The sequence below is a fragment of the Budorcas taxicolor genome, chromosome 10 (assembly GCF_023091745.1).
Source record: "Budorcas taxicolor isolate Tak-1 chromosome 10, Takin1.1, whole genome shotgun sequence".
NCBI classification, from domain to species: Eukaryota; Metazoa; Chordata; class Mammalia; order Artiodactyla; family Bovidae; genus Budorcas; species Budorcas taxicolor.
The window spans coordinates 75,305,781-75,449,959 of NC_068919.1; the positions used below are offsets into that span (position 1 = coordinate 75,305,781).

At 43.9% G+C, this 144,179-nt stretch overlaps 2 protein-coding genes and 1 non-coding gene across 4 annotated transcripts; 1 reads left to right on the forward strand and 2 right to left on the reverse strand.

The window, feature by feature from the left end:
* The first annotated feature begins 8,459 nt into the window (after nt 1–8,459).
* On the forward strand, nt 8,460–85,661 carry FNTB (farnesyltransferase, CAAX box, beta). The gene is made up of 12 exons (XM_052647017.1): nt 8,460–8,668; nt 41,276–41,340; nt 46,747–46,819; nt 49,219–49,310; nt 57,149–57,295; nt 57,382–57,465; nt 62,831–62,917; nt 70,230–70,359; nt 72,964–73,096; nt 78,362–78,473; nt 79,734–79,848; nt 84,195–85,661. Exons 1-12 carry the CDS (start codon nt 8,525–8,527, stop codon nt 84,324–84,326), a joined length of 1,314 nt encoding a protein of 437 aa, XP_052502977.1. The 5' UTR covers nt 8,460–8,524; the 3' UTR covers nt 84,327–85,661.
* On the reverse strand, nt 56,406–56,478 carry TRNAW-CCA (transfer RNA tryptophan (anticodon CCA)). Its single transcript has one exon. It is a non-coding gene; the product is annotated as a tRNA-Trp (tRNA).
* A 12,472-nt stretch (nt 85,662–98,133) lies between the features above and the next one.
* Nucleotides 98,134–122,438, reverse strand: MAX (MYC associated factor X). Of its 2 annotated transcripts, XM_052646538.1 has the most exons (5): nt 122,178–122,438; nt 121,431–121,457; nt 113,993–114,100; nt 100,898–101,021; nt 98,134–99,651 (listed from the first exon to the last, which is right to left on the reverse strand). In XM_052646538.1, exons 1-5 carry the CDS (start codon nt 122,211–122,213, stop codon nt 99,464–99,466), a joined length of 483 nt encoding a protein of 160 aa, XP_052502498.1. In that variant the 5' UTR covers nt 122,214–122,438; the 3' UTR covers nt 98,134–99,463. The 2 variants fall into 2 exon arrangements, with proteins under 2 accessions (XP_052502498.1, XP_052502499.1); XM_052646539.1 differs by lacking the exon at nt 121,431–121,457.
* Between the last annotated feature and the right edge of the window lie 21,741 nt (nt 122,439–144,179).

Consider the following 144,179-nt stretch of genomic DNA (forward strand, 5'->3'; position numbering starts at 1 on the left):
TCCCACAGATGGTCAGGGATGTTTTCAAGGCACTCCCATTGTCCTGTCGTGATTTTCATCCATACCACCATACATGGCCGGTGGAGGGGGGAAGGTTCAGCTCAGCCTGGCCCCCTCTGGGCACTGCAGCTGCCCTCCCATCGATGGATGGGCACTGTAATGGTCAGTACTTCCACAGGCCTCCTTACTGGGACGTTAGTGGCTCTCTGCTTGCTTCTGTTAAGGGAACGGGAAGGAAAATGAAACCTGAGGTAAGTTCCTTGTCCAAGAAGAAACTTCGCTTTGAAGGAAATGGCTTTGCATAGGTTAAGACAGGCAAGGGAGTGCGGCTTCTTAAACAAATCCAGGGAAATGAATGCCCAGGCTCATAAAAAAAATAGAAGAGATTTCATCATACTAGGCTGACCTCAAATTCGGTAGCTTACATTTCTTTTTTAAAAAAGCAGAATCAATAGTGGAATAGTCTAGAAGCCTAAACTAGCTCACCTATTTTCAGAGCTGTCAGAGAGAGATCACTATTGTGTGTGTGTGTGTACACATGGGCATGTGCCCTTGTGCACACACTCTGAGGTGGAAGAGCTGAGATTTGGGGACAATGTTAGCAAAAGTACCACAAAACTGGTCAAGACAACAAAGCTTGCTTTAACCGCGGTCTTTGTAAAGAAAATACTTAATTCTCCCCTTGCTGCAGTCACTCAGTGGGACATTTTGACATCCTCTCCAGGGGAAGTCAGTTTGGACTGGGGCGGTCTTTAGTAGAGCTGGGCGACATCCGAGGAATGGTTGCTGGATATCTCTCCTGCCAAATGCTTCCGAGAATCATTCTCTCAAGTACATTGAACTGATTCTTTTACCAGGGAGACAAGTGCCTTCCGCGCTCCCCACCACCTCCACCCTAGCCACATTGAGCGTGCTCTGTGTTTAAACAGCCAGCAAGGGCACCGCTGTGGGATCTGTTGTAACAGTGGCTGAATTAACTGGAGAAATGAGCCAACAGGCAGCCCGCTGCTGAGACTCAACACAGGTGGACTGTGGGACTCCAGGTTAGCAAAATCCCATGCCTCTTCCAGACTCACATTCGGTTTCCCAACTCTGGGTGAACGTAAGTACTGTGCTCACCTAGCAGAAGGATTTCTGCCTTATCTCAGGATCAGAGGAAACAGACAGACCCCATACCCCCTGATTGTCTCAGTACCGTTTTCTATTCAAATCCTTTTCCTTCTCTGTCTCTGAGAAATAGAAAAAGGAAGAGACTGAAATGACAAGGGAAAAGGGGACAGGGCAAGCTAAGCTGTCAGAGACAAGTGCATATACACCTGAAGCCCCTCTGAGGTTGCCTTGTAGATGGCAGGGGAGGAGGGGCTCTGTGACACTTGGGTAGGGAAGGTAAAATTTTGTGACATTCAACAGATGTAGGAAGAGTTGATCCTGTAGCCATAAGCTGTGTGCTCACTTGTTCAGTCATGTCTGACTCTTAGGCAAGAATACTGGAGAGGGTTGCCATTTCCTGCTCCAGAGGATCTTCCCGACCCAAGGATTGAACCCATGTCTCTGTGTCTCCTGCACTGGCAGGAGGATTCTTTACTACAGCACCACCCAGGGAGCTCGTAGTCATAAACTGCTGTGCTCAGTTGCTCAGTCGTGTCCGACTCCTTTTGACCCCGTGGACTGTAGCCCACCAGGCTCCTCTGTCATGGGGATTCTCCAGGCAAGATTACTGGAGTGGGTTGTCATGCCCTTCTCTAGGGAATCTTCCTGACCCAGGAATTGAACTGGGTTTCCTGCATTGCAGGCAGATTCTTTACCAGCTGAGCTACCAGTCATAAATTAACAAGCTTCCAAAAGGCTGTTTGGAAGGAGTGGTAATATTAATACACATTTGAAAGAAGTCACAATGTTCATCCAGAAACTCATTTTAAATCTATTTTACCATTATCTAGTGGAGTAAAACATGAAGATCTCTTTGTTAATTGAGATTTTTAACTTTCTAAGGAGGGCCTAGAAAGTTAAAAAAAATCTCAATTTTAACAGCCTAGGGAGGGCTGCCCCAGGCATCGACCGACTGCTTGCAGAGAGGGGAAGAGAGGGTGAGTGGAAGGTGGTAAAGGGCCAGACCTGGATGTGGTGGATGTTGATTTTGCCCATGTTCTATTGGCCAGAACTCAATCAGAAGGCTCTGCCTGCATGCATTTGGGGACTGCTGGGCTGTCACTTCGCAGGTGCAATGCCCGCTGTGGAAGGGAAGCAGGGCTTTAGTGAATAGCCAGCATTTCTGTCACATAAAAAGAAGGCTGGGGTGGCTCCCAACCCCGCCTGTGTATCAGCATCACGTGTGGAGCTTTAAAAATGCACGTGTCTGGGACCCAGCCCCAGAGATTCTGATTGGGTAGGTCTGCACGGATGCCCAGGAATATCTGTATTTTTAAAGGCACAGATGGTGTTGAAGGTCTCTTGTTAACTCTGGAGCGTATGTGTCTGGCATTGCCTCTCAACAGTTTTTAAAACCATTTCTCCGATTTCTCAATGTGAACAATGCTAATTGGCTTCCATTCTGTATGTGCTGGTAAAGTAGTTTTCACCATAATAAATCCCAAGTAGGACTAAAAGTCGATACTTTTGTACAGGCTTTCAGTAGTAGAGTCTATGTAATGATTAGTAATATATAATGGTGTTAATTTTGCCTCAATATTTGACACAATGGTGCAGGTATGTATGATTGATGATATACTGATTTCTGAGAAGCTCACAGTTGTTCTCAATGCCACAAAATCATTGTTCAGAAAGCTATTCTTTTTGGAGTGATTTGAAAAACTTCTTTCCCCTCAGTGGTCCCCTTCCAAAATTTCAGAGAGTAGTAGGTGCAAGCATCTGCTGGGGTAGTCTTGTTGCTGCAGATGGAAAATCTAGGATGGAGCAGAGACCAGGGAGAGGTTAGAAGGAACTAGGGGGAGGAGGGCTGACATGGAAAGGTGAATGTAATCATCATCACTGAAGAGAGCAAGTGGCAGCGTGCTGTAAATAGAATAATCCTCTCTTCCCATCCTCTCTTCCTTGTTTTATTGAAATATAATTGGCATGTAACAGTATATTAGTTTTAGGTGCACAGCAAACCAATTAAATATTTGTATATGTTGTACATATGCATGTGTGCTAAGTAGCTTCGGTCGTGTGCAACTCTTTGTGGCCCTATGGACTATAGCCTGCCAGGTTCCTCTGTCCATGGGATTCTCGACCCAAGGATTGAACCCATGTCTCTTGTGTCTCCTGCATCGGCAGGTGTATTCTTTACCATGCTGCTACCAAGGAAGCTCGTAGTCATAAACTGCTGTGCTTAGTTGCTTAGCCATGTCCAACTCTTTGCAACCTCATGGACTGTTGCCCATGGACAGGCTTCTCTGTCCATGGGGATTCTCCAGGCAAGAATACTGGAGTGGGCTGCCATGCCCTCCTCCAGCAGATCTTCCCAACCCAGGAACTGAACCTGGGTCTCCCACACGGCAGGCAGATTCTTTACTGAGTCACCAGGGAAGCCATATGTTGTATGTGCTACAGGAAATAAGAATAAAAACTAGAATTTCACAATTTCCACATTCTAATGTAACTATTTAAAATATTTACCAGAGAATATTTACTCTATTGAAAATATAACTAAACACTTATGTTATATATTAAAAGGCCATCTTCATAGGTTAGAATGAATTATTCCTTTCCTATTTTATTTCACTGAATTCTGTGTGTGTTATGTCCTATTTTATGTCTATATCTATACATTTTATGTTTCTATTTTGTATGTTTATATTTATTTATATTTATACAGGTTCTGTATTTATAGTTAGTGAGCTCTTGAAGGATAAGACTAGTATAATATTATGTTCATTGTCATCATTTTTTACAGTACGTTACACAAATAAGCACGCAAATGTTTATTACAATGACTGGAAATCATTCGAGTCATTGAACTTACTCAGTGCCTATTATGTTCTAGAGAGTAAGCAATGAACAATATAAAAATCCCTGTCCTGAGAGCTTACAGCTTAGTGGGAGGAAGACAAACAGTAAACAAATGCATAAAGTATGGAGTTTGTCAGCTGGTGATATGTGCTCTGGGGAAAAAGAACATAGGAGAGTGGGACAGAGTATTAAAATCTGAGTAAAGAGCAGAAGTGAGAGGGCAGAGCAGGCCAGGTCTACATCTGGGGGTGGAGCGTTGTGTGGGAGGCGGGAGCAAGCACCACCCTCGGAGGCTGGCCCCGGGGTGTACGCAGAACAGCAGGAGGCCAGTGTGGTGGACAGAGTGAGCAGGCAAGTGCAGGAAAAGGCCAAGTTGTGGGGCCTTCTAGGCTAGGATAAGAACCTCGAGGCTGCCTCTGAGATAATCAGATGTCTTCAGATGAAGGGGTCATTTGCTTTCACTGAAGAAGTTCAGTCTGGCTTTTGAGTTTGTATTAAACTGTTGGAGGACAAGAGTGGAAACAGGGAACACAGTTAAGAGATGAGAGTAAGAATCCAAGTGGCAGATGGTGGTGGCTCGGCCCAGGACCTCAGCTGTGGGATTTCTTAAGCAGGGGTTAAATTCTGGATGTATTTTCACTAAGAGTTGTGGGGAATGAGAGGAAGAGAGGCATCAAGGATGGCTCCAAGAGATTTGTAGGAAAGTGGGAGGATGGAGTTACTTACGGTAATTGAGGGGAGAAGGCTGAGGGCACGGGTTTGGAAGAGAAACCAGCAGCTCTGTTGTGAACACGTTTACCTTGCTAAGATGTACGTTAGATATCTAAGTGGAAATGCAAATAGGATGTTAGATACAAACGCGAGTTCAGGAGAGAAATCCAGGTTGGAGATATAAATGAGGGTGTTTCCGATCTACTGGCAGTATTTGCAACACTGAACCTGACTGAGCTCATAGGTGAGTGTAGACAGAAAACTCCAAGGGACTTCAAAGTTACAGCGTGAGGGAGATGAGGAAATAGAAAAGGCTGGTGCTAGACATTGCAAGAAGGTATCTCAAAGAGAATGGAATGATCAACCCCGTCACATGCTGCTAGGAGGTCAGGATGAAAGCTGAGATTGGCCCTTGGATTTAGCAATTAAAAGTTTAATGGGGACTTGACAAGAGCCGGTGGGGAAGCCAGATCGCAATGGGTTCAGGAGACAGTAGGAGGAGAGGAACTGGAGCCACTGGTAGAGAGGGAAGGAGGAATGGGGAGGTAGCTGAAGGACGAGTGGAATCAAGAGGCTTAAAAGTGTCTTTTTCCCACCCCGTGAATGGAGAAGTAGCCTGTTTGTGGGTGATGGCTATGATCAAGTACAGGAACAATTAGATGTCTTAGGAGAGGTAAGGGAGGATGGGCATGAGGGGAGAGGGAGGGTTTGGCCCTAGGTAAGAGCTGGGTAACCCTTTCATCTGAGGAGGGCCAGGGACAGGGAAGGCAGAATAGGAGACTGCAGATGCTGGTAGAGAAGTCATTGTGGGGGAGAAAATTAATTACCTAGCAGGATAATAGATGAGTTCTTTCCAAAATATGTATGACAACATAGATTTGCAAGATATTAAAAGAAACAATTCATGCTGACATATGGGCTTCTGTGAGTAATGCAGTGAGAGCAGTTTTAAAGCTTTCTCTGGAAGCTACTCTAGGAGAAGGCAACGGCACCCCATTCCAGTACTCTTGCCTGGAAAATCCCATGGACAGAGGAGGCTGGTAGGCTGCAGTCCATGGGGTCACTGTGAGTCGGATACGACTGAGTGGCTTTACTTTCACTCTTCACTTTCATGCATTGGAGAAGGAAATGGCAACCCACTCCAGTGTTCTTCCCTGGAGAATCCCAGGGACAGGGGAGCCTGGTGGGCTGCCATCTATGGGGTCGCACAGAGTCGGACACAGACTGAAGCGACTTAGCAGCAGCAGCAGCAGCAGCTGGAATCTACTCTAGGGGCAGAAGCGCCCTCTAGTGGTTCATCCGGACCATTAATCTTTTTTCTTATTGCTCAAGATAGAAATATTAATACAAAATAGCACTATCCACATCTTATTTTTTAAAGAAACAATTACAATTCAGTTTAATTTAGAAGAATGTCATACATTTGAGTTAAATAAACCCAAACCATCTGTAGTCCAAGCTGGAGGGGCTATTATCATTGCTAAGACTTTCTCCTATAAATATATCATTTTCTGCCATACTGCCAATATTTATGTACATTGTGCTTCTTGAACAAACCATTTTTATTAAACTCAGAGGAAAGATGACTTGTAGGCCATCACTGATCCAAGGCTGAAAAGTCTTCTCAATCCCATGTAGAGTATAAACTCCTTGTATTTTCCATTCCTTGTTTCACTTGATTTTGTTGCCACTGGGTTCCCTCTGCCTAGGACTGTCCTCCCACCCTCATCATTTGCTCATGATCTTCCAGACTACCTTCAGTCTCCCCTGCCATATAGTCTCACCCTATCCTGTGCTTTTTTCTCCCTCATGCCATTTCCCCCAACTGCAATAATAGTCAGTTCTGTAAGATTGTTTAATGTCTGTTTCTTCTGGTAAATCTTGAGACCCATAAGGGCTGAGCACGTGTGTGGCTTATTCACCACTGTCTCCTCAGCACTTAGTTCACTGAGCAGCACATCAAGACACTATCCTGCAGGAGGCTCTTGCTTCCTCCCTATTAACCTGGTTCAGATCCCACTGTGGAGGAGACTGCATTCAGAAATAGATTTCTATTTCTTGAATACAATTTGCAATTGCTTTAGGTGCACTTGCAACAGATGTTATAATTTGTTACAGAATTGTTCCAGTTACTCTTTCAGTAGCTCAATTTAAATTTTTAGGTAGCAAAACAACTCTTTACAAAGATGGTGGAGTTCTTAGATTTGACCCAGACCTTAACAGATCATTTTTTCCAAAACAGAAACAAAAGGCAATAAGATGCCAATCCAGAGGAAAGAATAGAGACCGTGTCATGTCATACAGCTATATCCATGACTCTAACTCACACAGACCTACTTATTCCCAGATTTAGAATTATTCTGGAACCTCCAGGACTTCACTCAACAACAGCACTTCTAAAATGGACATGGTGATAGTGTTTACCTACCTTGGGCCTCTGGACCATTCCGGCCTCATCTTTAGACACTGAGAACAGGGGGATGGCTGGTTGTGAAATATCATACCACGGTTTCCTGGGTCCTAGACATGTGACTTGGAATTGAGTGGGAACAGAGTAAAATCCTCTGAGCTGGAAATGGATCTTGTGTCCAGGTTTATCTGGAAAGTCTGTTACCATCTTGTCATCTCAAACCCCCAAGCCCCCACCCCTACTCTAAATAATTTAACCTCTTGGTATTATAATTTTGGAGTAGTCTTTTTGTTGTGGGTCCCTGAAAGAGGGTCTCTTCTATCGCTTGCCCAAAGGTAGCAGAGTTTTCCTAAAATCACTACTTGAACATTTAATGGAGACGTATATGATGATTAACCCCACTTAAGAGGAATTTTATTCGGAACACCTTCAGATTAAATATCAGATTGAATACAAACACACGTGAGCATATTTATTGCATGTTCTCTCAAACTTGCTGTTCCTTTCTCTTGTGAGGTTCTTCTTGATGTTGTTCACGTGGATGGCTCCTTGTCATCTCTCAAGTCTCATTCTCCATGTCACTTACCTGGAGAGGCTTGGCCAGACCAGCCAGTCTAATTAGTCCCCTCCTCCTTTATTTTCACAGATCCTGTTGTTTTCCTTCATACAATTTATCACAAGTCTTCATGTATTTATTGTGTTCATTCACTTAATTCTGTCAATTCTACCAGATTGTAGGATTCCCACGGGCAAGGACCTTATTTGCTTCGCTCACTTTTGTATTCCTGGCACCTCGCACGGGTGCCCTGACATAAGTAGGTACTTCATTTAAAACTGCTAAATGAATGAGTGAATATTTCTTGGTTGTTTCACTTATACTTGTTCCTTCTACTGCGTTTTCGTTTCTGCTACTGCACTGTAACCCCAATGAGATAGGAGAAAATTATAGTGCCCCTTTCCTCCATCACTAAGTGCGGAGATGGCGATGCCTTTGTGGAGAAGCTACTTGCTGGCTTCTCCTGGGCGGCTGTCATGTTCCCAAAGGTGAACAATAATTCTATTCGTAATAGCATGATTGAGACAGGAGAGCTGTCAGAAATGCTTTAAGAGTTACACTCATTGGGCTCTTGGGCACTCGCAACTGCAAACTACTGACATAACAATTAAGTGAGAATGAGCAGAATGTTGAAAAGAGGGGTGTGTGTGAAATGAAATTCGGACGTACACATTCTTCCCTGCCGCTAGGAAACTGAGCCTCTTGCAGCAAACCCTCTGTCCAGTTGGGGGCGGCAGCATCCCACTCCCTGAAGATGTGTAGGTGGCAGGAGCAATTCGCGTTCAGAATCTTTTGACTCTACCCGCTCACCGTAGCGCCTTAGCCCGCTCGAGTTTCAATGCGCGTTGTGGCTTGCCGAAGCTGAGCCCTATACACCGCCTGCTGCTTTCCGGATCATGGCTTCTCCGAGTTCCTTCACCTATTGTTGCCCTCCATCTTCCTCCCCTGTCTGGTCAGAGCCGCTGTACAGTCTGAGGCCAGAGCACGCGCGGGAGCGGTTGCAGGACGACTCGGTGGAAACAGTCACGTCCATAGAACAGGTGAGGTGGCTTGACTGGGCGAGGCGCCCGCGCGCGGGCTTCTGGGAGCGGGAGTCCGGTCTTCAGGGCTGCTGGGGCGCGGAACTCACCTGGGAACTACAGCTCCCAGGGTGCACCGCGGCGCTTCCCCTTTGGGAAGCTCCGGGCGCCCAGGCTTGGGCTGGGGGAGTGGAGGTTTTTTGGCCCAGGTTGGGGAGGGGTCGATGTCAAAGCTGGAGCGAGAGAACAGTACCTAAGCCTTGGGGAGCAGAGAGGATTTTGTTCCGTACCTGGAGGACTGAAGCAGCCCAAGCGGATTTACAGCCCACTCCTTTCTGCCTGACATTGGGAGGTTCTCTGATGGAGAGTTCACTTTCTACAGCCTGATTGTAGTTGTGGGACAAAGAAGGGGAAGAGAATTGGCCAGACTGTGGTCATGCCGTTCTGTTGTAGGAAGGGGGAACCTTTGTAGGGCATGATAGTGGGCTTTTGCCTAACACTCGGAAATGAATTGTCTAAGGAGATACGTGTGCTGACAGAGCAAGAGATTTTACTGAGAAAGGGGTGCCTGGGTGGAGAGCAGCAGGGTAAAGGAACCCAGGGGAACTGGTCTGCCACGTGTGGCTCACAGTTTCAGGTTTTATGGTATTGGGATTAATTACTAGGTTGTCTCTGGCCAATCATGTTGCTTGGTTCATAGCCTAACTCAGGGTCCTTTTTTGGCATGCATCTCTCAGCCAAGATGGATTCCAGGGAGAAAGACTCTGGGAGGTTGGTCTTCTCTATCGTTGAGCCCCTCCTGAATTCTCCTGGTTAGTTTTTGTCTGAAGCACCACGTTGCTTATGGGGACCTCTTGTTGGCCAAGTTGGGTGATTTTGGTCAACACTTACCTAACTCCCCTGAGACACTTCATACTCAACATACTTATTGGGAATTGGGGCAGAGGTTTCTTTCTTCTGTACTTTCTGTTGGCAGTGGGCACCTTCTTATCTGCTGCTGCTGCTGCTAAGTCGCTTCAGTCGTGTCCAACTCTGTGTGACCCCATAGACAGCAGCCCACCAGGCTCCCCCATCCCTGGGATTCTCCAGGCAGGAACACTGGAGTGGGTTGCCATTTCCTTCTAGAGTAGAAATCTCTCTCCACCTGATCTAAATCTAGGCATTCTGTGTCTAAAACTGACTTCCACCCTTATAGTAACAATTTGGCCTGAAACTGTTGGACTCTGTCAGAGATAAACCTTGTAAGCAGATGAAACAGAGAGGGGCTAAACAGGAGGCCTAATAGGATGTTCATTGCGGGGCTTGGGGGAGAGGGGGGGAGAAAGGCAACATTTGGGGTGAGGGCTGCAGAGTGTGTGACTTTCTTCTGATTGGTAGGTGGTGAGGTATGGTGCTCCAGGAATCTTGGGCTCAGCCTGAAGTTACCATCCTCCACTTGGGGGGTGGGCTGGGGTGTGTGTGTGTGTGTGTCTGTGTCTGTGTCTGTGTGTGTGTGTCTAATTGTGTGTGTGTCTAATTGTGTGTGTGTCTAATTGTGTGTGTGTGTGTCTTTGTGTGTGTCTGTGTCTGTGTGTGTATGTGTCTGTGTGTGTTGTGAGGGAGGGGGGGCAGTTTGTCATTAGAACTCAAAGATACAGTAATGCATGCTTCTGGAGTAGGAACCAAGACTCTGCCCCAAGGCTGTCCCACCACTTGGCTGTTCCTCCCCTGTTTTTGCATCCTTTCCCTTCCCTGATTAGCAGCTGTTTGAATCTGCCCTTTGGAACTCAGTGAAGGTCAAGGAGGCTGAATGAAACCTATAACCTACAGACAGGAAACAGAGAAAGGATTTGTACTCTGTGGGAGCCCCACAGATTCCTGCTCAGTGTCAGTCCCTTCTTTGATACTTCTCAGTCTTTCAGGGAATGGGACAACAATAGCAGTGGCAAATTCCTGTTGAAATGGGGCCTAGTCTTGTCTCAGTTTAGGGACTAGACACTGAATTGGAAATGTTTCTGAGTTCCAGGTACTGGATCTGAGTCCCTTATTATTAAGATCTCAATCCTTTGTTCCACCATTTTGGTGTAACAGACTTAATTAGAAGTAATTAGAGGAGTGAAACCTGGAATAGGCAAAATAAATCTCATTCCCTGAGGTATTTAGAAGAATAAGCTTGAAAGCCTTTCTGAACCTCGCACCTTTGGGAGACTTGAAACCAGTTGTCTAATTGCACCTAAGTAAGTTTTAACTTCTGATGTAGCATTGACGTAACAGGAGCTATTGGCCACTACACATATATTTCTTCTTTTTGTTAATATCTGATGTAAAGCACTTTCATTTTTTAGTTACAAGAGGATACCTTGAAACCATATTGTTGCAGCTACCAGTCACCAGCGGACATTGTTTTGAGAAATGCCAGTGACATCCCATGGCTGACACAGCTCAGAAAACTCAAGTTCTCAGCAGTACTTCGCCTTGTCTGAAATCACGTCCATAATGCCTCCTAATATTAATAACCTTAAGTGTCTCAACCACAGCGACTCCATTTTGACTTTCAGTTTCATTTTTCTCCTTAATTGGCCAAAGCAGGTGTCTCTCATAGAAATTTTAGTGTTATCTAGGTATGAGATGATGTAAGAATTTGGGCTCATAAAATCTCTTGAAACTATAACCATCTGAAGGCTTGTTCTGTCAGTTTTTCCAGCGCACAGAGCACCTCATCCTTGATCTCCACACTGAACTCCTTTCGGGAATGTGTTGAAGGTCAGTGGCCACAGTGCCCAGTGATCTCATTGTTGCAGAGGCAGATGGCAAGTGCCAATTTTCAGTTGGCAGGGCCCCTTCCGGGTCATAAATTTGACCATAGTTTGGGGGGCATTTCATGACCATTTTGTCCCACAGTGCTTGGACTGCTCATTTCCAGGTCTGGTGAAGGTTTCACTGATGGACTAGGCCCTATTAACAGCGGCCAAAAGTCTCTAGACCACCTTAGTCTCTTATGGTCCAGGAAAATATTCCTTCCTGTTGCTCCTTCCTATATCTAAAGTTATGCTTTTATAATCATTGATCTCACGTGGAACTATGTATCATTGTATCAGAGGCTCAGCCACATATTTGGAAATGCAAGAAACAACAGTTTTGTAAAACAGGCAATATAGAAAAAAATAGTACAGCTAGCAGAATTAGTAAGGTCACAAATTAAAATTTAAGTCAAGAACTTCTATTAGGTGCAGCCCAGTATATCCCAGGTCATCTGATTTAATCTGCTTTGTATCAGTCTTTATCTTCAAGGGAAATTATATATTGGCATTGTCCATAAAGCACCCAGCCCGATTTCCTAGTATTACTAGTCTGGTTATCCCTAGTGGTTTTGTGGTGTGTTGTGTGCATGCTCAGTCATGTCCAACTCTTTGCAACCCTATGGACTATAGCCCGCCGGGCTCCTCTGTCTATGAAATTTTCCAAGCAAGAATACTGGAGTGGGTTGCCATTTCCTATTCCAGGGCATCTTCCTGACCCAGGGATCGAACCCACGTCTCCCTTGTTTCCTTCACTGGCAGGCAGATTTTTTACCACTGCACCACCTCGGAAACCTTTAATTGTTACCAAAATAAGGGAGCCTTTACATTTAAATGACCATATGCTAACCTTCTGGTTGCAGATCATGGAACATCTTATCATCATCCAAAGATAGATTACTGAGTTAAGCTTCAGAAACAAAGTGTGTCTTTTTAATAATTCAATTAAACTTTGCAGCAATGTAACATAACAGCAAGGAATTATCTGATAAGTGAATCTTAGTGAATATAGGCCTCAATAAACAGAATTTAGTATCTAGTGAAACATTTTTTTCTCTAAAATCACCCTCATTTTTATCAAATATGCTGCTGCTGCTGCTAAGTCGCTTCAGTCATGTCCGACTCTGTGTGACCCCATTGACGGCAGCCCACCAGGCTCCCCCATCCCTGGGATTCTCCAGGCAAGAACACTGGAGTGGATTGCCAGTTCCTTCTCCAATGCATGAAAGTGAAAAGTGAAAGTGAAGTCGCTCAGTCGTGTCCAACTCTTAGCGACCCCATGGACTGCAGCCCACCAGGCTCCTCCATCCATGGGATTTTCCAGGCAAGAGTACTGGAGTGGGGTGCCATTGCCTTCTCCGTTTATCAAATATAGCCAAATCAAAATTAATTTGTCCTCAAATTAAATCTGATTCATTGATAAAAGTCCTCCTGAGGCCAGGAAGGCCACACTGAGGGCTTTTGTCACAGATTTTGCCTTGTAGATTTAAGTGAATTCCTCCCTTTTTGAGGTTCACAGAATACCTTGAGATTCCTGCACCTGTTAGGAGGTGGCCTTCCTAATTTATCTGATGAAGTTGCTAGGAACCTAAGAGTTTCCAGTCTCCAGAGAGCTCAGGTAGAGAGAAAAGAGAAAATTTTAATTCTGCTTATAAAGGTATAATTTACGAATTTGCTGTAAGTCATAATTAGTTTGAAGGGGTTTCTTATTTTTTAATTAATTTTTTTGATTGTGGTAGGTCTTATTTGCTGTGGCTTGTGGTCCCTAGAGCACAGGCTCAGTAGTTGTGGCACGTGGGCTTTAGTTGCCCAAGGCATGTAGAATCCTCTCGGACAAGGGACGGAACCTGTGTCCCCTGCATTGGCAGGCGGATTCTTATCCACTGTACCACCAGGGAAGTCTGAGAGTGTTTCTTCATATCTGGAAAACACAGATTAAAAACTAATAATGTTTCAGACAGAAACCATAAAAATTATAACCACGTTAATTAGTTTACTCAAACCTATGTAACTAATCCTTTTTGTTAACTTTTTATGAAGCCGTCAGATTTTTTTATTAGGATTTTTTTCTCTTACCCAGTTCCCCTGTATAATCTGAGATTTATCAGAGTACAGTAACTGTCTATAAATGAGAGAAAGACTTAAGAAGTCATGGTTAAACATTTGATCACAATGTAATTGATGAGAGAAACTTAGTTACTGCTGTGATACACATTTTAAAATAACAGCTTAAATTATAACATGATATCAGGACGTTGTGCTAAGTCACTTCAGTCATGTCTGACTCTTTTTGACCACATGGACTGCAGCCCGCCAGACTCTTCTGCCCATGGGGTTTTCCAGGCAAGAATGCTGGAGTAGGTTGCCATGCCCTCTTCTAGGGGATCTTCCATACCCAGGGATTGAACGCATATCTCTTACAGTGACAGGCGGGTTCTTTACCACTAGCACCACCTGGGAAGCCCGATATCAGGATATACCCAAATTTAAAAAAATTACACAATTTTTAGAATGTCTATATTAATAATATTTATACATACAGTATATTCTAAGTAGGTTTATCACTCATGTGATAATGCTGTCTGTGTAATCTATCAAATACTACTAGTTAAATATTTCTCTCCAAGATGCCTCAGAGACCCTCTAAAATGTCCCAAAGTTAACTGGAGGTCAAAAGAACTTTTAATCAAAATTTGGTATGTGGGAAGTTTGTCAAAAATTTCAAAACACTTGGTCAAGTAGGAGCATAGGTCACTGGGAGATAACACTTATTCCCTAACCAAAGTTGCAAGAGATCAACAGCAAATGCAGGCTGCTTAAAGGCACAGAAACTCACACAACCTGTCATCGAAACAGCATTCAAAGGAAACTTTGTTTTCTTAATAGAGAGTGAAAAGCAAATCGAGTCTTGCACCAGCTTGCCTTTAACAACAAAATTCAGTTAACTTCAGTCTAAACGTAGCCAATCCTGACCACCCTCAGGATGGTCTGTATCTCCCATGTTAGTCTGTTCCCCATGGTCTTCTCCGTACAGAAACAACCAGCTCTAAGACAGACTCACTTTTTTTTCCCCTGCTGCTGCTGCTGCTAAGTCGCTTCAGTCATGTTCGACTCTGTGCGACCCCATAGACAGCAGCCCACCAGGCTCCCCTGTCCCTGGGATTCTCCAGGCAAGAACACTGGAGTGGGTTGCCATTTCCTTCTCCAATGCATGGAAGTGAAAAGTGAAAGTGAAGTCGCTCAGTCGTGTCCGACCTTTGGTGACCCCATGGACTACAGCCTACCAGGCTTCTCCATCCATGGGATTTTCCAGGCAAAAGTACTAGAGTGGGGTGCCATTGCCTTCTCTGTCTTTTCCCCTAATAAAATGCAATTCCATTTCTCATACCTTGTTCCCTGAAAACACACATCCTATTTTCCTACTATATACTGAAATTCTTCCCTAATTACGTGTTTAAATTATAGAGTCCTCAACTCTTAAAAACCTTAATTTCTAGTGAAAACTGAGAAAGTAACCAATTATGATGTCTTCTAAATTAATATTCTGTAGATTGGTGAACATAAATGCCTGTGATAGTTTCTAAAAACATTTGCTTTTAAAAAATATCTATTTAAAAATTTATGTATTTATTATTTATTTGATTTCTATCAAACCTAGGTACAATAAGGGCATTATACTTTAATAACTCTAAAGACTTGTCTGTGTTAATTAAATCAACAAACAAGGTTTAATACCAGATACTAATTTAATACTGAATATTTCCCAGTTCTTGTAAACCTGAAATTAATTCTAACCAGTAATTTTCTGTATTTTTGAGCACTTACATAAGCACTTAATTTTGTTTAAGCCAATTAAGTAGAGCTCATCGACAAATTAATTTTGATAACACCATTTGGTAATTTGGATGGTATTTGATAATACCATCGAAAGGTAAGGACATATATATAATGTACACTGATATTTAGACAGATACAACCAGAGAACTCATAGATTCATTTTTTAAACGTAATCATGAATCAGGTATTACAACATAAAATTCAGTAGCTTCTTTCCTCTTTTTTTTTCCCCCCTAAGTCTCAAGAATTAGTGATCATCTAGATAAGATAAATAATCCTGAGAGCCATGGTCTCGAGGTACAGGGTGAGAAGAACAAGTTCTCCTAGAAGAATTTGTTCCCGCAAAGTCAAAATTCTGAAAAGATGTTTCATCAAGCTTTCTTTTTCTAACCATATATACAAAAATAACCAGTTCTGGAATTTTTTAAGAGTTTCACCTAAACCAGTTTCTCTGGAGCCTGAAGAATATTGTGGCTACACAGGACTATAATAAAGTATCATCTTAATCTCTTAATAAAATATCATCGTCTTCGTAGGCTCATAGGTAAAATCCTTCTAGTCAGACAGCATTCATCTGCAGTGGACAGAACCAGACTTTCCCATGTCACAGAGCAGAATGGCCATCATAAATCACAACCCAGGACACAGAGTAGAACACACACATAGGCCCAGTTTTGTAATCAGACACTTCCTTCATCACAAGATCGCAATCTCTCAGAAAACCTCCTACAGAGACACAAAACTTCAGATCTCAGAAAACCTCCTACAGAGTCACAGAGCCTCAGTACTGACAAACAGTAAATGGAAATATCTTAGGTTGCCAAAGATTTCAAAGGGAGGAAAGGAGGACAGATTGAAAGAAGAGGGGAAGAAGGTGGCACAAAAAGGGGTGGTCTTATGGACGTCTCCTGACACCTACAGATGCCCAGGCATTATAGGAATTTTTCCTGGGCTTATAGGAAGGAAGGATGGGAACTTGGCCCTACCAGAAACCAGATAAAATCATTGGCGTTCTTTGCCCACCAGAGGTGATCAGCCTCCGTCCCTCAGCTCAGGCTGAGGCTCTCCAATCAGACTTCTGTGTCCAGTACCAGGACAGAAGAAAGGAGGGTAGGATAGAAGGGATTGAAAAGAGAAAAGAGAGGGAAGGGAAAAAAGGTCAACAAAGTTTCTTGTTTGTTACCTGGTCGGGGCATTCTGGCCAGTCATCTGCATCAAGGGGAGGCCGGGGACAAAAGGGCTCTGGTAGCAGCTGCTGGGTCTGGTTTGTGGGTGAGTGAGCTGGTCCCTGAGTTCCCCAAATGGTCAGGCTGTCAGTCGTAGCAAAGGGGTCCCACCAGAGTTGCCTGTTGTTACAGGAAGGGGGACCCCTTCCAGGGCCTGAGAGTGGACTCTTGTCTAACACTAAGAAATGAATTGTTGGAGAAGGCACATCTGCTGACAAAGCAAGAAACTTTATTGGGAGGAGGCATCTGGGTGGAGAGTAGCAGGGTCAGGGAACCCAGAAGCACTTCTCTGCCACGTGGCTCGTGATCTCAGGTTTTATGGTCATGGGATTAGTTTCCAGGTTGTCTGGCTAATCATCTTGGCTTGCCCCGTAGTCTGATTCAGGGTCCTTCTAGTGGCACATGCATCTCTCAGCCAAGATGGATTCCAGGGAGAAGGACTCTGGGAGATTGGTCATCTCCTTCCTCTTTCGGCCCCTCCTGAATTCTCCCAGTTAGTGTTTGGTCAAAGCACCATGGGACCTCCTTTTGTGAGACAGCTTAGGCAAATGGGCTTGGCCAAGGTGGGTGGTTTCAGTCAACAGTTCCCTAACAACAGTTCCAGGTTCTGTTTAATTTCTGAGCTGCAATGCCAGATTTGAGGCCTGCCTCATGGGTGGGCATTTTAGTAGTTTTTCTATCATTTGAGCACCAGCAATGTGTTGGACAAAATGTTGAATGCTGGAAATACAAAGAAATAAAATAGTCACTGATCTTGAGCACTGCAGAACCCAGCTAGGGTAGACAGACTGGAAAATAATACAGTTTGGGAAGTAAGACTGTAATAAGACTATGAATTTTGGACTTCTTGACATTCACTGAAGCCTCAAAGTAGATAGAAGCTGTCACTTTGAAATGTATTTGGGGAATGAGTAGTGAACTATGGTTTTGTTTTTCTTCTCATCCTCCAATTGGAATTGTTCCCAAGTTAGTTATTGTGGAAATGCTTATCCATCTGTCACTAGAAATGATCAGAACGATTCTTTTTAGCACCAACAAATAAGCATCAGGCTGCTTACTAAAAATATGATCTGTTAGTAACATTAGTCTCCACGCTTAACCTTTGATTTTCATACCTGAGGTTGGAAGCCTCAATTTTGGTAAAATTAGTAATGATAAGTATTATATTGTATTGACTATAAGTATTGACTATAATAACAAAACAAGGGTTTGAATACATACTTATACATTCAGTAGGAGAGGGAATATTTTAACTGGAGATCTAAGCTTCATGGGTTTTAGGGTAGAAAGGGAACTTACCTTTTGAATCTAGCGTCCCAGGTTAGTTAGCCCACCAGTGTCCTTCTACAGAAGTCTTTTGCAAAAGATTGCAGAGAAATCTCCCATCAACAAAAAAGCTCCAGGATCTTGGCAGTATTCCTAAGTAATGGATTGTTGAATTGATCCAGGTCAAGCCTTTTTCTTTTTATCTGACCTAAGACTATAGGGTCACCTTTTGTGCAGTTAATTGAATTGACCCAGCAGATAAGGCTACAGATAGAGAAGATGTTAGTGGAAAAAAGGGAATCAGAATTTGGTCTAATTTACAGAGGAGAACAGAGACGTCCAGGGTTAGAGGGGTAAGTCAAAAAAAGGAACCTTATCAGGAACTTTACTGATCTGTTCTTTCCCTTTTGCCTGCACTACTTTTTTTTTTTGTTGAGGCCCTGCTTAGTTTCTATCAGGGAAAATCCAGCACTTACATTCTAAGTGCTTAGGTATAATGAGTGATGCAGAAATGGATGCAACACAGGTCTACAAAAGTGTTGGCCAGTGTCTGGACCAGGTGTGGAAGCTAGGTTCTGATATGGAACATTGGCGCTATTAGGATGTCTTTCAAGTCTAGGCCCAACCATGTGGGGGGAGAGTAAAGCATCTTACATTTCTTTTCCATGGTGCTATTCCAGCTCACATTTTAAGTCTAGGATAAACAGTTCCAGATCATGGGAAGATAACATAGTATCTCATTTTCATAGCTGCCTCAGTAGTTTTAATAATCATTATAGTATCCATTTATTGGGCATATATTTTCCATACCCAATATATCATTCAATTCTTATGCATTTTATAGATGAGAAGACTGAGTCTTAGAGAAGGACCAGGTTGGTAGGTTAATGATTATATAGTCATAGAAAAAACAACCTTGCTAGGGGTTGTTTACAGAAGATACTACTGTTATTCATTTGGTTCTGCCTGAAGATTCCATTTATACTTAGGGATTTACTGACAGAGCTCAATTTTGTGCCATTGCCAGTAAAAACAAGTCCTTGTCACCTGCTTCCCATCTGATTATCAGGAGACTATTGGCTTAACAATAATTTGATAATAGAAGTTAAACTTCTAAACAGTGGAAAGAGTCCTTAGCTCTGGGTTTTTCATTGCATTCATTCATTTTATTATTCACCCAACAAATACTTGAGTGCCTTCTTTGTGCCAGGCACTATTCTAGATGCTGGACATAAGGGAGTGAACAAAAGAAGCTGAGTTGATGCTTTTATGAAACTTTTGTTCTAGGCTGGGAAGGCAGTAAATTAAAAAGGAGAGGAAAAAAAAAGTGCCTGTCCATCCATCTCTATCTAATGTTAGAGAGAAGTGCTGTGGAGAAAAATAAAGCACTATAAGGGAGATAGAATGTGTCAGGGATAGATAGGGTAGGAGCAGGGGAGGTTTTTATATACGCTGGTAATAAAGGAAGCTGCTGCTGATGTGATGTTTTGGCTGAGACCTGAAGTAGGTGAGGGGACAAGGGATGCCTGTATTTGGGGGAAAGGCATTCTGGGCAGAAAAGGCAGCAAGTACAGGGTACCTGAGGCAGGGGTGTGCCTGGTGAGTGGAGAGCCACTGAGCAGAGAGGTTAGCAAATGGAATAGGAGCTGCGGTTGGATCTTGTCTTTCAGATATTCTGGTTGAGATGGGAAGCCATTTGGCTGAATAGCTTCCATTTACCTCCCCAGAGTCACTCAACCCTTTTCTAACCTGCTCTGCAGGTCCCAGTAGGCAGACCTGCACTGACAGGCAGCCTTCCTTTCTGACTTCTGGTTGCATTTGCTCACAGGGTGTATTAGTAGGGAATGAGTGAGAGAGAAGGATGAGATGGGCATCTGTATTCTCTTCTCAAAGAAGTGTGTGGGTGGGGCAGTCTCTAGGCTTAAGGTCAATCTCTAATTAAGTGTCTCCTCCATGGAGCTCTCCGTCTCCTTCTCCTCTCCTTCTTTTCATTCTTCAGGTCTAGAATGGGGTGAAGTACCCCATACTGCTAGCCCTCGTGTTGTGATAGGAACTCTCCTCAGATCACCCACTTTGAATGTGTCATCTGTTTTCTACCAGAGGTCAGACTGATCTGTAACTGGAGGATTTTGCCACAATCTTTTGAGCATTTGAGCAGGCCCATTTAGGTCCCTGTTGAGAGTAGACTGTGAGGAGGCCAGCGTGGGTGCAGGGAAACCAGTTAGGTGGCTATTGCAATATTGATGATGGCTTTGCTCAGGGCTGTGGTGGTGGAGGTAATGAGCAGTGCTGAGATTCTGGGTGTCTTTTGGAGATCTCTGTCTTGACAAGCTGTTTTACTTCTCAACAAACTGATGAGCTTAATGCTCAGAGGACCTTTTATGACCACAAAGCAAGATGTTGTATTATTAGTGATTGTCTTCCTTTTTGTGTCATCTGCAGCCACCCCATTGCAAATGTTCCATAATTCAGGCTGATAGGGTAATACCAGTACAGTCTCAGAGGTAGCAGGCTTACCAAAAGCAGTTGTTACTGAAGATACTACTCCCATTTTCCTTTTAGACAGCCCTTGAACAGAGGCAAAAGCGTTCTTCACCTGAAATGGCATGAAGTCATTAGACAACATTCAGTCAAGTAACAGTCAATTCTGAGGGAAATCTAGAAGAATTATTTGTTGTTGTTCCATTGCTCGGTTGTGTCCAACTCTGCGAACCCATGTACTGCAGCACGCCAGGCTTCTCTCAGTTCAGTTCAGTCACTCAGTTGTGTCCGACTCTTTGCGACCCCATGAACCGCAGCACGCCAGGCCTCCCTGTCCATCACCAACTCCCGGAGTTCACCCAAACCCATGTCCATTGAGTCGGTGATGCCATCCAACTATCTCATCCTCTGTTGTCCCCTTCTCCTCCTGCCTTCAATCTTTCCCAACATCAGAGTCTTTTCAAATGAGTCAGCTCTTCCCATCAAGTGGCCAAAATATTGGAGTTTCAGCTTCAACATCAGTCCTTCCAATGAACACCCAGGACCTGTTTCCTTTAGGATGGACTGGTTGGAGTTCTTGCAGTCTCCTTGCAGTCCAAGGGACTCTCAAGAGTCTTCTCCAACACCACAGTTCAAAAGCATCAATTCTTCAGCGCTCAGCTTTCCTTATAGTCAAACTCTCACATCTATACATAACTACTGGAAGAACCATAGTCTTGACTAGACAGACCTCTGTTAACAAAGTAATGTCTCTGCTTTTTAATATGCTGTCTAGGTTGGTCATAACTTTCCTTTCAAGGAGTAAGCATCTTTTAATTTCATGGCTGCAATCACCATCTGCAGTGATTTTGGAGCCCCCCAAAATAAAGTCAGCCATGGTCAGTCCCATGAAGTGATGGGACTGGATGCCATCCCATTAGTTTTCTGAATGTTGAGCTTTAAGCCAACTTTTTCACTCTCTTCTTTCACTTTCATCAAGAGGCTTTTTAGTTCCTCTTCACTTTCTGCCATAAGGGTGGTGTCATCTGCCTATTTGAGGTTATTGATGTTTCTCCTGGCAATCTTGATTCCAGCTTGTGCTTCATCCAGCCCAATGTTTCTCATGATGTACTCTGCATATAAATTAAATAAGCAGGGTGACTATATACAGCTTTCCTGTCCTTCATCATCTCTTGGAGTTTGTGCAAACTCATGTGCATTGAGTCGGTGATGAATTCTTTTCTCTTAGAGGAAAAAAAAAAAAGAATACTCCTGAAGCAATCATAGAATGACTCACAAGAGCATATAATGAAGTGCTTAATTCTGACTGCATTGCATGAGGTTTCAGGGAGTGGAAGCTGATCTGCTGTGGGCTGAGGGAGTCAGAACAACTTCATAGAGGATGTGGATGGGGTCGAGCTGTAAAGATGAAGTTTGAGGGGGAGCTATGCCAATTTGAGAAGCCCTTAAGGGGGAAGTCTTACCAGTTTGGCTGTGGTAGGGAATTACGTCAATGGATGAAGGGGCTGATCTAATGGTAGATGGGGAAGAGGGGAAGGTAGAATGGGATGAAGAGAGCCAGGCCAGAGAGCTGGCTGCAAGTGCCAGGCATTGCACTACTGCAGATCCTGAAGGAGGGAGCACTGGGAATCCAGGAATGAATCCTGAACTGCTGCTGATGACGTGTTTCAAGCTCTAGTCTCTGAAAGATTATTAAATGGAAGTGGAACAAGTTCCTACATATGGTCAGACTAACTAGTTTTTTATGCTTCTGATAAAAGGGACCAGAGCTTTGCTTGTTAAATGCTTAGTAGGCTAGTTACGTGAATCAATTTTATTTTATTGAAATTCAGCATATATCATGTTACTCAACTATAAGAAAGTGCAAATATCAAAATCTCCCAGTTTTCTTTTTACAAAGCTCCCTAAAGTGCTTTCTGGAGTATACTTGGAGTATACTTTGGAGTATACTTGGAGTATATACAAGTACACATACTTGTAGGAGCTAAAGCTCCAATACTTTGGCCACCTGATGGGATAAGCCAACTCATTGGAAAAGAGCCTGATGCTGGCTGGGAAAGATTGAGGGCAGGAGGAGAAGGGGATGACAGTGTATGAGATGAGTGGATGGCATCACTGACACAAGAGACATGAATCTGAGTAAACTCCAGAAGATAGTGAAGGACAGGGAAGCCTGGCGTGCTGCTGTCCATGGTGTCGACAAGAATCAGACCCGACTTATCACCTGGGCAACAACAAAACAAACCAAAAGCCTACTGACAAGATTTACATTTTAAATTTAGGTATCTATGGATGAGATGGCTGGATGGCACCACCGACTCGATGGACATGAGTTTGAGTGAACTCTGGGAGTTGGTGATGGACAGGGAAGCCTGGCGTGCTGCAATTCATGGGGTCGCAAAGAGTCAGACACGACTGAGCGACTGAACTGAACTATTTAAAATCACATTATTAAAATCACACTAATTTAGAAATATTGTTCTTTCTCCTCCTCATATTCATAAAACATTGTCTTCAAATTCGTCATATCCATCTTTGACCTTAATGTTTTTATTATCATTGGAGCTACATCTTAGATCTATGAATATGTTTTTGCAGGCCACACTTTTAGTTTTTCTAGATACATCCCTTTTGAATATGGAAAAGATACTGAATATTTTATCACAAGTTACAATTATTATTATTTTACAATGTGTCCAGTTGGTGCATATCTTTGATCTTCACAATTTAAACACTTTATTACTTTTTAAAGGGATCTTTGAAAGGGTTTACAGTGGCCGTTTACACATGAAAGTGTGAGCTCATAACCCCAGGCATTTAAATCTGTGTTTGTCTTCTTTCATTGATACCATCAGGTGACCTCTGTAGGCAGCCAAAACCAACCTTAACTTAGGTTCTTCTAGGCTGATGTATCAACCCCAACTGGTTCAGATTCAAAATAAAGAATTGAAAGAACTCCCCACAGCAAGAGTTACTTTGTAAGTATTTTCCTATAAGGTGACTTGTTTTTTCTGAGGGATAATTGTTTTAGGATGAATCCTTTTCTTATATTTAATCTATTAATGGTTCTTTTACCACTTCTTCAGCATTTGCGTGAATCTCAGGCAGCAACTCTGCTTTCTGGAATGGGCCTTCTCTGGGAGAGAGGGGGAGATGTAGGGAGAAGGGAAGTGATGATCTATGCTATGAAAGTTGGTGCAGCATGAGATTTGCTTTAGATAGAAGCTGTGAAAGAGAAAGTACCAAATGTATGAGTTGTTGTTTTTTTTTAACCACTCAGCTATGAATGGAAATTATTCTGTGCTTCCGATTGAACTTCTAGAAAAATCCCATGAGCTGTCTTTTAAACAGAGCTGTCGAGAATGCAGGCAGGTGGCTAGGTCTGCATTTGTGTTGCCATGGCACCTGTGTCTTGGGGACTTGGGGGCAGTCGCTGCATCTGACCCCTAGATTCTCACATCGTCTCTTGGTTGTTGAAAACCACAAACTGATACACATATTAGTTTATATCATGTACATAGACTAGGCACACACACACATATTTAATAGTTCATATTATATAAAGTTGCATGTACATGTACATCCATTTAAATATATAGTAGGGAAGGAAAAAATCTTTTGCAGTACCCAGCTTAGATTCTCCAGATGGGGCCATGTAAATTAGACCGATCGAAAACAAATTAACAAGAGAAAAATAAACAGAAATTTATTGACATGTGCATTGCGTATGTACACCTGGGAACACCCATTGATGGGTCACCCAAAGGGTAATTACATGCCCTTGTATGCCACCTTAGGCTCAAACAAAGAAAGGGTTTTAGGCTTTGGGGCTGGGGAGACAACTCATGGGAATGATCCAGGAAAAGTATGGCAAACAAGAGTTGTTTAGGTTTGCCATTCAGATTTAAGTCAGTTCCTTCTCCATTGATTAAAATTGTTAGGAGTCCTCCACTCCCTGGTATGGAGAGGGAGACATCTTTACAAAAGGAAACTTAATGCCTTGTTTTTAGAGCTTTTTCTTCATCTCCTGGTTATCAGTGGCCTTTAGCTTAAAATAATCTATATACCAAAAAGGCCTGTTTGGGGATGGCATATTCTGGGACTCCTCAATATGTATAATCTGACTTCAGTAAACTTAAAACCATTCTGTCCATAGAAACACTTAGCCTGTGCCCTGTCAGAAGCAGGAGTAAACTTTTGACAAATGAGTAGACTTAACTCTGAACTCTTATGTTCCCTTTTGGCCATATCCTAAGTGACCAGTTGCCTCATGACTGGAGAAAGTGAGAGATGTATTGTTAGGACTAAGTTATGTTGTTCATTAAAGAGGTTTGGGAGGGCAGACAAGGGTTTCTTTAGGTATATCTCCATTGCAGAGTTAGAATTGCTGGGTTGTAGGGTCTGTGTCCTTTCAGTGTTATTACCGGCTACCGTGTTGCCCTCTAGCAATTTAAGCATTAATTAGTGGTGTACTACAATTAGCAGGACTTCCCTGCTGGCCCAGACGGTAAAGCGTCTGCCTACAGTGCGGGAGACCCGGGTTCCACCCCTGGATTGGGAAGATCCCCTGGAGAAGGAAATGGCAACCCACTGCAGTCCTCTTGCCTAGAAAATCCCATGGAGCCTGGTAGGCTCCAGTCCATGGGGTCGCAAAGAGATGGACACGACTGAGCGAGCAATTAGTGGAGTTCTATTTTGCCATCACCCTCTCTGAGACTTTGTTGTCAGCAGTCTTAATTTGGGAAAAATAGTATCTTTTACATACGTTTCAAATATCTTCCCCTGGGCTCTTGTTTGCCTTTAATCTTGCTTATTTTTATGCTCTTCTTTGTCTTTTTCCTTATAGTTTGGTATAAAGATATTCTCCTGTATGCTGTTTTAATCACTTGACTCAAGTTTTTCATGTTTGAGTTTAATCAGCATGGTTTTTACTTATTTACTTCTAGGATGTGAGGTCGGAAGGCAGTTTTTATTAGCATCACTTACTGTCCATGTTTTTTCCTTTAATATTGGATTTTCCCATCTCTGCCTTAAACCAAGTTTTCGTATGTACATGGGCTGTTAGGAGTTCTTTAATGAAAAATGCTGCTAAAGGAACTTCCCTGGTGGCCTAGTTGCTAAGACCCTGTACTCCCAATGCAGGGAGCTCAGGTTCAATCCTTGGTCAGGGAAGTAGATTCCCCATGCAGTAGCTAAACACAACTAAGACGCAGCATGGCAAAAAAAAAAAAAAAAAGCTACTAGAGGACATTTCCTGAACAGCACAGCCCAGTAATGCTGTGCGCCTGACCTTTGAATGATGCGGGCTACTAGTGATAACATAGCTGTGGATCTGTGGCCGTTGGGAACTCTTTCCTAGTGTTCATTTTCGTTTATGATTTAAACTTAATTTTCCTTCGTTACTTCTGGAACACCTGATGTTAAAACAAGGTTTTCTTTTTTTTTTTTTTTAATCAAGGTTTTCCAAAAAAGGAATTGGCAGTGAGGGCAGTGGGTCTCAAACCTGGCTGACCATTAGAATCACCTGGGGAGTTTTGGCCTCCCCATCCCCTCCTCCAGGGTTGTACCCCCAACCAACTAAAACAGAACCCCTGGGGGTGGGACCCAGGCATTGGTATTTTTAAGCTCTTCTAATAGGCAGCCAGGGTTGAGAACCCATGGTTCATAAAGGATTCATAGAGGATCTCAGCCTTGATAGAGAGGAATGCCAGCTAATTACAGAGACTGTCAACTCTGACCACCTGCTGAATCTTGTACTCAAAGTATTAGGATATTTGTTCAGAGGAATGTTTTACCTTGTCACCTTTGTTTAACCTTTACTAGTTAAGAAGAAGAAAAGTGTGGTGAGCAGTTGAAAAAAAAGATAGTTATAAATTAAGAAAGTCCTATTTGGAGTCAAACTCAAGCATCAGCCTCTGAGCTGAAATCCACCGTGACTATTAAAGAAAACCTTTTTGATCTATCAAACATAAGAATGCATCAGAATCCTCTGGAGGACTTGTTAAAAAGAATCCTCTGGGTGGGCCCCATCCCAATAGTTTCTGATTCGATAAATCTATGACCTGAAAATTTATATTTTTAACAAGCTCAGCTTGGTTGCAGGTACACTGCCTCTGAGCTACTTGCTCTAAAGGTTTCTCTTGTTGGTTTTTTTTTTTTCCATTGTTGGTTTTTTAAATCCTTTCTCCTAATGACGGACAACTGGGCTGTTGCCAGATTCTGGATATAATGAATAATGCTGTTATAAACATTCTCATAGAAGTCTTTTTATGATCATGTGCTTTCATGGGTTAAAAACCTGCATGTGGAATTGTTGGATCACAGGGTAGGTGTATGTTTAGTTCTAAATGAAACCACTAGCCTTTTCCAGAGTGATCTTACATGTCACACTCTCACCAGCAGTGTGAGGGCTGTGGTTCCTTGACACCCTTGCCAACATTTGGTGTTGTCCCTCTTTTCAACTTTAGTCATTCTGCTAGTGGATATGGAGGGGTATTGTTAAAGAAAAAATGATTCATGACACATGTTAAAGAAGACTTTATTCAAGGAGGACTACCATGATGGTGTTTTGCAGTGGGGGAGAGAGATTGGGCTCAAGTCTGAATACAGCAAGGAAAATTGGGAATTGATAGCATTCTTTGGCATTGCCTTTCTTTGGGATTGGAATGAAAACTGACCTTTTCCAGTCCTGTGCTGAGTTTTCCAGATTTGCTGGCATATGAATGCAGCACTTTCACAGCATCATCTTTTAGGATTTGAAATAGCTCAACTGGAATTCCATCACCTCCATTAGCTTCGTACGTAGTGATATGTCCTAAGGCCCACTTGACTTCACATTCCAGGACGTCTGGCTCTAGGTGAGTGATCACACCATTGTGGTTATCTGAGTCGTGAAGATCTTTTTTGTGTAGTTCTTCTGTGTATTCTTGCCACCTCTTCTTCATATCTTCTGCTTCTGTTAGGTCCGTACCATTTCTGTCCTTTATTGTGCCCATCTTTGCATGAAATGTTCCCTTGGTATCTCTAATTTTCTTGAAGAGTTCTCTAGTCTTTTCCATTCTATTGTTTTCCTCTATTTCTTTGCATTGATCACTGAGGAAGGCTTTCTTATCTCTCCTTGCTATTCTTTGGAACTCTTCATTCAGATGGGTATATGTTTCCTTTTCTCCTTTGCCTTTAGCTTCTCTTCTTTTCTCAGGCATTTGTAAGGCCTCCTCAGACAACCATTTTGCCTTTTTGCATTTTTTTTTCTTGCAGATGGTCTTGATCACTGCCTCCTGTACAATGTCACGAACCTCCATCCATAGTTCTTCAGGAACTCTGTCTATTAGATCTAATCCCTTGAATTTGTTTGTTATGTCCACTGTATAGTCATAAGGGATTTGATTTAAGTCATACTTGAATGGTCTGGTGGTTTTCCCCACTTTCTTCTATTTAAGTCTGAATTTGGTAATAAGGAGTTCATGATCTGAGCCACAGTCAGCTCCCAGTCTTGTTTTTGCTGACTGTATAGCGCTTCTCCATCTTTGGTTGCAAAGAATATAATCAATCTGATTTTAGTATTGACCACCTGGTGATGTCCATGTGTAGAGTCTTCTCTTGTGTTGTTGGAAGAGGGTGTTTGCTATGACCAGTGCGTTCTCTTGGCAAAACTCTGTTAGCCTTTGCCCTGCTTCATTCTGTACTCCAAGACCAAATTTGCCTGTTACTCCAGTTATCTCTTGACTTCCTACTTTTGCATTGCAGTCCCCTATAATGAAAAGGACATCTTTTTTGGGTTTTAGTTTTAGAAGTTGTAGGTCTTCATAGAACCGTTCAACTTAAGCTTCTTCAGCATTACTGGTTTGGGCATAGACTTGGATTACTGTGATACTGAATGGTTTGCCTTGGAAACGAACAGAGATCATTCTCTCATTTTTGAGATTGCATCCGATACTGCATTTTGGACTCTTTTGTTGACTATGATGGCTACTCCATTTCTTCTAAGGGATTCTTGCCCACAGTAGTAGATATAATGGTCATCTGAGTTAAATTCACCCATTCCAGTCCATTTTAGTTCACTGATTCCTAAAATGTTGATGTTCACTCTTGCCATCTCCTGTTTGACCACTTCCAATTTACCTTGATTCATGGACCTAATATTCCAGGTTCCTAAGCAATATTGTTCTTTCCAGACTTTACTTCCATCACCAGTCACATCTACAACTGGGTGTTGTTTTTGCTTTGGCTCTGTCTCTTCATTCTTTCTGTAGTTATTTCTCCATTGTTTTTCAGTAGCATATTGGGCACCTACTGACCTGGGGAGTTCATCTTTCAGTGTCTTATCTTTTTGCCTTTTCATACTGCAAAGATGGACACAGAAGTACAAAAGTCAAGACCTGATTGGGAGGAGGATTCAGAGGAGCATAATTAAAGTTTCATTAAGTAGAGTCTCTTGGATAGCAAGGAGATCAAATCAGTCAATCCTAAAGGAGATCGACTCTGAATATTCATTGAAAGTACTGATGTTGAAGCTGAAACTCTAGTACTTTGGCTACCTGATGTGAAGAGCTGACTCATTGGAAAAAACCCTGATGCTGCGAAAAATTGAAGGCAGGAGGGAAAGGGGACAACAGAGGATGCGATGGTTGGATAGCATCACTGACTTAGTGGACATGAGTTTGAGCAAACTCCGGGAGATAGTGACGGACAGGGAAGTCTGGCATGCTGCAGTCCATGGGGTCGCAAAGAGTTGGACATGACTGAGCGGCTGAACCACAACAACAATAGTCTCTGTCAATGTTGCAGTGTAGAATATTTGCTTCTAAATCGACAGAAGCGGTCTCTAATTGATTTCAACATCTATTTAACTGCTATACATATAAATACATGTACAGTGTGTGTGCACAGATGTGTTTGACTTTTCAAAAAAGTAGTTGTGAAATTTTGGTGCGTGCGTGCTAAGTCATTTCAGTCGTGTCCAACTCTTTGTCACCCTGTAGACTATAGCCCTCCAGGCTCCACGGTTTATGTGAGTCTCCAGGCAAGAATATTGGAGTGGGTTGCCTTGCCCTCTTGCAGGGGATTTTCCTGACCTAGGGATCAAACCCCAGTCTCCTGCATTGGCAGGTGGGTTCTTTACCACTACCACCACCGGGAAGCCCAGAAGCTTGATATTAAGTGTTTTGTTTTAATTCTTAATAATTTCTAACTTCTTATTATAAAAATTTTCAAATATACAGAAAAATTGATAGTATGTGTTTGCCTTCCACCTAATTTCCCCGACTCCCATAAACTGTTCAAGGATAAATTTTAAAAGATAAGATCATGACTCATACAGATATAAAATGAACACCTGTCAAAGATTTTATTTGACTGATGAACCCAGTACTTCAGATAAGATCTCAACATGCCATACATTTATAGTCAGATAGGAATGTGGAAATAGATTTGCAAATGGATGCAAAACTGGTCAATAGTCATAGAGTGATAGTTAGTTGCACTTTACTAGATACAATTTGCATATCTGTGGACAGAAACTATTTGCAGTACTGTCAATTTTCTGCAAATTAACTTCTATCTCTACAGAGTTGTGAGATAGTCTAGTCTCACAACTAGACTAGAGATAACCTAGTAGAGATAACCCAATAATGGATCATCCAACCAGGACACAGGTTTTCCTTTAGGGGTTGTGTCTGTATGTTTACATGGTGTGCGTGTGTGTGTGTGTGTATGAGACTACATGTATATGACTGTTTTTTCCCCTGGATTTGGAAAGAAGATGAAGTTATTTTGACAGTTAACCACTAAACAATAAAGCATGCATCTCTTAAGAATAACATTCTACATAAAGACAATAAAATTACATCTAAGAAGATTAATAATCAGATAATCACGATGGTATGGTCACTCACCTAGTGATCAGACATCCTGAAGTGCGAAGTCGAGTGGGCCTTAGAAAGCATCACTACGAACAAAGCTAGTGGAGGTGATGGAATTCCAGTTGTGCTATTTCAAATCCTAAAAGATGATGCTGTGAAAATGCTGGACTCAATACACCAGCAAATTTGGAAAACTCAGCAGTGGCCACAGGACTGGAAAAGGTCAGTTTTCATTCCAATCCCAAAGAAAGGCAATGCCAAAGAAAGTTCAAACTACTGCACAGTTGCACTCATCGCACACGCTAGCAAAGTAATGCTTAGAATTCTGCAAGCCAGGCTTCAATAATACATGAACCGTGAACTTCCAGATGTTCAAGCTGGATTTAGAAAAGACAGAGGAACCAGAGATCAAATTGCCAACGTCCGTTGGATCATCGAAAAAGCAGAGAGTTCCAGAAAAACATCTACTCTGTTTTATTGACTATGCCAAAGCTTTTGACTGTGTTAGTTCAGTTCAGTCACTCAATCGTGTCCAACTCTTTGAGACCCAGTGACCTGCAGCATGCCAGGCCTCCCTGTCCATCACCAACTCCCGGAGTCCACCCAAACCCATGTCCATTGAGTCAGTGATGCCATCCAACCATCTCATCCTCTGTCGTCCCCTTCTCCTCCTGCCCTCAATCTTTCCCAGAATCAGCATCTTTTCAAATGAGTCAGTTCTTCGCATCAGGTAGCCAAAGTATTGGAGCTTCAGCTTCAACATCAGTCCTTCCAATCACAACAAACTGTGGAAAATTCTGAAAGAGATGGGAATACCAGACCACCTGACCTGCCTCATGAGAAATCTGTATGCAGGTCAGGAAGCAACAGTTAGAACTGGACATGGAACAACAGACTGGTTCCAAATAGGGAAAGGAGTACTTCAAGGCTGTATATTGTCACTCTGCTTATTTAACTTCTATGCAGAGTACATCATGAGAAACGCTGGGCTGGGTGAAACACAAGCTGGAATCAAGATTGCCAGGAGAAATATCAATAATCTCAGATATGCAGATGACACCACCCTTATGGCAGAAAGTGAAAAAGAACTAAAGAGCTTCCTGATGAAAGTGAAAGAAGAGAGTGAAAAACTTGGCTTAAAATTCAACATTCATAAAACGAAGATCATGGCATCTGGTCCCATCACTTCATGGGAAATAGATGGGGAAGCAGTGGAAACAGTGAGAGACTTTATTTTCTTGGGCTCCAAAATCCCTACAGATGGTGATTGCAGCCATGAAATTAAAAGACACTTGCTCCTTGGAAGAAAAGCTATGACCAACCTAGACAGCATATTCAAAAGCAGAGACATTACTTTGCCAACAAAAGTCTGTCTAGTCAAAACTATCGTTTTTCCAAAGAATTGATGCTTTTGAACTGTGATGTTGGAGAAGACTCTTGAGAGTCCCTTGGACTGCAAGGAGATCAAACCAATCCATCCTAAGGGAAATCAGTCCTGAATATTTGTTGGAAGGACTGATTTGTAGCTGAAGCTCCAATACTTTTGTCACCTGATGCGAAGAGCTGACTCATTTGAAAAGACTCTGATGCTGGGAAAGATTGAAGGTGAGAACAGAAGGGGACATGAGTTTGAGTAAACTCCGGGAGTTGGTGATGGATAGGGAGGCCTGGTGTGCTGCAGTCCATGGGGTCGCAAAGAGTTGGACACAACTGAGCAACTGAACTAAGAAGATTAAAAATAAGTCTTTAATACCGTCTAATATTCACATTTGTTTTTCCGTTTCCCCAATTTCTCAAGATTCTTTTTATAGCTTTCTGGTATGTTTTGAATCTGGAGCCAATCAAAGATGCTTTATTTCAGGTTGTTTAAAATTTTTGAAGAGCTAATCCTTTGGGAATTGAATTTTCTTATGACTAATCCTGATGACCTTTCTTGTAACATTTCATGTAGCAGTGTTTCTGAAACAGATGCTTTCTGATGTCATCCTCCTCTGAAGAGAGCCAAATCACTTTCATTAACATGGTCACAAACTGTGTCCTTTGCCCTCAAGGAAAATGAACCTATGAGCTTTTTGCTGTTTACACAAGAGAAAACTATCTTTTACTGTAGGGCTGTTAATACCTTTTGTGTTGTAGCCAGTTGGTAGCTGCCTTGCCTAGCTGCCGAAAGGAGAGATTAACTAGAACAGAATAGTCTCTTGCTTTGAGATAAAAAGGAGACATGGAAATTCAAGATAAAATTCAAGATAAAATGAAAGGCCAGGGAAAGGGGACATGCTTTAGCATCTCTATATTGAAGCTGAACCTTCCTTCCTTTCTTCCTTACTCCCTTCCTAATTCTGACTTGAGAGCTATACAGTGTTAGAGTTCTTCATGATTTAGGTAACTTTCTTTTTAAATAGTTACCCTTAATTCTCCTATATTTAAAGTGAGAATTTTGATAAAATTTTAAAAAGGAATTTAATTATAATTCTTGTTCTATAGACACTATGCAGTTGTGACTGCTTTTCTTAATTCTGTCCCAAAGGCTAAATTTCTAATTTTACTAATGTTTGGAGGCCCCCAAGACCACTCTTAGATTCACTGATTCACTACTAGTTCAGTTCAGTTCGGTTCAGTCACTCAGTCGTGTCCAACTCTTTGCGACCCTATGGACTGCAGCACACTAGGCCTCCCTGTCCATCACCAACTCCCAGAGTTTATTCAAACTCACGTCCATTGAGTCGGTGATGCCATCCAACTATCTCATCCTCTGTTGTCCCCTTCTCCTCCTGCCTTCAATCTTTCCTACCATCAGGGTCTTTTCAAATGAGTCAGTTCTTCGCACCAGTTGGCCAAAGTATTGGAGTTTCAGCTTCAACATCAGTCCTTCCAGTGAATATTCAGGACTGATTTCCTTTTGGATTGGATCTCCTTGCAGTCCAAGGGACTCTCAAGAGTCTTCTCCAACATCACAGTTCAAAAGCATCAATTCTTTGGTGCTTCGCTTTCTTTATAGTCCAACTCTCACATCCATACATGACTACTGGAAAAACCATAGCTTTGACTAGAGGGAGCTTTGTTGGCAAAGTAATGTCTCTGTTTTTTAATATGCTGTCTAGGTTGATCATAACATTCCTTCCGAGAAGTAAGCATCTTTTAATTTCATGGCTGCAATCACCATCTGCAGTGATTTTGGAGCCCCAAAAATAAAGCCTGCCACTGTTTCCCCATCTATTTGCCATGAAGTGATGGGACCAGATGCCATGATCTTAGTTTTCTGAATGGTGAGCTTTAAGCCAACTTTTTCACTTTCCTCTTTCACTTTCATCAAGAGGCTCTTTAGTTCTTCACTTTCTGCCATAAGGGTGGTGTCATCTGCATATCTGAGGTTATTGATATTTCTCTTGGCAATCTTGATTCCAGCTTGTGCTTCACCCAGCCCAGCATTTCTCATGATGTACTCTGCATAGAAGTTAAATAAGCAGAGTGACAATATACAGCCTTGAAGTACTCCTTTTCCTATTTGGAACCAGTCTGTTGTTCCATGTCCAGTTCTAACTGTTGCTTCCTGACCTGCACACAGATTTCTCATGAGGTAAGTCAGGTGGTCTGGTATTCCCATCTCTTTCAGAATTTTCCACAGTTTGTTGTGATTCACACAGTCAAATGCTTTGGCATATTCACTGAAGAAGAAATAGATGTTTTTCTGGAACTCTCTTGCTTTTTCAATGATCCAGCAGATGTTGGCAATTTTATCTCTGGTTCCTCTGCCTTTTCTAAAACCAGCTTGAACATCTGGAAGTTCACAGTTCACGAATTGTTGAAGCCTGGCTTGGAGAATTTTGAGCACTACTAATGTTCCTGAAAACTGGGTTTCCCTCTTGGTGGATGTTGAGCCAAAAGACACAGCCAAATCAAAGATTGGAAGCAGGAAATAGTTATTAATAAAAATAGAGAGGACACTGGGGAATCTTTCCCAAGGCAGTATCTCCCTTAACAGCAAAGCTGGGAAAGTTTTAAGCTAGGGTACATGCATATTCACAATTAGGCTTGAGTCCAAGCTTTAGTTGATTAAAGTCAGAAGGATCAGTAAAGGTCAGCATGGTCAGCCTTTGGTTTCAGTAGATCTGGTGGTTGAGGCCTCGAGCTACTCTTTTCCATTAAAAGAGAACTAGGAATTTCACAACTGATGTGTTATCTTTGCTACTGTTATTTTTCTTGCCTGATAATTTCTGCATTCTTTGGTCTCTTAAGATCATTGATTACTAAGACCTGTTCACGGGCAAGCATTGTGGCCAGACTTAGGTCCCAGAATGGCTTTGGCTTAGGCCAAAAATGGCTTCTCTTATGTCAGGAAAATCATGTCTGATTTTCTTTCTCTGGGGACCTCTACCTTTTCTGCTTACACAAAGATTCAGAGTACTCAGAATATAGCTGTACTCAAGGTGATGATTTATTATAGCAAAAGGCTAGAAAGCAAATCAGCCAAGGGAGAAGGCTCATGGGGCGAAGTCTGCAGGAAACTAGGACAAGTTTCTAAGAGTCCTCTCCCAGTGGAGTCACAGAGAAGGAGTTTAATTTCTCCGGTATCAAACTGTGACCGCACATGCAGAACTGCCAGGGAAGCCCATTAGAGACTTGTTGCTCATGGTTTTTAGTGTGCCTGGTCACTAAAACCAGCACCCTCTTTTTAGAATAATTCCAGGCTCCCAGAAGGAAAGTAGCTACTCAGCATAAACTACCTTGCTGATACAATTTAGGCTCAATGAGCCAGTCTTGTCAACTCTGGGAATGGTGGGAACCCTGGCATGTTCTAGGCTCCCAGACTCCAGCGAGGATCTATCTTTCAAGGAGGCCTTCCTAAGGATAGCAGTCTCAGGCCTGCCATTGTAACTCTTTTATATACAACTAGCTTTTTTCCTTTCCTTCTGCTATGCAAATCAGAACATTGAAAGAATGCTTATGTCTTCTCAGTGACAAAATTACTCAGATTTATATAACACTGGCAGATGACACTGGCAGAGAAGGGGAAGCAGAAAGGGATGTTGCATGCTTTGGCGATTACTTTCATTTTCTCATCCTCAGATGACTAGTTTTTAGTTTCTGTATCAATCCACTACTATTTGTTTAAAAAACTGTAGGCTTATTGCTAGTACTATTTTGAAAGTTGTACTCTGAAAATCATACTTTGTGCTTTGAAGTGATTGGATTGTTTTCTCTTAAAAAATACACCAGTTCCTAAAAACAACCCACAGAATGGGAGTAGGATAGGGAACTTGTATCTAGAATACATAAAGATTTATTACAGTTCATTGACAAAAGACAAATAACCCAGTTTAAAAAAATGAAGAAAGATCTGAATAGACATTTCTCCAACTAATATCTACAAGTGTCCAATAAACCTGTGAAAAGATGCTTAATATCATTAGCCATCAGGGAAAGGCATTCAAAACTATAGTGACTTACTGCTTCAGAAACACTAGGATGGCTATGATAAAAACACATAATAGCATGTTGCTGAGGATATGAAGAAACTGGGACTCTCATATGCTGCTGATGGGAATATAAAATGGTATGACTGCTGTGGAAAAGTCTGGCAGTTCCTCAAATGATTACACATTAATACGTGATCCAGCAGTTTCAGTGCTAGTGATGCCCAAAACTTGGCCTCTGGGCACTAGGGCCAAATCAAATCTCAGAGGCAGAGTTTTGGGTGAAGTAGAAAATAATACTGGGCTGGATGAATTACAAGCTGGAATCAAGTTTGCTGGGACAAATGTCAGCAACCTCAGAAATGCAGATGATAACGCTCTAATGGCAGCTAGTGAAGAGGAACTGAAGAGCCACTTGAGGAGGGTGAAAGAAGGGAGTGAAAAAGCTGGCTTAAAACTCAGCATTCAAAGGATCATGGCATCTGGTGCCATCACTTCATGGCAAATAGATGGGGAAAAAGTGGAAACAGTGGAAACAGATTTTATTTTCTTGAGCTCCAAAATCACTGTGGATCATGGGGTGACTGTGGCCATGAAATTAAAAGATGCTTAATCCTTGGAAAAGCTATGACAGACCTGGAAAGTGTAGTAAAAAGCAGAAACATCACATTGCTGACCAAGGTCCATATAGTCAAAGCTATGGTTTTCCCAGAAGTCATGTATGGATATGAGAGTTGGGCCATAAAGATTGAGTGCCAAAGAACTGATGCTTTTAAATTGTGTTGGAGAAGACTCTTGAGAGTCCCTTGGACAGCAAGGAGATTGGTTCAGTTCAGTTCAGTATCTCAGTCATATCTGACTCTTTGAGACCCCATGGATTGCCCTGTCTATCACCAACTCCTGGAGCTTGCTCAAACTCATGTCCATTGAGTCGGTGATGACATCCAACCATCTCATCCTCTGTCGTCCCCTTCTCCTCCTGCCTTCAATCTTTCCCAGCATCAGGGTCTTTCAGATGAGTCAGATCTTCACATCAGGTGGCCAAAGGATTGGGGTTTCAGCTTCAGCATCAGTCCTTCCAATTTCAGGACTGATTTCCTTTAGGATTGACTGGTTTGATCTCCTTGCAGTTCAAGGGACTCTCAAGAGTCTTCTCCAACATCACAGTTCAAAACATCAGTTCTTTGGCACTCAGCTTTCTTTATTGTCCAACTTTCACATCCATACATGACTACTGGAAAAACCATAGCTTTGACTAGATGGACCTTGGTCGGCAAAGTAATGTCTCTGCTTTTGAATATGCTGTCTAGGTTGGTCATAGCTTTTCTTCCAAGGAGCAAGTGTCTTTTAATTTCATGGCTGCAGTCACCTTCTGTAGGGATTTTGGAGCCAAGAAAATAAAGTCTCTCACTGTTTCCATTGTTTCCCCATCTATTTGCTATGAAGTGATGGGACTGGATGCCATGATCTTAGTTTTTTGAATGTGGAGTTTTAAGCCAGCCGTTTCTCTCTCCTTTTTCATTTTCATCAAGAGACTCTTCACTTCCTCTTTGCTTTCTGCCATAAGGGAGGTGTCATCTGCATATCTGAGGTTATTGATATTTCTCCCGGCAATCTTGATTCCAGCTTGTGCTTCATCCAGGCCGGCATTTTGCATGATGTGCTCTGTATATAAGTTAAAAAAGAAGGGTGACAATATACAGCCTTGACATATTCCTTTTCTTATTTGGAACCAGTCTGTTGTTCCATGTCCAGTTCTAACTGTTGCTTCTTGACATGCATACAGATTTCTTAGGAGGCAGGTAAGGTGGTCTGGTATTCCCATCTCTTCAAGAATTTTCCACAATTTGTTGTGATCCACACAGTCAAAGGCTTTGGTGTAGTCAGTAAAGCAGAAGTAGATGTTTTTCTGGAACTCTCTTGCTTTTTCTAAGATCCAACAAATGTTGGCAATTTGATCTCTGGTTCCTCTGTGTTTTCTAAATCCAGCTTGAACATCTGGAAGTTCTCAGTTCATGTACTGTTGAAGCCAGTTTGGAGAATTTTGAGCATTACTTTGCTGGTGTGTGGGATGAGTGCAACTGTGCGGTAGTTTGAGCATTCTTTGGCATTGCCTTTCTTTGGGATTGGAATGAAAACTGACCTTTTCCAGTTCTGTGGCCACTGCTGAGTTTTCCAGATTTGCTGACATATTGAGTGCAGTGCTTTCACAGCATCATGTTTTAGGATTTGAAATAGCTCAGCTGGAATTCCATTACCTCCACTAGCTTTGTTCGTAGTGATGCTTCCTAAGGCCCACTTCACTTCAGACTCCAAGATGTCTGGCTCTAGGTGAGTGATCACACCATCATAGTTATCTGGGTTATGAAGATCTTTTTTGTATAGTTCTTCTGTGTGTTCTTGCCACCTTTTCTTAATGTCTTCTGCTTCTGTTAGGTCCATACTGTTCCTGTCCTTTATTGTGCCCATCTTTGCATGATATGTTCCCTTGGTATCTCTAATTTTCTTGAAGAGATCTCTAGTCTTTTCCATCCTGTTGTTTTCCTCTATTTCTTTGCATTGATCACTGAGGAAGGCTTTCTTATCTCTCTTTGCTGTTCTTTGGAATTCTGCATTCAGATGGGTATATCTTTCGTTTTCTCCTTTGGCTTTAGCTTCTCTTCTTTTCTCAGCTAGGAGATCAGTGAATCCTAAAGGAAATTAATCCTGAATATTCATTGAAAGGATTGATGCTAAAGCTGAAACTCCAATCCTTTGGCCCCCTGATGTGAAGAACTAGCTCATTGTTAAAGACCCTGATGCTGGGAAAGATTGAAGGCAGGAGGAGAAGGGGATGACAGAAGACGAGATGGTTGGATGGCATCACCAACTCAATTGACATGAGTCTGAGCAAGCTTCAGGAGTTGGTGAAGGCCATGGAAGGCTGGCATGCTGTAGTTCATGGGGTTGCAAAGAGTCGGACACGGCTGAGTGACAGAACTGGACTGAACTGAGACAGCACCAGGACCCTGTCCCAGGCTGCACCGCCCTTTCCTGGCTAACACTCCCTTATCTCCGCATCCCCACCCTTCCCTGATTAGCAACTGTTTGAATCTGCCCTTTGGAAATCAGGGAAGATCATGGAGGCTGTTGTCTGTTCCCTACAAACAAGGAATGGGTAAAGGGTGCTGGCAGAGAAAGGCTCCTGTGCCCAGGAGGCTCAAAGGGTCCTTCTCAGTTTCATGCATGCGTGCATGCTAAGTCACTTCAGTTGTGTCTGACTTTTTGTGACCCTATGGACTATGGCCCACCAGGCTCCTCTGTCCATGGGATTCTCCAGGCAAGATTACTGCAGTGGGTTTCCAGTTCATACTCCAGGGGATCTTCCCATCCCAGGGACTGAATGCATATCTCTTATGTCTCCTGCATTGGCAGGGAGGTTCTTTACCACTAGCGCCACCTGGGAAGTTTCACTAGGTATATACATACGAAAACATATATCCATCCAAAAACTTGGACAAGAATATTCATAGCAGCATTATTCATAATGGCCAAAAAGTAGAAGCAACCTAAATGCTCATCAACTGATTCCATTTATATAAAATACTCAGAATAGCTAAATGGATTGTGAAAGAAAGTAAATTAGTGATTGACAGGGGCTGGAAGGATTGGGGGTGATTGCTTAGGGATGTGGGGTTTCTTTTTGGAGTAGTGAAAGTGTTCTAAAATTGATTATGGTGATGATATGCAGCTCTGTGAATATAGTAAAAACCTCTGAATAATACACTTTAAATGGGTACATTGAATGGTATGTGAGTTATATCTTGATAAAACTGTTGGAAAAACATACCCATTCTTAAGAAAAAATAAAGTGAATTATTTGTTCATTATCATGAACAGCTGATCTGAAATACTCTTGTATTTATTAAAATTTATAATGTATATTTTCAGACACAAGTCAGTTACTAACTTCATTGGACTATCACTTGTTCATTCTGAAGAGGAGTGATTAGGAAACCAGAAGAGAAATGAGACTATGTTGGGAATGGTTTAAGCAATTTCTTCTTTGCAGGTATGACATACCTGTGTTTCTGTCAGGTGTCTTACTTTAGAAATACCTCGGTTTTCGTCACCTGGTTCCTGGCTGCTTATGTTGCCCAAATGGTGACTGATGGTGGGACTTCCCTAAGAAGTTCTTGGCTGGAAGCTTTGCCTCCTGGGCGTCTTAAGTGTCAGTTAGAATGCTCATCCATTAGCCTCTGAATATTATTAAGTCATATGGATGTGAATTGATTTGTGTTTAGGTACAGGAAGTGAGTTTTCCTCCTACTTGCTTTTTGTTTTATTCAAAATTCATCAGTTCACTTGAACTATAACAGTATATTATAAAAAAACAAAACAACAACCCCCCAGTATATAGTACACAAATCTTTGTATGTAATGATCTTCCTGACATATGTTTCTTTCTTTTTTTTAAATCTTGTTCAGCATATACCCGGGAAGGCATGACTGGCCATACAGTCTGTGTTCCGCCGAGTCTGCTGCTTTGCATTAGTCCCATATCAGTGTCTGGCAGGGAGAAAGAATCCTGAGGAGTCTGGGACAACTTTCTTACTCCTCGTGAGACAATCTCGCAGTACTTCAGTCTGTTTTTTGAAGTATTGTAAATTCTTAGCCAGACAATCCCTCAAACTCATGTTCAAAGGCAAATACCAAAGCATATCCTGAAACCGAATATAAACAAATTTTAGATTGGCTGCCGTTTTAGCTGTTACACATCACTACTCCCCTCATCTTGATTCTTGCACACTTGTCAAAAGAGCTCGAAGCTCTAACTTCATTGGGTGTTTCAGAAATATTAAATAATGCATTTTTTATATTTCCTAAGATGGTTAGATAGCATCACTGACTCAGTGGACATGAATTTGAGCAAACTGTGGGAGATAGTGAAGGACAGGAAAACCTGGCGTGCTGCAGTCCTTGGGGTCGCAAAGAGCTGGACACGACTTAGAAACTGAACGACAGCTGCGAGAGGACATTATTCCGTATCTTGTAATCTCAGCAAGGACTGGCCTCACAAAGCAAGGATGGCTGGGAAGGTGAAACCCTGTGTCCTGCTGGTCAGTCCCTTCCGGCACTACTGTGCTCACCTTCCATCATGCTGTGGTCTTCAGAGGAGAGTGGTCATCTCATTTCCTTTGTGACTTGACTTTCTGAGATTCTCCGTTTTATGGGACTGTGGAGTTGCTGTGTGACACAGGTCTAATGACCAGATGTGCTGTTTCTTTGGTGTCTCCACGATCGATATTCTTATAAATCCCTTCAGGAATTTTAATACTGTTCAATCTGTATTTAAATTATTAAATCTGACAGTAAGAAGGAGGACCCTTGGCAGAAATTGAGTATTTGAGAATGACCAGTTAACGAACACCTAGACAACTTCATAGAGCAGGCGAAAACAGATCTTTCAAGCAAAGGGGATCTGTCTTTATCTCCGAGTAGCTGGTGTCGGGATGCCAAACCACAGAACCGCCATTAGTTTGGATATTATGGATTAGTTTACTGGAGAAGTGGGTTGTGATGTTAACGTGGTTCAGATCATTCTTTCTGTCCTTGTCCCACACCTGTCATCCTGCAGAGCTCCTGCACGCAGTCATATCATGCTGTTAGGCTCAAAGCCACACCAAGGAACTCTAGCCAGTAGGCATTTGTGGCAAGAGGAACAAAAAGTTGATGAAAGTCTTACCTGCTTTTGTTTTCTCTCTCCCGTCTGCTACATCCTTACCAGGCAAAAGTAGAAGGAAAGATCCAAGAGGTCTTCAGTTCTTACAAGTTCAACCACCTTGTACCAAGGTAAGCTGTCTGAGTGGATCTGGGAAATACCATCTCCCGTGGGAGCCTTTCTTCTCTCCTCCTTGAGCTTGTCCAACCTCGGGGCGTTGTAGCTATGAGGCTGGTGTTTCCTCTCCTTGTGGCTCCCTGAAGATGCTCCTGACGCCGGCTCCTGCCACTATTAAAATACCGACTGGAGGAGTTGTGCGCTTGAGCTGGGCCGTCAGGTGTTACATGGGGATCCCCCTCAGGGCCTGAACTCTGAGCTCTGAAGATGGAGGGAGAGAAGACGTTTGTGATCCTGTAGCTTAGTTCTGACCCGCTGCACTGGTGTTCAGAAATCTCAGGTTTGCTCTTTCACGTAACACTTTGAAACAGATGTAGAGTCAGGGGGATGGCAAAGGATGGATTCCTTTAGTGTATATTATGACTTGACTGGGGAAATGAGGGGTGTTTGAGCCTCTCCTAGCCTGGCCCTTGTTGGTGGCTATGCAGCAGATTCTCGGGGCCACACTTTAAGTGAGAAAGACAATGCCTTTTGTTTTCCTTGGTGCTTAGCAAGTTGAAGCCTTCTAAGCTCTTTTGAGGCAGAAATTCCAAAAGGGGGATTATAAACAGAAACTTATCAATTTGAACCTTCATTTTCTCTTTTTCCCCCCCAGTTTTGTAATGTATCACACTAGAATTTCATAAGGGCGTTTCTCTTGTAATCACAGATTGCTTCTCTGAAATCACCCTGTGCGATCTTTCCGCATCAGTAGTTCAAGTTGTGTTTGCTCATCGTTTTATATTGATGTTACAGTACTTTTCCTAGTCAATCTCTGAACATGGAGTAGTTGGGCCACTGGCTGGTTCTCTCTGGGTGGGAAGCTTATGGGTCTAAAATCTGGCCCAATCTTGTTCACGTCTCCCAACTTCCTGACACCTCCTCACACACTGACTCCTGGCAAGTCAGTCTCTGGGTACTTTTACTTACTGGAGCATTACAAATATTTCTAGCCTCAGTTAACTTTGTGTCTTTGTTTTTTGTCCCTATTTCCCTAAAAAAGAAGTTTAGCTAGAAAACTCTGATTCGCCAAGACAGAAAAAGAGTCAGAAAAAGGGAAAGCAAGGTGGAAAAATTCTCTCCATCTTCCTTCCCTGGGGAAGGAAAGCATCAGCTAAGCAGAGAAGTCTTTTTCCGAACTGCTAACCTAAATCTCTGCATTAACCCAAAGCCCCGACCTCAGAAAATGAATTATGGCTCTTGTCATGAGTGGCAGCTGGAGCTTAGCAAATGGCACTGTTCATGTAAACAGCTCAGGGAGAAGGAGCCCTCTGGCCAGTACAGGCTGTTTTCCCAGAGGTGGTGGGACTTGGTAATGCTGTGGGGCATGGTGGCTTCAGGAGGGGTTTGTGGTTAGAGTTGCACTGGGATGACTCACCTGTTGTTCTCTGAGTCTCTGTCCACTGTGGACATATGTCTTCTGTGTTCCCAGAGGACCTTTGATCATTTGACATTCCCTTGTCACCCACCATAAGAGTAGAGGCCTTGGGCTTTCCTTTTATCCTTACTGAGATGGGAGGGAGATTGGGAGGTTATAATCTGAGAAGCTGTGTTTGGGGAGTGGTAGTAGAGGACAGTAAAGGAGGGAAGTCCCTTGATTCATAGGTCTTTAGGTCAGATGTGGGTAGAAAACAAAAAGTGTTCCTCCTTTGTGGAAATAGAATACATTAGGGCTCTGGGTTTTATTTCAGGAATCTGACATTTCCCATTTTATCATTGTTGCCTATGAAAATGAGTGTTTTAAAGGATGCTAAATAGCATCTTATGTCGCAGCATGCTAATCAATATAGAGACATTACACATTGTGGGTGAATAACAGAATGTAAATCAGCTTATCAATATAAGGCTGGGGCCGAACATCTTCACCATAGAATGAATTTCTGGGACATAAGAAGAGATATGAAAATTTAATCAGCATTTTAAATTACTGTCACAATTATAATATTTAACATTTCATCAGTCAAATTTAAAAATTTTGATATTTATATTGCAGGAACAAACCTTCCTTGTTAGCTACAGTGAATATTCAGATGTTAGCAATTAATCTAGGTGACACAGCTTGTTTGTATCTCTGAGGTCATGATGGTGATTGGATGTGATAGAAACACACACATACTCCTGAGACCACTGGCCATGCCCTGGCCCAGGGATGTCAGGGATGATTCTGAGGAGGCATCCATCTATTCAGCCTTTCAGAGCCACTGCCAAGTAGAAAATTTGGCTGAAATTCAAGGCTGAAGCTGAATGTTGTTACATCCTGCCATTTTTTCCTCATCCCAGAAATGGTTTTCCTTGCTCTCAGACTGTGAAACATGCATCTTCTCTGGAGTGAGGTGGTCCATCCCAAGAAGGCTTTGGACCATGCTTTGAACAGTTTTGTTTATCAGCATCCTGCTTTCCCATAAAAGTTAATTTTTCCTTCCCTCTGGTTAGTCATTCTCACTGTTCACATACTTACGGATTTACTTTCTTCCATGTATTATATATTAGCTTTAGTAACAAACCAGTGTGAGTCAGACATAGGCATACATATGTCCCCTCCCTCTTGAGCCTAGCTCCCACCCCACCACCCCCTGGCTGATTCTTAACAGTGTCTTACCCCGTCATCCTGCTTCATCTATCTTCCCACCTAAGTGTTTTCATCAGTCCAGTTTGTAAATACATACCGAGTACCTAGTGGGGTTGGATAATTTTTCTAAAGCCATGATTGTAGTTATTTTTTTCTCAGCTGAAAATCCTCAGAGGTTTCTTGTGCCAGTTTTTTTTATTGAGGTATAACTGACCTAACATTATATTCATTGCAGGTGTGCAATGTAATGATTCAGTATTTGTATATACTGCAGTATGGTCACCACAGTAAGTCCAATTAACATTCAGCACCATGTGAAATTGAAAGTCACTCAGTTGTGTCCAACTCTTGGCAACCCAATGGACTGTAGCCCACCAGGCTCCTCTGTCCATGAAATTCTCCAGGCAAGAATACTGGCGTGGCTAGCCATCTCCTTCTTGATTTTCCTGACCTAGGGATTGAACCCAGGTCTCCTGCACTGCAGGCAGATTCTCTACCATCTGAGCCACCAGGGAAGCCCAGTCAGCACTATATGTACTCACAAATTCTTTTTCCTATGATGAGAAGCTTCAACGTCTTCTCTGGTAGCTACTTTCAAATATGCAATGCAGTATTATTATTTAAATTAAAAAACCCTTTATCTTATATTGGAGTATAGCTGATTAACAATGTAGTGATAGTTTCAGGTACACAGCAGAGCAACTCAGCTGTACATACGCATGTATCCATTCTCCCCCAGATTCCCCTCCCGTTCAGGCTGCCACATGAAGCAATACAGTATTATTATTGACTAAGGTCACCATGCTGCACATTACTTCTTCATGACTTACTCATTTTATAACTAGAACTTTGTACCTTTTGGCCCCCGTCACCCATTTCACTGCCATCCCCTTCCACCTCCCACCTTAGGCAGCTACCAGTCTGTCTTCTGTATCCATGAGCTCAGGGCTTTTTTTTTGGTGGAAGCCCTAGAGTGTCACATACAAGTGAGATTGTGCAGTATTCATCTTTTTGTCTGACTCACTTCACTTAGCATAATGTCCTCCAAGTCTCCCCATGTTACTGCAGGTTCCCTTTGAGTGTTAAATTTCTTAGCTGGCATCCCAGGTCCCTTCTTGACCATTCCTCTTTCACTCCTAACAGCCCGGCCAAGTCCCCAACTTGTCACTTCCCCTGCATGCTTTATATTCATCTGTAGGATGTAGTGAAGCTGTTAGCCACTTGCACCCATTTAAACGTAAATTAACAAAGTTTACAATTTAGTTGCTCAGTTACAATAGCCACCTTGCAAGTGCTCAGTACCCCCACGTGGCTTGTTGCTTCCTATTAGACAGTACAGACAAAGACTCTTCATCATCACTGCAAGTTCTCTCGGATGGCCCTGGTTTGGTTCCTTTTGTTTCTCTTCCTCTGGCTGAGCTGTCTTCCCACCATCACTTCACCTCCTCTTCTCCTCTACCTGTAAAAACATTCTCCCTCTTCCAGGGCCACCACCTCAAGTTCCACCTGTTCACGCAGCCTCCCCTGATCATTTCTTTCTGAATGAGATGCCTCCCCCAACCACTTGAGAGCCTCAGGAACATTTTATATGTTTTTTCTTTCTGAAACCTACCCTTTTTTTTTTTTTTTTCATCATCTTGTAACCACTTATGTCCTTATCTCATTTCCAGTACAGAACTGGAAGCCTTTTTGAAGTAAAGACTACTTATTCTGTGCACAGTACCGTGGGAGTTCAATAAACAATTGTTGAATTGAATACCTAGGGAAGAGAATGCTTCTTCTTTCGTTTCTTTTCTGGAATCAGCAAGCACAGTGAATGTCTCAGATTCCTTGCTTTTTTCTTTCCTTCTGTAACCACACAGACAGACCCCCTTCTGTAAGACCCAGCAAAAAACAGCCGCCCCCTGCCCTTCGCCTGCCTGTGCAGGTGGTCACAGCAGATACAGTCCATCTTAGAGCCAGTGCTGCTGACATCAGGGCTAAGGAGAGCGACTGGCTGCAGCGTACAGACATGATCCTCCAGCCAGGACTGTGGGGCAGCACGTGGAAGTGGAATGTGGGGGAGGGAATGATAGCCCGAGGGCTTCCCAGGTGGTGCTAATGGTAAAGAACCTGCCCGCCAATGCAGGAGACATGAGATGTGAGTTTGATCCCTGGGTTGGGAAGATCACCTGGAGGAGGGCATGGCAACCCACTCCAGTATTCATGCTTGGAGAATCCCGTGGACAGAGGAGCCTGGCGGACTATTGCCCGTAGGGTCACAAAGTCGGACACAATTGAAGTGACTTAGCACAGCATAGCACAGTAACAGACGGATGAGTGAGGGGCAGGCAGAGTACAAACCTCAGACCTCAGAGAAGTGACCCCAGAAGAAATGACTGGAACGATAGAGGTGAACTAAGTCAGGGACACAGCGAGGCTCAGGATGGAGAGCCACAACATATCTGTTCTCAGCTGGACACCAGAGGAACTTCCTGGGTGGTTTCTTGCTGCCTGGCTAAGTGTGCTTATGGTGGCATTTCTCGCCCAAATCTACCAGCCACAAGGGAGAGGATCCCCCCAAACATTGGTCAGCATGATTTGCAGACACTTGAGGGGCATTCAGAGGCTGGCCTCTTTTCTCCAGTGTAGGTGTCCTGGGAAGCTGAACAGGTTGCTGTTTTCTACTCATTGACTGTGGGGGGGTGACCAGAAGGTGAGAGTACGTGTGTGGGTGTGAATGTGCGGGTGTACCCGTGTGCACACCTGTGTTCTGTACTGGGGGAAGCAGGGGCTGTGAGAGTAGTTTTACTAAAGCTCTTTGTCATTCCAGGCTTGTTTTGCAGAGAGAGAAGCACTTCCATTATCTGAAAAGAGGCCTCCGACAGCTGACAGATGCCTACGAGGTAAACTCCTCGCCCAGGAGCTCTCTCTATCAGATTATCCGCCTTAATCTTTCTTTCCTTTTTTCTGTTTGGATGTAAAAGGCATGTGTGGGCTTGGCCTGTTGCAGGTTTGGTCGCTGTCCACGTGGCTCTGGTAGGATCCAGGTGCACAGCTGCCTGGCCCCACAGAGCTGGGACGCCTACTTCTGAAACTAAAGCTCCTCTAGTCTCTCCTTGCTCAGAGCTACTGGAGCCCCCAGCTCGGGGCCGGGGGGGCTTCCTTCTACCCACATCGTGGCTGAGGGGGGTTCATGTGCATTCTTCTAGATGCTCTTTGACTATTAGCTAAAAGGCGGTCTAGATATCCTCACCTGTTTATCCTCACCCCATTGCCCTGTAAGCAGATCTAATTTCTCTACTGGCCAAAGCACCAATGTATAAGTCCCAGAAACTACTGTGCAATTTAACATGGTACAAATGCTCAGACACGAAGTGGATTTTAAGTCAATATTCCTCAGAGTCCTTGAGGTCCACAGAGGGGCTCAGGGGAGGGCAGCAGACGTGGAGGGGAAGGGTGTTGGGACTAGGGGCTGAGTGACAGGCAGAGGGTACATGTGAACCAGAGGCTGCAGTCTTCTGCCCTACTTTCCACAGAGCAGCTCTGCTTTTAACTTGCTTTTTCTTTGGGCCACATCTGATTATTTACGGCAGGGGTTTGGGCCTATAGACTCAAGCAGGTGGCATAAGCCAGGGATGTGGGCTGGGTTGCGGTGGTGGGTGATGGTCGGGGGAGCAGAACTGAGGCAAACCGGAGGACCATGCTTTTGCTCTGTTCCTGCCAGCCGCTGTCAAGCAGCATTGCAGACCCAGGGTTGCCGGATCTCTTCTTGTTCTTTGAAATGAAGCCAGAAATTCAGATTTCTCTATGGATCTCTCAACTTGTAGCTGTTACAACTAATTCTAATTAAACAAACAAAACACTACAGGGAACAAACAGAACACATCCATGGGCTACATCTGGCCTGTGGACTTTCGGTATTCAGTCCTTGATGGTTCGGGTCAAGTCAGTCCTGATACAGTTAATACCATGAAAGCTAACAGTGCATGGAATAGTGTGCTAACGTTTGTCATTCACTGTCTCATTTAATCCTCACAGCTAGTCCAGGAGGTAGGTAAGTATTTTTTTCTAGATTAGGAAATAGGCTTAGCAAGATTAATTAATTAATTTTCTCAAAGGCATATAGCTAGTGAGGGGCTCAATGGTACAGAATCCACCTGCCAAGCAGAAGACGTGGGTTCGTTGCCTGGGTCAGGAAGATCCCTTGGAGAAGGAAATGGCAACCCACTCCAGTGTTCTTGCCTGGGGAATCCTGTGGACAGAGGAGCCTGGCAGGCCACAGTCCATGGGGGTCACAAAGAGTTGGACATGACTTAGTGACTAAACCACCACCACCACGTAGCTAATGAGAGAAGGAGCTGGCACTGAAACCCATAGCAACAGCGTCTGTCAGCACACCAGCTGCCCCTAGGTGGTGAGCAAGTTTATGAAGAGGGCAGCTTAGGCCAATGAAAAGAGCACTGGATCGAGAGTCTAAAAACCTGGGTTCTTGTTTCTTACATTTACTGTCTTTGTCATCTGGAAAAAGTTCATCTCTCTGGATTTCATTTACATACCATTTATATACTTGAGATTCGTAAAACTGGGGCGATAATACTACCTGCCTGCCTAGGCTTGAATGCTTGAATATTTATGGCTTGAATTAGGATCAGGACCTATTCACAGGTCACCTATGGAAACGTTTTCTAGCTGCTCAGGCAGAATTAGCCAGTTTCTTCCTTGTGCCCATTACAGCATTTATCCAGCTCTGTGTATGCACTTGTTTTGTTCTGCCTTATTCCAGAAACACACTAGTACTTCCGTGTCTGTCTAACGCCCTCCTCTACAGATAACTGCACACATTCTAACCCAAGCACCTCAAGAGAAGGAACTGAATTTTTTTCATTCTTGTGCCCCTCGTGCTGGGCATGAGGAGATACTTATTAAATATTTGTTAAATCAATAAACGAGTTAATGCAGGAAATCCTTCCCTGTAATTGTGGCTCTCCTTGGGTCTACACTGAGAAAACAGTAGCACTTGAGTTTCTGCCGTGGGAAAAGTCCTCTGCTTGGCTTCTTTCAGTGCCTGTCAGGGAAGGACCCATTGGGTTCAGGTTAAACGCCTTTGTCCCGTTGTCTTTTGCTCACATATGGTCACTTCAGCCCTGGGATAAGGCCTTCAGGCAAAGTGTCCTTCATCCCTCCGAGGTGGCCCCTCTCCTTCTTGCCAGGCGGCTGGGAGGGAGACAGATGTCGCCTTGTCAGCAGGGTCTTGGAACGATTCTGAATAAGGGGTGTGTTTTCTGCCCTGCCCCTTTCACAGTGTCTGGATGCCAGCCGCCCATGGCTCTGCTACTGGATCCTGCATAGCCTGGAACTCCTGGATGAGCCCATCCCCCAGATGGTGGCCGCAGAGTGAGTCTGGCTTTGGGGCGCTCCTGGTGTCCCCTGAAATTGGGTGTTGAATTTGAGGGTTCTTTTTGTTCAGTTTCTGTTCTATTTCTTTTGAATGAAAAACACAAGAGTGCTGCAAAGAAAACCGTTGCCCTTCTCTTGACCTCTAGTAACTTCCTGAAACTCCTCCACTTCAGAAGCCCGTTGTGTGCCCTTGGGTAGAGCAAGACTTTGAACTTCCAAGAGAAGGATTCTGTTTCTTCTGTGGCCTTTCCTCTGGGCTTTTGCTCTGGTCTTTGAGAAGTCTTCATCAACGCTGGAAAAACCTGATTTTTCCAGAAAGTACAGTATACATTTGAATAGCTTCTGTGGGGAAGCACGTGACAACCCTGTGGACAAAAATGCCTTTGCTTTCCATAAATACCTGCCCAGAAGTCCCTCCTCGCCAATGCCTGGGGGACGGTCTGGCTCTTGATGGCAGTGGATGTGTTACTGGCTTGGTGTACAGATGTCAGGACATCGTTTTCCTAAACTTCTCATTAATGATTAGAGATCTAAGCAACTAATTGAATAAGATTCTTCCCAAAGCGCTTCTGCAGAGGGTGCCCTCATTGTGGCTTCTCATCCTTAGAAATTCATCACACTTCATTTATTTTTTTAAAAAAAGATTTTATTTATTTTTGGCTGCACTGGGTGTCTTTGTTGCCGTAAACGGGCTTTAGGCTCCAGTAGTTGCACATGTGGGCTCAGTAGTTGCGGCTTGTGGGCTCTAGAGCACAGACTCAGGAGTTGTGGCCCACGGGCTTAGTTACTCCACGGCATGCGGGATCTTTTCGGACTGGGGATCGAAGCATTGTCCCCTGCATTGTAAGGTGGATTCTGAACCAGTGGACTACCGGGGAAGCCCCACAGTTTATATTTTAAGGAAAAAAACTGATCATCACTCTAGTCTGAGGGGTACCTAAGGTAGGAAGGGGCTACCAGGAATTGGCTCTGATGCCCTAGTTCTCACCTTCTCTCAACAGCATCCCCTGCTGCTCCGAAGGTAGAGAGTCGGAGGGAGGCCTGGAGCCAGGTTTGTCTGCCCGCGGTGCACAGGGGCGGCTGTGCCGGGATGCGTGGAGGCCAGCCTGTGCTCCTCCCTGGCCACAGTCCCTCTGCCTGGGTCACGCTGTCAGGTCAGACGAACAGAACCACACATTGTCTCATTCATTCCGTCTTAACAATAACCTCTCATTCTTGCCTTCCTGGGCAGGGTGTCTTGTGATGAATGTGGATAGAAAAGATAATAAAGAATTAGGCCATTAACCCTTGTGATGTGTACAGTGCTTTCAGAGGGAGAGGAAAAATACACATTGTCTTCCACATCACAGAGCTGCTGCAAGCCTAGTTGCTTCTAGCTCTGGATGTAGAATTGGACACAGTTTCTGCAGTAACAGGAATTTAATTGTCAAAATAAAGGCCTGTGTGTTTTTGAAATACCAGTTGGGGGTTGGGGGTTGTTTGGGAAGTTCCCCCCACCCGTCACATACACAGTCAAGATAGATGGAATGGGAAAATCGGATGTGAGAGAATCTGGAGGAGTTGGTGAGAGTGAAGTACAGACGCCCCCTAGAGAAACAGCGGTTTGGAGCAGGAAGGAGGCCCTCTGTGGGTGTAAGCTGATCGGAAGTGGGAAGATGGTAAAGGGCTTCCTGAAGTGGAAGAACTTGGATCAGCATCAGTTCTGGGTTTTTCTAGGTTCTGTACTTGGAGTTGTATGTTGTTCAGTCTCTCAGTCGTGTCTGACTCTTTGTGACCCCATGGCCTGCAGCACGCCAGGCTTCCCTGTCCTTCACCATCTCCTGGAGCTTGCTCAAACTCATGTCCATTGAGTCAGTGATGCCATCCAACCATCTCGTCCTCTGTCGTCTCCTTCCCCTCCTGCCTTCAGTCTTTCTCAGTATCAGGGTCTTTTCTAATGAGTCAGCTCTTCGCATCAGGTGGCCAAAGTACTGGAGCTTCAGCTTCAACATCAGTCCTTCCAATGAATATTCAGGACTGATTTCCTTTAGGATTGACTGGCTGGATCTCCTTGCAGTCCAAGGGACTCTCAAGAGTGTTCTCCAACACCAGAGTTTCAAAGCATCAATTCTTCAGTGCTTTATGGTGTTGTATTGGTAAAGCTTTTCTGAGGAAATAAATGTTGGAGCAGCTTTTGTGACAACATCAGCTAGGAAGAGAGGACCCCGTTGAAGGGCTTTTCACACTGAACAATTGAAGACAACCTAAATATCAACGGTTGGGGATGTCGTAAGTGTAAAGTTTAGGTGAAGTCTCTGTGTTGTGATACATACAGTGAAATATTATGCAGCCACTTAAAAAGTTAGCAGGTGTTTGGTAGGCCTATGGTGATCATTTCATAGTATATACAAATATCAAATCATAACATTGTAACACCTGAACCTAATGTTACATGTCAGTTGTACCTCACTTAAAAATTTGTATATACACATAATTGTGTGTATTTATATATGGGCTTCACTGGTGGCCCAGACGGTAAAGAGTCTGCCTGCAATGCGGGAGACCTGGGTTCGATCCCTGAGTTGAGAAGATCCCCTGGGGAAGGGAACGGCTACCCACTCCAGTATTCTGGCCTGGAGAATTCCATGGACTGTACAGTCCATGGGGTCGCAAAGAGTTGGACATAACTGAGCGACTTTCACTATACTGTACTATATTTATATATAAAAATGTGTGTGTTTAATAGAGATACTCATGATTTAAATGAAAAAAGGTAAAGATTCATTTTTTATAGATTAAAATTAAAGGTGGTTCTACACATAGAAGTAAACAGAAGGATGTATAGGATAACATGTATAGGATAACACGATAGGAGTTATTTGTGTGGATGATGGGGTTAAAGGTAATTTTCTTTCTTTTCTAATCTTATTTGCATTTTCTAAAATTTCTACAATGAATCCATTGTTTTGTAATCAAAAGAATGTTTTAAAATTTAGAAGCTGATTTGTCCTGATTGCAAGAGCCACTTGATAGTTAATGACTGAAATTTTCTGTTTCACAGCCACCTTCAAAGCTTTACCTGTGGTTCTTCTGAACATTGATTTAACAAACTTTTAAAGAATTACCTAGACTTTCCAATAATGAACTTTGTCTTATGCCTAGCAGGCAGTTAATTCTAGGTGCTAATAATATTTGTTATGAACAGAGCCTAGTAGCTTGACTTATAATAGTATAAACTCTTTTTAGTAAGAAATAGAGAAATCTTAATGACTTCTATTAAAATATGGGGATTTTTTTTTAAAGACTACCTAATTTTGGAGATTGCTTTTTTATTTGTTTTGCACAGGGAGAAGAAATGCTTGGAAAATGTGGTCAGATTTTTTTTTTTTCTTTATACAAATGTTAAGGTGACATACAGGGTGTGTTTAGCTCTGGAGTTTATTCTTCTACTGTCCTCTCTCTCTGCTCCCTGACCTAGTGTGCAACGCACACACATTCACACGCATGGGTTTCTTTCTCTTTCCTGTTTTGTTCACATTTGTGCTTCCATGTCCTGGGAACAGTATGACAAGCTGAGGTCCCTCTAGTGGACAAACCACTTTTGTCAGCTCTTGTGACTGCTGACCAGAGCCAGCAAGGCCAGGCTTTTACTGCTGGTGTCAAACCTTTCAGGAATGATATATTCAGTTCAAGAATAATATATTCAATAATAATGTATTTGTAGGAATTAAGTGTGCCCTTCTTAAGAGAGTGTATCCATAAATTTATATATATGTTTACCTCAAATAAATTAATATTTTGGAAACACACTAAGTACATTTGCTTTGTTAATGACTTTGGCACTGAAGGAAGCATTTTTTTTAAATGAGAATCCCTTGCTTCGTTATTGAAAGCTACTTAATGAAACACATGGAGTAAAATGAAAACCTCAGGGAAACCATGGCAATGTTAAGTTAGGTCTTTTAGCTTCTATAAGATCTGAAAATTATCTTTAACTTAAAAATTGTTTTAGGACCTTTCCATTTGTGAAGCTTTCCCAAATATTAAATTTAAATTTTCATGTGCCAGTGTTTTGTTATTTCCCTTTAGAAAGTTTATCAGTAGCTTGTCTCTTGAATAGCTCCTAAAATATCTCTGCTTTTAATTTTAAATTTAATCTGTCTGTTTCCTTATCTTTCAATGAAGATAGCTTATGTCTTCTTTTGTCTTCTGGGCATTTTTGGCCAGGTGCTGCTGGCATCTACTAGGGAGAGGTCAGGGATGGTGCTAAATGTTCTCCACAGGACAGTCCCTACAACAAAGAATTGTCCAGCCCAAAATATCAGTAGTGCCACAGTGGTGAGACTCTGCTCTAAAATAACCATCTTCAGTTTTTCTTAAATCTAAACTAAATTTTTCTTATATCTTAGTTTAGATAGACTTCCCTGCTTGTTTTGATTATTTGCTTACATACTGTGCATGCTTTTAAGCCCTTCATCCACACTGGTGACAGTGATGTCCAGAATCAACCAGCTTTAGATCTGTCCTTAATCATCCCCTAAAAGTCTGAGTAAATCGTTGATACTCTTGCTTTGAACTTGATCCTCTTATAGGTTTTGTGTACTTTCTAATAGCTGGATGATAGAGCAGTAGTGTTCAATAGAACTTCCTAAAGCAATGGGAATGTTTCATGTTTTGTGGCAGCCACTAGTCCCATGTAGCTATGGAGCAGTTGCAGTGCGGCTTGTGTGACTGAGGAGCTCAATTTTAATTAATATGATTAAAATGTAAATAGCCTCATGTGACTAGTGGCTACCTGTTGGACAGAGCAGATGTATCACATTGCTACCCAAAATGTGGTCCCCAGACCAGCAGTATCTCCGTCACTTGGGAACTTGCTAGACGTGCAGAATCTTGGGTCCTTCTAGTTCTGCTGAAATAGATCTGCAGTTTGATGAGATCCTTGGGTGGCTTCTGTACACGCTCAAGTTAGAGAAGCACTGAAACCTGGCTGTACACTGGAGTCACATGGGGAATTTTTAGAACTATTGCCACTTGGGCCCACCGTCAGCAATTCTGATTTAATTGGTACTAGGTATGGCCTGGGCGTTGGAATTTTTTTTTTAAACATCCCCAAAGTGATTCTAATTACACAGCAAAGACTTGTGGTATTCAAACTTTGTATATATCCACATCACCTGGGAATTTGGTAAAAATACAGAGGCCCAGCTCTTTCCTGCTTCAGCAAGCCTGGGTCTCTGTATTCTTCATTAGCCCTCCAGTGATTCCAATGTACGCATTTGGGGTTTATTTAGAACCCCGATCTAGGAGATAGTTTCCCACTTTGTTGGAAACTTTGTGAGAACGAAATGCCTTGCTGACTTGAAAGAAAACTGATCTACTGGATTGCTTACCTCTATGAGTGAGCGAGTGATCTATGATACTTGTTTTTCACAAAGTGTGCCCCTCTGGGTGTTGGCTCAGTGTTTCCTGCTTGCGATTTTTTAAATTAAGTTGGTGAATTTCTGGTCTCTAAGCTAAGTTTTTTTCCCCCTTTGGATAGTTAGAGTGTCATTCACATTTTGCTTTTCAGAATTGCTCAGAGTTGTGCCCACAACAGCTGGTAGCTTCATGGTCAGTCTGCCAGTTCCTTAAGGTACAAGTTGGAAAGCCCATGGATCAAAATGTTCTGTAGTTCGGAAGTGCCTCCGAGTTGAGAAGAGCCGAGCCCAGTTCCCCAACACAGCCCCGGAGTCACTCAGATGTAGCCTGTCAGCTGGGGACAGTTGGCGTGGAGGGGTGATTTAATGATGTCTCTAGTACATTCAGATCCCAGCCTACTCCAGACTTTAGGCCTCAGGGTCAGGAGTATTGCATTTGGTGTAATTTTGTCATGGGAGCTGGGGAAGGGAATGGGTAACTAGATGACTTTTCCTTTTCCTTTTCTTTTTTTAACATGTGCTGTTTCCTATCAGTCAAAAAATTTTGTTTTTGTGATACAGAAAACTTTTTGTGCAGACAACTTTCGTTAGACCGGGAGTTCCTTTGCCATTTGTTTCCGGGAAATAGGATAAGAATTGATGAAGGTTTGGGAAACGTTAGTGACAAGCTCATTTTTCTTTGCAAAAATTAACTGCTATTGAAAACATGCCACAGAATTGTCTTCCTTCTCTGATCATCAACTTTAGTTTCAATCTGTGTGCTTCCTACAGTAAAATTGTGGGTGGAACATGAAGTGAGTGTGTATTGCTTTTAACTTGTGACAGTTTCAGGACTCTACTAGGAAATCAGCAGCATTTTCTATGGCTGTCCCTGCCCAGGTGATGTAGCAGGTCTGAAATCAAAAGTAATCAAATATGACCTGAGAGAGCAGCCATTAACTCATGTCTTAGTTGAGATCAAGAAGACTGTGTGATCTCTTTGGCAGCATGGATAAGAAGGAATGAGATGGAAAAGCCCAGGAAAAGAAGGCTGTCTGAGCACTAGAAGGACTCAGATTTGCCCCTGGTTCTCTTAAATGAGGGGCTTCCCAGGTGGCACAGTGGTAAAGAATCCACCTGCCAATGTAGGAGATACAGGTTCGATCCCCAGATCTGGAAGATCCCCTGGAGAAGGCAATAGCAACTCACTCAGTATTCTTATCTGGAAAATCCCGTGGACAGGGGAGCCTAGAGGGCTACATACAATCCACGGGGTCACAAAGAGTGGGATGCAGCTGAGCTTGCACGCACGCATGCTTTTAACTGAGGCCTTGTCCCAGTAGGAAGCTGGGATCCTGCTATGTTGGGGAAACAGCTTGAGAACTCTCCTGGGGTCTCCTTTCTGATGAACTTCAGAGGACCTTCTGACAAAGAGGGGCTCTCTTGGTTTCATCTAGAGCAAGAAGATAACTTCTGGGCAAACTGACGACATGCTTGGAAGGAAGGGCTTAGAGGCCAACCCTCAATATAACAGTTTCCCTCAGTGAAGGCACTGGAGTTTCTGAAAAATTCTTCACAAGCCCACAGCTGGGGATACATTCTTGTTTTCTTTTCTTTTGTTTTTTTGAGAAGTATTTGCTTGTTTATTTGGCTGCATCAGGTCTTTGTCATGGAACACACTCTTTGATCTTTAGTTGTGGCATGCGGGATCTAGTTCCCTGACCAGGGTTTGAACCTGGGCCCCCTGCATTGGAAGCATAGAGTCTTAGCCACTGGACCATCAGGGAAGTCCCTGGCATGCATTCTTGTGATAGGAGTTGGCAGTGCTTAAGTCTGCCACCATGAGCTCAGTGTGCAGAAGCCCACCTCTCATTCTCCTAACCATGGAGACAGACTCCATTGGCAGCTTGTTTCTTGTCAGTGATACGAATAAATATCAGTAGCCCACTGGGGCTTAGGCTTCAACGAGAGTGAGAAGGCACCTCTTTAAATATTTCTGATAGGCCTATGTGAGGGCTCTAGACCAGCATAGTTAGTGGGGGGAAAAGTAATTGAGCATCACCACAATTTAGGCGAAATCCAAAACTCGGAGCTACCCCAAACGCAAGAAGGGACTGGTGTGGCAAATTGAGAGAAAAGTATGGGAAGGACTGGGTCAAGAAGCATGAGACTCACTCCAGTTCTGTGAAGGGCTATATGTTTCTGCCCGGCCTTGTGTTCCTGGCTTCACAACTGGGCAAATGCTTAACTACAAAGCTGATCGAGGCAGGGTAGAGAATTCATCCTTTGGGTGTAGAGAATACATCCTTTACAGATGTATTCAATATATATTCACTAGGTGGGAGGGTGTTTCTTCTCTTTGGGCAGGGCGGAGCCTTGGAAAGGCCTGGACTCTGGTAGAATTCGGTGTTTTGGAATTAATGCTGTCTTTGTTTTTCCCTCTGGCCGTGTGCCTAGCGTGTGTCAGTTCCTGGAGCTGTGTCAGAGCCCAGAAGGCGGCTTTGGAGGGGGCCCTGGCCAGTACCCACACCTGGCACCCACGTATGCAGCAGTCAACGCGCTGTGCATCATTGGCACCGAGGAGGCCTATGACGTCATTAACAGGTACAGCCAAAGCCAGCAGGGCCGGACACCCAGCCGGGCTCCCATCTGCTGACGCTGCGCTGACCATCACTTCCCTCCCTTCTCAGAGAGAAGCTTCTCCAGTATTTGTACTCGCTGAAGCAACCCGATGGCTCTTTTCTCATGCACGATGGAGGTGAGGTGGACGTGAGGTGAGTGGGGTTTTTCTCAGGCTGCTGTATCAGCAGATTCTCAGGCTTATCTGCCATCAGAGATGCCAAACCCAGGGAAGGACACAGGACATCGCCACCTTGTCTCACTGAATGTCACACAGAGAGACGTGTCAGTGACATGGTTCATCATCCCTGCAAATATGGGCCAGATGTCCTCAGGGCTCATTGTCACTTGACTTCTTTTATGTAGATGCCAAATACAAGTAACACAAAAACAAAATCAAATGCTTTTGTTTTAAAAATGAAAAATACATTTGTTTGGCATGAGATGCTATACCATAGATGTAACTGTATAGTGTAATATAATCTTTCATCTTTTTGGTATGGGAAGGGAGGCGAAGGCCCAGTGGGGACTAAGTAAATATTTTCTGGATGCATTTGATGAAAGCGTGAGAATGTTTAACACCTGTGTGAGAACTGCTTTGGGCAATGCAGAAACCATTAGGGGCCAGTGGAGTCTCTGAAAAACAGTGGCATTAACTGATTGGAATCAATTGGCTCAAAATAATACTTTTTTTTCAAGAATTGTCTGATGTACCTAGCAAGTCGTTTACTCACCTGGCAGGAGGTTCCCTATAAAACATCTAGGGAATTCACTGAAATAGTCATTTCTCACAAGCAGTGGATCATTGAGATATATACCAAATTATTATTGTTTAGTCTGATAAATAAATCGTTATGAGGTTTCTATAGCAAAGCCATTGTATCGCCTATTTGTAAATGTGTTGTCCTCTACACGAGTTGATAAATACTCTGGCTTAACTATTGGTTTGAAAATATAGGGCAAGAAAACACATGAAGGTTGTGGAGCATGGAACACATTGCAGATAAAAGGAGGTAACCTTTATCTGCAGAGACCTTCATGAAGGGTTTTTGTCTATTTGTAACCTGTCTGTTCAAACCATAAATAAGACTAGGTATCTGGAAACCTGGGTACCTGGAAAACTGTTTCTCTGCCCACAACACCTCTGACCTGAAATGTGGGGGTGTTTACCCTCATATTAATGACACTAAGTACTCAGAGTTGGCACAGACCCTACAGATTACGGGCTCAGTCCAGCAAGACTGTCTGCACTTCAGACAGCAGTCACAAGTAGTGGGTTCCCTGGTTAACCAGTTCTGCCTGATTTGTAGATCGGGGGTCCCCATGACCCCCTTGTCAGTTCAGTAATTTTCCAGGACAGCTCAGAGAACTCAGAAAACATTTTTCTAATACCATTTATTATAAAGGATATCATAAAGATACAAATGAACAGCCACATGAAGGGGCATACATATAGGATGAGGTCTGGAAAGGTCCAGAGTCTAAGAACTTCTGTTCCCATGATGTTGGGGTGTGACACCCTCCTGACAGGCACTTGGGTGCAGCCACCAACCCAAAAGCTCCCTGAACTTCTTCATCCAGAGTGTTTTAATGGAGGTTCCATTATGTAGGCATGATTGATTAACTGATTGGCCATTGGTGACTAACTCAGTCTTCTGGGGAGTGGGGCAGAAAGTTCCAACCCTCTGATCCCATGGTTGGTTCCTCTGGCAGCCAGCCCCCACCCTCCAGGAGTCACCTCAGTAGCATAAACTCAGATATGGTTGAATGGGGCTTGTTATGAATTACAAGACTCTCACCCCATTACTCAGGAAAAATTCCACTAGTTTTATGATCTCTGTGCTGAAAAGACCAAATAATGTTTTTTACTATATCACAATACCCCAGTATCTGTTGTTAAAAGGTAAACAGGGGCATGTTAAAAATTTTATGAACTTATTTGAGCAAAAATTGATTCGAATAGGGCAGCATCCCATCTCTCAGATAGGAAGGAAGCCCGAGGAGAGCTGTGCACAGTGAGACTTCTGTAGGCAGAAGGGAGCAGGGACAAGAAAGTGACATCAGGCGCTTAAAGAGTGGGTTGGCTGTTGCAAGGCCACTTTCCTTGACGGGACTGCAGGGGTTGACCGGCAGAGCATCTCACTGATGCTGATCAGGTGGTTCCTGACTGACTGACTGAAGATCCCATTTCTGGGAAAGTGGAAACCATAATGAAGTCTTGGTTTGGTGATGTGGAGTTTAGCACAAGGGTCTCCTTTTGGCACCTCTTGTTTTGTTTCTTAGCACTGTATATGCCAGTGAGGGCTCCCCGGGTGGCTCAGTGATAAAGAATCCACCTGCCAATGCAGGAGATGCGGGAGACGTGGGTTCGATCCCTGGGTCAGGAAGATCCTCTGGAGGAGGAAATGGAAACTCACTCCAGTATTCTTGCCTGGAAAATTCCATGGACAGAGGAGCCTGGTGAGCTATGGTCTGTGGAGTCTCAAAGAATCGGACACAACTTAGCAACTGATCACAGTGCCGGTGAAGCCAATATAACTATTGAGGAGAAGCAGTATTGTGTTGACATCTTTAGAAAAAAATTTAAAGGATGCTTTTCCCCTCTTGGTCACTACATTTTCATCCTGTTCTGCAGATACTCCAAATGTAGCTTTTTAAGGTTTCCTGAGATTATAGGTGAAAGCAGACAAACACTGGCAAGATCGCTTTGGCATTTCATCACTTACCTTTTTCAGATATGATTATTCTCTAACTTATTCATTCCGGTGCCAGTTTCCTTCTATGTTCTTATTCATATCTGCCAGACAAATGCTAGGAATCTCCTCCAATAAAATAGGTTTGTTTCTGTAGAGCTCTTTAACCATATGCTTCCTCTGGTAACATCCTGCCATTTGAACCATGCTTTACATTTACAGAGGATTAAAGATGTGAACGATGGATGTAACCTAGCAGGCTGCGTCCCGTTCGCCTGCTCAGCATGGTTTTTCGTGCCCCAGTTCCATCGCTTTTCACTTGATTTTCCTTTAATTGTCTTTGCCTGGGAGCATCAGCAGTTACTCCTGAGTGCTGCCAGGTGGATTTGACCTGAAGAGAAGCAGTGGTTGATAGGGACCTCTGGAGGCTAGCCTGTCTTCTTCTGGGTTAGAACCGATCTCTTGATATTCCAAGCCTGTCACAAGTCCTCGTTTCTGAGATGAGCTTACTCAGGCATTCACAGCTCCCATGGACTGCCGCTAATCCAAGCCAACTTGTAGCCAGCACCGTCTTTCCCCTCAGTTCTTAAGAAAGGAGCAATTATTTATTCCTGACCTCCTAATCTAAGTTATATAACCTGGCGTATCCCGGGAGGGTAGTGGGGAGATAGGGACCCAGCGTTTGCAAAAGTTTTGGCAACAGAATGTAGAGTGTGTTTGGGGAAGGAGGGGGTCAGTGTTGCTGAAGTGCAGAGGGGTGCAGGCAGAGAATGAAGCTGGCTGGCCAGGCTGGGAATAGCCCGAGGAGCACTGCAGTCTCCTTGAGAAGTCTGGAGCTTATTTTAAAGGTAGTAGAAGCCACTGACAAGTTTTAAGTAGGGAGTGACATGATCTGATTTGTGTTTTGTTAGAAGTTCTATGGGGAATACATTGGGTTTCCCAGGTGGCTGCGCGGTGAGGAAAACTCCTGCCAATGCAGGAGACCTGGGTTCGATCCCTGTGCCTGATCCCTGTGTCGGGAAGATCCCCCAGAGAAGGAAATGGCAATCCACTCCAGTATTCTTGCCTGGAGAATTCCACGCAAGACAGAGGAGCCTGGCAGGCTACAGCTCATGGGGTCGCAAAGACACGACTTAGCGACTAAAAGAAACAAGTGAATGCATTATGGTGTTTTAGTGAAAATCCTCTGGTTTCAGGGCTGGAGGGAGGAAGACTGGACAGGAAACTGACCCAGATTAAAGATGACTTGGATTTGGGTGACAGCAGGAGGCTAGAGGGCAGCTGACAAATTTGAGAGGATGATGACGGGACAGAGAGACAGAGGAAGCTGATGCTCAAGAAAAGTGTATTTTGTTCACTCATTGTCTCAGTGTGAGATCTGGCAGCAGGTCTCAGGTCTTCCATTTATGAAACAGGCCACACTGCTGACTGCCTCCCTACCTCAGAGGTTATATTCACATTCAAGAGCAAATACTTTTGAACCCCTTTGTGAGACTCAAGACCTGAGAGGAGTTAGGTCAGACTTTCGAAGTTAGCTTACGGTAGATGATAACACTTGGCAGAAAGGATTCTTGCATGCTTCTGATGCCTGCTGGTTTAACTCAGCCTCTGCTGTGCCTTTGGCCAGTGTGAGCAGGCTGATTAAAATGCTGGGAGGAGAATAATAACCTGCAGCTCACTGGAATCCTTCAGTGTGCTTGACTTAGTATTATGTCCATATTGAACAATATGGAAGCTAGACTCTTCTCTCTCCTCTCTTTTATATTCCTTAGGAGCCCTTAGATAAAGGATCTTGAAAGAAAATAGAACAAACAGGTTTGTCTTCAACATAAAATGAAGCTGAGATGTTGGATGTTTGAAAAGACCATGTGCTAAGTTGCTTCAGTCGTGTCTGACTCTTTGCGATCCCATGAACTGTAGCCTGCCAGACTCCTCTGTCCATGGGATTCTCCAGGCAAGAATGCTGGATTGGGTTGCCATTTCCAGGAGATCTTCCCTCCCCAGGGATCGAACCTGCGTCTGTTGCATCTTCTGCGTTGCCAGGCAGGTTCTTTACCACTAGCGCCACCTGGGAAGCCCATAGTGGAAAAGAAAGACAGTTTGTAGATGTGTTCTATCATAGAGGGAGAAGCTAAAATAAAATGTGTCCTGAGAAGAATTAGGGCTGGCAGGATGGAATGGCAAGAATTATTCCAAATCAAGTGGGATGTGTTCTTTTTTCTGTTTAAAGTGTGTATGTGTGTACTGGAGGGGTGCTTGAAATCAAAACTCTTTTCTCACTTTAGAAGTCTAAGGAATGGATCTGAGTAGCTCGTCTATTCTGGTCCCTCTTGCTTGGTCTGTGCAGCCATGTGGTCTGGCAGCCTACTTTGAAGGTTGTCTGTTTGAAAGAAATGTGGTTAACCTTTAATGCGGCCATGCCATAACCATGGCAAGTCCTGGATCTAAGGACAGTACTGACAGCTGGATGAAGGAGCATCTCAGAAATACCTGAATGACAGCATGGAATTCTGGGAGCCACTGTAGGTCTTTAAAAGAAGAGCTGAATTCACTGTTGACATAAATTGATATGGCTGTTATTTCGTGTGGTGTAGATTTGACTGTGTGGAGGTAGGGAGAATAGAATGTCATGTTCTTTCTCTGAGACCACGCTGTGAGGAACTTGATCCAAATGGAATGTCGGAGCTCCTGGTGGGAGAACAGGAGTGAGGACAGGTGGTGATTACAGCTTATGAGGCAGAGAGCAATCCACCCAAGAAGTTCAGTGAGCCTTGTTTGAGCTCTTCCTGAGAGTGTGACCCTTGCCCCTCTGTTTCTGTCCTTCCAGAAGTGCGTACTGTGCTGCCTCGGTAGCTTCGTTGACCAACATCATCACCCCAGACCTGTTTGAGGGCACTGCTGAATGGATCGCAAGGTGAGAGATGCTGGGATTTGTCCCATTTCTTAGACAGCAGGCGGTCAAGACTTCTGAAAAATAAAGGAAGTGCAGAAGAACCAGAAGAGAATGTAAAATTACAAGAGACATCTTATGGTTGAAAGATTTTACATTTCAAAAATACTTTAAAAGTTTTCTTTTTGCTAGTTTTCTTTAATGTGATTGGCAAGGATCAAAACTCTGGGTAAACAGTATTAGTCAGAGTCTAAATGGATTTAAACCAGTTTGAAGAGAAATTTGGAAATATCTCAAAAATGTCTTTGCTGATGACCCCAAAATTCCACTCCTCCAGAAACTCACACACATGCATGAGAGAGACAAACATAGGACTCATTTATAATAGTAAATAAAGCTAGAAATGGAGTAAACGTTCATAAGCACGAGATGGTTAAATGAGTTGTGATGTAGTCACATTAGAATATAATATAGCAATTAAAATGAATAAGCTAAAGCTACATGTATCAATATGGGTGAATCTCAGAGCACTATTGCATTTGATAGTGTTAAACTAGTGTAAAAAAAATGTTAAAGAAAACATGCAGGTTAGCACATTGACTGGAAATTTGAAAACATGCAGAACAGTTCTGTATTTTTTATGGCAGAATCACATGCAGTAATATAAAAACATGCTGGAAAGAATAAGCACCAAGTTTAGGATGGTGGTTACTTCTGGGAGGAAAGCAAACAAAATGAGATTACAGAAAGTCTGCACTTCTCCTCGGGCTTCCTAGATGGCGCTAGTGGTAAGGAACCCACCTGCCAGTGCAGGAGACTCAGGTTCAATCCCTGGGTCGGGAAAATCCCCTAGAGGAGGGCGCAGCAACCCACTCCGGTGTTCTGGCCTGGAAAAACCCATGGACAGAGGAGCCTGGTGGGCTACAGTTTGTAGGGTCGCAGAGTTGAACACAACTGAAGTGACTTTGCATGCACACGTGCACACTTGTACTTAGGAGACCTCAGGTCTATCTGTAACTGTTTATTTGTTTAAAGTTTTTAAAAAAGAAACCTGAAATGCATAAATCAAAGGTTGGTGTTAGATACACATATGTTCTATATATTATTTGCTATACTTTCCAGGATCCTTCCAATTATCTCATAATTTAAAAAAAAAAAGGTATAGTAGGTTTATCTATACTATTGAGTAATTATATCCAAGCTGTATTGTTTTATTTTTCATGTCTTAATTTTTATCAAAGTAGTACTTAACTGCTATGAAAATACAATTTTCAGCTAAACCAAATGATATACTATGATCATATTTACTTTTTTTGTATGACTTTTTTCCCTTCTGGAATTAATCATTACCTCCTGATTCCCACGTTTTCTGCCAGAGCTATAAAATTACTCTCAATATGGTCAAACAATTCAGGTGATGTATCCGTTCTGTTTTGTGTATGTGTGTTTGTGTACATGTGTGTGCTCGTGTGTTTTGAGTCGTCTACCCCTGGGCCTCTGCCCTCCTGCTTCAGTCTGGACATATTGATCTCAGCTTGCTGCACAGCAGGCATCCAGAAGCTTCCTTTCAGCATGAAATTCACTTTTCTGCTTTGGTAAAGCCCCAGTCCTCCTTTCTCCTGGTTTACTTACTCATTTGAATAAATCATTTATTTCAACAGATCCCAAAAAAGAGAACTTGGGAGATAGATTTTTAAGATTTTGCAATTATTTTTATTCTAGTCTCACCCTTGATGGCTAGTTTATTTGGTTAGAGACTTCTAAATTGAAAACTATAAATTGTATTCGTTCAGATTTTTTAAGCCTTGCTCCATTATCTTATGGCTCCCAGTGTCATTGTTAAAAGGCTGATCATAATGATGGCCAGCCTTTATTGAGGACTTCGTGTGTAATACTTAATAGTAAGGGAGCTCTAGTTTAAACATTGAGAATATAACCTTAGTTTAAACATTGAGAATATAACCTTTGAGCTAGATGGCCTGGGTTTGGTTCTTTTTTATACCTCTATTTCTCAGTTGAGATTTCCCATTTTTTCATTCATTACAAGTATATTTTTCTTCATAAAGATAAATATACAATTATAATATCTGTTTTAAAATTCTTGCCTGGAAATTTCACCATCTGGCTATCTTGGAGTTGACATGTCACCTTTTCCTGAGTGCCTGTGTCACGTGTGTTGGGCTTGTACCCTGGACATTACAGCTTCCCAGGTGGCGCTAGTGGTAAAGAACCCACTTGCCAGTGCAGGAGACATAAGACACATGGGTTCAATCCCTGGGTCAGGAAGATCCCCTGGAGGAGGTCGTGGCAACCCACTCCAGTATTCTGGCTTGGAGTATCTCATGGATAGAGGAGCCTGGTGGGCTATGGTCCATAGCGTTGCAGGGTTAGACATGACTGGAATGACTTAGCTCGCATTACTGGATGTTGTAGAAGCTGGAGTCATTAGATTGCTTTAAAGAGGGTTGATCTTTCTCTTCTAGCAGGCAATCTTATCTTGGTTAGTTGATTGCAGTGGGCAGGGGCTCAGCTCTTGGGTCAGTTCTTAGAAACTCCTTTCAGTTTGTCCAGTACAGGCATGATTCAGGGTCAGGTAGAAATTTGAGCGAAGTTTAAACGTGGAATTTGGTATTTTCCTTCTCTGACTCTCCTCTTTCTGGAATTCCTCATCAGTTTCTGTTATTCTGGTTCTTCTTGCCAGAAATATGAGGCTTTCAGTTTCAGCTGCCTTCCGCTGACCTGCTTGCCACTGTTGGGCAACTGTAGCCATCCTCAGGGCAAATCAAGAAAAAAGGGAGGAATGGGGGAGAGGAGGGACTGACTGTCCCAACTTTCAAATCCCCACCTTTTTTCGTTTGCTGAGACTTCAGGAAATAGTTTTAGTGTGTTTTGTCCGGAGCATGTAGTTATTAATATTTGCAGGATTCTGACTGCCTGGGTTTGAAGCCCAGTTTTGTCATTTATTAGCTTAGTGGCCTTGGTCAAATTGTTTAACTTCTCCATGTCATAGTCTCCATATGTGTCAAATGATGGGATATTGAATTTGATATTAAGCTGAAATACAAAGAAATTTAAGTGGTAAAACTTGTTATGGTTTCCACTGTGCGTTACCGCCTCTCAGTCCACTGTATTCCCAATCCATTGTCTGTTTCTGTCTTATTTCTCTTATTCTTGCTGTTTGGAAAATTCATGATGAGCCATGATAGGATTTTATTGTTGTTGTTCATGGTGCTGGGTACTCAGCAGGTATCTTCAGTCTAGAATTGCACGTACTTTACTTCCATACTTACTAAGAGGTTCCCTTACCTTTTATCTTCTAATCCTTCTGTTGAGTTTTTATTTCTGTAATTCTATGTAAAATTTTTCAAAGCTTATTTTTAATCTCCATTTATATAGAAAAAGAATACTTCTTTTTTATATACTCTCTTGTTCTTGTTTCAGGGATATTTTGTCTTTACAATGTTTAGAAAGTTTACTTCTGCTCCTCATGTTATTTCCTCCAATTTATTTTTATTTGTTTTATTTCTATGTCATGTTTACATAAAAATCTCTTTCATGTACGAGCCTTTGCTTAAATGTTTGATGTTCATATTTAAGAGTCAGGTGCTAGAAAGCTGATGGAGAGCTATGTTTGCCAGAGTGGCCTGGGATCCAGCCATTCATGGGGAATTCTCATATATCAGTGTCCATAGGATTTTTCTGTGGAGAACCTTCCAGATTCCTGGTTATGGTATGAAGCTGGCAGCCAGCTTTGTGAATTCTAATAGGGGAAGGGGGCTTATCTGGTGGCTCAGCAGTAAAGAATCCACCTTCCAATGCAGGAGATGCAGGTTTGATCCCTGGGTCAAGAAGACCCTCTGGAGAAGGAAATGGCAACCCACTCCAGTATTCTTGCCTGGAAAATCCCATGGATGGAGGAGCCTGGCAGGCTACAGTTCATGGGGTTGCAAAGAGTCAGACACGACATAGTGACTAAACAGCAACAACGGCAGGGAAAGGGGTTGGGAATGCTTTTGCTCAGGTCAGAGACTTCCACTGAATCCTCCTGCTCAGTACAGTGCCTCCGCCTGCTCTCAGCTGTGCTGGAAATTCTGGAATTCACACTTCTTGATTAAGTCCCTGCAACCTCCCATCTGCTGGGTACGTGGAGGTCTAACTGAGTCTCTTTATCAATTTACCACCAGTCAACTCAGTTAAAAACCTTCCCACTTTAGGGGTAGCTTACGTCCCTCAACTTGTCATCGGAGAACATCACCTTGCTTTTTGTTGCTTCATCCCTCCTTTCCTCTCAGGGCTGGTGTAGGTTTCTCGGCTCTATTAAGTCAGTTACTTCTTATCTTCATCCTTTTCCAGCTTTCACAGTTTCGTTATTTCCTGTCTGTATTCATATCCTCTTCTATTCTCTTTATCCTTATGGGTTTATCCTTTTAAAAAATTCCTTTACTTTCATTTTACCGGGCTCTTTTCAATCCATTATATTTAGCTAGAAGAAATTCCCAAAGAATTTTGCTAAATTGCTCTCATGCATGTGAAAACAAAGGGATGGAAAGTGGAATGTGTAAATAAATGCATATTGTGTGTGTGTGTGTGTTTTAAAGCTGAGTTAAGAAAAGTTAAGAAAAAAAAAATTAAGAGGTCCCTTGCATATTCTTCACTCATCAGACCTTTCAAACTTGAGCTGTTCATATACTCCAAGAGGCCAGATGCGTTGGAGAGAAAATTTGGATTGTGTGTCTTTGGGTGGCCATGGGGTTGAGAGATGGAGGATGCTGAAGAAGCTCTTCAGGGGGCAGCAGCCAGTTTTTGACTCCGCTGTGAACTCCCTAGGCCTCGGTTTAGTTCAGTCGCTCAGTCGTGTCCTACTCTTTGTGACCCCATGGACTGCAGCACGCCAAGCCTCCTTGTCCATCACCAACTCCTGGAATTTATTCAAACTCATGTTCATTGAGTTGGTGATGCCATCCAACCATCTCATCGTCTGTCGTCCCCTTCTCCTTCTGCCTTTCATTTTTCCAAGCATCAGGGTCTTTTCAAATGATTCAGCTCTTCGTATCAGATGGCCAAAGTATTGGAGTTTCAGCTTCAACATCAGTCCTTCCAATGAATATTTAGAACTGATTTCCTTTAGGATGGACTGGTTGGATCTCCTTGCAGTCCAAAGGACTCTCAAGAGCCTTCTTCAATACCACAGTTCAAAAGCATCAATTCTTTGGCATTCAGCTTTCTTTGTAGTCCAACTCTCACATCCATACATGACTACTGGAAAAACCATAGCTTTGACTAGACAGACCTTGGTTGGCAAAGTAATGTCTCTGCTTTTTAATATGCTGTCTAGGTTGATCATAGCTTTTCTTCCAAGGAGCAAGCGTCTTTTAATTTCACGGCTGCAATCACCATCTGCAGTGATTTTGGAGCCCTCCCCCCCAAAAATAAAGTCCGTCACTGTTTCCACTGTTTCCCCATCTATTTCCCATGAAGTGATGGGACCAGATGCCATGATCTTAGTTTTCTGAATGTTAAGTTTTAAGGCAACTTTTTCGCTCTCCTCTTTCATTTTCATAGGAAGCTCTTTAGTTCTTCTCTTTCTGCCATAAGAGTGGTGTCATCTGCATATCTGAGGTTATCAGGCCTCTCTGAAGAAGGCCTCTGAATTCCCAAGGCCTCTCCTTTAATGAGAGGTGCCTGGAAGACAGGAAGTACTACAGTTTCCTTTTTCTTCCACCCAGAAGTTGGATTAAGTGCTCATTGACCTGTATACCTGTGAGGATTTGTGAGGCAGATACACCTGTAGGGAATGTGACTCTATATACACATCTGTAGCTCATTGGGAGTAAAGTTCTATGTTATATGAAAATATATAGGAAGGAAAATTTCTTTATATCACAGATGAAATAGGTTTATTAAGACATGCAAAAAGAAAATCTGAAGTCACCAACCACTCATGTTTCTTATCTTTCCAGAATTGCAGAAAAATCATGCAGTACATTATCATTTTATGACTTTTTCATGTAATATATTTGGAACATTTTAAAGTATACTTCTGTAATGTCATTTTAAATGACTATATAGTATTCTGTTATATGGATACATCATAATTTATATAACCAGTCCCTTACTATTGAGTTTCTAAGTTTCTAACATTTCACTATTACAAATGGGGATACAATAAACATTCTTATAATCTGATCTTTGGACACATTTGTACTTACTTTGTAGAATTAATTCCTAGAAAGTAAAAATGAAAGTCACTCAGTCGTGTCTGACTCTTTGCTACCCCATGGACTATACAGTCTATGGAATTCTCTAGGCCAGGATACTGGAGTGGGTAGCCTTTCCCTTCTCCAGGGCATCTTCCCAACCCAGGGGTTGAACCTGGGTCTCCTGTGTTGCAGGTGAGTTCTTTACCAACTGAGCTATCAGGGAATCCCTTTAATTCCTAGAAATGACCCTAATATTGCTGGGCTAAAGAGTATTAAATTTTTATGACTAGAAAATGCAGTCATATTTTCTATATTATCTTACATTATCTAATTATCTTATAATCCCAACAATTATTATAGTAATAACTTGAAAATATAAGAACTTGTAATTTGGAGAAATAAATTTACTTTGGATAGCTATAAAGGTATATATGTTCATTCTGGAAGCTTTTTGAAAACAGAAAAATAAAGAGGAAAGGTATCAGCAATAGATTTGTATTAAAAGATAACCATCATTAGCAATTATTTTTCAATTTTATTTTAACCTGATGGTTATCACAGTATACATATGATTTTATAACTCTTTCTAAAAAGTAATGATTCGAGGTTCTATGTTCATTAGTAGACTATGTTTCCTTTTTTTTTTTTTTTTGAGGAAAGCATGAAAGTCACTCAGTTGTGTCCAACTCTTTGCAACCCCATGGACTATAGTCCATGGAATTCTCCAGGCCAGAATACTGAAGTGGGTAGGTGTTCCCTTCTCCAGGGGATCTTCCCAGCCCAGGGATAAAACCCAGGTTTCCCACATTGCAGGTGGAGGAAAAGGCATTTCTAAAAGTTAATTAGCTGGCATCTTTCCATTCATAGTTGCAATTTTAAAAATAGAATTCAGTTCAGTTCAGTCGCTCAGTCGTGTCGAGAAGAGTTGATTTGTAAGTTGTGTTTCAGGTGTACAGCAAATTAATTCCTATATATATATATATATATTCTTTTTCACATTCTTTTCCATTATAGTTTATCACAAGATACTGACTATAGGTGCAGCAGTCTATGCCTTAAGTGGAGCCACTTCACTCTTTGCCATCCAGGGTACTCACTGGTTGACACTCAGTTGGGTTTTCTCGACCTCCTCCCAGGTGTCAGAATTGGGAAGGTGGGATTGGCGGGGTACCAGGAATGGAAGCCCATGGCGGCTACACGTTCTGTGGCCTGGCTGCGCTGGTCATCCTCAAGAAGGAGCGCTCCTTGAACTTGAAGAGCTTACTAGTAAGTACTTGGTGGCCTGTCTTCCCCTCAGGCCCCAGGCCCCTGGGACGTGACCGCTCGGACATGCTGGTTTCAGGGACGTTTGTCTGTGTGAAGAGCTAGCAGTTCCTCCCTTGAGCTCTGGGCTGGCAGTCATGTAACAAAGCTTCAGATGCAGTTGTTGGATCGCCCAGCCCTGTTACAAGAGAGTGCAGGGGGTGAACATCTGCTCTCGGTCTCGGCTCCCTTCTTCCTGCCTTTCCTTCTTCTTGCTCTGAACCTCCTACATCATGTGTTAGGCCAACCCCAGACCCTTCTTGAGTCCCTCAGACATCTGGGGAGGGCCACAGTACCTGCCTCCTACTTCTAGGAGAGTATAGCTTCAGTCTCTTAAAACTAGAGGTTTTCACGTGTCTTAGAAAGATTCTCCCGGGAGAAGAAGTTATGAGAAGAGCTTTTATTACCCTCCACACCATGTGAGTGTTTAGTAGCTACCTTTACACGAGCTGGTCACAGCTGGGAATACACGGAGCGGGTGGCCCAGGCATTTATGTCTCAGCTCCAAGCTCCTGCCCATTATTCAGAGTGAACTTATGCAGAGTGCAGTCAGCTTCAGGGGCTTGTTAGATTGTAGCTAAATTGTCACTGGAGGCCTGGTACACACACACACACACAGCCACCAAGGAGCTGTCTTTGGTGAAACTTTTACTCCCTGATCATGACCTCAAAGCACATCAGCTGCAACTGACATTCATCTCCTCTCCCTAAGTTCAGATGTCAGGTTGCCATTGTAGGAACTGTGTGAGACCCATCATGGGGTCCCAAGAGAGTTTGTATTTTTCCCTGTACAGACATGACCAGTGGCATTTTGTCTTGGCCTTTAGGAAGCCTCCTCCTGTAGCATACTCTTCTTGAAGGTTCTTAAAGCCTGAAGGGTTTATGCCCAAATGGTCAACTTTATGCATAGACTTAGAGTTTATCAGACATCTAAAAACCTGATCACTAACAATGTGTGAAACGTAAAAGCCCCATCTCCCAGGCAGAAATAAGAAATAAGCAGATGTCTCAGTTCCAGTAGCAGTGTTCTGGATTTGAACCCTTTCTCTGCCACTTCATGGCCATGTGACCTTGGGAAAATTGTCTAATCTGTTTTAACTTCAACTCTTTTTCTCCATAAGGTAGAGGTAATAGTTCTTTGAAGGTCAGAGAAGATAATATACATAAAACAGCCTGGTATGTAGTAGGTGCATCCTTCTTACCCAGACTACTCCCTCCCTTCTGTTTGCTCTGGGAGAACTAGGACCCATATCTGAAGGATTTTATGAATTCATATAGCCAAAGGAAACAGAATAAATCCATGGGCTTCGGCACTGGAAAAAAATTTAGTCTGGCTTATAAACATTTAATCTGTGGGGTAAGCAAAAATGAAGCATAGATTCCCTACTGTAGTGCCTGTTTTCTTGGGTCGTGCTTCGCCTGCTCTCCTCAGATGGCATCCGTCCTAAAGCACTGGCTCATAAGACTGACTGCGGATATATTAGTGGGTGTACCTGCAGTGTCTTTTGTGTCTCTCTAAGAGTTTTAGGGTTGTGACTCTATGGGTGGTGTTGCCTTGAACAGGGGTAGAATCTAAGCTCTGCAATTGTTCACTAAAGGAGGCCTGGACTGGTTCTTCCAAGGGGGGTCCTCAGTGACTCTTTTCAGGAACTCACGGTAGTAAAACGTAGGTCCAGGGCAATGCCCTCCTCTGTACCTTTCAGTTTGGAGAAGCAGCTCCTTGAGATCCTGGCTGGTGGCTGCGACTGTCTTGAGGGGCTGGGAGGGACATGGAAATATTATCTGCTCGGCCAGTTGGTCTGCTCATTCCTCGAGGCCAAGCCCTTGACTATCTTGATGTTCGAAGTAGAGTGTGTTTAGAAAACTTGGTGATAAGGGAGGAATGTATCATGTGTGGCCACCGAGTGGCACCAAGAGCCATTTCACAGGTTCGGGGTAAAGGCTCTTCTTCTGCCGGCCGGTTTGCCCTGGAGCAGCAGAGTGGCTGGAGCCCACGGAGCCACCCTCGCTCACCAGGGCTCGTGGCTTCTGCCCCTGGTTCTGCAAGGGGCGAGGGCTGTGCTAAGAAACCTGGGGGGAATTTCCTTGCCAAAAATGGTGTGAAATCCTCTGATGACCTGTGGCACAAAATTCCATGTATTTGCTTTTAATAAACTTCCCTGAGCGAGGAAAGTGAATAGAAACGAGCCACCATGTGGTCTGGCCTGAAACTTCCCAGTTACACCTTGTTTATTAAGAGGCGTTATTGCAGGTCTCCTTCCAGGCCAGGCTGGCCCCTTTGTTCTTTCAGCACCAGAACCCTCTTGGAACCCAGGACAGGCGGTTAGTTGTCTGTTAGGCCCTGAGCAGGAATACATGTTGGTTGCCTCCAGAGGGTTAAACTAGCTTTTGCAGTGTAGAGCCCTCTGTGATGTTGAGGGCAAGGATGTCTGAGGTCAAAGCAAGGGAACGGGAGCTGAGAAGCCAAAACCTGGGAACTCTCCCTCCCAGACCGGCGTCTGGAGAGCTGGCTGGATCACGTGTCTCTTTTAACCTCTGGCGCCTCTCTCTTCTCTGTCTCACGCTCAGCAATGGGTGACAAGCCGGCAGATGAGGTTTGAAGGTGGATTTCAGGGCCGCTGCAACAAGCTGGTGGACGGCTGCTACTCCTTCTGGCAGGCGGGTCTTCTGCCCCTGCTTCACCGCGCGCTGCACGCCCAAGGTGAGCCCGGGGTGCTGGCGGGGCTGGCAGCTCCCCTCGGCTGCTGACCGAGTTGGAGGCCAGGGTGCTTGGTGAGAGGGGTTGAAACAGGCTCTGTCCATCCTGGATTTTGAGTACCCAGTGTGGACCCTCTCGCCCTAGGCACGCGTGTGCCAGCTAGGATTTCATCCTTGGGTTCAGAGGTCACTGCTGCTTCACACCGGCTGTGGCAGGTGGGGGAGGTGGGTGCCTGGCGGTGTGGTGACTGCCACCTCAGCTGAGTGTGAAGCCATAGGTTCCGATGCTGAGCTTTGTGTGAGTCATGCCAGACTGAAAACCCACACTGTGCATGTGGTCACAACAGTGCCAAAAAGGCAGAAAGAACCCCTGGAGCAAAGACCCAGCATGCCAGGCTGGCTGCGTGGTGGCTGCCATTAGAAGTGTCATATTTTAAATTCACTGAAGAATCCTGGATGCAGGTTAGTACTGCCTCCCTACCCCCAACCCCTGCACCACTGGAGTAGAGAGACCTAGGTTCATCATCTCTGTGGGACCTTAGATGGAAATGCAGATCCAAGCAGGGAAATAGCAAATTTCTGGGAGCCTTCCCTTGTTACCTCTCAAAATCTCAGGCCGCCACCTGAATCATCTTTTTCATTTACTTCATGTGAGAACAGGAAGGAAACCGGTGGGCGAGGGGAAGTCGTGGCGGCCCTGCTGCGTGCTGACCAGTCTCAGAGTATGAGCCCTTGGCCCAGAAGAAAGCTTAGTAGTTGGGTTATTCTTTGCTCAAATGTAGAGATGCGATTCTTTTCTACTGCCCCCCATCCTCCCGCCCACCCGCTTGCCGGATACACAACTTTCTCTTGTTTGGCTGTTTTTTCCTGAGTCCCTTGCATTAGTTTCTTATTTGAAGTAAACTGAGGCTCTCTCCTGTGTCTCCGTCACCCCACCCTCCCTGTTGCAGCCTGTCCTAAGATTCCTCTGCCTAGAGCCCAGGTTTCAAGGTGAGCTGAGGCCTCCTGCTGACTCTGGAGCCTGCATGGTCTCTGCTTTGGACACTATAGTAGGAAATCAGAAATTCCCTGAGAGTCCAATGTTTCAAAACAAGAAATAACTTGGGGTTTTAGTGATCTCTATTTTTGGAACTGGTGAGGTCAAACCTCTGGTAATACCCTCCGCCTTTCACAAGCCTATCGCTGGAAGGGATAAGATGCGATCATTCTGTAGCTGTCGGGAGAATCTGGTGAGAGGGTAACAGGAGCCCTACCTGCCCAAGTCTTCACAGGGTCCCTGCTTTACATTTTGCTTTTTATAGCACAAGTTTTGGAGGATTGGTCATATTTCCACATTTGCCTGTGGAAGAAAGTCTGTTGTCTGTGAATTTTGGTGCTTCTAGCTTTTTTCACTCCCTGGGAGGAGGCCCATATTAGGCCTGTAGCTCACTTCTCAGCAAATAGTGGACTTGGACCAGGCAGGGATCTGGGAGGAAGTTTTGAGTGGTGGACAAAATACTGATGTTGGGAATCAGAAGGAGATGCGATGTAGAAAGATATTCACAATATACTGTAGTCAAAGTTAGGTTTCAAAGCAGTATGTATGCAATTCACCTGGGAAGTCCCGGGAAATATACTTTTAAAGTTTTATATCCCACTGTTCAGTTCAATTCAGTTGCTTAGTTGTGTCCGACTCTTTGTAACCCCATGGCCAGCAGCACGCCAGGCCTCCCTGTCCATCACCAGCTCCCAGAGTTTACTCAAGCTCATGTCCATTGAGTCGGTAATGCCATCCAACCATCTTGTCCTCTGTCATCCCCTTCTCCTCCTGCCTTCAATCTTTCCCAGCATCAGGGTCTTTTCAAATAAGTCAGTTTTTCGCATCAGGTAGCCAAAGTATTGGAGTTTCAGCTTCAACATCAGTCCTTTCAATGAAAATTCAAGACTGATTTCCTTTAGGATGAACTGGTTGGCTCTCCTTGCAGTCCAAGGGACTCTCAGGAGTCTTCTCCAACACCACAGTTCTTTTACCATGTGCATTACTTTTATTTTAGTAAGTGAACAAACATGTTTTTCGAAGGTGATGATGCTAACACTGATAATTGAAACGATGCCGTGGGGCCAGCACACTGTGGCACAAGAACCCAGGCCATCCCTGACTTGGCGAGTGGTCGTCAGGCCGTCAGTAGTCCATGAGGTGGCTGCCTTAGGCATAGAAGACAGTATTTGAGTAGAAGAATGAATTATTATTAATATATTTAAAATGTCCAATGCTAAGTCGCTTTTTTTCGTGTGGATGTGGAGCAGTAAGACCATAGCAGGCCTGTGAGTTTCTGTTTGGATTGATAGTTACTAGTTGCTGGCTTGGGAATACTCCATAGTTGTCCACCTGCAAGACTGAGCTCCATGTGGCTGTACCTGTGAGTTACTGTTGGAAAAACTTTTGATTTCTCAGATAAAAGGAACGTTTGAAATGCAAAATGACATTATAATGGGGATCTGTATTTTAAGGGAGAGGGATAAAGGATTTAAAAGGCACAGTTATCACTCTCTAATCATATCTCCTTTTATCCCTCTGTGATTATGTGTGCAAATTCAGGATCTCAGGAAGTTCTTGTCGAGTTTATGAACTTTGAGAAATGTAGGAGGTAACTGCAACACTATAATCTAGTTAATAATAAACATAGCATTTTCTTCTCAGTTTCCAATTTTAGCGATAGGTTATCATTTACCTTAAGGTAACAGTCTTTTATTTATTATAGGATATGAAATAAAGGTATACTTTATACTGATGTTTCATACAGTTGATCCTAAAGTTTGATAAATATGCTTTTTAAAATAACAGCTTTCTTGAGATATAATATACAGGCTGAACAATCTACTGATTTGAAGTGCACAGTTTAGTAGTTCTTAGTGTTTTCAGAGTTGTGCAACCACCCCTGTGATCAGTTTTAGAATTTTCATGCACCCCCCCCACCCCTCCGCACCCCGCCGCAATCACTGTGCCCATTGAATGTGCTTCTTAAAAGAAGAAATCACAAAGGAAAAATTAAGTGTCATATGGCATATAGGTAAACTATATTTATGTAATTTAAAAAACCCATTTAGCCAAAAAATAGAGCCAAAAGGGAGAAAGAAATATACCATATGATACAGATAAAGGGTAAATATAGTTAAAAGTTAGGTTAATAAAATCGACTCTTGTATCTCAGAAGACAAAGGATACTTTCAAAAGGAAATACAACTAGTAAGCAAGTTATGAAAAAACTTCACCCTAATTAGTAATTAAAAGCAAGATAAATGATTAGGTACTCTTTCTTTTTAACATTTTAAATGCTGAAAACTTATTTCCGTATATGATGTTTTATCTTATTTTTATTTTATACTGAAGCATAGTTGATTAACTGTGTTAGTTTCAGGTGTATGGCAAAATGATTCAGTTATACATGCATCACTGAGAACTTTTTAAAAGTAACCAATGCTGGAGGTAGTACAGGAAAAATCTTAAATTTTACTGGCAGCTATATAAAGTCTTAAAGCAGTTTATCAGTATCTATGAAAAGCCTTAAAAATGTTTATTCTTTTTTAACTGAATCATTCCACTCCTTTGAATCTATTTCAAGAAAATAATCCTAAACATAGAGAAGATTTACAGAGGTGTTTACTGCGGCATTTTTTATGATTGCAAGGAACTGGAAACAGCCTTGGCAACAAGTACGCTAGAGAGAAGTCCCATCATATCTGTGCGTATCTCCTACAGCGCTGTGCTCACAGGTGGAGAAAGAACAAAGAGGAAAGCAGTTATAACACTGTGAGCACTTCAGGAAGTGTGTGTCCTGGGCTGAGCACAAGCAGGGGCCCCTGACTGCGCTCCTCTTCCTTAGGTTCAGTTCCCGTGTGCCTCTTCCAGTGTGAGCATCTCAGGGGCCAGGCGGGACTTGAGTGTTGAAGATGAGTGGCTTTTGTATGTGGCCCCCAAACATCAGCCGACCGTGCACACCATCCAGGACTCAACCTGAGGGATAGCGGTCATTTTCCAACTGCCCCCACCTCTCCTCCCATCTCTCATTTAAGAAATCTGAAAATGATTATTTTCTGTAGTAGTCTATGTATATGTATATTCCAAAATTAACTCTTTTGGAAAGTTCTTTTTATGTACCACATTTGCTATAAACTTTGATGAATTTTTACCATAGAAGATTCTCTACACATATATGTGCGAGTTTGGGTCCAGTGCCTATATTGATGCCATGACATGTGTCCACTTATGAAATACTCTGTGGCTTTTCAGAATGATGGTTATGAAGATTATGTAGCAGAACAGAAAAGTGTATGCCTCTAGAGTTAAATGAAAGACGTAATCATATGTCTTTCATACCTGTATAGAAAATATCATACCTGTATAGAAAAATGCATAAAACAAAAAAAGACAGAAAGAAAAATTATCTTTCAGTTGCCATTTACAGGGTGTTCACTACCTTTGTAGCCAAGGCATCAAAGTATAAAATTGACCGAAGACTTAATGCACATCCTATATGTGTATTTTTAAAAACAATTCTCATATAAACGTTTCCATGCACATCTGCTGGGTGGTAATTTGTCCCTCCTCCTCCCCTGATAACCGTGTCCACAGATTCTCTGACCGCTGGTTGAACTTCAGAGTGAAGAAGCTCAGTTGCTGGCCAGTACTTTAGTATTATCACCAGAATCCCAATTTCTGCTTAGACTATCATATGATGCAGGAGGGCGGTTATTAGATTTCTTCTTAGAGAAACTTTTTGAGCCAAGAGACTACCTGGAGAATTCCCTTTAGTGATGGATTAAATTCAGGCTAAGAGAAATGGAGGCAACAGCCAGTATTACCCCTGTTGGAGTTCTCTCGGCTAATCAAGAGTCTGGTTGACAGGAGAGACGCGCTAGAGAAAAAGTCTTAAGAAGCCCAAGGGAGGAATTGTGAACCCAGTCAGGCGCAGTAGCAGAGGTCAGTGTGGAAAGCTGAGCTAAAAAGCTCATCTGTGCCTGCAAGGGATGTGGTTTAGAACTGCCATCCAAGGTAAGGAGAAGGAGATGCTTCAGGTAAAGTCAAGTGCTGCTCTGACCTGCTGCTCTCTGACCCATTTTAAGGTTCCGGAGAAGGGACGTGTCCCAAGAATGTGATTTTCAAGATTAGTCCAAGCAGAATGGGGGGAAACCTTGACTTCCTATTGGATCATAAAATACAAAGTAGGCATTGACCTGCCGCCGGCCGACTCCCAGGCCCAGGCGTGCACTGACCCTTTGTCTTCTGCAGGTGACCCTGCCCTCAGCATGAGCCGCTGGATGTTTCACCAGCAGGCCCTGCAGGAGTACATCCTGATGTGCTGCCAATGCCCCACCGGGGGGCTTCTGGATAAACCCGGCAAGTGAGTGCTTTGTCTCTGGGGAGGGCGGGGCAAGGGGGCTGAGCACGCCGGCCTGCTCAGACCCCGACGGGGCAGCCCTTTCCATGCAGTTGCTTAGTGCCCACAGGGCGTGGGAGCAACCGGGCACGGAGCAGCCCTGTCCACCATGCGCCCGTCCTGCGCTTCCAGCTCCCTCCTTTTCCTGGCTTACCTGCACCCCCTTACCAGTTAGGTAAACAGATTGCTGCATGGGTAACGTTTCTTTCCTCTTTTATTTAACCAAACTGACCTAAATAGATCAGGATACAGGGTTTTAAAACTCCTGGGTGTCACGCTGTTGTTTAGTCACTAAGTCAAGTCCGACGCTTTGCGACCCCATGAACTGCAACATGCCAGGTTTCCCTGTGCTTCACCATCTCCTGGAGTTTGCTCAGATTTATGTCATCGAGTCAGTGATGCCATCCAACCATCTCATCCTCTGTCATCCCCTTCTCCTCCTGCCCTCAATCTTCCTCAGCATCAGGGTCTTTTCCAGTAAGTTGGCTCTTCATATCAGATGGCCAAAGTATTGGAGCTTCAGCTTCAACATCAGTCCTTCCAATGAATAGTCAGGGTTGATTTCCTTTAGGACTGACTGATCTCCTTGCTGTCTGAGGGACTCTCAAGAATGTCATAAACAGAGATTATAATCACAGCTTTCATAGAGTAGATTGAACACCTTTGGGTGCCATATACTGAAAGAGAAAGGGAAGCCAGTCAAGTCCTCTTCTCTTTGCTGCTCACTCCCCTCATCCCCCGAACCGACCCCCTCCCTGCCCCCTGGCACACACACACACACACACACACACACACACACACACACACCCTGCCTCCTCCTGCATGCCTCTAGGGGAAGGCTCAGCTGAAGGCTGGCCCCCAGCAATTTACCCATTTGTAAATTTTGACCCATTTGAAGAAAGAATTTGACCCATTTCTAGAAATTTTGGTGTGGGGTTTTTTTATGGATGGCTTTTTTTTTTTTTAATGTACTCTATGGATTTAGCAATACTACCCTGGAGAGCCCTTCCTAGAAGGAAGTCAGGAGGACCTACAGTTCCTGCGGTCAGGCAGGGTGGAGCTCTGAAAAATGCTGCTGGGGGAAGCCAGGCTTTTAGGCTTGTGGAGGGCAGGTTTGGTCGCCTGAGCGCTTTCTGGGCCTCATCTGTGGCCTTGTCGTCTGAGGCCGTGCCGAGGTGGGTGGGGAGCAGAGGACACCTGCTCAGAGCTGCCGCATCCTTGCAGGTCCCGGGACTTCTACCACACCTGCTACTGCCTGAGTGGCCTGTCCATAGCCCAGCACTTCGGCAGCGGAGCCATGTTGCACGATGTGGTCTTGGGTGTACCTGAAAACGCCCTGGTAAGGCGGGATGTGGCGGGGTTGGGGCTTACCACCGCTTCTCCACAGGGCCCCCAGGACGGGGCTGGCAGGAGGGCAGAGCAGCCCTGTGGGGCCTCCAGAACCGAAGGCACGGGTGTCCCCCATGGACAGGCTGGTGAGCTTGCCATCCCCACACCCCCTCCGTCTGCAGCCCATTCCCCATTTGTGAGCACCTGACCGGCAAACTCAAGGTTCTAAGCAGGGATCCAGCCTGCGATGGAGGGTGTGTGCCTGTGTCCCAGAGTCTAGGACCCAGACCACTTGTCATTAATCCCCATCTCCGAGGAAGCTGGCTCGGAGGCAGTGGTTTCTGCGTCTGCAGCAGCAGCCCCTCCCTGTGTGGCTGATGTCTTCTCTTGGAGCTCTCAACGTGCAGCCCTGCATCCAGAGAAACCCTCTCAGACCACCGTCTATAAATGAGATGCCCAGAAACGCTCGGCCAGAGCATGATTTGTGCCCCTCATAGCACCAGCACAATTTATCATGTGTGTGTTCAACTGGGTTTTGTCTGCATCCCTCAGAAACCGTCAGCCCCCTGTGGGCGGGTTGTTCACTGTGGCATCCAGCCTCAGGCCAGCCTGGCCACAGGCGATGCTTCTGAACCTAGTCAGGAGCCTGAGACATGGCTCCGACTAAGACTGTCCTTGGCCGTCAGATGATGTGCCCGTGCAGACTGCCATGAAATATTCCAGCAGAAGAAACGCTGATGGCCAGTAGGTGGATGAAAAGATGCTCAGCCTCTCTAATTAGTTGAGAAAATCCAAGTAGCAACCCTTGAGCTTTCTCATGTGGTTGCCTGCTACGCAGCCCTCTTCCGTTCCTTTCCCTCCCTCCTTCCTCATTGTAAGCCCATCCTAAATCCATCATTGATCATGCCTGCAGATGTTTTTGTGCTATCACTACAGAGGTATGTATCCACAAATAATAGAGTTGTTTTGTATGCTTTCCGTTGCTTTATAACAGGTATCTTCTGCATCACTTTTCTCACTGACATTACCCTGAGGTTTAGCCGACTTCATGTATAGTATCCCCTTGTCTAGGTGTACTCGTTGCGTTTTCTAGCCTCCTGTTGGTCAGCATCGAGATGGTTTCAGCTTGTGCTGTGACACGAGGTGTTGCAGTGAACATTCTTGTTGCAGTTTCTCTGGGACACCCACCTTCATCTTCACTGGATGGCCCTGAACTGTGCCCCTATGTGACTGGGTTATTTTTCACTCACACACCACCAAGCTGAGTTGTGCTGTGGTTAGATATCTCCTTTCCGCTAACTTGACTAGTGCTATCTCAGTTTTGTTTTGCATTTCCCTGGCTACTGGTGAGGCTAAGCATCTTTTCAAACATTTTTTTGGCCATTTGTGTTACGTCTTCTGTAAATTGCCAGCAAATTGCCTTTGCTCATTTTCTTACTGATCTGTAATTTTGTTTGCTCTTTTCTTATACGTTTTGTAGTTCTTTGTGTGTTCTTGATACTAGCTCTTTGTCAATGGTATGTGTGTGTGGTGAGTCTCTTCCAGTTTGTGACTTTTCACCTTCTTATTAGTGTTTTTTGTTGAATAGAAGATTTTAACTCTGAAGTGAATAATTTTATTTGCCTTTTTGGTTTTCAAAGGTTTGGGTGGGCATGGGGTTACTTAAAAAATCTTTTCCTACCAGAGGTCATAAACACATTTTCTTCTAAACAATGTAAATTTTGCCTTTCCCATCTAATTTTTAAAATTCTTTTGGAATGGATTTCCATCTGTAGTGAGGGTTGGATATAATTTTACCTTTTTCCTGTTTTGGATACCAGTTGACCAGCACCATTTACTGAAGTTTACAACCTTTCCTACTGATGTGTATCACATGTTTGTTACATACTCAAGTTTCTGTTTATGAGTTGATTCTGTTTCTGGACACTCTGTTCCATGGGTCTGTTTTATTATCTTCACTGTCTTATCAAATCTTAAATGCATGTAAGCAAGTCTCACTCACCTACCCCATTCTTTTTTTTTTTGTTTTCATTATCCTTTGCCTTTTGCATTTTAGGATTTCCTGTGCATTTTAGGATCAGCTTATTAAGTTCCGCACAAACACAAAAGCTAGTGGAATTTGTATTACATTGACTGTAATATTAATGGGAGACAACTGACTTTAATATTAAGGCTTCCCTTAATATTTTTCAGGTTTTTTACCTATATTTTAATGGTCTTTTATCATTTCCCACAAAGGACTAGCATATCTTGTTAGATTTATGTCTTAAGAAATTTATAGTTTTTGTGTCTATTGTGACTGCAGCATTTTTTTCCATTTTATTTTATAATTGGCTGTTATTAATGTATAGAAATGCTATTGATAATTGTTGTTTAACTTTGCACCCAGCAGCCTTGCTGATTCTTTTTTTTTGATTGCTCCAAGCAACTTATTGGAGAAGGCAATGGCACCCCACTCCAGCACTCTTGCCTGGAAAATCCCATGGACGGAAGAGCCTGGTAGGCTGCAGTCCATGGGGTCGCTAAGGGTTGGACACGACTGAGCAACTTCACTTTCACTTTTCACTTTCATGCACTGGAGAAGGAAATGGCAACCCACTCCAATGTTCTTGCCTGGAGAACCCCAGGGACGGGGGAGCCTAGTGGGCTGCCATCTCTGGGGTCTCACAGAGTCGGACATGACTGAAGCAACTTAGCAGCAGCAGCAGCAAGCAACTTATGGGATCTTAGTTACCTGACTAGGGGTCAAATCCAGCCCCCCTGCAGTGGAAGCCTGGAGTCCTAACCACTGGACCACCAGGGAATTCGCACTGAATCCTCCTAATAGTTGTTAATAGTTTGTCTACAGAATCTCTTGGATTTTTTTATTTAGACCATACTGTCATCTTCAAATAAGGACAGTTTTGCCATTTCCTCCCTGATGCTTAAGAATTTTATTTATCTTGCCATGTAAGATAATTTTATTTATCTTGCTAAGTTGGCTAAACGCTCTGTGGAGTGTTGACCAGAAGTGGTAATAGAAAGTGTTCAGATTGTAATGGAAAGGCTTCTATAATTCCACCATTCAGGAAGATGCTGACTGTGAGGTTTCGATAAATATTTCATGTCAAGTTAAGGATATTCCCCCCCTTTTCCTAGTCTGCTGAGTTGTTTTTTGTTTGAATCATAATCTAGTGTTAAATTTTATCGAATGCTTTTTCCACATCTGGGTTTTTCTCCTTTAATCTGTATTATGTTTTGTTAATACACATTGTGATGTTAACTTTACATGAGAAGGATAAACCCTACTTGGTTATAATACAGAGTGTGTGTGTGTGCTGGTTTATCACACTGCTGGTATTTTTGGCTCATGTTTTTATTTAGGATTTTTTTTTGCATGTGTGTTCATGAGAAAGATTGATCTTATGGTACTGTTCTTTTCCAGTTTGTGTTTCAGGATAATATAGCCTCATAAAATTAGATAGGTATCTTCCTACCCTACTTTTCCTTTGGCAAATTTTGTGTAAGTTAGAGATCATAAGCTAATACTTGCTTGAGAAAACAGGTAGACCTAGTATTTGGTGGCGTGCAGGAAATGTTTGTAGCAGAATAAACAGTTGTTATTTAACGTATTCATATAGGTTTTAACGAATTTCTTCTGGAGCCGTTTTGAAAATCCATATTGTTCTATAAAGCTGCTCAGTTTATCAAAATTTTTATATTTTGGCACGAAGCTGGGGATGGTATTTTCTTTGAAGTTTTTAAATCTCTTGCAATTATGTCCCCTTCTTCATTGTCCCAGAGTGGAAGAATCCTGAATACTGGCCCAGGACTGTACCCTGTCTCAAACCAGAGTCTCTGTGGTGCAGTGGGGTAAAATAATTTATATATGGCCTGACACATTTACTTAAATGTTAGGGTTGTGTACCTTTTTCTTGATTATAAATATAAATGCATGTTCATTGTTTTCATAATTGAGATATATATGCAAGTATAAATTAGAAAATTTTAAATAGTCATGTCACTGCTCCTATTGTGGAATATTCTATATACATCACATCTACACACACTTTAAAAAGTAAGTTTGGGATATCACACATACTGTTATCCTCATTTAATGTAAGTACTTGGCAATGTCATCAAATATTTGAAAGCATATTTTTTTTAATGGCTCTATAATCCCTTTGTGTCCCGTGTGCTAGAACATGTTTTTACCAGTACCCTGTTGTTGAACCTTAGGGCCTTGTAAGATAAATCTCCATGTGCAGCTCTGATTTTTGTTATATTCTTACAAGTGCATTTAATGGGCAAAGGCTGTGCACATGTCCAAGGACCATGGATGAGGTGACTGATTGACATCTGTTCTTCTCTTTGCAGCAGCCCACTCACCCTGTGTACAATATTGGACCAGACAAAGTGATCCAGGCTACCATGTACTTTCTGCAGAAGCCGGTTCCAGGCTTTGAGGAACATGAGGATGAGGCATCAGCGGAGCCTGCCACCAACTAGGGGACACGGGGTCCTGCAGCTCTGTGTTCACCCATCTCCCCAGTCAGACCAAGGTTCATACATGTCGATACATACTGCATTTTGTGCTGCACAAGCCTTGGCCGCTGTGAAGCTTGGTTCTTTGTCCTTTTTTGTTAAACAGAACAAAACTGATGGCTTTTGGTTCAGAGAACACAATGGTGTGGTTTTTTAAAAATTCTTTCCACTCCCGTCCTACCAAAAACCTACCAGCTGTGTAGCATCTGGACCCGGCTCTGGCTCGGCCAGGGTTGGCTGGGGAGCAGTGCATGCTGGAATAGCAGCCCCGCCCCGCCAGCTGGCCAGCGCGACTGTCCATCAAAATGAATGACGTCTGAGTATGCAGCATTCAGAGCTGTTGCTGCGGTTCTCACGTGTGCTACCACTGCGTCACCAGGAAGATGGCCTCCTGTGGGTGGAAAGAAGTCTGCTCCATGCCTAGGCAGGGGCTTTGAGTCTCACCAAAATGAGTTCTCCAGGAAAATAACGTGCTGGGGCTTCACTCAGAGGTGCCCAAGGTCCTCGCCTCCCAGCCTGATTACTTGCAAGGGGAAGGAGCTAGGGTTGGGGAGAAGGGCTCAGGAGGTGTGAGTCCCTCCCTCTCCAGACTGGGCACTGACCACACATCTCCAAGGCCAGCTTGCTGCATGGGCAGGATTTGCCTCGGCCCCAGTTGTGGTAGCTTAGACCCGGGAACCAATTATGAATGGAAAACGAACTTCTTGTTCAACTCTGAGCCAGAGGAAGCAGCCCCAGAGCCACCCCATCACGTGCCCTGAACAGCCCCTCTGAAGACTGCAAGGCAGCACCTTCAGCCCTCAGCCAGGCTGTTTCCGTCTTTCTTGCCCTGACTCCCTGCTCACCCTTCTGAAAGACAGTGTTGTCTTCTCTCACCCTGAGTATTAACACTACTAAGTCTTTCACCTTCATTTCTGACTCAGGATTTATTCACATCCTGCCTACTCCAGGCTCAGAGAAAGAAAACCTAGTGCTAGATAAGCTGGATGCTGCCAGGGCAGGGCTGAGCGCTGCCCAGAGTGTCCAGCCTGGCAGGGCCCCTGCTGCCCACACAGAACAACCCTTTCTCGGTTAGTGGGGGTGGTGTTGGCTCACCCGACTCCGATGGTCACAGCAAGCTCCATGTCGCTGGTCTGGCCTTCCCGTAAGCAGCCGTGGGCTGTGGGCAGATGGGGACCCAGAGATGCAGCGTAAGGCTCATCTCAAAAACTCTGGCCATCTGCTGCCTCTAATTTCCTAGTGCTTTGGCGTATTGAGCTATGTATTACCTCCTTGAAATAATAAAAAAATAACCTTTTCTATGACGTCTCTCATTCATGACTGGTACCAAGAAAACTCCCGAGTGTCCAGCGTTAGGAGCTCTCCAAGTTGCTTGTGGGTCACCTGTCTCCTCCTGTATGTGATTCCAGACCAGGCGAGTCAGTAGAGGTGTGACTTGGCTTCCTCCTGCCCACACCTTCTCCAGTCGAGGACAGGGAGGACCTAACAAAGAGGGGGAGAAGTTGTGCGCTCCACCCTCCCTGGAGCCCTTCAGTTCGTCCAGCATTCCACACACACAGGTTCCAGTCTGTGTGTCTGTCTCCTTCACCTGGCTATGAGCAGGGACCTTGCTGCTGAGTCCTCATGCAGGAACTCGGCAGTGGGTGACATCCTGGCAAGAGGCAGGGCAGCTGCTGCAGGGGCAGGTCGGCATCATGTGGTCACCTGGTGTTCCTCACCTGGTCAGACCCTCTCCCAAGGAGAAGCCAAGAAGGCGGGTGCTCTGTGGCCTGTCCCCCCTTGATGGGAAAGAAGAAGGTGCCTACAGAGGTGGAGATCGACCAGGTCCATATCCTGGCTTGTAATTCTTGTCCTCGTGCTGTTCTTGCCAGGCTAACAAATGTTCAGGCTACAAAGCAACATGCTGAAATGCACCCTCCCATCACTACAATGAAAGGCCAGCCCTCTAACACCAGTACCCTCAAGGTATTAAGAGATTAATTGCAGTAGTAATTGGTGTGGTTAAGAGAAGGGATTGCTTCAGTCTACACTGGCTTTATCCCAAGGAGGGAGGATTTGAGCCAGGCCCCGAAGGGTAGGGAAATTTGGCAAGGTAGAAAAGAGAGGATCGTTCACTGGTATTCTTACCTCAGGAGAGTCTGTACTGGTGTATCCATGAGACCTCTCTCTGCTCCCATTTGGGTCTGGAGGGTTTCCTGACTTAAAAGAGCATTCCAAGTGGGTCCTCAGATTTATCATGGATCCTTAAGTTAGAGGCACTTCCACAGCATTCAAGGTAGGTTGCCCCAAATATTTCTTCTATCAATAAAGAAATTGACTACAGAGCTCTATCTCCAGATGGGCCCCAACATCCCCCTGGAACCTATCCCAGACCCACCTTGAATGCTATGTAAGTTGGGAAGCCTGCCAGACTACTATGAGCAGAGAGGGGTCCTTGTGGATAAGCCAGCACAAACTTGACTGAGATGACAGTATGAGTCAACAATGTTATTAAACTGCCCTCTGGTATAATTTCTGAGAAGTTGCAAGTTAGATGATGGCCACTGTGCTGTAACAATGCAGGAGTGTCCTCGATGAAGGCCTTCTTGGGAAAACCTCACACAAAAGCAGAGGCCATATTATTAAATAACATTTCTGTGATAGCCTTCCATGGAGGTCTAGCCTTGGATCTTGATATGCTGACTCCTGGTGATTTAATTTGGCAGAGGAATGGAGTTTATAAACCCCTGGCAGGGTGGTGGCTTACATGGCCCTGGCTGTTTTCATCAGTATTAACTATGCTGCACTTCTGGCAGGAGCTTGATAGCCGGGAGTTAAAAATGGAGCTTCTTGAGTGCCCTACGTGTGCTTATTGTTGGTAGACATGGAATCCGTTGGCTTCAAAAGTCAGATGTATAGATAACAGCGCTGACATCTTAACAAAGACTCAGGACATAACATTCTGGGATAAATTTGGGAAACTGCTTTCCTAAAGCTGATGGTAGGGCTTGAATCACATGTTCTTTCCATGCTATTCTGGAGACCTTTCCCCTTTGCTTTATTATTGAAATATAATTGCTTTACAATGTTGTGTTCAGTTTCTGCTGTACAACAGGAATCAGCTAGGTGTACACACATATCCCCTCCTTCCTGAGCCTCCCGCCCACTGCTCCCCACCCCCTACCCCTCTAAGCCATCACAGAGCACTGAGCTGAGCTCCCTGTGCTGGACAGCAGCGCCCTGCTAGCTGTCTCTTCACACAGCAGGGTAGTGTGTATGTGTCACTGAGTGTTTCCGCTCGCCCCACTCTCCTCCCGCTGTGTCCAAAGCCCACTCTCTACTGCATCTCTGTTCCTGAATAGGGCTGCATATGGATGGGATTAGTGGGTCTATGATTCAGGGCTATTCAGTGTTGCTTCCATCTGAGGATGTGGGTATTCATCTGGGGGAAGTATTCTGCTAATATTTTATTCTTCCACCATTTACACCAGGGGGCAGCAAAATTTCTCTAAAAGGCCAAAGTGCAGTTCAGTTCAGACCCCATGAATCACAGCACGCCAGGCCTCCCTGTCCATCGCCAACTCCTGGAGTCTACCCAAACTCCATTGAGTTGGTGATGACATTTAACCATCTCATCCTCTGTCGTCTCAACCTTCTCCTCCTGCCTTCAATCTTTCCCAACATCAGGGTCTTTTCAAATGAGTCAGCTCTTCACCTCAGGTGGCCAAATGCTATTGATAAAATATTTTAGGCTTTGCAAGCAACTACTCAGTTCTGCTCTACCATTGTAGTACAAGACAGCTGCAAAGTATGGCTATGTGCCAATAAAACTTTATGAAAATGTAGTGGGTCATTTGGCTCATGGGCTGTATTTGCCTACCCCTACTATGCTGACAAAGGTCTGTCTAGTCAAGGCTATGGTTTTTCCTGTGGTCATGTATGGATGTGAGAGTTGGTCTGTGAAGAAAGCTGAGTGCCAAAGAATTGATGTTTTTGAACTGTGGTGTTGGAGAAGACTCTTGAGAGTCCCTTGGACTGCAAGGAGATCCAACCAGTCCATTCTAAAGGAGACCAGCCCTGGGATTTCTTTGGAAGGAATGATGCTAAAGCTGAAACTCCAGGACTTTGGCCACCTCATGCGAAGAGTTGACTCATTGGAAAAGACTCTGATGCTGGGAGGGATTGGGGACAGAAGGAGAAGGGGATGACAGAGGATGAGATGGCTGGATGGTATCACCGACTTGATGGACTTGAGTTTGAGTGAACTCCAGGAGTTGGTGATGGACAGGGAGGCCTGGCGTGCTGCGATTCATGGGGTCGCAAAGAGTCGGACACGACTGAGGGACTGAACTGAACTGAACTGAACTGAAATCTAGGCTAAATCCCATCCCATTCAACATTCTCCCACATCTCATGGCTGGGATGCTTTCCATGTACATGATATTAGTGTTAAATGACAAAATGTACTTGCTAACATTCAGCCCAAACATTTTAACCACCAGTGTGCATTGCTCAGGTCATTCACTGCCCTTGAACAGGAAGGAGAATTGTATGATGTAAAGAACTGTTGCAACTGACAGAAAACCGGACCCAAACTGGCTTAAAGCAAAGAGGAAATGTGTTGACTCATAAACTGTAACGTTCAGGAATTAGTGTAGCTTTGTGAGTGGCTTCAATAGGTTTCTCTCCATCTTTCTATAACGGCTCTGGCGTCAGGCTCTCTCCACGTGATTCTAAAATGGCAGCAGCAATAACTCCAACCTTACATACCCTTAGGGTCAAGTTCAGCAGACAACAGCAGCAGGCACTTCCTTCCCAGTGAGTATCATAGCATTTCACTGGCTTTGATCAAGCCAAGTGCTTTTCTGAGACTCAATCCTATGGCCAGGAGACTACAATACACTGATTGATCACATGCTTCTCCCATGAGCAGGAAATGGGGCTCCATCAGAAGCACAAAGACCAAGAATGGGGAAAGAATGAAGCCTCAGTACAAATTCGTAGTGTGTGTGAAATTGGCTCAGTTGTGTCTGACTTTTTGTGACCCCATGGACTATAACCTGCCAGGCTCCTTTGTCCATGGAATTCTCCAGGTGAGAGAACTGGAGTGGGTAGCCATTCCCTTCTCCAGGAGATCTTCCCAACCCAGGGCTCAAACCCCGGTCTCCCGCATTGCAGGTAGATTGTTTACCATCTGAGCCACCAGGGAAGCCCAAGAATACTGGAGTGGGTATTCTTATCTTAAGGATAAGTGAGCTTCCCTTCTCCAGTGGATCTTCCCAACCCAGGAATTGAACCAGGGTTTCCTGCATTGCAGGCTGATTCTTAAAAGGGAGAGATGGATGCTAGTGATCTAATCATTATGTTCTCCATAATGGTGGATTCTAGAAGCCTGTCATGGACATTGTGGCATCCATTCCTTCCCTCCGCAACTGTGGCAGCCAAAAGGCTTGTGCGAGTCTTCCCCCACAACCCCCGTCCAGGCCAGGTCCTGATTGGCCCAAGCCAATCACTTTAATTTATCCTTCTGCTTCAGCAACTTGTTCAGGTTTAATAATGACCCAGGCCTAAGCCAATCAGCATGGTTTGTCCTAGCCTCAGTGATTGACTTAGAGCCAAGGATGTGGCCTAAAATAGACCAAAGAGAGGGAAGCCCTAGACATCTGATGACTGGGGAAAGCAGCTCTCTCCTGTAAGGGATGGTGGAATGTGTGGCCTGGAACTCCAACAACCATTTCCCTACCTAGAAGGAAGCCTGTCTTAGAGGCCAGTCCACACAGACTCCCTGAGAGACTTACTGAGAACAGCCACAGCGCCGTCACACTGCTCCTGCAGCCGGGATCTACCTCTGGACTTCTCAGTTAGGTAAGCCAATTTGAGTTGGATTGATTATTTACTATTGCTTGCAACCAAAAGCATCCTGACACACACAAAATTCTATCCCAGATTAGCCCCCAAGTTGCGAAGTCCTCACCTGCTGCCTGAAGAATGCTGATTGTCAGGGATTCCCTAGTGGTCTAGTGACTAAGAGTCTGTGCTCCCAATGCGTGGGGCCCAGCTCTGATTCCTGGTCAGGGAACTAGATCCCATATGCTACAGCTAAGGATCCTGGGTGCTGCGACTAAGACCCAGGACAGACAAAGAAAAAAAAAGAATGCTGATTGTCCTTGCCACCTCCATCCAAACAAGAACCCAGGGAAGACAGCCTCCTGGTCACTGCCCCTCGTCACTTGACGCTTGATTCAGTCTCGAGGTGGGTGGGGTAGGTGTGTTATCTGTATTTTACAGCTGGAGAAACAGGTCAGAGAGCTGGAGTGACTCACCAGCTATCAAATAGTGGAGTCTGGACCTGAACCCAGGTCTGCTGCCTCCAAAGGCCACGTGCTCCCACCACTCCCAGTCTCTGAAATGGGTGGTCTCACGGGGTGGGGAGCAGACTAAACGTGCATGAGTTTCCCCCAGGGTGGACGACCGAGGCCTTGAATGCCTACTCCCGTCTTTCACCAGGATGCGGATGATGATGAAGAGTCGGGGCAGGCTCACCTTACCCTTCTGGGCAGCCCCCCTGCCACCCCCACCGCTCAACTGTCAGTCCCCAGCATAAAGCAGCGCTCTCCGCACCACGGGCGGGCCACCTGGCGCACAGTGTGACGCGGCGTGACTCACAGGCAAGGCACGGTGAGTCAGTTTTCCCGGGAGCTGACCACAGCCAGCCTTCTCCACTCCAGCCCAGCACGCCTAACTGGTTCCTGGACATCCTCTTTCACTTCCTCGCAGTAACCTTGGCTCTGTGTTTTACCAGCTGATGCAGGAGGTTCAGAGCACAGGGCCCAGTGGCTACTGTTCCTCGTTCCTACTTCTTAGGCATGTCCAACAACAAAACCAGGCAGGCGGGCGGAGGGCTCATCAACAGCCCAGGTTAATGGGACACTTTCTCTGCCCTCTGCAGACACACAGCTGTGAGAAAGAACAACAATAATACATTTTAAATAATAAACTTTCACAGAGTTCCCTTCTGCCCCTTAGCCAGTTTCCCCTCTTGTTAGTATCTCACATTAATATAGTACATTCATCATAACTAAGGGCAAATATTGACCTATTAACTAAAGCCCATACTTTATTTCCCCTGGAGAAGGAAATGGCAACCCACTCCAGTTTCTTGCCTGGAAAATGGCATGGACAGAGGAGTCTGGCAGGCTACAGTTCAGGGGGTTGCAAAGGGTTGGACATGATTGAGCACATACTTTATTTGGAATTCCTTCATTTTTACCTATGCCCTTTCTCTGTCCCAGGATCCCATTCGAGATACCTCATTACCTCATGACATTTAGCTTGCTCTTGGCTGTGATATTTTCAGACTCACCTTGCTTTGGGTGACCTTGACAGTTTTGAAGAGGAAACTCATCAAGTATTTTGCAGGCCGCCCACCCACTGGGATTTGTGTCAGTTTTTTCTCATGATTAGACTGAGTTTTGGGGAGAAAGACCACAAAGGTCAAGTGCCTTTTCATCCCATCCTATCAGTGGTACATGCTATCAACATGGCCTCTCACTGACGTTGTTAATCTTGGCCACTTGGCTGAGGTTTGTCCCCCCGTAAGGTTCCTCTTTCTCCCCCTTTCCACACTGTTCCCTTTAGAAGAAAACCCATGTGCACACCCCAGCTGAGGGGTGGGGAGTTATACCCCACATCCCTGAGGGCGGAGTAGCTACATAAATTATTTGCAGTTCGTTTGGGAAGTTTATCTATGCTCTATTTATTCATTCAATCATTTATATCATGATTAATATTTTATACTTTGGGTTATAAATCAATGTTTTAATACTGTGTTGTTTATTTTACTGCTCCAATTGTTCCAGATTTGGCTATTAGGAGCTCTTTCAATTGGCTCCTGTGTCCCTCTTTCATACCCATTCTTTCTTTTAATAATAATGCATTTTTCTATTCTTTTTCTTTCAAGAAGTATTGCATGTTGGTAGGTAATTGTCGACATTGGAAAATGGGTACCTTAGGGTTCAGTAGACTCCTTTCTCAATCTTTGGTCAAAACTAAATTCTTTTCAAAATAAAAGGTACTGCGTGCTGGTTACCTTGGATGGGGGACTTCATGTTGCCATCCGCCAGACCTGTGATGGCCTGGGCCTACAGGCCAGGAGCCCGTGCAGGGTAGAGGCTCTGGCCCATCTTCCTTCCCCCCATAGCCTCCACCCTGCTCCTCTGCTGGCTGCACTGGGGGCCTGAGGCTGGCACTGTGGTGGGGAGAGGCAGGAAGGAGAGCACAGGAAGAGCTTGAGAAGTGATGACCTGGCCCTGCTCCCTGCCCCTCCCACATGCCAACCCTCTCTGGACAGAGGGCCCCAGCCTCTGAACTCCTCTGGCATCTGTAGCCTGGACAAGCACACTTGTGCCATGTGCCTGAATCTGCTCTCCACCTACTCTAAGCTTCTTGGAGGCAGGGCCCAGGCTTCATCAGCTGCCCCGAACCCCCCCAGTGATTGACACAGTGCTGGGCTGAGAATACAGGCTGCTCAAATACCCATGGACTGAACTTACGCAGAACTGACCCCAGGACGGACACAACAGTGCTCAGAGATGGACACTCACCAGAGAGCCGGAGTCCGCTGGCCCACACACTCCTGTGTATGCGTGGGGTACTGGTGACAGGCCAGGCATTGTGCTCGGGGTGCGGCAGCAAACATGAGGACCAGACCTGGGCTCGTGGGAGCGACCAGGTGGAAAGAAGGCCTGCCGAAAGGCTCATGGCAGCTCTCTGAGAAGGACGGGGCCCTGGATTCAATCCCTGGTTGGTGAATAGTCAAGTCATTCAAACCAGAGTTCCTGTACCCGAAGTCTCCACTGCAGTAGGTATCTGCTGTGGACGTGACATTCCTCCTCTCAGCTGGCTGGCCTTGCTGTGGCCTTTTGGCCCAAAGCCTTTGGCCACTGTCCTTTAGCCCCAGATCTGTCCCTGCCACCTCCCAGTCGTTGATGCCTCCGGGAGATACGAAACAATGAGACTCTCAAGCCTGTGTGTGGGACCACAGTGCCAGCTGGACTCCTCTCTGCTGATGAGCGCCCAGGGGCGTGGGCGGCAGCTCTGCACGCCTGTTTGGTTCTTTTCTGAACCAGACTCTGTGTGGCTCATGGGGGCCTTGCAGGAACTGGCTTGTGAAGGGCTTACCTTTCCCTTTGGGCCTGCAGTGGAGCTGTCAGCTTTCTGCTTTTCTTGGCAGGAGGCTCAAACCCTCACCATGTTCAGCGCTGGAGTGGAAGGTTCTGGCACAGATTTCTTAACATGGGATCCTTGATTCTTCGTTTCCTTTTCTTTCCCCCTCTGGCCTTTAATTTACTGGAAAAAATTAATAGCAGAGATTGTGCTGGATAATTTGGCCCAGAGAAGGCTGTAGGTGTACAAGGGCCCCACCTGTACAATGGACATCAGAGGAAAACAACCCTAAATGGGGCCTGGCGGTCAGACCTGGGCCTGCTGGTGCGGCTGGCATCCCACATGGGCACGGGAGGGAACTGGCTCGGCTGGTTGTGAATTGTCCAGGCCCACCTGTTTGGCTCTTTTCTAGACACACCCGTCCTGCTGGGTGTGTGTGTGTGTGTGCACTCAGGGCACACACGTCAGCCAGGGAGAGCTAGAGCACGTGGACCCTGGATCCAGTCATCAGACCGCATGGAGCCAGCAGGTGAGTCTGTCCCCACCTCACCCCTGCTCAAGGGGCCCTGTAAATACCAAGGTTCCACCCTTATCGTAACGAGGCCCCAGCAGGAAACACAGGGCAGGCACAGGATGGTTCTCAGTGTCTCTGTGGCTAGCTTAATGCAGGTCATCAGGAGGGCACTGCAGAAATATGAACTGAAACCGGGATGGAGAACGGGGTGAAGAAACCAGAAAGGTCATGGCTAATGGTTCTGACCCAGACAGCAAGGGTGTATTTCATTTCCCACGTTGAGATATTTTCAAACAATAGCAGACCATGTTTTGCTAGAGTCCCTTCAGAAATCAAACAAAACCTATCTGTTACCATGCCGTTTGGTATTCAACAAGTATTTACTGCCCCTTCTTCGTGAGAATTTTAACATACTGAAGGAGAGAGCTGATTCACTCCATACCTCAACAAAACTCAAACGGCTGCATGGCCAGGACCTATGCTGGCAGACAGACCTAAGAATTGCTAACGTGTGTGTCCTCCCCAAGTGCCAGACGTTCCAGCTTAATGCCTTCACGCCTCACAGCGGCACTCTGTTCTACTGCTGTCCTCGTGTCATGCCTCAGGAAACCATGGCAGAGTCATCCAGAGCCAGGCAGTCCAGACAGGTGGGCTCAGAGTCTGTGACCTAAACCACCCAGGCTCTGGTTCTGAAGCTCTCAGTCTCCTTGTCCCTAGCTTGACCTAACGGAGCAATGACGACACTTGCCCAGTGGGTGATGCTGCTGCTGGGAAAGCCTCCAGAGAAGGCAAGCAGGGGCCTGCCCAGTGCCGTCAGTCCTGTGTCCACCTCAGCCTGCTTCTCCAAGCTGGTCCGGGAATGAGTTGGCCAATTTGATTCTCTATCTGAGAAATAAACTAGAAAATATTTTTGTTTATCCCCTTCTCAGGGGAAGTATGGGGATATATTAATTAAGCCCATGCCTTCAGTAAACCCCAAACTATCGAACCCCAAAACTGACGGACATTTTGTCTTGCCCACTCATGATCCAGCAGAGTCAGAGGCTCCTAGTTCCTAACATGATTTTTCCACTGTGTATCCAACGTAGAGGCTGGCAAACTCCTCTTGCCTACATGGGTTTCCTCCTCAGGCCAGAGAAACTGTTTTGAGCAACAAAAAGCTCTAGTTTCATGCTGTGCAGAATGGAGCCTGACAAATGGGCCTGAGAGATAGCCTTGCTCCGGCTGGCTTATAAACCAGCTTGGTGACACAGGACAGTCAGTGTGGCATAAAAATGGGTGCTGCCCCATGATATCACCTTTGCTTGGGGCTTCAACAAGTGGCGAGGCAGCCCTCATGAGCGTTTGAGCACCACTGGGAGAAGGGAAAGACCGTTGAGGTAGTTCTATCCATCGAACTTACAATAAGCGTCTCCCTGCCCCCTTTCCCCAAGCCTTCAAGAGCCTGGTCTCAGACCTACCTGGGTAATTCAACTCAGCTGACTCACTTGTCCCAACAGTTTCCTTTTGTTCTCTGGGTTATTTTGCCTTGGGAAGTCAAACCTGAGTGCACAAGAACCACCTTGTTAAACAGCCCGACTGGTTGGAGGGCCATGGTGGGCTGCTGGTCAGGGGAGCAGGAGCCTGAGAATCCTCTTAACAAGCACCCCTGGGCATGGCCCAAGGGTCCACTTTAAGTAACATCACCACGGGTGTTTCTGGGCAATTCTGCCAGCCAGAGTACCAAGCGTCCCGAGTTTAGAGCCACCGCTGAGTAGCAGAAGGAGGGGATGACACAGCCTCACTTGGGGTGACAACAGAACTAAGGTGCGTTCTCTGGTTTTGAGCACTGGGCTGTCACCAGTTCTGGGGTCCTGTGCCCTCTCTTCATTCAGCCTGCCTTGTATGGGGAGCAGACATCTCGGGCGGGAAGCAGTTGTGAGACATGGAGAAGTCCACCCTCATGCAGTCCAGGGGAGACCTGGGTTTTTTGCATCTTGCAGATTTAGTTCTGGTCATGTTCTGTGTGATAAGGGTAGCTGGCACCCGAGTCTCCCTTGGTCCTGAGGTAAGTGCATTATAAATATTATTTCCTCTGCTTCTCACAATCACATTGTGAGGTTAAAGCTATTATTATCCTCGTTTTATATATGAGGACTCTGAGCTGAGAGAAGTAACTTGCCCAAAATTAAAGCGACGAACAAGAGCCAGAATTTTGAACTCAGGCAAGCAGACTTCAGAACCCAAGAGTTAATACACTACAACTCTAATATTAGAGATCGAATTCAGCTCTCTTCAGTCCTAGCTCAGGGCTGCTCTAGTCCGCTTTTTAAGTCTTTCTGAGTTGATAGCTTTGTGAGCTTTAGGCAATTCTTTGCTGAAGTGGTAGCTACTCTACAGATGGGATTAGCATATTAAGAATTTTAAAAACCGGGCCATTAATACCCTTGCCCTTGGGGCAAATTGTAAAGGGAGGAAAATATCAAGCTCTCCCCATGGCGAGAGACAGAGGTGGCTTTTCACAGGACCAAGTCCTCAGCAGCTTCTCTGGCTTTGTGCTGGGCTGTCCTGAGTGCAGTGCCTTGAGGACCAATCACAGAGTAACCTGCAAGTGAACCGTGGTCACTTGGGTGACCTGGGGGACATACACTGGCTTCCTAGACACGCACACCGGAAGGAACTTAAGCCATGGCTTTCACTTGTTTCCCTTTAGCGAGCACAGCCTCCAGCCCAGGGGCTCTTACCTGGTTCTCCTTTTCATGCAGCTGCTCCCAGTAACACCTCTTCCTCTCCACAGCTTGTCAGCGCACCAGCCAGGTTTCGATTTTCCCAGGTGAACCCGCTATCCTGTTGTGGCCTTTTTCTTCCAACTGGTTTATGGGAATTTCGAGACGCCTAAAACTCAACTCCTTTTCCAGCCAATATCCTGGAGCCAGGGACTGGATCTCGGGGACGCCACCTCTTCCAGGATGGCTCGACTGTTTGCTTCACCAACACGGCCACACCTGCAGCTTGGTTCTAATGCCCACCCTGACCAAGGCCATTGTGTGTAATATGGAATCTATAATTAAAAGTCCGGATATACAAAGGGATGTAGTAAGGGGCAATAAAGGGGAAGGAAAGAAAGCACACTCACTTTGAAGGCTGAGGAAATCACCAGACTGCTCATTCCCTATTTTCCCTCCCTTACTCATGTCTCTTTTTGTCTTGAAAAGGAATGCCATTAATAAACAGGATTCTGCTCTCTCCCTGCATCCTTGTTTTCCTTATTGAGATCATGGTTTTGGGAGTTGGCTTGTCATGTTATAGAACACCTCTTATAAATATGAATAAGAATATATATAACTGAGTCACTTTGCCATATAGCAGAAATTAACACAACATTGTAAAAATGCCTCTTAAAGAAACACAGTCCACCACCTGTCAACTCCCGTTAATCACAAGAGATGCTACAGATTCGACATCCAACAGATAGGAGCCCCGGCACCACCACTCTCAAGAGTGACAAATCAAAGGCCTGATTTGACTTCTCTCCCTCCCTTGGTCCAGGAGCAGCAGTATTTCCTGTCAACTAGACAGGAAAACCATAGCTGAGCTGTATTCTGGCCATAAATCCTTTCTTTCAAGGTCAAACAAATTCAGGCCAGGGCTGGTCCCTAGCCTGACGAGAGCTAACTGGACGCTGTTGAAGCCTCTCTGACTTCCAGCCCATAGCAGCCCTGCTGCCTCCTATTACTATGTCGGAACTCTCTAGAAACTGCAAAGTCCTAGAGAATACCAGTTGCCCCTGGACTGGACATGACATTCATTACCAAAAGAAACCCAAACCCACAGCTCTGCACTACCAGTTCCCCAAGGGTCATCTATTTAGCTGGAGCTGGATCCTGAAATGTTGTCCTGGATAACCCCATCCATGTGGGATCTTTCAAAGCTTCCATGCAATGAGCAAAGTCACCACCACTGGTTTATCCACCCCCCGCCCTGTTCGGGCCAGGCTGAGTCCTTAAAACACAAAGGGAACCACTCCGCCTACGGTGGCTCCCAGCCTGCGGGCTCCTCTCTCAGGCCCCCACATGGGCCCAGTGGCCTCCACCATCTCGGCCTTTGCCAGGGCAAGAAGACACCACCACCAAGAAGGATAAAATAAGTTTTTATTTATAGTCTTATAGTAAAGGGGAAAGCCTTAACTTGCAAGACAATTCTTCAGCAGTATGTACAACATACTTTTTATTTCCATGGAATGGAATCAAACACGGACTGAGACTACAGAGTATACACTAGAAATCAGCAAACGCCAGGAACAGAGTAGGAAAAAGACAAAGAAATGAGGCCGAAACACACAAAACCCTTCACTGGGATCTGCTGACCGCAGCCAGAACCAGGGCTGGATCACATAATGGGGACAGGTTCCAGGACAGTCGGAAGGGGAGGGGCGGGCGAGGGTGGGGAGGGGTCCGCACTGGGGTGCGGGTTTAGTACGAGGTGAACTGCTCTTGGTATTTACATACAAAATCAGTTGGCTCTATTTCTTAGAAATACACACGGAAAGAAAGGAAGATTTGATCATTACTTTATGAATCTGTCGCTTTGCCATACCGACATCATCAGAAATAGGGACAATTCACTTGGGTTCAAATTTCAGTAGCAGGAAATAAATATCAAAACATCATCACTGGCCCTCAATACAAAACCTCTACCCAACCCGATCCTCCCTCCTTGGCCCACCCACCCTCTGCCACCCCCTGGCAGCTCCTGTTCCACTGCTGCCGTCCCCTCACGCCACACAAGCGTCACACGGCCTCCCTAAAGCTAGCTGAGAGAAGCAGGAGTGAAACAGGCCGAGACTCTGTGCTGCAAATCTGTCCCCACTTCCTTTTATACCACAAACTTCTCCAAGGATCTGGTCTTTCAATAGGAGCGATAAATAGCCTTTTAGGGGAAAAAAAAATCCTTAAAAAGAAGGGGGAATAATTCTGATTACTCCAAACTGGTCATCTTCTGAAAGTAGAGCAGTCCACAGATTCACAAAGTCTATCAAACAGAGGTGAGGATGGCCCAGAAGGAGAGGCCTGGGTGGGGCAGGAGTCCCCCGGGCACGTGCCTGGAGGGGCTGGAGGAGCTGGTGGGTGGTCAGGACACCATGTGCTCAGAGGTCTGGCCGGCCGTCTGTCCTCCACAGAGAAAGCTGCCAAGTTGGGGTGTTTTGGTTTAAAAATTCCTGGTGGGGACAGGGAATCCCTGAAGGGAAACGTTAAAAAAAAAAAAGTGGAAACGGGGAAGGAGAACGGAGAGCTGTTGTCCAAGAGCTTCTACGTAAAAATAAAATTTAAAAAAAAAATGAGAAAGAGGAAAAAAAAAACAAAGAGTCTCTTAAATGGTTCTGAGAGTTCTAAAGATGAACTGAAAGGAGGATAAGACGACGGAGGAGACAGACAGTTTTTATTGCTGGCCTGCCCCGTGGAGCTTAGCTGGCCTCCATCCGGAGCTTCTTCCTGCTTTGGGGCTCTTCGGGCTCCGACTCCGAGCTGGAGTCTGAGCCCCCATCGAAGGCAGAGATGGTGCTGCCCTTGGCGTTGGTGTAGAGGCTGCTGTCTGAGGAGGGGTAGTTGGTCTGCAGTTGGGCACTCGACCTCGCCTTCTCCAGTGCACGGACTGAAAGGCAACCAAGCGAGCGGGTTACAGCCTTCTGGAGACTAGGGGAGGAACTGAGTCTTGGGTTGGGGTCCAGCCTGTTCTTCCGAAGGGGATGCTGGCCCCTGAGGCTCAGGGTGGCTCTTAAGTAACTCCCTTCCGCTGGCTGGCCCACCTGCACACTCCCACTTCCCTTCGCCTTTCCCAGCCAGACACGAGTGCTCAGTGGATACGGCCAGCCACTCTGCAAGGCCACCCAACCCTGAAGAGAAGGCGTGTGAGGTCACCATCCTGCCGTGGAAGCCCAGTACAGAGAGAGGAACACGAGCTCGCTGCGGGACCCAGCAGTGCAGTAACAGCGCAGCTGGCCCAGCAATGCCTGGCTCCACAAGGGTGTGAGGGTCACACATTAGCAGGGAAGGATGACAGAAGATGTACCAGCCAAAGAAAAGTTTTGGCTTAGCTCTCATGTACAAGATCCACTTGGAAAGACAAGCTGGACACTTGGAAGCAAGTCACCAATATACAGAGTACCTGGGTTTTCCAACACGGAGCCCCTACATGCAGGCTGCTTGGCCCGGTAACCAACCCGCTGCCGCCTCCCACTGCCCATCCCTCGGTTCAGCTCGTCTTGAGCCTGGAAGGTCAACCCATTTATTTTGGTTTAGTTTATTTTATTTGAGATGTTCTAACCCAGATGGTTACTTGCATTTCCTTTTACTTGCATCTTCCATGAGGGAGGAAGAGAAGTGAATTCCCCAGGAACAAAGAACTTGATCAGCTCTCGCTTTCCCCTGTGGTTGTAGGAAAAGGCGGGTGTGAGCATTGGAGAACAGCATGGGCCTGGCCCATGGGCTGCCCTGAGTGGACTACCGTTGACACGGGGAGCGCTCACTGTCCCTGAACACCTGGAGTCTCTGGCGCTTACACAGCACACTCCAATCCAAGGACCTCACAGCTCTTTTGAGGCACCTGAGGCCAGCTGCGATCTCTACTACCAGTGAAACACTTGAGCCCCAAGAAGGGGAGAGCGAGCAGGTTAGAAAAAAGAATCCAGATGCCTAAGCCTTAGACTCCACTGTTCCCTCACCAAGGGCTCAGGTCCTTCCTCAGGATGGCTACACTCGACTACAGGCCCAAGCAGCAGGGCTGCAGCTGCTCAGGAGCTTGGCTCCGTCACTGGTTCTGACTCTGCAGGCCCCGGCGTGAGGCCCTGACCTGGCTGGCGCACAGCAGGGCCAGCTGCCCCACGAGCTCCACTGCTCACCTTGCTGCTCCAGGAGAGCATTCTGCCGCTTGAGGTCATCAATATCTTGCTGGTGTGTGTGGTTTTTCCTTCGCATATACTGGATATACTCTGTGGCTTTGTCTAGGATTTGGGCCCGGGATGCCTGTTGCAATATGAGAAAAAGCAGAGGGGACAAAATAAAGACCTAGTCCATGCAGCAAGGAAACCATTCCTTTCAGCAAAGGCCACGTGAGGGGACAGAAGTAGGAGGGGAAGGGCACGAAGCGCTAAGTGCTGTCGAGAATCTTCTTTATGCTGGTCAAGGCACCAGCTGCTTTCCACAGCTTACCTCACTGGCACTCTAAGAAAGGTGGTTCCACTAGGAACCCGAGTCTCCGAGAAGTTTACTGGTTTATTCAAAATCACCAGCTAAAGGGTGTAGAGTCTGGATTCAAACTCAGCTCTGTCTCAACCCTGAACTTGTTTCCCAGCCAGCCCCTTTGGTTCTTTAGGTTGCTTTCACGTCTTCGGCCAGGCTGTTCTGAAAAAATTAAACTACTACTTAACTGAGAGCTAAGGTCACTCACTCTCTGCTGGGCCTAGCTATAGGCAGCTGGTCCAGAAAGACAAAATCAAGATCTCAGCTGGAGCTGGCTCAGGATGGGGACGGGTACAAAGGTTTTCATCAAGGTCTGAGACTTCAGACAAGTACTCAGATCGTTGTTAACTAGTTCCAACTAAGCCATGTGACCGAGTCACTGTTTCAACCTCTCTGGCTAAAGAGACGTTTGTGAAAGCTGTCAGAGCTTGGTGTCAACACAGGAAGGGCATGAGATTGGGCCACTTCAGGAAGCAACCACACCTTTACCACGGCTGAGGGTAGCCTAGGGACTGCCCTGTAGAGGAACAAGTTAATGAGCTAATAAAATGGATGTCAGGTTACTTGGATCCTGGAGGTCAAACTTGTCTGGGAGATTCCCTGCAGGGTTGCAAACATGGCCTGAGTTACTCATGACCAAGCAGTCAACTGACTGAACTGGCAAAATGGTACAAGGCCCAGAGAACTGAAGCCCAAGACAAGCTAGTCTAGTGGCTGAAGTCTGGCAGTCATGCCACTGAGACTCCTGAGCAGGAGCAAAGCTTCTGAAATGGCAAAGAAAACAGCCACACTTGGGCGAGCAAAACTATACCCACTTGTAGTAAACCCTGACAATCGCAACTCATAGACTCCAGCACGGCCGGGTATCAGAGAGGTTGGGAAGACCTAGGTTTATTCACCAGTTCTCACAAGTACTAGTCTCCAGGCTTTCCTCTTATGGCATCCTTAAGGCAATTTCCTCAAAAGGAAACTGTTCATATTCAACCATTTTTATCTGGTGTGAATTATGTGTCGGGCACAGAGCAGACACTGTGGGGAAACAAAATGTATTAGTCATGGCCTCTTTGCCCAGATGCTTACTTACTATCTAGTTGAGGAGATAAACATATCTATATACAGACAAATCACAGGGCAGTACCAACAAGCGTAACTTGAGTGGTACAGATTACAAAGGCCACGGGAAGGACGGCTTTTGGCCGGGGTGGTCACCTTGTGTGTGCCAGGAATTAGCCTTGGCTCTGCACACAAAGGCTCCCATCTGAACCAGTGGGTCAGGGTGGGTTAGACTGAGGCGGAATTTGTGAAAAAGGGTTGCTCTGGGCAAGAACAGCGTAGACAAGGGCATGAGGGTGGAGACAGGACCAGGTCTCCATCTTCAGTTGAGTAAGTCAGCTGATGGAGAGAAAGTGAAGGCACCTACCAGTGGGGGATGGGGGGCAGGGCGCGCGACTCTCATTACAAGGCTACTTCGGAGGCTGTTTCCCATTTCTGCCAAAGGAGACTTATTAGGGTTAATTACTGGGTGATAAAACGGGGGCCGGGGAAAGGGCACATATTTAGAAGGGACTAATTAAAATACCCTGCCTCTCTGGATGCTAGAGAGGGGATTAAGAACATGTATAGTCGGATAGGTGGCAGGATGGCAGGGTGGGGAGAAGAGCTTAGGAACCCAGCAGACAGGTGCCTCCAGAGTCCTGTCCCTAAGGTGCTCTGGGACTGCAGACACAGTCTTTCTCGCAGGGTTATTTCTTATCTGACAAGAAACTCTCTGACCCCACTGAGCCTTCCAAATTCTATGCATTCCATCACTGATCTAATTGCCATGCATATTTATATCACAGCCTCTCTTTAAATTTGCTGTTGTTTCCCCGACTAACTGTTGCTCCCAGAATGCAACATTAACCTCATTTAACTCTGCATTCGTTATCTACCACAAGGGAAAAAAGCAAAATCTCTGAACAGGAGAGCACTTGCAAATGCTTAGTGATAATTTTTAACAAATGACCACACTGAGTAGCGGCCTGAGTGCTACCACTTTCTTCTTCACACGTTCATACATGAAATCACGAGGTGTTCATACATGAAATCACGAAGTGAAACGTGAGCCATGAGCATAGCGCAAAAAACCAAAGAGAAAGATGCCAAGAGAGACGGAAGTCTTTCTACTTCAGGGCATTTTCTGGATGAAAATACAATTCATAGCTGCTCAGAAAACGCAATGTATTGGGATCAAGAGGCCTCCATTGAAGGAGAGATTGGAATTAACCCAGCACCCTCTAGAATGCTAACAAGCACCGCCCTTCTTCCATACCCACCCCTTGCTAAGCAGTACCCAGGCCACTTCAGGTTGTCCCTGACCCCCCCCTTAGCAAGTTCAAAAGCATGGTTCAGTTAACTTTATTTTGCCTTCTCCAGTGTTCTCAACAAGAAGTAAAATCCCACAAGAAAAAATTTGAAGTACAAATGACAGAATTCCCCCAAATTTACAAGTGCATGAAGTCCACAGGGAAGAAAAAGCCAAAGGTTGAAGGTAGAACAGGACAGACTCATTGAAAACCCCCTCTCTACAAACCACCCCCCTAGTTTAACAAACCATACAAGATCATGTGACCGGCCACAGGGGGAAGGTGTGGGCAGGACCTTGCCTTTATGAATTTCTACTATGAACAGTAAACATGAAGCCTGCAAGAATCCTGGGCCTCATGGCCTGGACTATGGAGTGGCCCTGGGCTTTCGGTTTCTGTTTTCTAAACAGTGCCCAGTTGCTGAGTCGGCAGTCTTCCTGTGAGTGTCCCTGAGCAGATAAGACTTGGTAGGATCAACATGTCCATAGATCGACTGTTGCCTTTGGGTATCCAGGAAGGATCTGAATAAATAATCTTTCCTGCTAGTTTTTACAATTAGAAGGCACTAATTCTTATCTGCTTTTCCTAGCAGAAACAGAACCCTTCAATGGTCTGGGCAATCCCAGCACAGGAGGGTCTGTGGCTGTGGGACCGAAGCAGCACTGGGCCTTCTGGATAGCTGAGTGAGTTAATGCATAGCAACTGAGGCTTCTCTTTCCCTCTGGGAGCCACGTGAAAGGACACTGGACACCCTTGCCAGATGGTGTTCCAGAGCCATGGCTGCACACAGCAGTATCAATGATGAGGATAATGGCAGCATCTGAGGACTTACACAATGTCAGGTACCCTCACACAACCTTCTGATGTGTTCAGTTCAGTTCAGTTGCTCAGTCGTGCCCAACTTTTTGCGATGCCATGGACTGCAGCATGCCAGGCCTCCCTGTCCATCACCAACTCCCAGAGTTGACTCAAACTCATGTTCATTGAGTCGGTGATGCCATCCAGCCATCTCATCCTCTGTTGTCCCCTTTTCTTCCTGCCTTCAATCCTTCCCAGCATTAGGGTCTTTTCAAATGAGTTAGTTCTTCGCATTAGGTGGACAAAGTACTGGAGCTTCAGCTTCAGCATCAGTCTTTTCAACGAATATTCAGGATTGATCTCCTTTAGGATGGACTGGTTGGATCTCCTTGCAGTCCAAGGGACTCTCAAGAGTCTTCTCCAACACCACAGTTCAAAAGCATTAATTCTTCAGCGCTCAGCTTTCTTCATAGTCCAACCCTCACATCCATACATGACCACTGGAAAAACCACAGCCTTGACTAGATGGACCTTTGTTGCGTTAGTTCTGATGTGTTAGTTCCCCTATTTTATACACAAGGAAACTGAGGCACAGAGTTGTAACTTGTCTGATGTTAAATAACCAGTAGGTAATATAGTCAAGATTTGAACCCAGGCCTCTAGGACACCCTTATTTTGGGACCAGAGAGGAGGCTGTGGAACTAAGGAAGAAGATCAATGAAATTTGGAGAGTCAGAGCAGGAAAACAAGGACTACAAAAGAATTGCCCAATTTGTCTATAAGGACATCAGTGAAGAGCCTGGTGAGGGTGGTTTCCTTAAAGAAGTGAGTTTAGGCAAATCATCCTCACATAGGTCAATGGGTGCAAAAGTGACTTGAAGCTGAAGCAAAGATGAAGACTGGTTTTTACAATGAGGTTGAAAAAGTAAGAAATGGAAAAAAAAAAAGTAGTGTATAATAATAGCAGCATAGAAGGAAGATTATTTTTCTTTTTCTTTGAGAGGCAAGTGAAACCCAAAAAGTCTCTTAGCAGAGAGGCAGCAAATATAGAGGGAAAGCCAGAACATGCAAGCTAGCTTGAAGAGAACTGAGTGAACTTGGGCCACAGCTAAGAGGAGATGCGGGCTCCCCACACTGCTCTGGCTTTATCACCTAAGAGGAGAAAACTAAAATGGATAGTGGAGACAGCCCAGCGTGGCTCAGGGGCCCAGCAGTTCCTGCCTCCTCCTGCTCGTCTGCAGCTGCTTGCCTGTTTGCATCTGTGCCCCGAGCAGCGAGGAGATGGAGAAAAAGGCCACCCCAGCCTCCAAAGGTGCCCACTTGAACAGAACTCTGTTTGGGAACAGAGTACACTCACCTTGTGTGCTGTGGCAAGAATCAACTACGTATTTCACCAGAGGCCCCAAACCCAAGAGTTTGATTCTAATCTGTACCTTTTAAAGGTCCCAAATGATTCTTGAAGTACTTAACAGTGATGTTTAAAATGACATCCATGGTTATTAAATCCCAGTTAAGGAAGTGGCTCTCAAAATTTTTCATACAGGGCAAGAGTCCCATACATTCCTGGAGCTGTACATCTTTGTGTTTGTGTGTGTTTGTGTGTGTTTGGGTATCAGTCCAAGTTGTTTTAGAAAGCAGGTGGGGAAAGGTGAGGAAGAGAAGACTAGTACTAGACTGTTAACAACAGAAACGTCATTGCTGTTCCCTAGGGTCCTAATGCTGATCTAAGAAACAGTCATTTTTGCTGAATTTATCATTTTTTTCCTCCTGTCAAAATCAGATCCTACCGGGCTGATGCGACAGTTGCCCTGTTCTCCTAAGAACCAAAACCCCATATCCTGGGGAATGAAAAACCAGTGGCTGACTTATCAACTGACGTGTTTTATTTTACACTAGTTATTTTAAAGAAAATAAAACCATTATTTTCTGAAACCTGCACAAACTTTTACATATGGTAAAGAAAGGGAGGGCTAGGGCAAAGCTGATATATATTTTCAACTGATTAAGCCATTTTCTGGAAACAAAAATTAAACAGGCAATAAATTTGGGTCTGCAGTAAACTAGTTCATTCCAAAATGGAACCACCATCAGTGCCAACAAGGGAGGCTAGAAGGCTGTGGGGTCAGAACCAGCACAGCTGTGTGGCACCGCCAAGGTCTCCTGTGCCTAGCCCAAGGGACCATGTTCTTGATTACTACAGGAGACAAAGGTATCACACTCCATAAAGGACCTAGTTAAAGCTGGGAGCCAGACATCTGTTTAAGGGTCAACACAAGTCACGTTTCACTCTATATTCTTTTATCTTGGGCCCTTGGTAGTTTGAAATGAAGGTGTGACACTGTCCCATCCAACTTTGATCACGTGGGACAGGAGCACAGGGCTCCTCCAAAGAGGAAATACAACTAGTAAATAAACATGTGGAAAAAGACTTACTCTCACAGGCAACAGACAAAACACAAAATTAATTACTATCTTTGGCTTACTAAATTAGTCACCCCCTTCAAAAAAAAAAAAATCCAGTGATGGCAAAATCGGTACTCTCAAAACAATACCAAAAGACTAATCTTTAGAATTTACTTGAAAATGAAAAGAAAAAACACATGAAAACTACCCTCCTGGAAAGCGTTTTGGCAATACAGCAAAAAATCAGGTGTTTTTACCACTAGACCCAACAACCCAACTTGCAGGAATCTATTTTATGGAAATAGCCACATGCACCAGGATGTGTATCACTACATTATTTGTTGAGTTAAAAAACTGGAGGAAACCAAAATAGTCCAAAGAAACATGCCTGATGTCTATATATGAACATTCTGTCACTTGGGGAAAGGACGTTATGTGAAAGCAACAAACTATGGCCTTTACCCATGTGAAGCGTGCATACGAAAAGGCCAGGAGCAGACCTCTTTACTCCTGCTTCTGAGACTCCATCAGCAGACACATGGATTTAATAACAGCAGCTTTAGGGAGAGAGGGAAGAGCAGCCACCTTTGTGCGACATCCACTTGGAGATGTCCAACTTCGGTCATATTAAAATGGGGTATGGGATGGGAGAGTGTATCTCTGAACTGCACCGTCTGGTACAATAGCCACTAGCCATGTGTGGCTAATGAGTACTGAAATGTGACTAGTCTGTACTGAGAAGTGCTGTAAGTATAAAACATACTGGATTATAAAACAGTGCAAGAAAATAATATAAAATCCCATTAGTAATTCTTAACATATTGATTACATATGGAAGTCATACTTATTTTTGTGTTGTAATACTTGCTCAGTCCTATCTGACTCTTTGTGACTGTAGCCCACCAGGCTCCTCTGTCTATGAAACTGGTGGTATTGGTTTCCAGGCCAGAATACTGGAGTGGGTCGCCATTCCCTTCTCCAGGGGATCTTCCCAACCCAGGGACTGAACCTGGGTCTCCTGCACTGCAGACAGATTCTTTAATGTTTGAGCCACCCAGGAAGCATAAATAAAACTATACTATTAAAATTAATTTTATCTACTATTTTTGTTTTTTTACTATGTCAACTAGAAAATTTAGTTGTATTTAAACTAAATTATATTTCAAATGTATTTGTGGCTTACATTGAACTTTCACTGGACACCACTTATCTTAGAATCTTAGAATAAAGCAAAGGTTGTAGTTTTATTATAGGAATGGAAGGGCTGTTCCTTTTCTTCCCATTTTCCCACAGTTTTTTGCAACTTTTTTAGAGGGGAAAAAAGAAAAAACATGCTAGAGGGAAGGCCTAGTAAGCAATTCCTATCCTTTCAAGTTGCTGAGTTTCATGGCTCTACAGTACGTAGTGAGCCCTCTAGCACTGTGTAGCACAGACTTCCAGAAGGATGGACAAAGTTCCTGCCCTCAGGGAGTGCACCCTTCAGTTAGGTGATAAGACTGTTACACACAAAAAAAAGGAAGACAGAGGAGAGGCCCTATGAAGGTCCACTGGGGTGTCAGGGACCGTGATATCCAGGGTTCTCAAGGTGCTGAGGCATTTGATGTGGGCCGTGACAACGGGCAGGTGGAGACTGACTGGCAGGGAGAAACGCAGGAAGGCACAAAAGCAGGAAACGCAGGGAGCTGGGAGTCCTTGAAGTGGGTCTCCTCATTGTGAAACCCCAGTGTCATCCGGGTGGTGAGGCTGGAGTTGGGACCTTGGTGGAAGGAAAGAATTCAGATAAACCTGTGGATGACATTCCTGCACAGAGGAGGGCGTGCACTGCTCCACAGCAAGGGAAGCAGCAGAAAAAGCAGGAGGGCAAGTTGGGAACCTTATTTAGAGAACATGAATACCAGTCCTTACCTCGATGGGCACTGAGAAACCCTTGGAGGCTTTCACAGTGCAGAAGTATGAAAAAGTCAGATACAAACTGTACATTTACAGTTACTGAGCCCAGAGCTTAAGGGAAATCTGGGCAACTGTGGACAACAACTTAAGATGTAGAAATTTTAAGAAGAAATGCCCAAGTTGGAGTCTGGTCAGATACTAACTGATGGGTAATGAGGTGAAATGGGTAGGGCTGTGGTTTACGTTTCACTTAAAAGACAATCCTTTCAGCAGCCCAGATATGATGTAGAAATAGTGCTGCCAAATGAACTGCCTGCCTCAAAGGGTGTCCACCGGAGTGAGCCCCTCCCAATAACACTCTCTCTGCTTCCTACTGTGTGCCCGGCTCCAAGGGAAGAAATATGACCAAAGATATTCTCTCTGCCTTCAGTACTTACTATGGTGAAATATGGGAGATGGGTAGACAGCCATTAAGTAACTACACAAACACATGTACAGTTACACCAGGGATAAGTGCCTGGGCCACAGGGCTAAGTGAGTTTAACAGGGATATTCAGCTGTAGGAACTGTTGTTTCCTGGTATAAGGGAACTATCTGATTTCAACATTTACCTGTTAAGGACACTGGGCTTTAAGGAAGAGGAAACAAATCAGCTCTGTGTTCTGACCCCTTACTTGACGTGCATCATGTTGTTATCGGTGTTACGTATAATTCTCTCCCCTAACAAGAGAGCTAGATGCTCAAGAGCAGACACCATGTATTAACCTCTGCGGTGCTCACATTTAAACACATGAGCACAGCCACGCGGGCCGTGCTGTCACAGCGCTGAGCAAGCTCAGCTTCCTCTGGCGCGCACTCCTCAGCTCCATCCTGGGGACCTACCACGAGCTGGAGTCTGTGACAGGAGCTGGCAGAGGCAGTGCCTTCACAGTCTCACCCAAATAGAAGGGACTCTGACTCACTGCCTAGAAGAACGCTCAATTGTTGAGTAGAAGAAACACTGTTTTCCTTTATTTTCATCTTAGGTGATAATCTCTTTTTATTATAGCTGTATCCAAAAAGGAGAAATCCAGAGCACCAATGCCTAAGACAGCAATGAAGTATGATTAACAGGCATTTAGCAAGAGACTTAGAAGATGAGAAATTACTATAAGCCACCGTTCAGCTACACATGGCAATGCTCAAACAGAACCTTGCATCACTAAAGTCAACCATGCCAAGCAGACACTGTGACTGGAAGCAATCTCCCTGGTGCAGGGGCTGGAGCTAACTTATTGGGGGTGGGGGCAGAGTTAGGGCCCCATGAAAGGCAAACTGACACACTCACCACCAGGTATACCATTCCCCACCACCCCACCCCACCCCAAACACACACAACAGGGTGAGCTCAGAGCCAGCAAGCCATTGGGCAACACTCCCTAGGACCCAACTAAGGACCCTTAAAACAAAGAATAATTCTGTTCAAGAACAGTAGTGTCTTCCTTTGCAAAATGGGGTCACAGTTGTTTTTGTCCTTGTTTCATTAATCCTGGCGGCTCAGACGGTAAGGCGTCTGCCAGCAATCGCAATGCGGGAGACCTAGGTTTGATTCCTGGGTCAGGAAGATCCCCTGGAGAAGGGAATGGCAACCCACTCCAGTACTCTGGCCTAGAGAATCCCATGGACGGAGGAGCCTGGTAGGCTACAGTCCATGGGGTCGCAAAGAGTCGGACACGACTGAGCGACTTTACTTTCACTCACTTTCCTTGACTGGCTTATAGTTCTAATTCCATTCTATTTTTCCTGTGGGCTCCAAGTCCAGCTGAAGAACTATGGGAAACAAGACTTAAGCAACAGGAGCTCAAGAGGCCACTTGCAAACAATTCGATCTATGGCAAAACCCAACTAGACTGCCAACTATAATCATCTATTTCTCAGAGCAGCAATACAGACCCAGACAAATTTATAAACTTCAGTGACGCTTAACTCTGCACTTCAGTGTTGCCTACATATTCTAATTCAGGGGAGAACATTTGTAGTAACCCTAGTATGACACACTGCCAAGATATTGGCTCTATCCAGGGGAAACTCCCAATATGAAGACAAGGTATAAGAATTTAAGGAAATTTCTTTAAAATGTTCTAAAGTTGTTTATCCCCAGGGTGTGGCAGAAAGACTAACTCGGCAATCGGCAGTCCTGAGTTCTAGTCCCTGTCTAGCTACGGACTAGAATCATGATCTTGAGCCTGCTCCCTCATCTCTCATACATAACAATGGCAAGAGCTAGCAGCAGTAACTGTCCATTTATGACAGTGTGTAATACTCACCTCAGAGAACTACTGTGCTGACTTCATCTTACATTGCAATACAAATATTAGTTAATACCGACATTTTATTTAAGCAAAAGGTGAACATCTTATAGTAAAATATAGGAAACAAAGGATAGGGTTTGGGTCTCACATTTAAAGCTGTTTTTTTGGGGGGAGGGGTGTTTTTTAGTATAAAGTATCCCCCATTCTTGGTTAGGATCCAATTCAATCAGTATTAGTTTCCCTTTAAAAGACAAAAGGCTTAGAACACGTAGGCCAAATAGTCCCAATTCTAAGAGAGAAGTCACCTGGAACATAGAGATGCACAAACCAAAGGAGACTGGGGGCCCTCCCTCCCAAAAAGCTGATCTAAGCACCCCCACAACTCACAGGGCAAAATTATCATTTCAGGATTATTTACATAATGTCAGAACCTTGACTGCTGCAATCCCAATCAAGAATTAGCCAATTTCCTTTGGTTCGAATACCACTTAAAAAAAAATTGCAACATTTAGTGAAAACTCGGAAGTCTGAGGGACCAGAGTATTCTGTGAGACTCAGCACAGCACCTGTGAACAGTGTCAGCAGACAAGGAAAATAATAGATTGTGAAACTTAGTGGGAAAGGGCTGGGGTTCAACCAGAGGTAATAGCCACTTCCTTTATTCATGCTCAACACGAACATTTGGACTAGAACCCACAGAAGCATCCTGAAATTGGTAAGGAACCTGGTAAACTGCCACTGGTGCTCCGTTCATCTGCTCAAAGAAACCTGGCCCCTGACCACTCCTCTCCCCTATTCCTGCTACTTCTCTGACTTCATCTCCTGCCACTATCCCTTCACTCACTCCATTCTGGCCACCCTGGCCTCTGTCTCCTTGAGAGGCCCAGGGATGCTCCCAGGCTCCCGCCCCTGGGCTACTCCACTTGCCTCCCCTGGCGTGGAATGCTCATCACCAGACAGATACATGGTTGAAGTCTATGGTCTTGCCAGTGTGTGTTTTTTTGGTCTGCCCCAATGAAACCTGCAACCCTGCTTTCCTTGTTTAATTTTCTCTATAGCACTTATCTGACATAATACATATATATATTTAATTATTAGTTCATTTTCAATCTTTTCCTCACCAGACTAAGAGCTGCTTTCATCTGCTTTGTTCACTGCTGTATTCCTAGTATCTAAGACAATGCCTAGCATCCAGCAGATCCCCAGTATCTGAGAATGGAGTCAGTGAGTAAATGAATGGGTTACAATGAATGACAACTATCTGTAAGGTTTGTAAAGTTACCAAATTCAAACTGTCAACTTCCTTGAAGAAATGAGACAACAGGATTATGGTAATGTGATTTTTAAGGACCTAAGGAAGAATGTTACAATAATGTAAAAAAGACTAGGTAAGAAAAAGGTAGAGTTGAGCTCTTAAGAACTGACCTCTCCCAAAGTGCTCTCAAACTTAAGAATCATCTGACTGCTAGTTATAAATACAGATCTCCAGGACTACCTCCAGAAAGACAGACTCAGTAGTGATTCTGAGGGAGATGGTCTACAGGCCATCTCTTGGGATATACTGTAGCGGCACCACTCTTTGTTAGATGTGAGACTTGGAAAAAGGTAGCTCTTGGCCGTTTACTTCACCAAGGCCATTTTAATTGGTATCATGGCACATGAATACGCACCCATGTCAACAGTTCAGGTAAGCACAAGAGATAATCCTTTGCATGTGTGCACTCTGACTAAAAGGGTGAGCCTCTCTCCCCATCATAAAGATTTCCTGTGGTGCTCTGACAGTGTTGTACCCAGGAATGCTGTTATTCCAGGTAAGCACCTTGTACCAAGGCCATTAAGTCAAGTCCACACTAAGTAGGCCTAACCCATGGCAAATTCTGGTTTTGCAATACTAGGTATTTACATGGCCTGTTTTATATTTTTCATAAAGGTCAGACCCACCTCATGCTTCAACCACACAGTCACACCTTAGATTAGGTATACAGCACATGGCTTACCAGAGTGGCAGTATAAATAAAATGAAACCATTATGGCATCCAGTTTCACTGGCCCAGGTTTAATTCTGGATAACCAAACAAACCCAAAACTCCTACCTCAGAGCTAAATCTAGACAGCCCAAAGCACACCTGAGAGCAGTGGTTTTTCTTAACATGGTTGCTTCTTGAAACATTGCATTAATGAACCAACAAAACAACCAAACAGACAAACAAATAAAAAAACAGGTCCTCTTCCAAATTTGCCACTTACACCACTGAACAGCTGCAGAGAGCAGCCAGTTATATTGTGTGTCAAAGATGGAACTAACTGTGCAAACACATATCTTCTCCAAATTTCAAGGACTGACCCTAACCTATAGGCTTTTTAGTCAAAGCTTTGGACTTTGTTTTTCAAACGTAAAAACAGTTGGTGCCTACCTCTCCAGGGAAAACAGTTTCTGGAAGGCCACCAATGGGGTAGGGGGATGAGGGAAGAATAGTGGTTATTTTTCTCTTTCATTTTGTGTGAACATGTCTCTTCACTCAAGTTCACATTTAAAATGCTCTCTCTATATATGCCTTTGGAATAATAACTACTCTTAGACTGGGAGATCACTGATGTCCAGATGGGTTTACATACATTCCTGGGAGGTTTCATGTAAAATGAGTACCAGTTTGAACCATACGAAAGGAATTTCCATGGAGGTCCACAGAATCATTGACCTCAGAAATCCTTAGCATTATCCCAAACTACTGTATGTTTGTTATAATGATTTCTTGAATGAGTAATTTATTATATGTAATATTAATTTTAAAAGATAGCTCCTACTGATGTCTTAACAAGCAGCTCCATTACATCTGACATCGTTTGTTAAGGATGAACTAGAGAATAAGTAAGGTGTGTGATGACTCCCCGAAGAATCAAAGATGAAGGAAACCATGTCACCCAAATATCCCAGACTCCATTTCTTTCTGGAAAGGTGAGCACCCTGCTAAGCCCCACAGCACGTTCTAAGCTAGTGGTGGCTCCTCAGCTTTCTCAATAAACTCACCTTCTCTCCTTGGAGTGAGGGGACCGAGTCCCGCAAACTGTGAAAGCTGTCTTTGATGTGGTCCCTGCGTTTCCGTTCCAGTGCATTGTGATGAGCCCGTTTGTCAGCCTGGAAGAATGGGAAAAACATCACATTAGCGGTGGCACTCCTCCTGCCGGCCACAGCTGAGCGGGTACAGCCTGGAAGTATGTGTTGTCAGCGCAGTCCCAGGTGACTGGACTGGGAAGGATTTGTCGAGGTGGGCAGTTAGGAGTCTCCAGAATTAGGCTCTGCTAAAGGGGAGAAAGGGGTGAGCAAGGCTTGCGACAGGAACATCCAAAGGAGCTCGATGCATCCAGCTCATGCATAAGTAAAATAAAAGTTATTCACGGGGACAAAGTGTGACTCTCCTGGAACATCAGTTTTCTCCCACAACTTACTTATGTGACACAACAGCTGCCAGTCCCACGGCTAGGAGGTGGCCAGGGAAAAGCTGCAGTGGGCCCCTTCATAAGAGGTGATCACCCCCACTGTAAGAGATTCCCCTTGGCGGGGACCCAGGAAAGGAGTCAGGTCACTGGTACAGCACTTCTTTCATGCGAAAACATCACCGTGAGTCTGCTCTGGTCTCCACCTTGCTAAAGGGTACTAGTTTTAAGACCTGATTGCCAAATCATATATGAGAAACTAAAACTTCTGGAAAACCCAGATGCATGAATCTGAGATCACCATGACAAAGCTGACATAGACGCCAACTGCATTCTGAGCTCTTTTTTTTTTTTTAAGTGCATCCAAGTGCTATTCTGCCAAGGCCTTCCCTTCACAGGCTGCCAGAAAGGTAGTTCTTAGACAGCAAACCTTCTGACACTCACACACTCTGAATAAATTTCTTCAGGCACCTGCGGCATGTCATGCTTATTTGGCAGTAGCTAAATACCCACAGACCAAAGGCCTTATCCTGTCCTGCTTAGAATCACAAAGAACAATCAGCTGAGAGGGGCAAAGACAGCCAACAAATCAGGGATGGCAAAACACACTAGGTTCAGACGGAAGACAGTGCGGGTGAACACTGCAGGGAGCTTCGGCAGATCCCCATTATAGGGGCAGTCCCTCCAATGGAGTGCAAATGCTGGCTTAACCCAAAGCAGGAATGTCACATCCACACTTCGGGAATTAGTGGAAATACTGTACTCTGAGAATTTACCCCCAATACATGAGGCTGCACTGAGCTAACCTAAAGAGGAAGTCTGGACATAGGAAGTTCAGGTAGCTTTAACCTACCCAGACACAGAACCCGCAATTTTAAAAATGAAGCAACAGGAGTGAACAAATTGGCTTAGCACAAGAAAGCCTCAAATCAATCTTTGTACTAGACAAGATGTTCAGATAAAAGTCTATAAAGAAAAGACTTACGGGAATGAAAGGACTTGAAATTCTAGTATCTAATCCTAAAAGTCTGAGTCATGACAGAGGAAAAAGAGGCTGGGAGCAGCTGCGGTAATTTTAGTCACTTCCTGGTCTCTCAAGCACAACACCTCACCTACAGCTCTGTTGAACAGGACACACGGTTCCCATCACAGCCACGGTTCTCCATGGCATAGCGCTTGTTTTTAGGGCAGATGCCTGGAACACAGCTAAAGCTCTCCTAATTTTACGTCTGGATTCTCTGTAAAAATGAGTGTCTGCTGAACTTCAGCGATAATGTGGAATTTACGGGGAAACTGAGGGAATGACCAGATCACCTGAGGCTAGAAGGTATCACATAGCATTAGAGCAAGAATATTGCAGGTACCTTCTGTCAGCTATATGAATAGCTTGAAGGAATTAAACATATTTAAGTACTTAGTCCTTTATCTAACTTATCATTCCCTCTAGTCATGTATTGATAAGGTAGTTAAGTTGGGCTGGTTCTTAGACCAAAAACTTCAGAGGGCTAAGAGATGGCATTTGGCATCTGTCTGTCTCCCCTGTGGTTGCTACACACTCCCTAAGATGGTTTATTTACATGCAAATTAATTGTCCAGCTTTGGTATCCAGCAGCAGCCCAAGATACTCCTGTCTACTAAATCACCCTGATTCCTGGCCCTCCTCCCAGCTTAAGAGCTGTGCACAGAAGCAGTGACACCAGTTACCCATAATCCTTCTTGTTGATACACATAAAATTCTAATTGTCTGTTTTCTTTCTGGGAGAGCCCTGCAAATCTCAAATGGCTAGAATCAAGTTGGACTTGGTTTCACTCAGGCCTGCACTAGAAGGGTGGAGCTAAGTATAATCTAACACCAAAATCATCCCCACAATGCATTACCCCCTTCCCATTCACTGAGCCCTGAAAGGACTCAAATGGACAAGTCTTTCGGTTAGAGGACTGTAAGTGAACTTGGCTGTGGACCATCAGCAGAAATCTTGGCTTCTCATCTGGGGAGCCAGCCAACTTTGAGAAGTTGGCTCAACAAGGAAAGGCAGCAGTCCACTGCCTGGTAGAAAGCCTGGCCTGGGGACCGCTGTTCTCAAAGCAGTGGATGGAATTTCTGCGGTGGTTCCAGGCCCCATTTAACCAGCAGAAGAGTGGAATCTTAGACCAATCCCTGCTGCCATGTCCATCCCCAAGCTGCTCCACTTAACCAGAGGCCATTTTAAAGCTCTCTGAGACAATGTCAATGATGTATTTTTTCTTCTTCTCAAGCCTCATTTGAAAGAGCAAGTTAAAAACATGCAGAACTAACATGCCTAATTCCAGGCAACTCTGATTAAATAATACCTCTAGTGGCTTGAAAGACCATATGAAAAACCTTTATACAAGACTGAGAATTCTGTTTGGGAAACAATTTCCAAATGTCTAGCAGGATGAATTCCCCTCCCCCACAATTCATCCAAATGGAGGGCCAATTGCCAGGCTTATCATTGCTTTATTAACTATCTTCACCTGCTGGCAACCCTTTTTGAAAGGGCCAAGATTTCAGAACTGAGAATGAAAAACTGGGTAAAGATTCCCCGTATAAGGCACCTGAGATCCTTCCACAAATGCAAAACTAAGAAAAAAAAAGGGGGTGGGTGGGAAAGGGCCAAACACTTGTGTGTCTTGAACAAATAAAGCTCAACTCAGATGAGCCAGCTTTCTCTTACCTATACTGAGGAAGATGTTTGATAATGAAAACAGGTGCTACCAGACAAGTTCTAGAAGACAAAACAGGCATTCTGGGCTGTACAGCAGGCCCCCAAATACCGCCCCTATACATCCTACAGGAGCGGGCTGGATGCTGTCACTCTTTAAGCAAGCTGGATTTGCAGTTTCTGCCAGACAAGCCCTCCTTCGGGGCATCCCAGGCTAACAGCAACACTAAAGGGCCGTGTGATACTGAAGCGTGGCCCACAGATGCTCAACAGGAACTCCAACACCAAATCGATTCCAGCTTTGACATCTCTGCCAAGGTTTTTCTTCAGCCTCTCAGTATTATTTCCCCCAAACTTTCCATACTGGCAGCCAGAACACAAGTCTTCACCTACAATTTGTCCATCTCTGACACTAACAAGCACGTGTTATCTTAAGTGTTGTTAAATGTTGAAGGCAAACATTATTTCCTTAGCCAAGAAGTTGCTAAACTGGCAGCAGGTTATTCAAGCTAAGGAAAGCTGTTCAAAACTGAGGGATTTTAAAAAATTATTTCCTTCCAACTAACGGCATAGAGACTACATCTTCCTTTGAGGCGTTACATCAGACAGCAGCATTATTTCCCACAAGTTCTAGGGAGGCAAATCGCATGGGGAAATGAATGTTCCATTATGCAAGGATGCCTAAGGTTCTCCAGAGCAATGCCATCTCTTGCAGACTACCTGACACCTAATTCTGTCTATAAGGGGAATCTTCTCGAATCAATATAGAAAACTCCCACCATATATGGGATTAAGAGTTGCTCTGTAAACATTTACTGCCTTCAAGAAATTTAAAAGTTATATTTTAGAAGGAAGATAGTGTTGCTTATGATTACTTAATAAGGTATTCTTATTAACACTAATGCTGGAAATACATAGGCTCAAAATTCTCATCAGAAAAGATTTACTATCTCTGATGGGAAGTAGATAGGATAAATAAAACTGAACTTCTAAGCAACTTAATTCACTTTAATCAACATGAAAACTGCAACATGAAACTATAGGCAGCTTGGATGAGAAACTCACTAAGGTCCTTAATAGGAGATATAAATGGCAACTTCCCAACACCTCTCCAGCTTGAAGCCAACTGCCTGGTATACGTTTTTAATATCCAATACATATGTGTGTTTTCTAGGCTACTCAAAAAAATCACTTGGTGCCTTAAAAAACTGGGGAAACATATCATATAAATATGCCATCATTCTACAGCCATTTTCCTTGACCAACAATGTTACTATTACTGGCATCTTGGAAAACGACTTATATATAAGATCACCCTTCCATAAGTATTTTTAGGAACCAAACTTGGCATCCAGATCACTGTGAACACTCTAAGCTGACACAAAGTACATGTATCATGTAGCACTTTCGCCATGCAACTAATTCAGGGTAAAACACACTAATTTCCTGACTATATTTCGATCTCAAAGGCGACCAGCCAAGCTCATTCCCCTCTGAATACATTGCAATTCCTAAAAAAACAAAGAGCTCTGAGAGGTTAAAAATATTTCATACCAGAAAGGTCCAGAAACAGAACTTTACAAATCTGTTTCTAACCACCCTCCAGATAGGTATGCTGTAACTGAAACAAGTGCAGCTGTCATGAAGAATAAGCTGAAAAAGACCGTGGGTTTCTAACACACTAACCCTAGCCCTATGTTTCTCATATACTTTCATTCCTTCCAAAAAAAAAAAAAAAAAAAATCCCAAACAGAAATAAAACAAGTATTACCCTGCATGAAATATACCTGCCCCAGAAAACTCTGAAATGCAAATTTTTTCCTCCAAAGAATAATAAAAATAAGACAATATCAGTGACATTCTGAGATACAGTGAATTTACTAATAAAAATTATTGTTTGGGATTACTTCCTTTAACAAATCTTATTCGTCACTAGAAAACCTGTTTTCCGTTTGCACTGAGGCAACTATAAAAAATACTCGTCAAGTCAGTTTCACTTTCTGTTACTTCGAGCCTCTGTTCTTGCTGAATATCCAACATTTCTTATGCAGTAAAGCCGTAGCTATTATAGTTACATTATAAAACATGAATGAATTTCTCCTTCTGTATTAGGACCCACAGGACCTTTTCAAAATAACTTCTTAAAAGTTCTTCTGTAGTCCTAAATATTTGGTTGTTCACAGTCCATATCCTTTTCTGAACTAAGGCAAAGCTTAACAGTTTCCCCCCAAATTAAAAAAATATATATTTATCTATACTAAATGTCAGGAGATAGACAGATATAGTCACGCCCGGAAAAAAATAAAATCCTTTTAACCCTATGTATTCACAATAATTGCTTGATATGCTATAAAATTTGCCTACTGCTTCTCTCTATACCAGTGTGATTATCTTACAACAGATAACATTTAAACATCTCAGCAAGTAGATGTGTCAAATTAAAAACAAAGGGTCAAACCCACTCCCTCTGCCCACCCTCCAAAATCAAAGGGAAAATCCTAATTACCTTAACATCAAACTTAAAATATCTAGACAAAACAATGAGATTAGCACTCTAGGAGAGTGGAAACATTTTAATAATTTAATAAAACAATTTACATCAACAACCACGTGCATGGATATTTTGAAAAGCAGAAAGCTCTCAGGAACTATACGCCAAAATTCCATAAAGAAAAATTTTCTCACAGTGGAAAGCTGATATAATTTCAATTTAAATAATAATTCTTCAAAGGAAGCCTAAACAACCCCTATTCTCCAATTCTGATCAAGCCCTAGGGCAGATTTTATAACTGGAGACTTGGAGGAAAACAGACCAGATTTCAAACATGAAATTCCATGTTTATATTATTAAGGATAATAGTAACTGAATAAAAGGAATTTAATTTTCAAATGTATGTAAGAGATATTAAGTATCTAACAATACTGCAAATATTCAAAGTATTGTCTTCAAATACTCCAAGGAAAAATAAATTCTTTTTTACTATTTGGAACAACTGCATTGTTGGATTTTTACAGAAATACCAGCTCTCAGCAAGTACACTTTTGTCTCAGTACCTAACTGCTTTGACAACCTCAGAATTGAGCAGGTACAAGAGGGCTTGCTTTCACTTTGTGATAAATTCTTAGACCAGAGGTCTCTAAGTGGCATCCTTGAAATTCTAACAAGCCCCTAAACAACCTGATTGTCTCAAACATTATTTTAAAAATCAGAAAAATAACATAAAATTCTGGATTTTTAATCTTTCTTCCAAAATAGGGAGATAAGACAACACTTCGCCTGATTCTCACGTAACAACCCATCGGACTACAGTGGCTGCCTTTTCAGAAGACGCATGTGTTCTTTAGCGCTGCGGTTCTCACCTCTGCTCTCCACTGCATTCCTGACTATCTCACTGCCTGGATCCTCTGGAAGCATCTCAATTTTGGGGCTCCATTCTATCCACTCCCTACTGCTCCCATCTGTCAACTGTTAGACAGCATGATTTACTTATTTCTCTTCCTCCCTGATTATGATTTATCTTGTATCTATTCTTTTTTCCTTCTATTCATGGAACACCCATAGTACTGTCTCAAGGACATGAGATTAGTGTCTATCTTAAATCCACAGAATCATCTACTGAGAAGATTTATAACAAAACTTTGAGAAATTACTAACAACACTGTACAGTCTCAACCATCACCTCTTAGCAAACCTCTCTCTGCAATGCCACTTTTCTTCAACATTCTTTTATTGCCTTTATACTGCTCCTTCAACTAAAATATAGTCAGATCACAATAAGCTGCTGAATGTGACACGTTCAGATTCAACCTTTGGCTCCTCTACATCCCCAATGTCTGCATTAGAATAACACCAGATTGTGAGAGATTCCATAGGTCTACAGCAGTCACATGACTTTTGGTTAAAGGTGATTACTGCATGTGGCTTCAACTTCACACAGCCATGGTTTAGAACCTACTTCTTCCTAAGTAAATCTGACCACTTTTCCCTGAAGTAATACTACAGCTTACTTCAGCATGATGCACTTCTCATTTCCCACTTATATAGTGACAACTAGAGCCCCCATCTGAAAACTACGGAAGGATTCATTTCCTTGCATACAACTTCTCTCACTCACCTACATTCACGGAAACTTATCACCTGAGACTCCAGAATTATGAGATTTGCAAACCACCCTCCGCCCCCACCACCACCTAGAACCCCAGAGCAAGGCCCCACCTCACCTTAGCGGTTAACAGGTGAGTTTACTACAACATTACAAGTAACAGAACAATCTCTTTTTCTCTCCGACCCCAAAAAGGACTAGAATTGAACGGAAATGAAAATGAAATGGAGAGTAGGAGACGTACCGCAGATTGAAACCTCGGTTGCTCTTCCTGGAATAAGAGAGAAAAAAAAAATAGAAAATATAGAAGTTATTTTTACACTTCACATTCAATAATAAGAAAGAAAATGCCGGCGTCAGAGGAAGCGGCGGGTGGGGAGTCAGCCCTACCCCCCCTTCCCCATCCTACGCCCCCATCCCCCCTAGCGGGATCGGGTAGCGGGGCAGGGGGGTCTCGAGCGCCGCCCCACCTTCCGGGATCCGACCCGGGACAGAAGGGGATCCAGAGCACTGTCTCCTCTCCTCGCACCCAGCTCATGGCATGTGGGCACTCCCAATCCCTCTCCGCCCTCCTTCATTCCCCAGGATCCGCGGGTCACGGGCGCACTGGGTCGCGCGCGGACGGGGCATGGTCCTAAGCGCAGTCCCCCTTCCCCATGATCCAGACAATGGGATCCCCGGCGCACCCCGTCCCTGTCCCCCGGATCCTGAACGGGATAGGATGGGAACGGGAGGCCGCAGCACCTTCCTCCACTGGGGGAGGTTGGGGTCCCAGAGGCCGCGTGTCTCCTCCCCACCTCCAGTCCCAGAAGGCCGCTCCGGCCAAGAGCCCGGAGCGAGCGAGCCGGGAGCGCGACGGGTCCCGGCCCAGCGGCGGAAGGGGAAGGAGGCGGCGGCTGCCCGGCCCCCTGCCGCCGTCGCCCTGCTGAGAACCCCGGCCGCTGTCCCAGCCTGACAACCCGCAAGGGAAGGAAGAAGCCCCAGGACTCACGTCGCTCTCCACCTCGATGTCATCGTTATCGCTCATTTCCTACGGCCCAGGGAGCGGCCACTGCAGCGGCGGCGGGGAAGGGGGAGGGGTGGAGGGGAGGGGGAAGTCACCGACAACAACAAGCCGAGTCCCCCCCCACACACACTCACTCACTCACTCACTCACTCACTCGCTCTCTCACTCACACACACACACACACACACACACACACACACACAACACGGGCGAGAACCACCTCCTCACTGCAGCACCGGATCAACGGCGGCACGCACGCCCGGTCGGCCCCCTGCCACGTGACCGGGCTCGTCACGCTGGGGCCGCCGAGACTTGTAGTTCTTGTCCCTTTGACTTACGGCCCAACTAGGTAAACAAAAACTACAAATCCCATAAGGAACTGCATCCAGTCTTCGCCAGCCCGGCTTGTTGACGGAGCCCAAAGCGCCTGCGTGCCCCGTGGAGGGGGCGGAGAGAGAAGCGGCGCGGTGCTTGCTGGGAGTCGTAGTCCGTAGACCGCGAGTTGTCAGGAGATTTTCCTCCCGAGGCGGCAGAGGTGGCTGCTGGGAAGACAGGACACGTGGAGGGAGCTGGGGCTCCTGGAGCCGGGCACAGGCTGAGCGCCGGGCGCCGGGCCCAGGGGACAGGGTGGAGGCTCTGGAGGAGTAGCCAGCTGCCTAAATAACGCTGCCTCTCCTTGGTGCGACTGGTTTTACTCTGTCTTTGGATGACTGATTCGCTCTGCGTTGCGCCCTGGGGCGTGACCCTCCTGCTGGGGGATGCTACAGCAGCGAATTAGGGGGCGCGGCTCCGATTGCCCACGCAGACCCTGGGGATCTGGCATTGGGGAGGTGTCAATGGCAGGTGTTGAATGATGTCACAGGCCTGGCAAAATGACCGACCACCGGCCTCGCTGAGAAACCTCTCCCAGTCAGGAGAATCTAGTGTCCATTCATCCGGGACTGACGATCTTGCTTCTTACTTGAGGGTCATCCTTTCAGGCTCTTTACATGGGAATAAAAGCGCCTTCTAAATTTGTTGTAGAGTAAGAAGTTTAAGGAGTGCCCCAGTTCAGAGTACTATAATTAAGAACTGCAAAAAATACCGAAATGGGAAACTGATGCAGCTCCCTATCTAGTTAAACTCTTATTTAAATATTGTGGCATGAGGTGTGATCGTATCTATTTCACTAATATTTATTGAACATCCAACATGTGCCAGCATGGAACTGACATAATGTGTAACACTGGAACGGACCCTGTCTTTATGGCGCTCACAGTTGTGGAAGCAAAAGTGAGACTGCCCTGCTGTAATTTTAACAGTGTACCTTTACAATAAATCCTTAATTTAAAAACCTTAGAATGTTTAAATTGTCAAAAGCAGTTTGGAAATAGATTTCGTAATAAAGCTGTCTTCATTGTATGTTAGGATTATTTCTACTGCAGTGTGGAAAGAATAAGTAAAAATTCTTTATGGTCTAATGTCATCAATGGAGACAACTGGAAATTAAAATAGGATGGTTACATTACTGCCTTGGAAATAAAAGCATATCTAGAGGACTGTAAAAAAAAAAGTGTATATTAAGTCCCACAGGAGGAAAAAGAAGAAGAGCAAGACACTTTCAAGCCTAAGACAGTTACCAAGCTACTCTTATGTCTGGTGTCTGAAATGAATGAAATCTTGAGTTTTCCCTATCAGTTACTGAATCTATAATGAGAACCATTTTATTCCTGACTTTTGAATACGGAAATTTGGAAATATGTCATTTGTGACATATCTCCCCATGTAAGCACACTATCTATGCCTAAGAGATAAATGTAAACATGGTAATCTTTACATTTTTCCTTTAAATATCTGTTGTATTTGAAATCTGCACATCTTTGCAAGTAAACTTATCTTTTCTAAATACTTTTGTCTCAGTCTTCCTTTCACACCAAGTGGAGGAGATAGACGTAAACAGATCATTGTAAGAGCTGCTGGACTAGAGGGCAACAGGGAAGGCAGGTGGTTCTTGGGCGAGTTAATTGGCTGGAACCTAGGACTAATTCATGATTACAATTATTGAGTGGCAGTTATGTGCAAAGCACTATAGGCAACCCAGGCTACAAGTTAAAATCACTCTGGGGTTTTACAAATTCTGATGCCTGGGCCACACTCCAAACTAATTAAGTCAGAACCTCTTGGGGGTGAGAACCAGGTAACATGGGTTTCTTAAAAAAAAAAAAATCTACAGGTGATTCCAACATGCAACCAAGATGGAGGACCACTGCTACAGAGGATACCAAGATAAGATGTTCTTCCAATGAATCTTATAAGAGTGAATTTTATGGTTTGTCAATAATTATAGTTCAATAAAGCAGTTATATAGAAAACAGGATAACCTTGGCTTACCTGGAATTTAAAAGCTGGAGTAAATTATGAACACAAATCATTGCAATGAAGACAATCTGAGTGTTACATTAGCTACATAGGCAGTGAGTGATGTAAGAGCTCAGAGGAACGAGGAAAGAATGGAAAAGACAAGAGATCTCTTCAAGCAATTTAGAGATACCAATGAAACATTTCATGCAGAAACAGTATGGATCTAACAGAAACAGAAGATATTAAGAAGAAGTGGCAAGGATATACAGAAGAACTATATAAAAAAGGTATTCACGAACCAGATAACCATGATGGTGTGATCACTCACCTAGAGCCAGACATCCTGTGAAGTCAAGTGGGCCTTAGGAAGCATCACTACAAACAAAGCTAGTGGAGGTGATGGAATTCTAGTTGAGTTATTTCAAATCTTAAAAGATGATGCTGTGAAAGTGCTGCACTTAATATGCCAGCAAATTTGGAAAACTCAGCAGTGGCCACAGGACTGGAAAAGGTCAGTTTCCATTCCAATCCCAAAGAAAGGCAATGACAAAGAATGCTCAAATTACCACACCATTGCACTCATCTCACACACTAGCCAGAGAAGACAATGGCAACCCACTCCAGTACTCTTGCCTGGAAAATCCCATGAACGGAGGAGCCTGGTAGGCTGCAGTCCATGGGGTCACTTAGAGTCGGACATGACTGAGCGACTTAGCAGCAGCAGCAACACACAGTAGCAAAGTAATACTCAAAATCCTCCAAGCCAGGCTTCAACAACACGTGAACCATGAACTTCCAGATGTTCAAGCTGAATTTAGAAAAGGCAGAGGAACCGGAGATCAAATTGCCAACATCTGTTGGATCATTGAAAAAGCAAGAGACTTTCAGAAAAACATCTACTTCTGCTTTATTGATTATACCACCAAAGCCTTTGATTGTGTGAATCACAAACTGTGGAAAATTCTTCAAGAGATGGGAATACCAGACCACCTGACCTCCTTCTGAGAATCCGGTATGCAGGTCAAGAAGCAACAATTAGAACTGGACATAGAAAAACGGGTTGGTTCAAAACTGGGAAAGGAGTACATCAGAACTGTATATTGTTACCCTGCTTATTTAACTTGTATGCAGAATACATCATGGGAAATGCCAGGCTGGATGAAGCAAATCAAGATTGCCAAGAGAAATATCAATAACCCCAGATATGCAGATGACACCACCCTTATGGCAGAAAGTGAAGAACAACTGAAGAGCCTCTCGATGAAGGTGAAAGAGGAGAGTGAAAAAGCTGGCTTAAAACTCAACATTCAAAAACTAAGATCATGGCATCTGGTCCTATCACTTCATGGCAAATAGATGGGGAAAAAAGGAAACAGTGACAGAGTTTATTTTCTTGGGCTCCAAAATCACTGCAGACAGTGACTTCGGCCATGAAACTGAAAGATGCTTGCTCCTTGGAAGAAAAGAGATGACAAACCTAGACAGTGTATTGAAAAGCAGAGACATCACTTTGCCAACAAAAGTCAGTATAGTCAAAGCTATGGTTTTCCCGGTAGTCTTGTACAGATGTGAGAGTTGGACCCTAAAGAAGGCTGAGTGCTGAAGAATTGATGCTTTGAAACTGTGGTGCTGGAGAAGACTCTTGAGAGTCCTTTGGATAGCAAAGAGATCAAACCAGTCAATTTTAAAGAAAATGAACCCTGAATATTCATTGGAAGGACAGACGCTGAAGCTGAAGCTCCAATACTTTGGCCACCTGATGCGAAGAGTCGACTCATTGGAAAAGACCCTGATGCTGGGAAAGACTGAAGGCAGGAGGAGAAGGGGATGACAGAGGATGAAATGGTTGAATGGCATCATTGACTCAATAAATATGAATTTGAGCAAAGTCCAGGAGACAGTGAAGACAGGGAAGCCTGGCATGCAGTCCATGGGGTTGCAAAGAGTTGAACATGACTGAGTGACTGAACAACAACAACTGAGGTGTTGTTGACCAGATAAACCTTCTTAGACTGTCAGCTCCAGGAGGGGAAGGACTGGTTCTGCAGAGACCTGGTCAGATTTTGGTCACCATGAATCCCCAGTTGTTGGATGGAAGACTGGGCAAGTTGGAGAGGTGAGGAGGAAAGACTTTCCAGGTAGAGAGAGAACGGTGATTTTAACAGATTTCATTTTAGTAATTGATAGATTATGAAGACCTGTCAAACCCAGTTATTAAGTTTGACCTAATAGACATAAAACCTTGAACCCAATTACAGAATATGTTCTTTTCAAGCACTCACGGAGCATTTACAAAAATTCATCATGTTTTGAGCCGTGAAGCAAATAGTAACAAATTTCAAAGGACTGCGATTTTAGCATGTTCTGGCTGCTGCTGCTGCTAAGTCACTTCAGTCGTGTCCGACTCTGTGCGACCCCATAGACAGCAGCCCACCAGGCTTCCCCATCCCTGGGATTCTCCAGGCAAGAACAGTGGAGTGGGTTGCCATTTCCTTCTCCAGTGCATGAAAGTGAAAGGTGAAAGTGAAGTTGCTCAGTCGTGTCCGACTCTTAGTGACCCCATGGACTGTAGCTACCAGGCTCCTTAATGCAATTAAAATAGAAATAATAACTAAAAATCCTAGGAAGTTTTAAGTGACCGAAATGGAGGGACTTTCATGAGGATGGCACATATACAGGAAAGAACCAGACATAGGAGTGCAGAGATTTCCTCTTGTTTTCCTTTTTAGTATTTTTCTGATGTGGATGATAATGTAAGACCCTAAGAATTCGTTTTTATCTCTGTATTTGTGAGTGTCTTTGGTAAGGCACTCATCAAGACTGAGCCTTGACACTGACTCGGCAGCCCAGTCGCACTCCTTGTTACTTCAAGTTTGGTTCAGTGCTATCCACATCACCAGGGAGCTTGTTAGAAATACAGAGCCCACTCCAGACCTACCAAATCAGATCTGAACTGTAACAGTATGCTCAGGTGGATTTACAGAGTTTCAAACTCAATAGGGTCTGCAAGAGCTCTGATGAGCGGGGAAGGGGACAGCAAACTGGAGAGCAGGTCACCTCCATTTTCTCCTCAGCTCTTTTCAATTTGGCTTCCACTCCACCACTTGACTAAAGTCACTCTTTCTCCTTTTTTTTTTTTTTTTTGCCACGCTGCACTCCTTGCTGGATCTTACTTCCCCAACTGGGGATCGAGCCTGGGCCCTGGCCATGAAAGCACCGAGTCCTAGCTATGGTACTTACTGCCAGGGAATTCCCACCTAAAAGCACTCTTTTCCAGGCTACCAGCCACCTTTTTATTGGTAAATCCTTTGAGCTGACAGTAGCCTTCTTCACTGTGGACCGCCCCTGTTTCTCAAAGGCCAGGAACTCTCCGGCTTCCTCTTACCGCCTTAGCTGCTCCTTCTCTGAACCCTTTGGTTCTTCCTGCCCTGTCAGTGTTTGAGGTCCAGTGGCTCTGTGGTGGCCCCCACCTCTTCCCCTCCTACTCTCTGCCTGACAGGATCCTCTGCCTCCTGAGGCTTTCATGGTTGTCTTTCTTCTCTCTGATGGCAGCCCCAAGATTTGAACTCTACATGATTATATTCAGTTTGTTTCTCAACAGGTCTACTTGGAATCACCCACAGGCAACTCAAAACCTGAGGCTTAGGAATGAGAAAAAGTAGGTTTGGCTCAGCATTTGGAGTAAAATTCATTTATATAAAGTTGCATGTATCTGTTTGAGTATGTATGTACAGAGAAATATGTAGGAGAATATTGAGCAAAAATGTTAGTAGCACTTGCCTCTGGGAGGTGAGGTTTCCGGAGATTTTTCTTTTTCTTTCCTTTTTAAGTGAGCAGCATCATTCTCACCCAAACAGTAGGGCTATTAAAAGACAACCACTATCTCAGTAAGTCAGTTATCTTTCCTAAGCAGCAAACTTCTCAAGCCATCATCTCGAGGAGGAGGGCTCCTCCTTTTCCACGCCGCTTATGCTTGCTTTCTCTTTATTTGCAGGGGAGACGGAGGGTGTAGCCACAGAGATACCAGCAGGAACCAGCTGGCATACTCAAATTAGGATCACTTGAGGGGTTATTAATAACAAAGTTGCTTACAAATATGTGGGCAGGGTGTAAAGAAACTGCAAGGAATCGCACAATACCGTGGGGGCTCTGTGCCCACAGCTCGGCCTGCAGGGGTGAGGGAAGGAGTGGTTATTGGAGCTGGGACAAGGGCTGCATGCAGAGGGCCCTCTGACAGGAGCTCAGAGCTGGGGCCCAGGACAATCTGATGTGGCGGGCCAAAAGGAAGATGACGCAGCACAGCAAAGCACCCTTGCCTCCTTTTCTCACCTTTTCAGAGAGCGTGGAAGAATTGCAATCCTTGTCTGTTTTCTGCCCTCCAGCCAGTTTGATCTAGGAATGGTATATCTTCACTCTCTTCGTTAAACCTTTCTATCTCTCTCTGGTGGCTCAGACAGTAAAGAGTCAGTCTGCCATGTGAGGATACCCAGGGTCGATCCCTGGGTCGGGAAGATCCACTGGAGAAGGAAAGGGCAACCCACTCCAGTATTCTTGCCTGGAAAATCCCATGGACAGAGGAGCCTGGCAGGCTATAAGTTCATGGGTCACAGAGAGTCAGACACGATTGAGAGACTGGGCCAACGATCCCTCTCAATGCCCTCAGGATAAAGTTTACACTCTATAGTTTGGCACATAATGCTCTTCATGATCTGACTTTTTTGCCAGCGTTGCCTCTTAGCTCATAATCTCTTACCCTCTGTACTCCAACTGTGCAGAACTTTTTGCCTTTCCCCCAAACAACCATGTTTTCTTTTGCCTCTAGGAATTTCCACATTCTGGTATCTCCCCAAAACCATTCCCACGTATTCACCTTTTCTTCTCATCCTTTGGGACTTTGGCATCACCTCCTCCAGGAAGTTCTCCTGGATTCTCCAGAGCTGGATTAGTGGGAATGGAGTGAGCCACAGGCAGTCAGTTTCTCCTCTTGTTCTCCAAGCTGATGAGTCACTCCTCCTCTAGGGGGTAATAAAAGAGGAAGCACAGAGCCATAGTATTCCTACTATATTTTTTTTCTCTCTGCAGAATAGAGTAGACTGTTCAGTACCTTGAACTTTTAGCCTCCAGAACCAAGGGAGCGATAGAGGTATTTATAAACCATCCAGTCTGTGGTATTTTGTTAGAGTAGCATGAATCGATTAAGACAATCACCATCTGTTTTTATTTGATATTTACTTACTTGTTTATGGACTATCACCCCACTAGACCATAAACTTTGTGAGGTCAGGGACCATGCCTATTTTGGTCTTAATCATATCCCTGGCATCTAGCATGGTAGCTGGCCTGTGGCAAGTACACAATAAATAGTGTAGGCCTGAACCTAAGAATTGTTTATTTCAAGGCCATCATACTTTATAGACTCCATCAGTCAGTCAGTTCAGTGGCTCAGTCATGTCTGACTCTTTGCGACCCCATGGACTGCAGCACGCCAGGCTTCCCTGTCCATCACCAACTCCTGGAGCTTACTCAAACTCATGTCCATCAAATCGGTGATGCCATCCAATCATCTCATCCTCTGTCATCCCCTTCTACTCCTGCCTTCAATATTTCCCAGCATCAGGATCTTTTCCTGAGTCAGTTCTTCGCATCAGGTGGCCAAAGTACTGGAGTTTCAGCTTCAGCATCAGTCCTTCCAATGAATGTTTAGTACTGATTTCCCTTAGGATGGACAGGTATGATCTCCTTGCAGTCCAAGGGACTCTCAAGAGTCTTCTCCAACACCACAGAATCCATCAGTAAATGTTAATTCATTCTTAGAAGTATCTGGAGAAAGAATTATGAAAATGGTTTCTTCTTTGCCAGAAAGCTAAGTAGAGCTTCCCTACCTGACCTGAATCCCTGGGGCTGATAGGAAACAAAGAGGCTATTTGTTTGGGTTTTGCTCCACACATTGTGCTTGGCAGGGCAGTCCCTGCTAATAATGCCCTGCTCTGAATTCTTCTCAAAATGTGTTTCAATAATTCTGAGGACTTAGGGGTCAGAATGGAGAGGAGGAGATTATGTCAAGGGCCAATCTGTGTTTAGCCTATGCTTTTCTTGTAGTCCTTGAACTAATTTGACTCCTTTGTCAGAAAAGCAAAGGCATCTGTTCACAGCTTTCTTAAGGGCCTGCAGAGGATGTTTTGTTTGATAAAGTTAGTTTCCTTATAGACATTGGTATTTGTTCATGGAAGTTGTTACACTGATCACTTTGGCTTACTGGTACGGTATATGAATACAATAGTTTATTAGGTAGGATAAATTTTAGTATAATGGAATAATATTTTTCATATTAGGTAGGAGAAATTTTAATATAACAGAATAATATTTCTCATATGTTTGACCATATAATCAAAGCCCAATTTAAGAAGAGTAAACAAACAGAAATTACAGATCTTTCATGGAGATGTTTGAGGTTGAATGGGACAACAGCTTTTATTTTAAATAATATTTCAATCAGAGTCTTCATTGTGAGGCTCTTCAAAATCAAAATGTACTCCTCAAGGCAATTTGGAAATCACGACTAAGTATCAAATATGATAGATTTTGCAACTTTGATCCAGCTTCTTGCTGACTGTGGCAAGAACATTTTGCCTACCAACTCCAAGTTCCTTTTACATTAGAGGAACATGTATGCCCCAGGTCACGTGGTTTCTTCAAAGAGATGTCCTTTGTCTCCTGCCTGTGACAAAACTGGGGACCATGGAAGGAATATGTCTCTCTGAAGCTTTGTGGAATTTAAACAGCCACCACCAAACATTTAATTAACAAATAAATTGATTAATTCTTGGTGTTATTTAAATGGATGGCTCAAAACATTAGATATTTATGGAAAAGGAAAGATGGGAGAAAGAAGTGACTGTAGGGGCTATTACCCTGGAGTCCCCCACAGTCAGAGTGGATGCAGCTAAGTAAAGGGGTGGTCCTGATTCTACTGGAGCCCCAGGGCTTCTACAAGCCTCTATCCCAGAGCAAACAGGAGAGAACCTGCCCTAGGGGATGGAGCTACGCAGATAAAATGAGATTATGCATGTGCCAATATTCTCTTTTGTTTGTTAAGAATTGAGGTATAATTTATATAAAGTAAAATTCACTTTTTAGTGTACATTTCTGCCAGTTTGACAAATGCAGACCGTCATGCAACCTATCACCACAATCCAATCAAGTATAGGACTGTTCTACCATCCCCCCAAATTCTTCTATGCCTTTCTAGTCAACACCCTCCATGCCCTCAAGCCTTTGAAAGCCACAACTGATCTATTTTCTATATCTGTAACTTTACCTGTTCTAGAATATCACAGAAACAGCATCATACAGTATGTAGCCTTTTGTGTCTCGCTTCTTTCGCTTTGCATTTGGGATTCATCCAGCTTCTTGCATATGTTACCAGTCGTTCTTGTTGCTGTGAGGTGGTATTCCATTGATGGAGATAGTAGTTTGTTTACCCATTCACCAGCTGAAGGACATGTGGGTTGTTTCCAGTTTTTGACAATTAGGAATAGAGCCGCTATAAACATTTGCATACAGGTTTTTTTGTGAACATAAGTTTTCATTTCTCTTGGATAAGTACCTAAGAGTGGAATTGCTGGGTCATATGGTAAGTGTATGTTTAATTTTATAAGAGACTGTCAGGCTGTTTTTCAAAGTGACTGTACTAGTTTGCATCCCCAGAGGCAATATATAAGTTTGTATGACAATATTTTGAAAAGTCAAAATTCTACACATCACTTTTAAAGGCAAGTATAAAGTAACTTACCCAGTATTGGGAGGAATTTTCAGAGACAACTCTAAATCTGTTTGCCAAACTAACAAACGGAGGCCACAGAAATTAGCTGAGAAGGTTGACTGAGTATTTGGAGCAATTCTTCAAAGGAGAGTATTTATTTCGAATCCCAGTTAATATGGACAGACATCTGTTGAGCACTTTCCATGTCCTGGGCATTGGGCTTCCTGTTTTACATGTATTTTCACAATGACTGCTGTTATGATCCCACCTTACACGTGAGGACATGAGGCCCAGAGAAGGTAATGACATACCAATTACAACCCAGCTCATAAGAGACCTCACAAGCAATAAAATCCAAGTGTGCTGAATTCCAGACACTGTACCCTTTTAACTGCCCCCCTGTGCTAGCCTCTTAGCTGCTGAGAGTTACTACTAGTTATTAATGCTTCTAAGATTGTACCTTCTGCATTTCTTTGCACACAGACACCAGGCTGGAACATGGGCAGATATGAAACTTTCTGCCAGCTAACCCTGAGCTCCGCTGCTGTTCCTTTAGTCCAAACCCACAAGTCTACCCTGCCAGGCTGTGCTCCCAGCTCTCAGATTTACTGGCTTCCTCTGAATCATGCTGTAAGCTGCACATTGTGTCTTTGGAGAAGATTTGGAGAATATTCTAGAAAGAAAGCCTCCTGCTGAATGTGGGGAAGTCCAATGGAATGACCTTTCTCTTCTAGTTTGAGACGGTCAGGCTGAGAGTGTGCTGCCAAGCACGGGTCGGGTTCTTTCTCTCTAGCTCTTGCTTTGATGTGGGTCATTCCCAACACCACACAGAAGCACAAAGAGACAGAGTTTTAGGGGGCTTCTCTTGTGCTTCAAATGTTGGGTGCCTCAGAGTGCCTTAGAATCCTAACTCCTCAGATCCATATGGTGTGATTTAGAGCTGACAGGGACTCTGTTGCATTCTGATTCCCTTGGATCCACTGAATTAATTCACTGCCAGAATTCTGACTCTGCCACTTACTGGCTGTGGGACCTCGGGCAACATGATTAACCTTTCTGTGCCTGAATTTCTCTGTCATAAATTAGGGAAGTGATGCTTATACATGGGGTGTTTTAAGGACTGAATGAACAGGACTGAATTCAAGTACAGTGCCAGGCAAATTGCAAGTGCTTACTAAATGGTTATTGTTGTTGTTTTCCAGTCACCAAGTCGTGTCCTACTCTTTGCGGCCCCACGGACTGTCAGCCTGCCAGGATTTCCCAGGTAAGAGTGCTAGAGTGGGATGCCTTTTCCTGCTCCAAGGGATCTTCCTGACCGATGGACTGAGTCTGCCTCTCCTGCATGTGTCTTCTGCATTGCAGAAGGATTCTTTACCGCTGAGCCACCAGGGTAGCTTAATACTAATACAACCCAGAGACTCCGAGTGATACTTCTAATGCCAAGGTATCTCAGAGCACAGTTAGAGTTAGGCAGTGTGGTGCTCAAATAGGATGCTTGATTGGGACACAGGAGAAATCTGAGATTAAGAGCAGATTGGGCAATTAATTAGCTTTGTGACCTTGAGCGGTCATTTGACCTCCCCTCTCACTTTCTTTCAGTAATTACCTCTGAGGATTGTTCCTTATGGCTATCCCTCTGACCTTTTAGAGTAAAAACTAAAAAGAACCAGCTGAACCTTCAGATTGCCACATCCTCTTTTATTCTACTCAGTTTCAAAAGGAAGGATCCTGGTTTTTAGAAAAACTTTGTGTTTTCCCCAGAAAGAGGCTTTTTAAAATAGTAATAATGATGGTAGCCACAGGGCACGGTGACCCACTCCAATATTCTTGCCTGGAGAATCCCCATGGACAGAGGAGCCTGGCGGGCTATGGTCCATGGGGTTGGTTGCAAAGAGTCAGACACCACTGAGCAACTAAACATAGCATAGCAGCCACAGTACTGAGCATTTTTGCTGCACCAGGTGCTGGACTGAGTCCTGCATCGTGTCACAGAAGCCTCCCAATAGCCCGGTAAAGATGAAGAAACAGGCTGAGCAAGGTCAAGTCACTTGCCCAGCATCACTTAGCTGATAAAGGGCTGAGCCAGGATCCGAACCCAAGCCTCTCCGATGCCCTGTGGGCATGTGTGCTCGCTCAGTTGGTCCAACTGTGCGACCCCATGGACTGTAGCCCGTTAGGCTCCACTGTCCATGGGATTTTGCAGGCAAGAATATTGGAGTGGGTTGCCATTTCCTCCTCCAGTATATCTTCCTGACCCAGGGACTGAACCTGCGTCTGTTGCCTCTCCTGCATTGACTGGTGGAGTCTTCACCACTACACCATCTGGGGCTTCCCTGGTGGCTCAGACAGTAAAGAATCCACCCGCAATGTGGAAGACCTAGGTTTGATCCCTGGGGTGGGACGATCCCCTAGAGGAGGGCATGGCAACCCACTCCCATATTCTTGCCTGGAGAATCCCCATGGACAGTGGAGCCTGGTGGGCTACAATCCATGGGGTCGCAGAGTCGGACCAACTGAGCAACTAAGCACACATAAGCACACAGGCCACCTGGAAGCCCCTCTGATGCTGAAATGCCTGCTCTTAAGCACAGCACCGCTGCCTTGGCTGGGACCATAATAGAGAGATTTAGAATGGAAGGAAACTTTGGAAATGACCTACCTAGTCCTGCGGCCCCAAACCACTCCTTTTAATCAAACTCAGCACAGTTGCCGCTCCCTCTACCAAGTTATTGATACATAAGCTCCCTGTCCTCTCTAGTTTGGTAGCACAGTGATTTGGAGACCCCTGGTTTGCAAACTCCTTATGTGGGACCCTTCTGTGATCAGTACAGTCTGAAGTTGCCATGCACCTGACTACCAAGGAGGTGAAGGGTATTCGGGGAATGAAGGGCAGTCGTCCGAGAGGTTCAGGCTGTGAAGTAGACAGTTATGTGTCCAGAGCACTCAGGTCCTCTTTCTTAGGGTGAGTGGAGAAAACATTGCCTAAGCTGTCCTATGCTTTCCCCAAATCCAGCCGTCTCTTCCAGCCGCCAACAGCAAACCCTGAGCCTCTGGCATTTCTCTCTGGGCTTGGTAGGGATAGCAGTGCTGGCATGGCCAGTCTGCTGGCTGCAGTCAGCACGGCCTTCTCACCCTGTTTTTTCCCGGCACTGCCAGTGGCTTATTTGACTTCGAACAAGTCTCTCAAGGATCAATTGAATTGTTTAAGCTCTAAGCACGTTGATTAAAACAAATCATGAGGAATGATGATGTTCTGTGTTTATAGGAAAATTTTCTTCTAGGCCAGAGTCCCTTCTTCCCCCACCCTGCAGCATAGTTACAGGCCAAATGCCGTGGCCATTCAAGAAGTATGAGAGGAAATTTGCTTTGAAATAGGAGGAGAAACTGACCTGGCTGGTTTGGTAATAGGTCCAAGGAACATAGTGTCCTCTGGACACTGACAGCTGCTGGAATAAGTCTGTTTCTCTTGTCGGTCAGGCCGACCCTCTCTGGCAAGTTGACTCATGATTATGGTGATGATCAACAACAGTTACGGAAAGCCTGCTGTATCCTTGTCAGCAAGGTGTGCTGAGGTGGGAGATGAGAGATTTTTATGTGCTGGTAAACAGCAATGACAAGTGACACGTGTGAAGTAGATTACAAAACAATGCATAACATGGTATCACATTTACGTATTTTTTCAAATATGAGTCTGCATAAAAATATCTGAAAAATATACACAAACTGTTGGGACTTCTCTGGCAGTTCAGTGGTTATGACTTTGCTTTCCAATGCAGGGTTTAATCCCTGGTTGGGGAGCTAAGATTCCACATGCCTCTTAGCCAAAAAACCAAAACATGAAACAGAAACAATATTGTAACAAATTCAGTAAAGACTTTAAAAATGGTCCCTGTCAAAAAAATCTTAAAAAAAAAAACAATATACACAAACAAAAGAAATGGGATGGAAGAAGGCAGAGAGGGGATTTTCATTTTTTATCATGTATACTTTGAGATTATTTGAATTTTTCTAAAGAGAATGTATTGCTTCCACTCACCCCCAATATTCTTTGGTATTTATTACAATATGGTTTCTTAAAAGTCAGACTGATGAAGTAAAATTAGCATATCATTATATAGTAATTATACTTATACACATACTATGGTAAAATCACTCTTTAAAAGTGTATGGCTAGATGAATTTCAACAAATGTACATAGTCATGTAAGCATCATCACAATAATTATGTAGACTATTTCCATTGCCCCCAGAGATTCTCTTCTGCCCTTTTGTAGCAAATCTCCTGCCCTTACTCCCAGCCCCAAGTGACTGCTGATCTGATTTCTGTCCTTATCACTTAGCTTTTTCTAGAATCTTAATAAATGGAATCATATAGTGAACAGGGAGCTTTTCATGACTGGTTTCTTTCATGTAGCACAGTGTTTTTGAGATTCATCCCTGTTGCTGCTTGTAGTAGCTTGTTCCATTTCTTTGCTGAGTAGTACTCCTCTGTACCTTAGTTTTTTCATTTACCAATGTGGCTTGTTTTCTGCTTTTTGTAATCATAAGTCAAGCTGTTGTACACATTTTTGTATAAGTCATTGTGTAGATGTAAGTTTTCTCTTGGGTAACTACCTAGGAGGTTTGTTGGGTCATGTGTTAAATATGTGATTAATTTTTATAAGAAACTGCCAAACTGTTTTCTAAAGTGGCCATACCATTTTGCATTCCCACCACGGGTACCCCAGCCACTCCATCTCTTCAACAGCTTTAGATATTGGCAGATTTTTGGATCTGAGTCGTTTTAGAAGGCAGATAGTATTATCTCATTATGGTTTTAATTTGTATTTCCCTAATGACTAATAATATTGAACATCCTTTCATGTACTTATTGGCTATCTGTATTATTTCTGGTGACATGTCTTCAAGATTTTCATCCATTTAAAAAACTGGGTTTTCTTTCTAATATTGATCTATAAGATTTCTTAACATATTTTGGATATAAGTTCTGTACCAGAGATGTATTTTTGCAAATATTTTCTCACAGTATGTGACTCATCTTTTCATTTTTCTGAAGTGTCTTTTGAACAGCAAAGCATTTTAATTTTGATTAAATATAATTTTTTTTAATGTACTAATAGTTTTTCCTTTTTGTGTTGTATTTAAGAAACCTGTTCCTAACCCAAGGTGACAAAGATTTTTCCCACATTTTCTTTTGAAACTTTATACTTCTACCTCTTACATTTAGGTCTATGATTCATTTTGAGTTGATTTTTAAACAGCTTTAGATATAATTCACATGCTACACATTTAATCCACTTAAAGTGTACAAGTCTGGTTTTTAGCATATTTAAAATTGTGCAAGCATCCCCACAATCTAATTTTGAACGTTTTCATCAAACCGAAAAGAAACTGCAAGCTCTCTGGTACTGACTTCATATTTCCCCTCCCATCCCCTCAACTCTAGGCAACCACTGGTCTATTTTCTGTCTCTACAGATTTGCCTATTGAGTTAATCTTTATATATAGTAAAACCACTTCAGCATTCTTGCCTTGAGAAAACCCTGTGAACAGTATGAAGAGGCAAAAAAGGTAAGAGTTAAAGTTAATTTTTTGGGTACATGTATGTCCAATTGCTACAGCATTACTGTCTGTTGAAAAGACTATCTTTTCTCCACTGGACTACTCTATCAGCTTTGTCCATAATCAATTGACTTACGTGTGTGAGTCTATTTCTGAACTCTCTCTTCTATTCCATTGAACTATATGTCTATCCAGATGTCAAAATCACCCTGTCTTGATTACAACAGACTAAAAAAAAAAAATGGAAATATGGTAACACTTGTCCATCAATTTTCTTCTTCTTTTTCTGGCTATCCTGTATCCTTTGAAGTTCCACATAAGTCTTTGAATCAGCTTGTCAAGTTTCTAAAATAAGCCTGCTGGAATTTTGATGGAGATTGCTTTGAACCTTTAGGTTAATTTCAGGAGAACTGACATTTTAACAATATTGAGTTTTCTCATTCATGAACATGGTATGTATTTCTATTAATTTAGGTTTTTAATTTTTCTTAGTAATATTTTAGTTTGCAGTGTTAGATCTTGCATGTTTTATCAGACTTACTCCTAAGAACTTCATGGTTTTTATGATTAAATGTTACTTTTAAAATTACAATTTTAGTTATTTATTGTTAGTATCTTAAGATATGATTTTTGCACATGGACCTTGTATTCTGTGAGTTTATTAAACTCACTTTTTTGTTCTCTTTGCTGTTTTGTGAATTCTTTGGGATTTTCTATGTAGGTGATAGTATTTTTATTTTTTTTTCAAAACGTATGCCTCTTTACTTCTTGCCTTATTGCACTGGCAGTGAGCACCAGTTCAGTGTTGTATAGAAGGAGTAAAAGGAGACATTTTGCCATGTTCCCAATTTTAGAGGGAAAATGTTCAGTTTTTTACCACTAAATATGATGTTTTTTTTATCAGTTTGAAAGTTCTATTCTAGTTATCTCAGTGTTCTTAATCATAAAAAGATGCTGGATTTTGGCAAATGTTTTTTGCCTTTTTTTTGGTGTGTGCATCTTTTGAGATGATCGCATGGTTTTTCTTTTTAGTCTGCTGACATGGGGAATTACATTGTTGATTTCTTTAAAAGTTAAACCAACTTTGCATTCCAGGGATGACGCTACTTGGCCATGATGTATTATGCTTTTAATATATTTTTGGATTTGATTTGCTAATATTTATTAAGAATTGTCACGTTTAGAAGAAATAAGGCTATTGGTCCATAGCTGTTTTTTTTTTCTAATTGTGGTGTCTTTTTCTGATTTTGGTATCAGGATAGTGAGGGGAGACGTATTCTCTCCTCTTCTATTTTCTGGGTAAATTTGTGTAAAATCTGGGTAAATTTGTGTAAATTTTCTGGTAAAATTTGTGTAAAATCTTATTTTCTGGGTAAATTTGTGTACTATTTCTTATTTTTTGGTTTGAATACTTCTATATCATTTAGTTTTTTTCTAAAAAGAATATAATACCTTTGACCATTGAACAACGTGGGTGTGAACTGCCTCAGTCCATTTGCATTACATGCAAATATTTTTCAGTTGTAAATACCACAGTACTACACAGTCCATGGTTGTATGACTACGCAAATTGGAGGCACTGTGGATACGGAGGGTCCACTCTAAGTTATACATGGATTAACACCCCAGTTTGTTCAAGGGTCAACTGTACTTTAAAATTTCTATTTTAAAAATAATTTTATAGCTATGAAAAACAGTAGTAGTACAATAATAATACAGAGGGTTCCCATATACCTTTCACCTAGATTCCCAATGTTAACATTTTGCATAGTTATAGTATAATGATCAAAACTAGGAAATTAACACTGATAAAATGTTACTAATGAATTTATAGATTTTATTAAAATTTTTTTTGGTGTTGTTTAGTCATTAAGTTATTCCAACTCTTTTGCAACTGCATGGACTATGGCCTACCAGGCTCCTCTGTCCATGGGATTCTCCAGAAAAGAATACTGAAGTGGGTTGCCATGTCCTCCTCCAGGGAATCTTCCCAACCCAGGACTGAACCCACGTCTCCTTCATTGGCAGGCAAATTCTTTACCACTGAGCCACCAGGGAAGCCATTCAAATTTTACCACTTGCCAAATAATGGCCTTTTTTCTGGTCTAGGATTCTACACTGCATTTAGTTGTCATGTCTCCTCCATTTCTATTCTTTTAAAAAAAATTCCTCGGTTTCTATCTTTAGTGATATTTGCATTAATTTTTTAATTGAAAAATAATCAGGAGAAAATTTCCCCTATCTTCTTCCTTCCTTCTGAATAATTTTGGTCTATTAGCTTGGGCCAAAACGAAGTATGCACCAGTGTGGGGAGTGTGGGGACTGGACGTTTCAGTGGCCTGTCACAGATATAGGAACCCAAGTGTAGTGAAGCATAATCTATGAACGGAGGGTTGATGATGGCTCAACAGGGTTGTCAGGATATACAATGAGTGAGAGGGCCTCTATGCCAGTGTAGGGGTAAAGGTGGGCCAGGTGATGTGATGAGTGTATCTGAGCAGGGGTATGATGGCAACAGATGACTGGTTACATACAGGGGCTTTGATCAACTAAATGTATCAAGAATGATTAAGAACAGATGTCACCGTATCAGAAAATAAAAGCTAAGATATAGATATATAGATCTCCTTAACTGTATACTCAGAAATTCAGAGAGGAGCAGCATTCTAATAACATCGAACACATCAGTACCCGGATCTTGGCTTCTAAATATCATTCTCCAGTAAAAGAAACAAGAATGCTTTAAAGCAATGGCTGATTTCAGGGCTGGGTCAAGGTAAGTACAAGATATTCCTAGAATTTTTTTGTGTCAGAAGTTTAGGAAATTATAGAAGAATAATAGAAATATGTTAAAAGAACAGAGAGGCCAGTTTGAGGGACCGCCACTTTCCAAATCTGGGATAATTTGAGCGTCAAGGTAAATAATAAGTTATAGACTATACCCCACTTAATAAAATGAGAGTTGATGTGCTTATAGTGAAATAAATGAATAATAAATGGAGAGAGGAGAAAGGCTTTTTTTTTTTAACCATGGGATGCTAATGAATGAATATGAAATGATGACAGAATTAGAAAATCACACTGGCAACCAAAATAATAATAATAATAATAATACAGTCAAAAAGCACAAAAGAATGTGTAATAGTGGGTAAAAGATGAATGAGGAATGAATATTTACATAATTCCAAAGTACCTCCCAACAAATATTTGATAATTACAAAAGAAAAAAAAGTGTGACTGTGGTGGGAAAGTGGGCAGATGCCATCTAATCAGATGATCAAGGTTAACATCACAAGGAATAGGACAAATCAATATCAGTCACCTCTTGATAGACTAGAATGAGAAGCACACAGCAGCTCTTCTGTGATATTCCTGACGAAGATGCATAAACTGAACTTACTCATGAGGAAACAACAAACCCTCAAAAAGGAATGTCTAGCAAACAACTGGCCTATAATCTTCAAGTTTCCAGGCTTTTAAAGACCAGAAATGACTGGGGAACTATTTCAGATTGAAACAAGTTGAAGACACATGACAATTAAATACTATGCATGATCCTGGATTGAATTCTTTTCCTATAAAGGATGCTATTGGTATAATTAGTGAAACTTGAATAAAGCATGAAGATTCAATAGTAATAATGTATTGATGCTGGTTCTTGATTTTGATGGTTATTATGAACAGAAATAATCAGGGAAAGGAAACAACTATTTATCCTGCTACTTCTCTAGTATTCTCCATCTTCATTGGTGCTACCATCATCTATCCCAAAATTCAAGCTTGTAATAAGAGACTCATCCTTGACATCTTTCTTATAATGTTAAAGTCCATTTGGAACAACCTAAACATCTGTGATGGATCAGTAATAAGAAACATCTATGCCTTGGAATTGTTGTTGTTTAGTTCCTAGGTCATGTCTGACTCTTTTGTGACTGCATGGACTGTAGCCTGCCAGGCTCCTCTGTCCATAGGTTTTCCCAGGCAAGAATCTTGCAGTGGGTTGTCATTTTCTTCTCCAGGGAATTTCCCAACCCAAAGATTAAACCCATGTCTCCGGAATTGGCAGGTGTGTTCTTTACCACTGAGCCACCAGGGAAACCCATGCCTTGGAACATTATATTGCTATTCAGAGGAATGAAGTGCATCTCTATGACACAAAAATAAAAGGACAAAGTTTTGAAATAGAATAGAAGATCCCCTTCTCATCAATTTTTATACACACAAAGACCAAGTGCAGTGAAAGATATATTCCAAAACGTTAAAAATACCATCTCTTTGGGGTGAAATTATGAATTTTCTTCTTTACTCTTTGGATTTTTTTTTAGAGTGATGCATTAAAAACACACAATAAAGATATTTAATTTTTGAAGAATTGCTTAATATGAATAATATGGTAGAGACTTAAAAAGGAGATAGAAACCATTCATCTTCAAGGAACCTCAAAATGAACAGGACAATGTAAAAATTACATATATGGTCTAGAATACATATAGTAAGAAGAGAGATAAATTTAGAGGCAAGCTGCAACTATAAAAAAGAATGAGGACATAAGAAAGAAGAAAGACTGATATTAGAGGACTTGGGGAGATGGAACAGGGCACAACTAGAAAGGTCTTGGCTGTGTGATGGATTTTGAAGAAGAGAGGGTCATGGGAAGATGAGGGAAGGCTGTTTTCTGAGAGTGGGGAAGTGAGAACCTGGGTCAGAGATCTGAGCCAAGTGGGGAGCTGAGGAAGATGCTTAGCTGACATGATAGGCAGTTTTCTTTCCTGAGTTTTTGTATTTCCTTTAACTTCTCTCATTTTTGATTCCTCCTTCCCCACTGTTCCCTGGTGACTTCCCGGACATGTCTGAGTGACTTCACTTCACTTCTCCACTGTTCAGGGACCTAGGGGTAAAATATAGCCCCCATTCACTCCAGTGAACACATGAATGTGCGTGCTAAGTTGCTTGTCATGTCTAACTCTTTGCAACCCCAAGGACTGTAGCCCACCAGACTCCTCTTTCCATGGGACTTTCCAGGCAAGAATACTGCAGTGGATTGCCATGCCTTCTTCCAGGGGATCTGCCTGAACCTGCATCTCTTGTATCTCCTGCATTGGCAGGAGGGTTGATTACCACTAGTTCCACCTGGCAAAACACACTTAATAGAGTTAAAAGAGTTAATGTGAACAAAAGTTAGCTTATAGGACTTCTCTTGTAGTCTGGTGGGGCTTTCCTGGTGCCTCAGATGGTAAAGAATCTGCCTGCAATGTGGGAGACCCAGGTTCTATCCCTGGGTCAGGAAGATCCTCTGGAAGAGGGAATGGCTACCCACTCCAGTATTCTTGCCTGGAGAATTCTATGGACAGAGGCTTCCCTGTCTCTACCAGGGCTACAGTCCTGGGGATTGCAAAGAGCTGGACATAACTGAGTGACTAACATTTTCACTTTCACTTGGTGGTCCAGTGGTTAAGAATCCACTTTGCATTGCAGTGGACACTGGTTCAATCCCTGGTCAGGAAGATCCCACATGCTGTGGATCAACTAAGCCAATGTGCCACAGCTACAGAGCCTGTGAGCTGTAATACTGAAGCCCATGCACCCAAGTGCCCTTGCAACAAGAAGCCACAGCAGTGAGAAGCCTGCACACCATAACTCGAGAGTACCCCGATGGCTGCAACTAGAGAAAGCTACTGTGTGGCAACACACACACAGCACAGTCACAGGTAAATAAAAATAAGTTATTTTATGAAAAACCTATGGAATATATAAAGAAAACAGTGCCTGACAGTACCATGTAAAAACAGTTAAGCCACCTACATCTGGTTTCTTATTCTGAAGAATTCTGTGAAAAGATCAAAGATCTGTACATATCCCTGTTTCCCTGCTCTTGAGATAATTTCACAATAACTCTTAAAGTCCCAGCATAATTTTGCGGGCATCTGGTCTGGCTTCTGATCCTCCCAGTTCCCCGTGCCTGCGTCTTAGCTGTGTGTTCTCTGGGTGCCATCTCGTTTCCTACTCCAGGGAAGCTGGTCCAGAGAATACATCTTGTTCCGTGTAGAAGCAAATCTCAGCTCCCTAAAACTCAACCTGCTGGAACCTCTGGACGCCTCTTATTCTTTCCTAGCACAAGATAGTACAAGGGCAGACCTAGTTCACAGCTGAGCTTTCAGGCAATGCTGTTGGACATCTTTAAGCCCTTCCTACTTAAATCTTTGGCTCCACCTACTTTAGAAACATTCTGAGATGATTCACTCGAGTCCCTGCACCAAGGAAGGGTCTTATAAAATCTGCCTATTATAGTTTCACAACCCGATAATAACCACATAGTAAACATAC

Excerpts from the sequence above, each read along its gene's own strand:
- FNTB (XM_052647017.1), top strand. The coding sequence starts at position 8,525 with ATGGCTTCTCCGAGTTCCTTCACCTATTGTTGCCCTCCATCTTCCTCC. Across the intron at positions 57,296-57,381 it reads GCCTATGACGTCATTAACAG|AGAGAAGCTTCTCCAGTATT; the intron begins GTACAGCCAAAG and ends CTCCCTTCTCAG. Across the intron at positions 78,474-79,733 it reads CTTCTGGATAAACCCGGCAA|GTCCCGGGACTTCTACCACA; the intron begins GTGAGTGCTTTG and ends GCATCCTTGCAG.
- MAX (XM_052646538.1), bottom strand. The coding sequence starts at position 122,213 with ATGAGCGATAACGATGACATCGAGGTGGAGAGCGAC. Across the intron at positions 121,458-122,177 it reads ACATCGAGGTGGAGAGCGAC|GAAGAGCAACCGAGGTTTCA; the intron begins GTGAGTCCTGGG and ends CTCTTATTCCAG. Across the intron at positions 99,652-100,897 it reads TGCTCTCCTGGAGCAGCAAG|TCCGTGCACTGGAGAAGGCG; the intron begins GTGAGCAGTGGA and ends GTTGCCTTTCAG.